At 41.0% G+C, this 144,179-nt stretch overlaps 3 protein-coding genes and 1 pseudogene across 5 annotated transcripts in view; 1 reads left to right on the forward strand and 3 right to left on the reverse strand.

Annotated features, from left to right (window-relative positions):
• Positions 1–37,734: 37,734 nt before the first annotated feature.
• Positions 37,735–38,427, reverse strand: LOC103128708 (lysosomal-associated transmembrane protein 4A-like; annotated as a pseudogene).
• A 21,310-nt stretch (positions 38,428–59,737) lies between these two features.
• On the forward strand, positions 59,738–91,297 carry RAB1A (RAB1A, member RAS oncogene family). Its single transcript, XM_007539607.3, has 6 exons — positions 59,738–60,091; positions 79,276–79,348; positions 85,404–85,499; positions 88,028–88,123; positions 88,954–89,085; positions 89,477–91,297. The coding sequence occupies exons 1-6, from the start codon at positions 60,069–60,071 to the stop codon at positions 89,672–89,674; spliced, it is 618 nt and encodes a 205-aa protein (XP_007539669.1). The 5' UTR covers positions 59,738–60,068; the 3' UTR covers positions 89,675–91,297.
• Positions 89,841–114,744, reverse strand: CEP68 (centrosomal protein 68). 2 transcript variants are annotated; one of them, XM_016195423.2, is made up of 7 exons: positions 114,606–114,744; positions 106,814–107,216; positions 103,866–105,362; positions 101,762–101,884; positions 96,889–96,985; positions 94,837–95,006; positions 89,841–93,919 (listed from the first exon to the last, which is right to left on the reverse strand). In XM_016195423.2, exons 2-7 carry the CDS (start codon positions 107,171–107,173, stop codon positions 93,896–93,898), a joined length of 2,271 nt encoding a protein of 756 aa, XP_016050909.1. In that variant the 5' UTR covers positions 107,174–107,216; positions 114,606–114,744; the 3' UTR covers positions 89,841–93,895. The 2 variants fall into 2 exon arrangements, with proteins under 2 accessions (XP_016050909.1, XP_060043169.1); XM_060187186.1 differs by lacking the exon at positions 106,814–107,216 and having other exon boundaries at positions 114,606–114,734.
• Positions 114,745–134,560: 19,816 nt separating this feature from the next.
• SLC1A4 (solute carrier family 1 member 4) overlaps positions 134,561–144,179 on the reverse strand; it is a 36,395-nt gene continuing 26,776 nt past the window's right edge. For both annotated transcript variants that reach the window (XM_007539610.3, XM_060187187.1), the window contains 4 exons: positions 143,830–144,063; positions 142,167–142,361; positions 141,664–141,798; positions 134,561–137,459 (listed from right to left, as the gene is read on the reverse strand). In XM_007539610.3, the coding sequence (XP_007539672.1) occupies positions 137,225–137,459; positions 141,664–141,798; positions 142,167–142,361; positions 143,830–144,063 (799 nt within the window). In that variant the 3' untranslated portion in view covers positions 134,561–137,224. The remainder of the gene's footprint in view (positions 137,460–141,663; positions 141,799–142,166; positions 142,362–143,829; positions 144,064–144,179) is intronic.

A 144,179-nucleotide genomic window follows, 5' to 3' on the forward strand; every position in this document is an offset into this window, starting at 1 on the left:
CAGGGACTATTTATAAACGGCAATTTAATTGTGAGGACATTCTGAGTAGAAAAAAAAAAAAAACTCTTGTAAAGACACTTCAAAAGTGAAACTGTTATGTCTAAGTAAAAATAGTACTCTTTTGCTGCTGGTGGTTGCTATTTGGTTGCTATTTTAATTAAATGCATTGCTCAGCTAGCAGCTCTATACCAGGGCTCCTGCACAAGCCTACCAACAGGGGTCAGCACTTCACAAGACCCACAAACTGGCTTTCTGTGAGCTGGAATTTTCTTCCCCGTTTAGTCAGATTGTACCAGCACTTTGGCTGGCACATCTCTAGCTACTTTCTTCTCCTCTGTCACCATCACCCACTCCCATAGTCGTAACATGGACTAGACGTTTGATTGCCTTCCTCATTCATTTGTCCTTCCGTTTTCAAGAAAGCCTCTGGGGACACTCCTTTCATTTTACCAACCCCCCAACCCCTTCAACCTAGTAACCTGGGGTCTCTCCACCCTCCTCTCTTCACAGACTTCTTATCCAGGCCCGACTCTTCAGTGTAATCGCCTCTGCAAAAACTCACAGATCCTGGTAGATCCCAGCCTTTCTCCCACTGGTGATTTCCCATTGTATTTGAGATCAAGTACATAACCCCCAACAAGGCCCTAGAGGTGCTACGTGCCCTGGTTCTGGACTGCTTCCCCTTCCAACTTGACTGATACACCACAAGCTTTCCACTGTGCTTTTCATTTCTCTCTCCACCAATATAAGAACCATGCTCTCCAAGCTCACACTTTTATTCTAGGTTTATTTTTAGCAAGGTGTTTATTTCAACACACAGTTTCAAGTCATATCTGTGTACTTGCTCATTTAATATTTGCCTTCCACTTGGAGCTGTGCACCCAAAGTCTCTAGCCATGTCTTGTTTGCTTATTTTTTACTTTTTTCTTTTGATACAGTTGTTTTTTTTGTTAATGATTTAAAAAAGGTTTACAAGATTATAAGATTACAGGGCTATAGTTTTTTTAGATATTTATTTATTCCCTTTTGCTGCCCTTGTTTTATTGTTATAGTTATTATTGATGTCATTGTTGTTGGATAGGACAGAGAAAAATGGAGAGAGGAGGGGAAAACAGAGAGGGGATAAAAGGCACCTGGAGACCTGCTTCACTGCCTGTGAAACAACCCCCCTGTAGGTGGGGAGCTGGGGGCTCGAACCGGGTCCTTACGCTTTGCGCCACATGCACTTAATCCGCTGCGCTACGGTCTGACTTCCTCAGGGATATAGTTTTAACAACACCTACCAAATAAGTTTTGTGTGACTCGCCCCCATGATAACTACCATAATTCTCACAAAATCTTAGTAATAGGGAGTCGGGCAGTAGCGCAGCAATTAAGCACACGTGGCGGGAAGCGCAAGGCCTGGCGTAAGGAATCCAGTTCGAGCCCCCACACTTCCCCACCTGCAGGGGAGTCGCTTCACAGGCAGTGAAGCAGGTATGCAGGTGTCAAAAAAAAAAAAACTTAGTAATAGTCTGGTTACTTTTCTTTTTCATATGTTCGTGTATTTTAATTATCTATATTACACATATGTTTTCTCATCTTTTGTACAAGTAGTTCCAAATACTTGCCGGGTTCACAGTAGATGCTCAGTAAGTAGTAGTTGAATTAGAATATCGCTCTGGACAGGGGACAGATGTGGTCTTTGTTGCTTCAGGGAAAAGATGAGAGAACACACTTTATCTATGTTACCTTTGTTAGTAGAGCATTCCTATGAATTTCTTCTTCTTCTCCTTTTTTTTTTTCTTTTTTTCTTTTTTTTTTACCAGAGCACTGTTCAGCTTTGGCTTATGGTGGTGCAAGGGAATAAATCTGGGACTTTAGAGGCTCAGGCATGAGAGTCTCCTTGCATAACCATTATGCTATCCACCCCGACTCCCTATGAAACTTTTTATAAGCCAAAATGACATAAAGATTCAATTATCTGGTGGCCAGGTGGCAGTGCATCTGATTAAGCATACATATTATAGTGTGCAAGGACCCATGTTCAAGACCCTGGTCCCCACCTGCATCTGGGAAAGTGGTGCGAGGGCTGCAGGTGTCTCTCTTTCTCTTTCCCTCTCTGTCTCCCGTTTCAATTTCTCTTTGTTTCTATCCAATAATGAATAAATAAATAAATAAGTAAATAAATAGATAAATAAATAAAAATGATTCAATGATCTGGGTCAGGTGGTGACACATATGGTGAAGTGCTCACATTACAGTGTGAGAGGACTTGGGTTCAAGGCTTCATCCCCACTTGCAGAGGAAAAGTTTCACAAATGGTGAAGCAGGTCTGCAGGTGTCTCTCTGTCTCTCTCCATCCTTATTTCCCTCTTCTCTATCAATTTCTCTCTGTCCTAGCAAATAAAATAAAGTTATACATCCACTGGAGAGGGGAGTGTTAGATTATATACCCACAGATAAGAAGAGACTAATATATATATATATATATATATATATATATATATATATATATATATATTTGTGAAGGTATATATTTATGTATATGTCACCATAGCTCCAAAAACTTCACTCAGGTGGTATGGTATTTCAATTTTAGACATGGAGAACTAGAGTCCAAGGAAGTTAAGTAAATTACCCAAAGCCACAGAGAGCAAGTTAAGTTTTGAGTCTGAGTTAAAAACTTGAAGTTTTCCTCCTTCTCCATTTCTTTCTGTCTCAATCAAATAGAGAGTGAGGAGGAAGACAAGAGGGCTCTGAATTCCAACTCCATTGAAAACTGGAGAGAGAGGAGGAAAAAGGGAAGGACACTTGGATGTAGTAATAGGTGCATGTGTGACTTGGAAAGGAAGAGAAGATGGGATCTTAAGGGGGGGGGTGGATATATGCAAATATAGACAGATAGCTGTAGAAATGATAGTTAACCCACATCTGCAACCTTGGGAGACTGCTGTAATTTACAATGGAAGGATTGGAAATACAGAACTTTGGTGGTGGGAACAGTGCAGAGTTGTACCCTGTTATTTCGTTGTTTTGTAAATCAATATTAAATCACTAATAATTTTTTTAAAAGAGAGGGAAGGTGAGGAAAGAGAGAAAGAGCAGCACTGCTCCACCACTCATGAAACTTCCCCCATAGCAGGTGAGGAGCAGGGGTTGAACGTGTGTGTGTGTGTGTGTGTGTGTGTGTGTGTGTGTGTGTGTGTGTGTCTGTGTGTGTGTGTCTGTGTGTGTGTGTCTGTGTGTTTGGATTGCAGTAGTCATCTTGAAGCCAGTGTCCAAAGTATACCCGGGACAGTAAGAACAGCATCACCAATCTCCTTTTTTTTTTTTAATGACTGCATGTAAATGTGGATTTCTGAAGTCACTTCTGCTTTTATATCTTAGTATTGGTTTGATATGTCACTTGGCAGATTATTTGAGGGGTTCAAAAATGCTTAAAAATGCTTTAAAAAATCCATATAAATGGATGAAAATTGCATCTTTAGAGTCCTGCAGGTGGCATAGTGGATAAAGTGTTGGATACTCAATCATGAGGTCCTGAGTTCAATTCCCACCATCACATGCACCAGAATATTCTGGTTTGTGTCCCCTCTCCCTATCATGAATAAACAAATCTAAAAAAAGAAAAAGATAATTGACTCTTTTTAAAAAAAAAATCATTTTATTTTTTAACTTTTAACATACACAATTTTTACCTCTGCATACATGATAATAAATTTATAAATTGCACACAGTAAGAGATTAACATTAATAATTAAAATAGAACAATTATAACGGTGTACTACAATAAAGTTGTATGAATGTGGTCTCTTTTTCAGAACTTCTTATAGTACATACTACTTTCAGAATGCAGTTGGCTCTGGGTAACTAAAACCACAGAAACCACAGGGACAAACAGCTTATGTATAAGATACACTATGCATAGTACATAAGAAGCACCCAGCCAAAGGCAGTCCTTTCTTGTCAAAGTCTTTTGAGAGCAATGATGCTGTTTCATACTCCTTTGTGACTCTAACAATCAGCACTGTGCCATTCACAATGATGCCTAGCACACGCTTCACACAATCTACTGGCAAATTGGGATTTCTGTTTTCTTGGATTTCTCCTTATCTGGGAATGCCTTTGAGGAGTGAAGGGGAAAAGATAAAAGTGTAAAATGGTGTGATCATTTCCGTGTGTATACTCTTTAAGACCTAAGAATTAGTACCAGACTTCTAGACACCTGATGTCTTTAGTTCACTAATTTTAGTATTTATTCTCCTAAATGCTTCTTTAGGAGAGTGTAATTGATACAACTTTCACCCTCAAACCCCCTTTATTCTGGGTTTGGTTATATATGGCAGTTACTGTGAATTGACTTAATAAGGCATTAAGCTGTAGTCTCCTTTCCCCTAGGATAGGATAATCAATTATAGACTACAATGCAAAGTAGATGAGTTGACATCATCTGGGGTCCTAGTTAGGGAATCCTTGTGTGGATTCCCACACAAATATGACAGGGTTAGACCTCTAATGGATCCTTCTCTGCACCAGACTTGTGGTCCTGATCTTAACTCCTGGTATCATATGTGCCACAGTGATGCTCTAGTTCTTCCTCATTACTAAATAAATCAATAAATCTTAAAATAAAAGACTGGGGGGGGCAGAGCCAAGATGGCGGTGTGACTACAACTCCTGACTTTCACTCTGCAAAGTAGCCGCTGGCTTGAGCACTGGGAGTGTAGTGAGGGCAGGATTTGCCGGATACTACTATAATGCCAACCAGACTTCATAGGACAGATGACCCCACCAATGTATCCTGGAGCTCCACCTCCCCAGATCCCTACTCCACTAGAGAAAGAGAGAGACAAGCTGGGAATATGGATAGACCTGTCAATGCCCATGTTCAGCAGGGAAGCAATTACAGAAGCCAGACCTTCCACCCTCTGTACCCCATAATGATCCTGGGTTCATGCTCCCAGAGAGATAAAGACTAGGAAAGCTATCAGGGGAGGGAATGGGATATGGAGTACTAGTGGCGGGAATTGTGTGGAATTGTACCCCTCTTATCCTATGGTCTTGTCAGTGTTTCCATTTTACAAATAAAAACTTTAAAAAATTAATAAAATTGGGAGTCCGGCAATTGTGCAGCGGGTTAGTCGTATGTGGAACAAAGTGCAAGGACTGGCTTTAGGATCCTGGTTCAAGCCCCTGGCTCCCTACCTGCAGGGGAGTCACTTCACATTTGGTAAAGCAGGTCTGCAGGTGTCTATCTTTCTCTCCTCCTCTCTGTCTTCCCCTCCTCTCTCCATTTCTCTCTATCCTGTCCAACAACGACGACATCAACAATAACTACAACAATAAAAACAACAAGGGCAACAAAAAGGAAATAAATAAATATTAATAAATAAATAAAATGAAAGACTGGTTCTTTGAAGGGAAAGAATTCTTACTTTTCAGCAAAAAAGAGATTAAGGCGGGAGTCAGGCTGTAGCATAGCAGGTTAAGCGCAGGTGGCGCAAAGCACAAGGACCAGCATGAGGGTCCTGGTTTGAGCCCTGACTCCCCACCTGCATGGGAGTCGCTTCAGAAGCGGTGAAGCAGGTCTGCAGGTGTCTATCTTTCTCTCCCCCTCTCTGTCTTCCTCACCTCTCTCCATTTCTCTCTGTCCTATCCAACAACTACGACAACAATAATAACTACAACAATAAAACAACAAGGGCAACAAAAGGGGATAAATAAATAAAATAAAATTTAAAAAAAGAGATTAAGGCTAGGCTGCTACAGTGAATCTTCTGGTGATGAATTTAATTTCTCCTGCAAATTGATGTTTTCATATCTACATAAAAATATATTACAAAATTGGGAAGATATACTTTGCAAATCATCATGTCTTCATGTTGAATTCATGCTGTTTTTTAGTGATTATTAACTATCTTAATGAGAGGTTCAAAGAAAAAAAATGACAGTACATCAGTTAACTTTTTTTTTAATTTATTTCTTTATTGGGGAATTAATGTTTTACATTCAACAGTAAATACAATAGTTTGTACATGCATAACATTCCCCAGTTTCCCATTTAACAATACAACCCCCACTATGTCATTTATCATCCTTCATGGACCTGTATTCTCCCCACCCACCCACCCCGGAATCTTTTACTTTGGTGCGAATTGCCAATTACATTTTAGGTTCTACTTGTGTTTTCGTTTCTGATCTTGTTTTTCAACTTCTGCCTGAGAGTGAGATCATCCCATACTCATCCTTCTGTTTCTGACTTATTTCACTCAACATGAATTTTTCAAGGTCCATCCAAGATCGGCTGAAAACGGTGAAGTCACCATTTTTGATAGCTGAGTAGTATTCCATTGTGTATATATACCACAACTTGCTCAGCCACTCATCTGTTGTTGGACACCTGGGTTGCTTCCAGGTTTGGGCTATTACAAATTGTGCTGCCAAGAACATATGTGTACACAGATCTGTTTGGATGGATGTGTTGAGTTCCTTAGGATATATCCCCAGGAGAGGAATTGCAGGGTCATAGGATAGGTCCATTTCTAGCCTTTTGAGAATTCTCCAGACTGTTCTCCACAGAGGTTGGACCAATTTACATTCCCACCAGCAGTGTAGGAGGGTTCCTTTGACCCCAAAACCTCTCCAGCATTTGCTGCTGTTACCTTTCCTGATGTATGACATTCTCACAGGAGTGAAATGATATCTCATTGTTGTCTTTATTTGCATTTCTCTGACAATCAGAGACTTGGAGCATTTTTTCATGTGTTTCTCGGCCTTTTGGATCTCTTCTGTGGTGAATATTCTGTCCAAGTCCTCCCCCCATTTTTGGATGGGGTATTTGTTGTCTTGTTGTTGAGTCTGGCAAGCTCTTTATATATGTTGGTTATTAAACTCTTATCTGATGTATGACATGTAAAGATCTTCTCCCATTCTGTGAGGGGTCTCTTGGTTTGGGTAGTGGTTTCTTTTGCTGTGAAGAAGCTTTTTAATTTGATGTAGTCCCATAGGTTTATGCTTGCCTTAGTCTTCTTTGTAATTGGATTCATTTCATTGAAGATGTCTTTAAAATTTACGCAGAAAAGAGTTCTGCCAATATTTTCCTCTAAGTATCTGATAGTTTGTGATCTAACATCCAAGTCCTTGATCCACTTGGAATTGACTTTTGTATTTGGTGAAATACAGTGATTCAGTTTCATTCTTCTGCATGTTTCAACCCATTGTTTCCAACACCATTTGTTGAAGAGACTCTGCTTTCCCCATGTAATAGTCTGGGCCCCTTTGTCAAAGATTAGATGTCCATAAGTGTGGGACCTCATTTCTGGGCTCTCAATTCTAGTCCACTGAACTTTTTTTTTTTTTTTTTTTGCCTCTAGGGTTATCACTGGGGCTCAGTTCCTGCACTATGAATCCACTGATCCTGAAGGCCAATTCTTCTCTTTTGTTGCCCTTGTTGTTTATCATTGTTGTTGTTGTTGTTGTTACTATTGTTATTGCTGTCGTTGTTGGATAGGACAGAGAGAAGTGGGGGGGGGGCGAAAATAGACACCTGCAGACCTGTTTCACCGCTTGTGAAGCGACTCCCCTACAGGTGGGGAGCCAGGGGCTAGAACCTGAATCCTTAGGTCAGTCCTGCTTAGTGCCATGTACGCTTACCCCATTGTGCTACCGCCCAGCCCCCAATCACTTAAGTTTTAAAGTTACATTGTAAGATATCAAACAAACAGGATTTCCAGCTGTTGCTGCTATTTTCTGCCTTTCAAGGGTTAATTTTCAGATATTTAAATATTAACATGGGGCCAGGTGGTGGTGCAGCTGGTTAAGTACACATGTTACAATGCACAAGGACCTGGGTTCAAGGCCTTGGTCCCCACCTGCCAGGGGGGAAAGCTTTGAGAGTGGTAAAGCAGTGCTGTAGGTGCCTGTCTCTCTCCCTATCTCCCCCTTCCATCTCAATTTCTGGCTGTCTCTATCCTATGAGTAAATAAAGATAAAAAAAAAAAAACATTAGTAGTATTTTAAAGGAGTCTAAGTGGGTCTTTTGAAACCAGATTAAAAATTGTTACTTAGTCAAGAATTGTTAGCGTGTCAACTACATCCATGCTATGAACTTTAGGAATCACTAAGACTATGTATAGCAAAAACATACTGTTTTATTGCAATTGTAAAAAATCATCACAAAGAAAATATTTAAGTAAAGCAAAACCAAACATTAATAGAGCACTTTCTGGTGCTACTATGATATATTTACAAAGTAAAAATAACAATATCAAACTGGCTTAGTAAATTATGGTCCCATCAATAGAGTAAAATATAAAGGTATTAAAATGGTAATTAAAAATTCTTTGACATGTTGAAAATGCAGTTTTGTTTTGTTTTTTCACCAGAGCACTGCTTAGCTCTGGTTTATGGTGTTGCAGGGGATTGAAACTGGGACTTGGGAACCTCAGGCATGAGAGTCTCTTTGCATAACCATTATGCCCACCCAAGGCAGAGATTAAAATAGAAAACTGTAAAAACTGTTATGTAATTCTCTCTCTCTCTTTCTCAATCTCTCTCTTTCTCTCTCTCTCTTTCTCTCTCTCTCTCCCTCCCTCTCTCTCTCTCCCCAAATGTAGTGCCAGAGACTTATTAGAAAAGAATGACTTAAGCAATAAAGAAGCAACTTATAACTTGGGAGCATGTCTCATGCTATGGAGCCAGCTTCAAAAAGGGCAAGTGAGGGCCTGATTTCATGGTGAGTCAGTCAGGGCAGTGTAACAGACTAAACATGTTTAGGAATTTTCCAGGAAGGACCATGGGTGACCATGAAGTGGGGAGTTAGCCATGCACAATAGAGGAATAGGCAATGATCAGATATAATAAAACATTAAATACACACACACACACACACACACACACACACACACACACAAAAGTCACCAGAGGCATGCTTTCTAGCATGGCAAAGAGGAGAAAAGAGGAAAGATGAGATCCATTGCATCTTCTTCATCAAGGAGTTCTGTCAAGTCAAGCATTTGTAAGGTTCTAGCTTGATTTAAAAATCCAAAGAATGCAACCATGTGACTCCTCCCAAGAAGAAAGCTTGTCACACACTCCAGTCCATAAATCTCAGCTTAGTTTCTCTTTTCTTCCCTTCCCTTCCCTTCCCTTCCCTTCCCTTCCCTTCCCTTCCCTTCCCTTCCCTTCCCTTCCCTTCCCTTCCCTTCCCTTCCCTTCCCTTCCCTTCCCTTCCCTTCCCTTCCCTTCCCTTCCCTTCCCTTCCCTCCCCTCCCCTCCCCTCCCCTCCCCTCCCCTCCTCCCTCCCCTCCCCTCCTCCATCCCCTCCCCTCCCCTCCCCTCCCCTCCTCTCCTCTTCTAACAGAGACCCTCAGACTTTCTTCCTCCTTTGCTTATTTAGGCAACAGGGAGACTGTGAAGTCGGAAGCCCAGCCCAGGGGTGGAAGAGACAGTTCTGCATCAGGTATCAAAGATGGGAAAAGGCTGAGGGGGGCGTGCTACTGCCTAATGGTCACTGTTGGCAGCATGCCCTTTTGCAAAAGAACAAATGCCTTGCTTTAACTCCTTATTTTTTTGCCTTGACGAGTAATTTTAATTGGACATTTACAACAGTTATGTAAACAGATTCTCATGCCTGAGGCTCCAAAGTCCTAGGTTCAATCCCCTGAACCACCATAAGCCAGAGCTGAGCAATGCTCTAGTAAAATAATAATAATAGTGGGGCTGGGTGAGTGCACGTATTACAATGTGCAAGGACCCGGGTTCAAGGCCCCAGTCCCCACCTGCAGGGAGAAAGCTTTGTGAGTGGTGAAGCACTGCTGCAGGTGTCTCTGTCTCTCTCCTTCTCTATCACTCCCATTCCCTCTTAATTTCTGTCTGTCTGTATCCAATAAATAAAGATTAAAAAATTAAAAACAAGGGCAACAAAAAGGGAAAAAATATATAAAATTTTTAAATATTCATGTAATGTGGTCCAGGGGGTGGTGTAGTGGATAAAGCACTGGACTATCAAGCATGCATGAGGTCCTGTGTTCAATCCCTGGCAGCACATATAACAGAGTGATATCTGGTTCTTTCTCTCTCTCTCTCTCTTCCTGTCTTTCCCATTAATAAATAAAATCTTTAAAAAATAATTCATGTAAGTAACACAAATTTTAAAATAATTGTATTAGAATGATAGCTTTGTGGATATTTTTAAGTGTTTTAAAAATCTCATTTTATATATTTTCCTTTAAGTAAAAAAAAAATTTACTTAAAAAAATAGCACCCACCACCAAAGTTCTGTGCCCTCCATGCTAGGATAACCTCCATAGTTCTCACAAAGTATCAGTAACAGTTTGGCTACTCTTTTCAACATGTTCATGTGTTTCAGCTCTCTGCATTGCACATGTGAATGAAACCACCCAGTAGTTAACTTTCGTATAGAAATATAAGTTATTTGGTGGTCCAGGAGATGGTGCAGTGGATAAAGCATTGTACTCTCAAGCATGGAGTCCCAAGTTCAATTTCCAGCAGCATATGTACCAAAGTGCAGTCTGGTTGTTTCTCTCTCTCCTCCTATCTTTCTCATAAATAAATAAATAAATAAAATCTTTTTTAAAAAGAGAGGAATGTAAGTTATTAGGTAATAGATATAAACTATAGTAATCAGAGTCCTTGAACACATACACCAATTTAAAGAACTTGAAGGCATGTATGATTAAGATGATTAAAAACAAAACCAAACCAAAAAAAAAAAGAGAGATTAAAAAGTAATAGAGTTTGGTGTATTGAACCAAAGTAAAAGACCCTGGGGTCAAGGGGGAGTGTTCAGCTCCTGGAACATGACAGATAGTAGAGGAGGATCTGGTGGGGGTTGAACTGTTATGTGAAAACTGGGAAATAAAGCTTTGGGTCCAGGATTGCTCAACAATTTGTTTGGCTTTGTATGTTAACTCTCTTTTCAGTCACCAGGTTCCAGATGCCATCAGGATGCCGGCCAGACTTCCCTGGATTGAAGACCCCACCAATGTGTCCTGGAGCTCAGCTTCCCCAGAGCCCCACCCTACTAGGGAAAGAGAGAGGCAGACTGGGAGTATGGACCGACCAGTCAACGCCCATGTTCAGCGAGGAAGCAATTACAGAAGCCAGACCTTCCACCTTCTGCAACCCTCAATGACCCTGGGTCCATGCTCCCAGAGGGATAGAGAATAGGGAAGCTATCAGGGGAGGGGGTGGGATATGGAGATTGGGCGGTGGGAATTGTGTGGAGTTGTACCCCTCCTACCCTATGGTTTTGTTAATTAATCCTTTCTTAAATAAAAAAATTAAAAAAAAAAAAAGAAAACTGGGAAATGTTGTGCATGTACAAACTACTGTAGTTTATTGTCTACTATAAACAGTTAACCCCCCATAAAGAAATTTTTAAAAAAATTAATAGAAAGTTACATGACTGGGGCCAGGTGGTGGCACACCTGGCTAAGTGCACACACTATAGTGTGCAAGGACCCAGGTTCAAGTCCCTGGTCCCCACCTGCAGGGGGAAAGTTTCATGAGTGGTCTGCAGGTGTCTCTCATCTCTCCTCCTATCTCCTCTTCCCTCCAATAACAAATAAAAATATTTTTCAAAAAGAAAATTACAATATTTATAAAAGACATAGGGGACTGTATGCATGTGAATGTGTTATACATAAAATATTACATAAATAACATATATATACATATATATATATATATATTTTGCCTCCAGGGTTATTGCTGAGGCTCAGTGCCTGCACTATGAATCCACTGCTCCTGGTGGTCATTTTTTCATTGTTTTTGGATATGACAGAGAGAAATTGAGAGAGGAGGAGAGTAATATAGACACCTGCTCCACCGCTTGTGAAACAACTTTCCTGCAGTTGAGAAGCTGAGGACACGAACCTGGGCCCCTGAACCAGTCCTTGCACTTTATGCGCTTATCCTGGTACAACACCGCCTGGCCCCCGAGTTTTTTTTTTAATTAATCAATTAATGTATTTATTTATTATTGGATAAAGACAGAGATAAATTGAGAGAGGAGGGGGAGGGAGAGAGGGAGAGAGACTGAGACACCTGCAGACCTGCTTTTCACCACTTGTAAAGCTTTCCCCCTGAGGTAGGGAGTAGGGGCTTGAACCTAGGTCCCTGCACACTGTAATGTGTGTGCTCAACCAGGTGCGCCTGACCTTGCTTTTTTTTTTTTTATTTTAATAAAACTGTTCTGATCTCATTGTTGTTTGCTTAAATGGTATCTATTCATTTCTTCTCCCATTTCATATTTTAAAGTTATCTCATATGTCTATGGCTTGTGTTTCTGGGTCTGTTTTACTGTGCATTGCCTTTTTGAGAGTTAAATGTTTCTCTTTTTTTTTTTTACATTTTATTTATTTATTTGCTCCCTTTTGTTACCCTTGTTGTTTTATTGTTGTAGTTATTATTGTTGTCGTCGTTGTTGGATAGGACAGAGAGAAATGAAGAGAGGACGGGACGATGGAGAGGGGGAAAGACAGACACCTGTAGACTTGCTTAACCGCTTGTGAAGCGACTCCCCTGCAGGTGGGGGACAGGGGCTCAAACTGTTGTTCTTGTTTTTTTAATGCTGTTGTAGTTATTATTGTTGTTGTTATTGGTGCCGTCGTTGTTAGGACAGAGAGAAATGGAAAGAGGAAGGGAAGGCAGAGAAGGGGAGATAAAGATAGACACCTGCAGACCTGCTTCACTGCCTGTGAAGCGACTCCCCTGCAGGTGGGGAGGGGTGGGGGCTCCAACCCGGGTTCTTACTCTGGTTTTTGCTTTGTGCCACGTGCGCTTAACCCACTGCGCTACCGCCAGACTCCCTGTCCCAGACTATTGATAATTTCTTTTATTACTATTATTTTTTTATTTTTTGTATTTATTTACTTATCCTTTTGTTGCCCTTGTTGTTTTTCTTTTATTGTTGTTGTAGTTATTGCTGTTGATGATGTCGTCATTGTTAGGACAGAGAGAAATGGAGAGAGGAGGGGAAGACAGAGGGGAGAGAAAGATAGACACCTGCAGACCTGCTTCACCGCCTGTGAAGCGACTCCCGGGCAGGTGGGGAGCCGGGGGATCAAACCGGGATCCTTACTCCTGTCCTTACACTTTGCGCCACGTGCGCTTAACCCACTGTGCTACTGCCCGACTCCCGATAATTTATTTTTTTTTAAAAGATCATTTTTTATTTATTTTATTTATTTATTTATTCATGAGAAATGATAGGAGAGAGAAAGAACCAGTCATCTTTCTGGTACATGTGCTGCAGGGGACTGAACTCAGGACCTCATGCTTGAGAGTCCAGTGCCTTATCCACTGCGGCATCTCCCGGACCACCACCTGTGATAATTTCACAATGATATGTCTTGGAGTAGGCTATTTTTTCACCTTTTGTTGTCCTTGTTGTTTATCGTTGTTGTTGTTACTATTATTATTGACACTGCTGTCATTGTTGTATAGGACAGAGAGAAATCAAGAGAGGAAGGGAAGACAGGGGTAGAGAAAGATAGATACCAGCATACCTACTTCATCACTTGTGAAGTGACCCCCCTGCAGGTGGGGAGCCGGGGGCTCAAACCTGGATCCTTACTCTGGTCCTTGAGCTTCGTGCCATGTGCGCTTAACCCGCTGTGCTACCAACCGACCTCCAAATCAAAACATTTAATTCTATTTATATAAATCTCAAAAATAGGCAAAACTAATCCATGATGTCAAAAGGAATGATATGATTACCTAGGGGTGGGAGGTGGGGATGCTTTGTAACTGATTATCAATGACAAGAAAATTTCCTGGGTTTGAGTGTGAGCTTTGTGGAAATTCATCAAGTTGAATTCCAGTAAACTGTGATATATATCACAATTAAATTAACTTTTTTATCTCAATAAAGATTTAATTCAAAAATGTCTTTGGGTCTCAGACCTAATCTGAACTAAATAATACCCAACTGCTCTTTTGTCTCTTAGGATCACTCTTTTTTCTTTTTTTTTATTATATTTATTTATTTATTGTATAGAGACAGCCAGAAAGCAATAGGGAAGGGGGTGACAGAGAGGGAGAGAGACAGAGAGACACCTGCAGCACTGCTTCACCACCTGCAAAGCTTTCCCTATACAGGTGGGGACCAGGGGCTCGAACCATGGTCCTTGCACATTGTAACATGTGTGCTCAACCAGGTGTGCCACCACCTGCCCCCTCAGGGTGTTTTCTTTTTTCTAATTTAATTTTTTATTTATAAAGAGGAAACAACCATAGGACAAGAGGGGTACAACTTCACACTATTCCCACCACCAGGATTCTGTCTTTCATCCCCTCCCCATTCAGGGTGTTTTCTATCAAAAAGAGGGAGTTCAGGTCCTGGAACAGGCTGGCAGAGGACCTAGTGGGGGTTGTATTGTTGTGTGGAAAATTGAGAAATGTTATGCATGTATAAACTATTGTATTTACTGTAGACTGTGAAAAATTAATCCTCCAATAAAGAAATAAAAAATAAAAAAGTGAAGTTCTTCCCTGGACAGCCAACCTCACTAATGTATCCTGGGACCTCACCTCCCCAGAGCATTATCCCAGTAGGGAAAGACAGAGATAGGTTGGAGCTACAGATTGACCTTCAGGGCGGGGTGGGGTGGGGGGAGATAGCAAGATTATTATGCAAAAAGATTCATGCCTAAGGCTTTGAAGGCCCGGGTTCAATACAGCACACCACCATAAACCAGACCTGAGCGGTGCTCTGGTTAAACTGACAATCCTTCCTAGCCGACTGAATCCACATGGATCCCAGTCACTTTCAAAGCCAGCAACAAGCAGCTCCTGACAGCTTTCAACCTGACCTGTTGACTGGCTACGGAAGAAGGGCAAATGCTAGAAGAAGAAGGAGAAGAAGGAGAAGAAGGAGAAGAAGGAGAAGGAGAAGGAGAAGGAGAAGGAGAAGGAGAAGGAGAAGGAGAAGGAGAAGGAGAAGAAGAAGGAGAAGAAGAAGAAGAAGAAGAAGAAGAAGAAGAAGAAGAAGAAGAAGAAGAAGAAGAAGAAGAAGAAGAAAAATTTTTTTTGGTCCATACCTGTTGTATGCTTTACATTGGGTTGTTCTAGCTCTCCCCCGCCAAGAAAATTGGATCAGTCCTGCTAATTTCGCGGGCCTGCTTGGCCCCGCCCCAAGGAACCCAGGGAGGGTGCCAGAGTTCCAGAGTGAGAGAGTTGGAGAGTTGCAGAGTAAGAGAGTGCTTGGCGCAGTAGGGGAGGGGGGGGGAAGCAGCAGAGTTCTGTTTGGTGATTAGTTTGGTTTAGTTTATGAATCGTTGTTCCTGAATAAAGAAATACAGCTTACCTGCCCAGCCGTATGTCTCTGGTCGTCTCTGTTACCCGCCCGTGAAGCTAGCCTGGCCAGCTAGAGCCTCCGAATTTTAACAACACATACCTTCAGAAGGATAAAGAATAGGGAAGCTTCTAATGGAGAGGATGGAATACAGAACTCTGGTGGTGGAATTGTACCCCTCTTATTCTACAATCTCTTTAATCATTAAATCACCAATTTAAAAAAAAGGGGGGGAAGAGTTTTATATTGCACCTCATAGCACTGTGAACACAGTATGCCCATGTGCTCTAGACTAGTCTTGTGACACAGCATTAAACTACATCATCAGCATACACAGCTGACTGGTTTGGAAAATAGAATAAAATACAGTGTTAAAGTGGCATATGACTTCTACCCCAGTTAGATAAATCATTAACCCAGACACTCTGTGGTACAGAGTATATGACTAACCTTGTAAGCCAAAGCAGAGGAGAAAAGCAGAAACTATGGGCATTTTCCTCCATTGAGGAAGAAAGAAAAATTTTGGTTAGGGATTTCAAGCAACACAAGTCTCAGTCCAGCTTCTGGCTCTCTCACTAAGTAAATCTTCCCTTTGACTTCTAAGGAGGGGGGGGGAGAAGAAGAAGAAAAGAAATAAGAAACACCTTCGAGAAAGATTTTAAATGTCAGTAAGGAAAATTATCTCCTTATCCTCAATTAGCCCTTAGGAAACTTTGAGGGGAGTTGAATGGGTTGTTGGTTTATCCCACAACTGAATGTGGAAAAAAGTTTCTATGTGTTATCTTTTGTTCAAAGTGAACTTTCCCCTCACTTGGTAGATAGCGATTTCTGTGTCAATGTCTGCTTTTGTCAGCAATTTCTGTGTCAATGTCTGCTTTCGTCAGCAGTTGCAGTGAATAAAATGGATCATTTAATAATGTGAGCTTATTCAGACAGAAGGGGCCAGCAGAAACAGTTAATAGAGGATTTTAATTAAGCAAGGTCTTCTGGGGTTTTGTTTGTTTGTTTGTTTGTTTTTGTTATATTTTAATATGAGAGATATAGAGAAAAGCCAGAGCACTGCTCAACTCTGGCTAACTGTGGTGCTGGGGATTAAACCTGGGACCTCAAAGCCTCAGGCATGAGAGTCTTTTGCATAACCAGAATACTGTCTTCCCATGGTCAATATCTTCTGTTTATATTCCATTTGTGACTTCCAGATTAGACTCCCGAAATGAGTCATAGTAAAAGTGTTTAAAATCTGTGAGCAATTTTCCACACTTTAATAAATCAAGTGTAAACTATACTCCTCCAGGTCAGCTCAAGATAGCTGTTTCAGTTTAGAGTGATGGTGTATTTTAGAATGAAATTACTTGTGTGAAAGGTTAGATAGGAACAAATCAAATACTGTTTTGGTTACCTAATGTTTGACAAATTTGAATAAAGGCATTGGTACGAAATTTTAGAATGTACAGACCACGTTCTTGGTTTGAAAAATTGGCATACTTTCTGACATACCACAGTATACTATACCCAAACCAGCACCCTATCTTTTCTGTTCTGTTTATCCCTATTCCCCTTTCCTGCTTCCTCATTTTTGGAGGTTATGATTAATTCTTTTGTAGCATCATTACAATTGCAATTTTATGACAATTGGACAATAGCATGGAAATGAACTGGTATTAATAGTACAGTAGTCACCGGTGTGTCACATTTGCATTAGTAAATGCAAAATATGTGTTTTATAAAGGACAAATTTTGTGTTGTTTTTATTTTCATTACATTGTATAATATATTAATGTAATATTATTGTCTGTCCTAATTTGCATTATAAATGTTTTTTTTCCTACATAAGGCATAAACATAGCAACTTTGTATAAAGGTAGCTTATTAGATTTTTAATTTTTTTCTTTTATAAAAAATTGTCTTAACAGTGGGACTACCATTGCCAAATTGTAGATGAAATATAAATTTTACCCCCTGAGGTTAATTTCTTTCATAAACACTCCATATTTCTCTAATAAAAGACATAAGTGATACTGTAAAAAAAAAATCAGGGAGTGGGACGGTAGCACAGCATGTTAAGTGCACGTGGTATAAAGCGCAAGCACCCAGATCCCCACCTGCAGGGGGGTCCTTCACAGGCGGTGAAGCAGGTCTGCAGGTGTCTCTCTGTCTCTCTACCTCTCTATCTCCCCCTTCTCTCTCAATTTATCTCTGTCTCTGTCCAATAACAAATAAAAAAAATCAAAGGCCAAATATTACCATCTCTAGCATTTAAGCAGTATGCTACTCTTAGGCATTTAGCCAAAGGACATGCAAACACTATTTCGAAGGGACATATGACCCCTTTCTTCATAGCTGTATTATTCACAGCAGCCGAAGAGTGGAAACAGCTTAAATGCCCATCAACAAATGGCTGGCTAAAAAAGTTTTGTGCTCAACCAAGTGTGCTGCCACCTAGCCCCTGCACGTTTATTTTCTTTTAATAATTTTAAATGTTTTAATTAATTTATTTATTTGATAGAGACAGTCAGAAATTCAAAGGGAAGGGGGAGATAGAGAGACAGAGAGATACCTGTAGCACAGTTTCACCACTTGTGAAGCTTTCCTTCTGCTGGTGGGGACCTAGAGCTTGAACCTGGGTCCTTGTGCATTGTAACAGGTGTGTTCAATCAGGTGTGCCACCACCCGGCCCCACATGTTTATTTTCAAGGGAGTTTTGTTATTTCCAGGTCTTGATATAATGTGCTTTATGTTTTTCTTTACCTGTCTGTGGAGGTACCCACTGTAACTAAGAAAATTTTTCCCCTTTGTCTAATTGCTTAATAAAAAATATAATTCTACTAAGAGTCTCTTTATTTTACTTTATTTTATTTCTGCTCAGCTCTTTCTTCTGGTGGTATGGGGGATTGAACCTGATACTTTGGAGACTCAGGCATGAGAGTCTTTTTGCTTAACTGTTATGCTGTCTACCCCTGCTCTCCTCTTTGTTCTTTTCTTTCTTTTTTTTTTTCCTTTCTTCTTCTTGATAGGAGAGTTTTGTTTGTTTTTTTTCCTACTGGGACTCAGTGCATGTGTGATGAATCCACAACCTCTGGTGGCTGTTTTTCTTTTTTTCTTTTTGTTTCATAGGGCAGAAAAGAGAAACTGACAAGGGTAGGAGAGAGACAGAAAGATACCTGTAGCATTGCTTCACTATGAAAATTTTTCACTGCAGACTGGGAGTATGGACCGACCAGTCAACGCCCATGTTCAGCAGGGAAGCAATTACAGAAGCCAGACCTTCTACCTTCTGCAACCCACAATAACCCTGGGTCCATGCTCCCAGAGGGATAGAGAATGGGAAAGCTATCGGGGGAGGGAGTGGGTATGGAGATTAGGTGGTGGGAATTGTGTGGAGTTGTACCCCTCCTACCCTATGGTTTTGTTAATTAATCCTTTCTTAAATAAAAAAATAAAAAATAAAAAAAAAGAAAATTTTTCACTGCAGGTGGGGACCAGGGGCTTTAACCAAGGTTCTTGCACCTAGCTTAAGCAATTCTTCCTTCCTCCCTTTCTTTCTTTCTTTCTTTCTTTCTTTCTTTCTTTCTTTCTTTCTTTCTCTCTTTCTTTTTTTTAGGTTTTACTTATTTATTAATGAGAAACAGGAGGAGAGAGAAAGAGCCAGACATCACTCTGGTACATGTGCTGCCGGAGATCGAACTCAGGACCTCATGCTTGAGAGTCCAATGCTTTATCCACTGCTCCACAAGCAATCATTGTAATATGTGTGCTCAACCAGGTGAGCCACCACCTGGCCCCACAAGCAATTATTTCTAAATGAGATAAAATCTACTACAAGTAGGGTGGGGGTGGTAGCATAGCATATGCAAAGAGATACTCATGCCTGAGGGTCTGAAGTCCCAGGTTCAATCCCCCACACCATCATAAACCAGAGCTGAAGAGTGCTTTGCTTGTTAAAAAAAAAAAAACTAAAAAAACTAAACTTTTGGGGCCAGGTGGTGGCGAACCTGTTTGAGCACACATGTTACAATGCACAAGGACCCAGGTTCAAGCCCCCAGTCACCATCAATGGGTGAAAGCTTTGCAGAGTGGTGAAACAGTGCTGCAGGTATCTCTCTGTTTCTCTCCCTTTCTATCTTCCCATTCCCTCTCAGTTTCTGACTGTTTCTATTCAATAAGTAAAGATAATAATTTTTTAACCTAGTACCATTAAATTCATGATTTAAAATAAAAATATATAGTGTAATTACAGAGTAAAGTAAGTATTGCCATGAATTCAAGAACACCCCTCTCCCTCCAAAAATTTTTACCCATTAGCAGATGTACCCTATTTCTATTTCCTGCCACATCCCGCACCATCTCAAACAACCACTAAGTGAATTTCTGTTTTGTGGACTGCCTAGTTTTCATCTCATACAGATGGAATCATACAACATGTATGTGGCTTTTGTGGGGATCAATGTAACAACAACAACAATAATAATGTAGCACAGAACCTCTAATGCAGGCTTTCCCTTGACAGCCTGCCCCTGCTTTGGTGTTGTTACTCAGAGAAAGACTGGAGTTGAAAAGGCTGCACCCATTCCAAGCCTCCCTCTTACATTTCTTCGCAGCCTCTGATGACACAACAGCACCTTCCCATTTTTCTTTATTCTTTGTCACCTACTACCCACCAGGTGTGACAGGCCCCAACCTTCCACCATCCCTCCCCTCTCCCGCTTACTAGAATAATTCTCAATCCAAAACAATCTCAAGCAGTCCTTGTCACAGGCTAACTTTTACAAATAGTCTTATGGTAGGTAGTGAGGCAGGGGTGGCCTTTGGGACTGGAAGAAGCAAGGGTGGCAAGAAACAATGGCCCTCCAGGTCACAAGGGGGCAGTGGAGTGAAGTGGTAAAATCCCAATATCTGAATGTCTTGGGTTCAAATTCCAGTCTTCCCTCTGGTCATTTGAGCCTACTGTGTCTTGTCCTTTAGCTTCTCTGTATCTATTTCCTCATCCTGAATGTGGTAGGAATAGTTACTACACAAGGTATTCTTCATAATATGGAAAGAGTCCTCAGAGCAGGACCTCACTATGTCTTAGCTAACACAGAGTCCTCTGAAGTCTTGGTGAAACCAAACTTAGTCTGCTCAGATCTTCAGTTTTCCTCAGGAACCCTATTCTTGGTATCTGAGTAGTTCTTAAGTCCACTTTGATGTGTTCAGTGTTCCAAGCTTAATACCTAGGAAGAGTAGTTTGAACTCCTATTAAGTGGAAAAAGGAAGTTTATATCAAAGGGCCAAGTCTGCAAAGATTATTACACAAAAGGGTTTTATTCTTCTTTTTTTCAACTTCCTGCTTCCATACTTGGCCCAGGGATCTACCTCTGACTAATAAAGCCAACGTCAGTGCCTTCCAGCAAGACACACTCTTTGGCAACCTTCCTAGAATGTGCAAGCATCTCATTTTCAAACAGAACGTTTTTCCCCCTCCCCTTTGGTCTGGCTACATTTGGTATCAGTGTGGAAAAATAGAATAATAGTCCTTCCTCCTATTTTCTTCTCTTGTCGCTGCCTCCCTACTTCTCTTCTGGCATTTTCTATGTTTTTTGTTTTCCTCTTTCAAAATGGAGCTGACATTGTTCTAGACCTGATATTGCTCTGAACCAGTTAACAGCAAGTCTAGGAAATGGTGGTATCCTTTTTCTGAACTTGCTGCTTGACTAAAGAATTCAAGAGAAGTTTTTCTTTTCTCCTCCTCCTCCTCCTCTTCCTCCTCCTCCTCCTTCTTCTTTTGTTAACCAGAGCACTGTTCATCTCTGGCTTATGGCGGTGTGGGGGATTGAACCTGGGATTTTGGAGCCTCAGGCATGAGGATCTGTTTGTTTAACCATTACTCTATTTACCCTACACCCAAAAGAAGTATTTCTTAGCGAAGAGCCTGAACTAGAGAGAAAAGCCAGGACTTCAGGGAAGAGACACTCCCTGAGCTGAGTAGTTCACTTTCTGGAGCAATCACTCTCCAGCTTTCCAGAAGTGGCTACACTTGGTTTCTGTTAGACTCAAAATAAAATTCATGAGGCTGAATCCAAGTGTTTCCCTGCTTTCTATTCCAGTGACCTTTATCTCTGAGTTCCAGGCTTTCCTGACATCAATTACTTTTATTCTTTATTGCAAAGTGTCTGTCTGCTCTTGGAACCACGTATCAGTTATTTTGTTGGTTGTTATTTCCTGAGTCATGAAGGGAGCCATGCCAGTGTTAAGGACGTCCAAGAATGGATGAGACTTGCTTTACTACTTAGGAACTTCGATTTTTTTCCCCCAGAAATATGCCTGAGGACCAGGTACAGTAAGCTAGTTTCCTCTGAAGCTACAGATACACTGTTTTTCTTAGTCATGATTACTCTATGAACAGTATCTTAAGAGAAAGAAAACTGTTTTTAGTTTTTAAATACAATTTACTTTATGTAGGTGGATATGAGTAGCACCTTCAAAAAACAAGTTTAACTGTGTGATTAAAACAACCAAGTTCTCATTCAGCTGTATTTTCAAATCAGTTTCTGAATTTGATTGCTTAGTTTGTTTTGAGTTAGCTCTGAAAATTCAACAGATTTTTTTTTTTTAACCAGACAAGAAGCTAATTGAGATTTGATATATTTTGAAGGGCCATGTGGTGGCACACCTGGTTGAATGCACATGTTATAATGCATAAGGACCCAGGTTCAAGCCCCTGGTCCCCAGCTGCAGGGGGAAAGCTTTGTGAGTGGTGAAACAGTGCTGCAGGTATCTCTCTCTCTCTCCTCCTCTCCCAGACTGTCTCTATCCAACAAGTAAATAAAGATAATTTTTAAAAAGAGATTTGATATATATTGAAATATTTTTCCTTTATAATAAATTATTAGATGAGAGTCCTGTGATAGAAGGTAAAATAATAAGAGAAAAATATACTGAAGTTCTCATGTATGCACGGGTAATAACCAGGAAAAAAAAGTAATTTCCCAGGTGAGTTAGAATATATGATTAGGGAGTTGGGTGGTAGCATAGTGGGGTTAAGGGCAGGTGGTGCAAAGCACAAGGACCTGTGTAAAGATCTCAGTTCGAGCCCCCGGCTCCCTCCTGCAGGGGAGTCGCTTCACAGGCAGTGAAGCAGGTCTGCAGGTATCTTTCTCTCCTCCTATCTGCCTTCCCCTCCTCTCTCCATTTCTCTCTGTCCTATCTAACAACGATGACATCACCAACTACAACAACAATAAAAAACAACAAGGGCAACAAAAGGCAAAATAAATAAATATTTAAAAATTAATTTATCTTAGGAGAGAGAGACTCAAGCGCTGCTCTAGTATAGATAGTGCTGGGCATCAAATCTGAGGTGCATATAAATCCTGCATTCTGCCTTCCTTACTGCCCCATAAAAAGCATTTGAAATCGCCAGATTTTGGTAAATTTAAGCAGTCAGAAGAGGATGTCAGCTAGCTGGACATTACAGCTACTCTCTTTTCTTTATCCTTCTTTAAAAAATTTTTATTAATGATTTAATAATGTTATCCATACAGTTCCCACCACCAGAGTTCCATGTCCCATGCCCTCCATAGGAAGCTTCCCTATTCTTTATCCCTTTGGGAATATGGACCAAGATTCTCTATGGGGTGCAGAAGGTGGAAGGTCTGGCTTCTGAATTGCTTCTCCACTGAACATGGTCATTGGTAGGTCGATCCATATCCTCAACCTGTTTCTATTTTTTGCTAGTGGGGTAGGGCTCTAGAGAGGTGAAGTTCTGGTCTCATCAGATTATTGAAGTTGGAGGGCTGACATCTCAGGCCTGGCATCTCTGCATACAGTCCAAAGTGAAATGTTGCATGGTGGCACTGGTTGCATTGATTTAGTTGAGGTCAGCAGAGGCAGTATCACAGAGTAGGGGATCAAGAGAAGAAGCATCTAGAAATATAAGCAAAATCCCAGGGCATCTAGAAAGGGAAGAAATATGGATTTAGAGAGAATGATGAAGGTTCCTGCTGTCTTAGAGTTTAAGAAGGCAATAGATAACTATTATTATAACTAAGTTATTTGGAACCTTGGTTTACTTTGAAAATCCTATGGTTAGGATTTACTGTACCATACAAGACTTCAACATGATTAATGTCATTTAATGCTATTTACAAATAACTATCTTAGATACTGACAGGAATGGTTGCTTCTAATCTATCATATCTAAGATTATAGATGATTTAGTATTATAAAAAAGTTATTATTATTAAAAATGCCTTAACAATTTAAGTAGTGTCCAAATACAATCAATTTATAAATTTGAAACATTGTGCTTAGACTAAAGGAATATATACTCAGTACTGAAATCTATACATTTAAAGAACTCAAGATATTCAATATATTTCCCCCTGACATATTGAATAAATAGTAATTTAAAATTTTTTTATAAAATGGAAATATTGACAATACCATAGGATAAGAGAGGTACAATTCCACACAGTTCCCACCATCAGAACTCCATATCCAATCTCCTCCCTTGATAGCTTTATTATTCTTTATTCCTCTGGGAATATGGACACAGGATCATTATGGGGTACAGAAGGTGAGAAGGCTGGCTTCTGTAATTGCTTCTCCACTGAACATGGGCCTTGGCGGTTCAATTCATACTCCCAGCTTGCCTCTTTCTTTCCCTAGTGGGGTAGGGATCTGGGGAGGTGGGACTCCAGGACATATTGGTGGGGTTGTCTGCCCAGCAAAAGTCAAGTTGGCATCATGATAGCATCTGGAACCTGGTGGCTGAAAAAGAGTTAAGATATAAAACAGGGGGAGTCGGGCATAGCGCAGCAGGTTAAGCACATGTGGCGCAAAGCACAAGCACCGGCATAAGGAACCTGGTTCAAGCCCCGGCTCCCCACCTGCAGGAGAATCGCTTCATAAGCGGTGAAGTAGGTCTGTAGGTGTCTATCTTTCTCTCCCCCTCTCTGTCTTCCCCTCCTCTCTCCATTTCTCAGTGTCCTATCCAACAACAATTACATCAGTAACAACAACAATAATAACTACAACAAGGGCAACAAAAAGGAATAAATAAATAAAATTTAAAAAAAGATATAAAACAGAACAAATTGTTGACTAATCATGAACCTAAAGGCAAGAATATTGCAGATGGAGATTTGGGGTCTCTATTTTGGAAAAAGCCAGTAGGTCTATTTTAGGTATATTCCAAGGGGCCCAGGACCCTACTAGTTTTTGCCTGAGCTTGACATCTAATATGCGGGTGACCTCAGTTATTGTCTAGGGAGATGGTGGGTATATTCCAAGGGGCCCAGGACCCTACTAGTTTTTGCCTGAGCTTGGCATCTAATACTCAGGTGACCTAAGTTATTGTCTGGGGAGATGGTGTCATAGTTGTAAATAAATAGTAATTTATAAGACTATTAGGAGTATAGGTTAACACCCTTCCCACCACCAAAAATCTGTGCCCCAATCCCTACCAGAGCACTGATTAACTCTGGTTTATGGTGGTATGGGGGACTGAACCTGGGACTTTGAAGCCTTGGGCATGAGAGTCTTTTTACATAATCTTTATGTTATCTACCCCCAGTGGTTCTCTTTACCCTCAGTGTGTCCCAGGGCCCCTTTCTTGGCTCCAGTCACTCACTATCCACATTCTTTCTCCTTGTTATCTCATTTAGTCTTGGGAATTGCAGGAGCAGCCAGGAGTACACCAAGATGCCTCCATCTCTCAAATGGTTCAAGAAACAAAAGTTTATATAAACAGAGATGTAGAGAAAACAAGGCAGATAATAAATAACTATTGAATGGAGGTAGAAGACATATGTACTAAACAGGGGCTGAGCCAGTAGTTCAGCGATGGAATGCATGCCTTTGATGGGGTTCAATCCCCTGTACCACATGAAAGCATCAAGGGCCCCCCACACCTATGGACATCTAATCTTTGACAAAGGTGCCCAGATTATTAAATGGGGAAATCAGAGTGTTGGAAAAATGGGTTGAAATGTGCAGAAGAATGAAACTGAACCACTATATTTCACCAAATACAAAAGTCAATTCTAAATGGATCAAGGACTTGGGTGTTAGACCACAAACTATCAGATAATTAGAGGAAAATATTGGCAGAACTATTTTCCGCATAAATTTTAAAGACATCTTCAATGAAACGAATCCAATTACAAAGAAGACTAAGGCAAGCATAAACCTATGGGACTACATCAAATTAAAAAGCTTCTGCACAGCTAAAGAAACTACTACCCAAATCAAGAGACCTCTCACAGAATAGGAGACGATCTTTACATGTCCTACATCAGACAAGAGGCTAATAACCAGAATATATAAATAAATTGCAAATCTCAACAACAAGACAACAAATAACCCCATCCAAAAATGGGGGGAAGACATGGATAGAATATTCACCAGAGAAGAGCTCCAAAAGGCCAAGAAACACATGAAAAAATGCTATAAGTCTCTGATTGGACATGGACAGAATGGACAGAAAAGGACAGAAAAGGTAACAGCGGCAAATGCTGGAGAGGTTGTGGGGTCAAAGGAACCCTCCTGCACTGCTGGTAGGAATGTCGATTGGTCCAACCTCTGTGGAGAACAGTCTGGAGAACTCTCAAAAGGCTAGAAATGTGCCTACCCTATGATCCTGCAATTCCTCTCCTGGGAATATATCCTAAGGAACCCAACACATCCATCCAAACAGATCTGTGTACACATATGTTCTTCGCAGCACAATTTGTAATAGCCCAAACCTGGAAGCAACCCAGGTGTCCAACAACAGATGAGTGGCTGAGCAAGTTGTGGTATATATACACAATGGAATACTACTCAGCTATCAAAAATGGTGACTTCACCGTTTTCAGCCGATCTTGGATGGACCTTGAAAAATTCATGTTAAGTGAAATAAGTCAGCAACAGAAGGATGAGTATGGGATGATCTCACTCTCAGGCAGAAGTTGAAAAACAAGATCAGAAGAGAAAACACAAGTAGAACCTGAACTGGAATTGGCGTAGTAAAAGTACGCCAAAGTAAAAGACTCTGGGGTGGGTGGGCGGGGAAAATACAGATCCAAGAAGTATGACAGAGGACCTAGTGGGGGTTGTATTGTTATATAGAAAACTGGGAAATGTTATGCATGTACGAACTATTGTATTTACTGTTGAATGTAAAACATTAATTCCCCAATAAAGAAATTAAAAAAAAAGAAGAAAGCATCAAGGGCAAGGCAGCTGATGTTCATACATGGTGAAACAGTGCTCTGGCCTTTCTTTTCTTGTTTATTTTTATTTTTTAAAAATATTTTATTTATTTTATTTTTGAAAGAGATGCAGAGAGAGAGAGAGAGAAAGAGAGACCAGAGCAGCTCAGCTTCCCCAGAGACCCATCCTACCAGGGAAAGAGAGAGGCAGACTGGGAGTATGGACCGACCAGTCAATGTCCATGTTCAGCGAGGAAGCAATTACAGAAGCCAGACCTTCTACCTTCTGCAACCCTCAATGACCCTGGGTCCATGCTCCCAGAGGGATAGAGAATGGGAAAGCTATCGGGGGAGGGGGTGGGATATGGAGATTGGGTGGTGGGAATTGTGTGGAGTTGTACCCCTCCTACCCTATGGTTTTGTTAATTAATCCTTTCTTAAATAAAAAAAATAAATAATAATAAAAAAAAAAAGAGAGACCAGGGCACTGCTCAGCTCTGGCTTATGGTGGTGCAGGGGACTGAACTTAGAGCTTCAGGCATGAGAGCTTCTTTGCATAACCATTATGCTATCCTCTCCTCCCCCCTCTGGCCCTTCTTTTCTATCTCATATAGAAATTGACTGTGGGGGCCAGGTGGTGGCGCACCTGGTTGAGTGCACATATTACAATGCGCAAGGACCCGGGTTCGAGCCCCCAGTCCCCACCTGCAGGGGGAAAGCTTCATGAGTGGTGAAGCAGGGCTGCAGGTGTCTCTCTGTCTCTCTTCCTCTCTATCACCCCTTTCCCTCTTGATTTCTGGCTGTCTCTATCCAATAAATAAAGATAATTTTAAAAAATTTAAAAAAGAAAAAAAGAAATTGACTGTGGTGGTCCAGGAGGTGGTGCAGTGGCTAAGGCATTAGGCTCTGAAGCATGAGGTCCTGAGTTCAATCCCCAGCAACTCATGTACCAGATTGATGTCTGATTCTTTCTCTTTCCTCCTATTTATTAGAAAGCTAATAAATAATCTTTTTTTTTTTAAAAAGTTGACTGTGGAGGTGGTTCAGCTCTATTGTGCAGGCGTGAAGCCCTGAATTTGATCCCCAGAATGCCATTAAGTAAATAAGAAGCAAAAAATCTTTTGTATAAACATTGTGCTATCTCCTAGGTTATTCTTTCTCTCTCTCTCTTTCTCTCTCTCGCTCTTTATCTTTAGAGAAAAGTTGACTTGTAGCAATGAGTCCCTGGTGACAACAACAAAATAACAAAGGAGTATCAGGAATGTATACTGAATATATATACATTCTTGTACATTTGTAATGAACCTCTTAAAATAATGAAAATAGGTAAATAAATATTTATATTCTGACTACTCTCAAATTATGCTACTAAATCTCAATTCCTACTCAACTCCAAATTTGAATATCCAATTTCCCACACTGAGTCCTCCATTTAGATATGTCAAGGTGATATATCCCAAACTGGTATCCTTATCTGTCCATGTCCCAAACCTGCTTTACCTGTAGCTTAAATGATAAGTCTGTTTCTTTGTTGCTACTCAGGACAAAAATCATGAAGGAACTTTGACTCTTTCTTTCCCAGCCCACATTCAGTCCCAACAGGAATCCTATTGGTTTTGTCTGTAAGAGGTACCTCAAAGTGATCCCTTTTCACTCCTGCTTCTCTACATCCTGGTCTAAATTCTCCTTAGCCCTTACCCAGTCTGTTGTTGTCCCAATAGTCTATCTGTTTCTACTCCCCCCACCCCCATTAACTTACTATGAAGAGAGAAGCCATTCTGTGTTCCTTTGGGTCCTTCTGTGTTTAAAAAAAAAAGAAAAAGGGGAGTCGCTTCATAGGTGGTGAAGCAGGTCTGCAGGTGTCTATCTTTCTCTCCCCCTCTCTGTCTTCCCCTCCTGTCTTCATTTCTCTCTGTTCTATCCATCAACGACGACATCAGTAACAACAATAATCATAACTACAACAATGAAAAAAAACAAGGGCAACAAAAGGGAAAGTAAATAAATATTTTTTAAAAAAGAAGAAGAAAAGAAAGAGAGAAAGAGAAAAGATAAAGAAAGGAAGCAGAATTTGTTTACCTTAAGTAAACAAAGAAAGAATGAAAGCCTGAGGTGCCGCATGATCTCTTTCAACTTCCCTCCTGGCCCACTATGCTATGATGACTCTGGCTTCAAATTTTTGTTGTTGCAACTCCAGTCTTCTTGGAAATCCACAGGGGTTGTTACTTCTTCCTGAAAGCCTCCTCCACAAACATCCCCACCATTTTCAAGATTGACTATAAGTAGGTCTCAGCACTGTCTTCCTTTAGGATTGCAGCCTTCTCCACACATGCTAGGTCCATTTAACCTTGCTCTCATTTCTCTACAACATTCACTACTTTCAAACATTTCACTTAATTTATCTGTAGTATTTCTCATCTGTCTTGACTGCCAGCTTTGTGCATAAGGTGAGGTTTTGCTTGATGTTGTATGCCTGGTGCCTAGACTAGTGTAGGCCCAGTTTGGGTTGAGCATTCAGTAAATATCTGTGGAATGGGGTCATACCTTAATAGTTATGCAAAAGATTCTCCTGTCTGAGACCCCAGGTTCAGTCCTCTGTACCACCAGAAGCCAAAGCTAAGTGGTCTTATGATTAAAACAAACAAACAAGTCTGTGGAATGAATGAATTGAAAGAGTAGACATACTTTTTTTTTGTATTTCTTAAACACAAACCTATATTGGAAATTTTAAATGACCAAAGATTAAACATAAATCAAAACTTAAAAAAAAAAAAACTATTTTCAGAAAGAGTGAGTGATCAGCACACTGTTCATTTCTGGCATGTGTGGTACCAGGGCTTGAAACCTGAACCAAGCATGTCAAAAAAATCTTTTATTTTTTTTAATTTTTTTAAAATTTCTTTACTAGGAGATTAATGGTTCAAAGTCAATAGTAAAATACAATAGTTTGTACATGTGTGACATTTCTCAGTTTTCCAGATTTCCATTCTCCCGCCTCTAGGTCCTCCTGTGCCATCATGTTCCAGGACCTGAACCCTCCCTCACACTCCAGGGTCTTTTACTTTGGTGCAAAAAAATCTTTTAAATCCAGAATCCTGAGCTACACACCTTTGCAGCCCAGTTTGTTCTTTATTTCCTTACTATAGTGGTATTAAGCAGTGTGAGTGGCCTCTGCTATGAATGATTTCATTGTTCTTTTTATTCCATGTGTTGCAATTCTTGGAACTTAAATAAATTCAAGTGTTTCATTGATTCTACTTGTATTTCTTTCTAGTGAAATGACACTACTCAACAATGTGAGCATCAGTGAGCTACAATAAGAGTAATCTCCATTTCAACTGGCAGCATTTAGACAAGTATCCTGTGGGTTATGAAGTTATAGCTTTGAGGGCGAGGGAGATAGCACAGTGGTCATACAAACAGACTCTCATGCCTGAGGCTCCCATATCCCAAGTTCAATCCCCCCACAACCATAAGCCAGAGCTGAGCAGTGCTCTGGTTAAAAAAAAAAAAAGTAGCTTTGATATTCATTCTTAAAATTCACCCCCACATCTTCCACATTCAGTGACAAGCCAGGCTCTTTCTAAATGTCATTAGTCATTTGGATCAGAATGAACATTTTCTTTTTGGTAACAGAATAGATTTCTTCCAACCTTTCTCACCTGATGTCTTAAATAGTAGAAGCAAATTTATCATTATGCTCCCAGAAAGAGAATTATTTATGTAATGCAACATCATTCTTTTCTATAATAATTCTGTTACAATTCTTTATTCTATATGTCTTTATCTCTTTCTAACTTGATCACATTCACAAACACATGTTAAATGCCTTTCTTAGCTTCTCAAACTAAATCTCCTAGTTTGAGATGGATAAAACTTACTGATTACTGAATGAGTTCATTTTATCTTTTCTCTCTCTTTTTACTAGGACATGAAAATCAGTTAATTCAGAGAGAAAAATATAAGGTACAGCTAATATACGCCCCCAAATGGAAATTAATTGTACAGAAATAAGTTGAATAGAGGTTCAAAAGAAGGTCTAACACCTACTAAAGATAATGAAAAATACTAATGTGATAAAAACTGATCAATCTAAGCAAAGGATATAAGAAAATCCTTTGCACAATTCTTGCCACTTTTAAGTTTGGAATTATTTCAAAATAAAATGTTTTTAAAGAAAGGTTTGACCTCTCTAGACTAAGTATTAGCAAAAGTTTTCAACATGTGCTAAGCGTCTAGTACCTGCTGGAGATTTATATTTTAGTCTCTCTAGTCAGAATAAAACAATGGAAAAAGGAAAGGGCCCAGCTCAAGAGGGAAGAACTAGAATGTGACCTTAATCACATGCTTAAGGAGGACTCCAAGGGGATTCCTCCTACTACAGTTTACAAATGTGCTTCTTCAGAGGGGGAAATTATATAATATGAAAAACTCTCATCTCCTTGTAGTGATCCTGAATTAAAAAAAAAAAAAGATTACTTATATACTTACTGCATAGAGACAGAAATCCAGAGGGATGGGGAGATAGAGAAGGAGAGAAAGGGAATCGCCTACAGCACTGCTTCACGGCTCCTGCTGCTTTCTTCTGCAGGAGGAGACCAGGGTCTTGAACCCAGGTCCTTGTGCATATGTACTCTACCAGGTGTGCTACCACCCGCCTCCCAATCCTGAATTTTACCATTTAATTTGTGGAAAACAAAGGTTATAATGGCCCTGAAATTTTATCCCAGAGTAGTTCAAATTCTTTTTTTTTTTATCACAAGAGAATAAATTATGACAGGAAAGAAAAGAAAAAGCCTTCTAAATAATTAGGTCATCATGCCAGGGATTTATATTAGCTCTTCTAGAGAAAGAATTCATTGCCTCCTATTTTGTATATGTTAATTATGCTTTAAGTAATAGTCTTTTTTTTTTCTTTTGGCCTCAAGGGGTATTGCTGGGGCTCGGTGCCTGCACCATGAATCCACTGCTCCTGGAGGGCCCCCCCCTTTTTTGTTGCCCTAGTTGTTTTACCATTGTAATTATTATTATTGTTGTTGTTATTGACATTGTGTTGTCGGATAGGACAGAGAGAAATCGAGAGAGGAAGGGAAGACAGAGAGGAGGAAAGACACCTGTAAACCTGCTTCACTACTTGTGAAGCGACTCCCTTACAGGTGGGAAGCTTGGGGCTCGAATCAGGATCCCTGCACTGTGTCCTTAAGCTTGGTGCCATGTGCACTTAACCTGCGGCGCTACCACCTGACCCCCTAAGTAATAGTCTTATATGCTTTAATAAGCCTCAAATGAATGTTCTTGCAGGAAACTCATTGCTTTTCTTGCCAGCCTGACCAGATGCATTGTTTTTTTTTAATTTTTGTCTTGAGATACAAGTGTACCTAGCTCAGAGTTAGGGAGTTACAGATTTCTCAAGATCAATAAAACCTTTGCTTATTAGTTTTGATGACTCATGCTCTAGATTCACTACAAGGACCCCCTTCTTTAATTTTTTTTTAAATTAACTGGTGGATCAATTAATAAAATTTGCCAGGTAGGAAAAGCAGCTTGCCTCTTGAGCTTCCAGACAATTTGTCATCTTTTATATTTAAAGTTTGAGACAGGGGCCAGGTAGTCATGCACCTGGTTGAGTACACATGTTACAATGCACAAGGACCCAGGTTTGAATCTCCAGTCCCTACTTGCAGGGGGAAAGCTTTGCAAGTGGTGAAGCAGTGCTGCAGGTGTCTCCCTCTCAATCTCTCTTACCCTCTTGATTTCTGGTTGTCTTTACCCAATAAATAAATAATTTAAAGATAATTTAAAAAATAAAGTTTGACACACATTTGTTGTTGTTGTTGTTGTTGTTGCCCTTGTTGTTACTATTGTTATTGCTGTTCTTGGATAGGACAGAGAGAAATGGAGAGAGGAGGAGAAGAAAGAGAGGGAAAGAAAAAGATAAACACCTGTAGTCCTGCTTCACCGTTTGTGAAGTGACCCCCCAAGCAAGTGGGGAGCTGGGGGTTCCAACCCGGATCCTTACACTGGTTCGAGTGCTTCACTATATGTGCGCTTAACCTGCTGCACTACTGACCCAGCCCCTGAGACAGAGTTTTTACAAAATGCAAGGTTACTTTAGTTTCTTGTACCAAAATGTTTAAAATATTTAAACTTAATGTAAGCCAACTCCCTTTGATGTAGCAATAAAAAGTAAGCCAGGGAAATCAAATAGATTTTTTAGTTTAACTAATGAAGACTGCAATAAGGTATTCCCTCCTTTATCTAGTGGCTCATTTACAAAAGATTAATTAGATTATACAAAATGAGATTTGCTTTCCAAAGACAACTTTTTTTTTTTTTTTTTTAAGAAAGAGAGACAAAGACAGTGAGTGAGCAAAAGGGCAAAAATCATAGACCACAGTGCCAAAGCTTCCTTCAGTGTGTTGGGGGCTGGGCTCAAACCCGGGTAAAGCAGCATACTACTCACGTGAACCAAAGACAGCATATATATATATATATATATATATACATTTTTTTTTTTTTTACCAGAGCACTTCTCAGTTCTGGCTTATGGTGGTACAGGGGACTGAACCTTGGGACATGAGAGACTCTTTGTATAACCATTATACTATCTCCCTTGCTCCAACAACTTGTTTTTTATTTTTTTACAACTTGTTTTTTATTTATTTTATTAATTTTAAATTAATTTTATTAAATTTATTTTCCATTTTGTTACCCTTTTTATTGTTGTAGTTATTATTGTTATTGATGTCGTCGTTGTTGGATAGGACAGAGAGAAATGGAGAGAGGAGGGGAAGACAGAGAGGGGGAGAGAAAGACACCCACAGACCTGTTTCATTGCCTGTAAAGCGACTCCCCAGCAGGTGGGGAGCTGGCTCGAACCGGGTTCCTTATGGGGTTTCCTTGCGCTTTGCGCCACATGGGCTTAACCCATTGCGCTGCCGCTGGACTCCCTATTTATTTTATTTTTAATTATATATATTTATTTACATATTATTGAATAGAGATAGAAATTGAGAGTGGAGGAGGATATAGAGTGAAAGAAACAGTGAGACATCTGTAACTCTGTTTCACCATTCATGAAGCTTTCCCCTGTACTTGGGGACTAGGGACTTGAACCTGGGTCCTTGAGCACTATAATGTGTGCCCTTAACCAGATTCACCATGCCTGACTCCCTTACCCCCTGCTCTCCAAAGACAACTTTTTAAGGCATTGTTTCTCCAAGTGGGCTCCAGTCAGTGAACTGTTACTCATCCATGACAGCAAAGCTCAGAAATTGACAGTATATATTTATGAAGTTATAAGTACTCTAACTAAGCATTTGCTGATTTTTCTAGTGCTTGCATTTCAGTTGGCAAAAATGTAAGTTAATGTTGAACAAGAAATGAGAGGATAACTGACACTTTGCTGTAAATTGTTCCAGAAATGCTATTGTAGGAAATTCTTTCAGTATGATGCTATCTTTCTTAGGCATGATTGCCCTGATTTTTTTTTTCACCTTAGGCAACAGAAAATATAGAGAACAAAAGGAATAGAGAGACATCTGTAACTCTGTTTCACCACTCATGAAGCCCCCAACACACTGAAGGAAGCTTTGGCACTCTGGTCTCTGATTTTTGCCCTTTAGCTCACTCACTGTCTTTGTCTCTCTTTCTTAAAAAAAAAAAAAAAAAAGTTGTCTTTGGAAAGCAAATCTCATTTTGTATAATCTAATTGATCTTTTGTAAATGAGCCACTAGAGAAAGGAGGGAATACCTTATTACAGAATACCTTATTGGGAATACCTTACTGCTCTGTTTCAATGTGTGATGACATTTAACTTCCTTTTTTTTTTTTTCACCTGCGAACACCAGCTTCTTGATAACGAACCAGTTTTCATTCCTTCTGCTTCTCTAACCTCCTTTATCTTTACCAAATGAAACAAGGACCTTTCAGATCTTACACATCAAAAGTATGTCCTTTGTAAGGTGCCTGTGATACTCTGACTGGCCCCCTGTGTGTATAGGAGTCCCACTGTCCATCTCCTCTCTCTGGTGCCTTGCATTACTCTGTCTCATTTCAGGAGCTGACATGTTACCATTCTTTCATCAAGAAACAGTTATGGTAGCTGAGATATAAGGTGATCTGCTATATGGTAGGAGATGAGCTATCTTTTTCACAGACAGCTCTGGATTGTGAAGGAAGCAGCATTAATTAATGTAGCTGCTCTCCTGGTACCTTCCTTTATTCCACTGGCCTGTGCACTTTGAAAAACACACATGGGAGCTCAAAACTGCAGACCAGCTCAGGTAGGAAATAGCATTAGATCAAACCCATTGGATTAGAGTCCCTTCTGTATAGTCACATCTGCTTTCTTTTTTCAACTTTAGTATCACTCTATTGAGGAAATGCTGATTTACAGGATCATTGTTGTAACAAGGCTACATTTGCACATTTCCCCAAGTTAGACCTCAGAACATCTCAACCTCCAACACATTTGCTTTACAGCAAAAATATGTGGGGGGGGCATAGGAACTTGACAAACTTTTTTTTTTTTTTAATTAAAAGCTTCTCAGAAGCACACATGGTGCAAAGTGCAAGGACTGGCTCAATGATCCTGGTTGGAGCCCTGGCTCCCCACCTGCAGGGGGTGTCACTTCACAAGTGGTGAAGCAGATCTGCAGGTGTTTATCTTTCCTCCTTTCTGTCTTCCCCTCCTTTCTCTCAATTTCTCTCTGTCCTGTTCAACAACAACAACAGCTACAACAACAATAACAACCACAACAAGGGCAACCAAAGGAGGGAAAAATAGCTTCCAGGAGGAGTGGGCTCGTAGTGCTCGTAAAGCCCTAACAATAACCCTGGAGGCAAAAAAAAAAAAATCGGGGACTGGGCGGTAATGCACAGGTAAAGTGCACACAGTGTGAAGCACAAGGACCAGCTCAAGGGTCCGGGTTCAAGCCCCCGGCTCCCCATCTGTGAGGGTAGCTTCACAGGTGGTGAAGCAGGTCTACAGGTGTCTATCTTTCTCTCTCCCCCTTCGTCATCTTCTCCTTTCTCGATTTCTCTCTGCCCTATCCAACAACAACAGCAGCAGCAACAACAACAACAGTAACAGCAGCAAAAATAATGGAAAAGATGGCCACCAGGAGCAGTGGATTCACAGTGCAGTTACCCAGCTGCAGCAATAACCCTGAAAGCAAAAAACAAATGAACAAACAAACAAACAAACTTCTCCAACTCAGAGTTAATAAAGTAGCAAAAGCTAATTCTTTCTCCCTCTCTCTCTCTCTGCCACTAGGAGTTTTCTGAGGCTTTACTCCTGAATGTTTCTATCCTGTCTGGCAGACTCTTTATTTATTATTTTTTTCCATATAGAAGGCAAAGAATGAAAGAAAGAGAGAGAAAGGGAGAGATGGGGAGAAAGAGAGAGAGAGAGAGGGAGTATCTCTACCCATACAAAGCTTCTCCTTTGCATGGGGCTCACATGTAGTGGCTGAAGTTCAAACACAAGGTCTCATGCATGCACTCTACCACTGAGCCACCTCCTTGACCCAATTTTTTAATCCATATTTTAAAATTTTTATTAGTGACTTAATATTGATTTATAAAATTATAAGATAACAGGGGTATTATTCTGCACTGTTCCCACCACCAGAGTTCTGTGTCCCCATTCCCTCCTTGGAAGCTACAGTAGTTCTCTCAAGGTTGCAGATATGGGTTGACTATTATTTCTGCAACTGTCTATACTTACAAATACTTGTCCTCTATCCCCTATCCCCCCACTCTCAAACATTTTATATCCCTATATGATTGGTTGTCCTAAATGCTCATTGACAGGTGACTGGATACAGAAGCTATGGGATATATATACTCAGTAGAATACTACCTAGTCATTAAAAAGGATGACATCATGATTCTTTCCTTCTGCACCCCAAAATGTTTGGTTCATACTCCCAAACTGGTGAAATGATAGGGTCCATGACCAGAGGGCTCTGGACACCAATTCCAGAGAAAACTACTGATGTTTTTGTTGGAAGGGGTTGGGGGCAGAGAACTCTGGTGGTAGGGCTAGTGTGGAATTATACCCCTATTATCTTATAATTTTGTAAATCACTAGTGAAAAACAATAAATAGTAAAGTAAAAAAAAAAGATGACATCATGCATTTAAGAACAAAATGTCTGGATCTCAAGGAGATTTATATTAAGTGACATAGATAAGGACGTGAAAAATATTATAGGATGGGAGCCGGGCGGTAGTGCAGTGGGTTAAGCACACATGGCGCAAAGCACAACGACTGGCGTAAGGATCCTGGTTTGAGCGCCCAGCTTTCAACCTCAGGGGGGTCACTTCACAACTGGTGAAGCAGGCCTTCAGGTGTCTATCTTTCTCTCCTCTTCTCTGTCTTCCCCTCCTCTCTCTTAATTTCTCTCTGTCCTATCCGACAACAATGACAGCAGCAACAACGATGGTAAACAACAAGGGCAACAAAAAAGGAAAAAATAACCTCCAAAAGCAGTGAGTTCATAGTGCAGTCACTGAGTCCCAGTAATAACCCAGAAGGTAAAAAGAAAGAAAGAGAGAAATAAATAAATAAATAAATAAATACAGGATGGTTTCACTCTTATGTGGAGTTTGAATAATAACTATAGTGGTTATCAGAGGGAACTGGAAGGGATGGCTGAGGATGGGCAGGTGGATGTGGTTAATCTAAGAAATTATTATTTTTTTATTTTTGAAGAGTTTTATTAAAGCATCTTCTCACAGAGATGGAAACACATACAAGTTAGAAACATGCAAATCATCTTCTTCTGCAGTCAAGTTAAAATGTTATGGTAGCTTTTTAAATGTATTTTTTTCCTGTTTTCAAAGCTGAAAACTTCAGATCTTGATACTCAACTCACTCACCATGGATACTTAATCCAAACTTCCCAGAAGTATCCGGGCAGTTAATAAATACAAACTCTTGTGTAAAGAAAATGCAAAGTTAAAAAAGAATATATGTGGAGATTGTCCCCTCCCACCCCTTTAAAGGCAAAAACAATGGCACTTTATTCTTGCTGTGCCTAGATTGTCCTCGAAAACTGTTCGCATGTAATAGACTTAACACAACAAAATACTTTTAAGAGATATTCAAAAAGCTTGTTAGTGTTTGAAAATAAATGCTTTCAACAAAGTAAAATGTACTTTTATATCAAATGAGTTTGAAGAGTCCTGTAGTGCAGCATTCTGTAATGGAAACAAGAAGCTGGTATAGGATTTATTGACAAAGGCATAATGTCTTCAGGCAGGGATCTACGGAGGTGGGGGCTCCTTCTCAGGCATCTTGACTGCCACTTCATAGGTTGGCAACACATACTGTGGAAGTGCTTCAAAGGCAGGGTACACAGCAATCTCTGGCATGTTTCTGTTGGTGTATTTATAGCAGTTCCAAACACAGTTGATCAGGTAAGCCTTGAAGATGATGAACAAGGTGAAGAAAACAAGGAGCAGGAACAAAAGGCAACTGGAGTCCAACACCAGGAGGTCATCTTTGTAGGGAAAATCCGGTAGCTGATCCAGGTACTCCTTAATTCTTGGCAAATAAGTGAAAGAGCTGATAGCAACCAGACAGCTGAGAACGAAGTCAAAAAGTTGGTGGCAGAAGAACGGAATCAGCCAGCCCACTTGGTAAGAAATGGCTCCATAGACCATCGTGGAGCTGATGATGAACACAGAGATGGCACAAAAGACACAGGTATTATCAGCCATCTTCTCAGACGAGTATCAGTTGCCGATGACTTCATACTGGATGTTGACAGCTGGCGTTGAGTTTGGATGAGTTACCCCCACCGTCAGCAAAATTACCATCAACAGGTTGAGGACCAAGTACCAGGTCCCCAGGATGATGGGCCGGGTGCAGCCATGGCAGCAGCAGCAGCACTGGGTGCTGTAGAACCAGTCGCTGCGGCTCAGCTTGAAATTCATGGATACCATCGGGAGTCTCGAAGACCTCGTTGTGGGTCCGGCCCGCTGACAAAAGCTTTCCGCCCAGTGAGGGGACACGCAGAGCTCTGTTGGTCTCCAAAGCCAACGACGCTTCTCCCAGCCCACCCAACTTCTTCGCCACTGCGCAATGAGCCAGAAATTTTTTTAAAATATTTATTTATTTATTTTCCCTTTTGTTGCCCTTGTTTTATTGTTGTAGTTATTACTGTTGCTGTTATCGATGTCATCGTTGTTGGATAGGACAGAGAGAAATGGAGAGAGGAGGGGAAGACAGAGAGGGGAAGAGAAAGATAGACACCTGCAGACCTGTTTCACCGCTTGTGAAGCGACTTCCCTACAGGTGGGGATCACCAGTCCTTGGGCTTTGTGCCACCTACGCTTAACCGACTGCGCTACTGCTGGACTCCCCCTAATCTAAGAAATGCTTAACAAAAGATCTTATCTTAAGTCAAAAAGTAGACCAATAGTTTCTAAGAGGTCAATTTTGCAAGATTTTATAAGAAGAGACTTCTAGAGGTGGATTTTGGTGAAGGCTACACTATTATGAATGCATTTAACACCACTGAACTAAAAGAGGTTAAGATGGTAATTTTTTTCCCACAGCTGGGGACTTACTTGTGCACGGTTTCACTATTTCTGGACTGACTTTTTTTTTTTTTTCATGCAGAGAGTGCAACACAGAAAGACAAAAACACCGTGGCATTGGACTCCCTCCATCCTCAATATTCTCATATGATGCCAGGACGTGAACCTGGACTGCATCACATGCATGGCAAAGCATTTGCACTATCTGGTGAGTTAACTCTCCTGCCCTAAAATGGCAAATTTGTTTTTTAAATTTTTTTTTTTTACTTTTTTTTTTTTCCTCCAGGGTTATTGCTGGGCTCGGTGCCTGCACCATGGATCCACCGCTCCTGGAGGCCATCTTTTCCCCCTTTTGTTGCCCTTGTTGTTGTAGCCTCGTTGTGGTTATTATTATTGCCATTGTTCATGTTGTTCGTTGTTGGATAGGACAGAGAGAAATGGAGAGAGGAGGGGAAGACAGAGAGGAGGAGAGAAAGACACCTGCAGATCTGCTTCACCACCTGTGAAGCAACTTCCCCTGCAGGTGGGGAGCGGGTGTTTTTTAAATTTTTAAATTTTATTTATTTATTTATTTACTTATCTATTTATTTGATAGAGACAGCCAGAAATTAAGAGGGAAGGGACTGATAGAGAGGGAGAGAGACAGAAACTTGCAACACTGTTTTACCATTCTGCAAAGCTCTCCCCCTTCAGGTGGGAACCAGGGGCTAGAACCCAGGTCATTGTGCATTGTAACATGTGTGCTCAACCAGATGCACCACCACCCAGTCCCTAAAATGGTAAATTTTATGTGATGGCTTATTTACGATAGTAAAAGAAAATGGAAAGTAAACCTATGAATAGTTGGTTGTCATATGTATATATACAAAGACAAACAGAGATATATATATGTATGTATTATATATATGCTTTATAGTATTTTTGTTGTGATTTAGAAAACATCAAGAAGTTTATGTAATCTATATACTTTTGCCATTTAAATAACAAAAAGCAGGCTCCCAATATGGGTTTTCACACAAAATTCCAACTTCCAGAAGAGTGTTCTCTGATATGGAGTGGGACATGCCTACACATTTGTTCATACTTACTGGTGTGTGGTCTTTTTTAAAATTTACTTATTATTTTTAATATTTTATTTATTGCATAAAAACAGAGAGAGTCAATAGGGAAGGGGGAGACAGGTAGAGAGAAAGACACCTGCAATTCTATTTAATCACTCATGAAGTTTTCCTCCTGCAGGTGGTGGCTAAAGGCTTGAACCCAAGTCCTTGCATGTTGTAACATGTTCACTCTACTAGCTGTGCCATTGCCTGGACCCTGATGTATGATCCTGAGTGTTTTTTAATTCATTCTCTCAAGTGTAAATTTAGCATCACCAACAATTGCCTCAGTGCTAAGAGCCACACATATTATTCTTTTGCATTCCTCTCAGGTTTCCTCTGAGGATTGATACAATCTCTGTTTAAATATCCCTATTCCAGTATGGTAGATTACATAACATTGCCATAATGATATGTTCTACTTAACTTGTTGTTCTTGTGCAATATAACCTCATCACTCACTCATCAAAAGGTGGAGTTTATTTCTTCAGCCTCTTGAGTCCAGGAAGCACCATAGCTACTCTCTGACTAATAGAATATGGCAGAAGTAACACTAGACATGTCCCAGGCACATCTTTTTTTCTTTTCTTTAACTGACACAGAAGCTTGCTTCTTGGAATGCTTGCTCTTGGACTGTTTCCCTTCAGAACTCAGACTGTGTGTTCTGAAAAGCCAAGGCCATGTAGAGATGGTCCATGTAGCTCTGTGTCAGTCCCATGTCTGAGGCAACTTAAATTGTGATCCTGACCAACATCCAGTATCATCTGCCAACCAGGGGAGAGAGTGAGCCACCTTGATGTTTAGCCTAGTTGAGCCTCGGGAGGACTGCAGCCCTGGCTGACTTATAGCTATAATTGCATAAATGACACCATGCAATAAGCACACAGTGGAATTTAGCCAATCCACAAAAAAGTATGTGAGATTGTTGTTTTGGGATAACTTGTTTCAAGATAATCAGAATAAAGGGTTCTCTAAAGAATTTCACTTGACCTTATCATTTTAAGTCCATCCTGAAGTACTTAGTATTCTTAAAAAACAAGAGTAGGGAGTCGGGCATTAGCGCAGTGGGTTAAGTGCAGGTGGCAAGCAAGAACCAGTGTAAGGATCCCCGCTGGAGCCCCCCAGCTGCCCACCTGCAGAGGAGTTGCTTCACAAGCAGTGAAGCAGGTCTGCAGGTGTCTATCTTTCTCTCTCCCTCTCTGTCTTCCCCTCCTCTTTCCATTTCTCTGTCCTATCCAACAACAAAAACAGACAACAAATAAATATAACAATAAAACAAGGGCAACAAAAAGGGAACAAACAAGTAAATAAATATAAAAAAACAAGAAAGTTTTACTTAAGATTTAACTCACTTGGTCAGGGAAGTGGTGCAGTGGATAAGGCATCGGACCAAGCATGAGGTCCTGAGTTCAATCCCTGGCAGCACATGTACCAGAGTAATATCTGGTTCTTTCTCTCCTATCATTTCTCATGAATCAATAAATAAAAGAAAAAATAAAAGAAAAAAATTTTAATCACACCTAATAGTCATTACAGAAACATTTTTGTTAGTGAATGAACATAAAATTTTCAAATCACTATATGATATAGGTCTTAATGCTAAAACATTAACTTGCTCATATGGGAGGGCAACAATTGAACAATTCAAAGATTAATTTTCTGAGAGGAAAGCAGGGTTAAGTTTGTCACTGAAAAATATATTTACAGTGGTCCAGGATGTGGCATAGTGGAAAAACATTGGACTCTCAAGCAGGAGGTCCCAAGTTCAATCCCTGGCAGCACATGTACCAGAGTGATGTCTGGTTCTTTCTCTCTCTCCTCCTATCTTTCTCATTAGTAAATAAATAAAGTATTTTTTAGAAAGAATAATATATTTACATGTAAACTTTTTGTAAAGATATCTCCCTCACTATGACCAAGAAGACCTAACTTTATCATCTTTCCAAGAACTCATTCCTTTGTTTGCTGGGCCTTTTCCCTCCTAACCTCCCTCACCCTCCCCTTTCTTCATCTCAATGCCCTTTATTCTAGCTAAGTTATTTATGGTTTATGGAGCCACATGGGTGAGTCAACTTAGTTTTTCTAGACCTCTTTCATATATATATTATGTATGTTACCTATAAGCATCTTGCTTTTTTCTCTCATCAATTTGTCTGATGCTTGTTTGATAATTTGCCTACTCTCTTAAAACCCAGAAGGGTACAGTATTTCTTTTGTGACCTGACACTCGCTTGTAAATCAAACACTTAAAAATAATACTTCTTCCTTAGTTAAATTTTATCAGATCTCTTAGGCATGCCCTATATCTCCAAACCCAAATCAAAACAACCTGCTTGATCACCAGCTGGAGTTTACAGAAGTAGAATTTCTAGAACTGGTTTTACTATTGTTGGGCAACAATTTCAAGTTGTTATGAAGATATCCCTGCATGGATGCTAATTTGTCATTCTTAAAGCCTTGAGAATGTTAATCATGGTTTGGATATACAGTTTTCATATCTTATAGCATGAAGAATTTTCTTTCTTTTTTGTGTTATCTTTATTAGATAGAGACAGTCAGAAATCAAGAGAGAAGGAGGAAATAGAAGAAGAGAGATAAATAGACACCCTACAGCCCTGGTTCACCACTCATAAAGTTTTCCCTCTGCAGGTGGGGAGCTGGGACTTGAACTTGGGTCCCTGCGCATTGTAGCATATACATTCAACCAGATGTGCCACCACTCGGCTTCAAGAATTTTCTTTCTATTAAAGAGAAAGATTATTCTAAAGCTGAGTAGTGATAGCAGTCTTCATTACCCATAACCCTCCAGTCCCACACATTTAGTTTCATGTGTGTCTTTTTCCTCTAGTTACCTGTGCTCCAGATTTGTTGGTCTTTCAACAGGTCCTCAGATATATTGTGTTCGTTCCTGCCATAGGACCTTTGCACACCCTGTCTCACCTTCCCACCCACTGCCTCTCTCTGCATCTAACCAACCCCATTGTTTTTTTCTCAATGTGAAAAAACAAGTTCCTCAAAAGATGTTTATTTTGACCTCTGTACCTCTAGAGTGGTGCCCCACTTTTGTTTCCGTAATACTCTATATTTCTCCATCATAGTGCATTTTGCAATTATAATTATATATCCTTAATTGTGTTCTATTTCTTCTAAAATATATATCACATGTTTATGAGACTACCTAGTTTACTCTATATATTAACATGACTTTTTCTCTTCCAGGAAACTTGACCAAGAAGATAAAAAGTTACAAACAAAAAAAAATAAATAAAGGACTGGACAAATAAACAAGCATGAGGCAGATTGATAAGAGAAGTAATGAGAAATTCATCAACGTGTATATGTCCTGTACACATAGGAGAGACCGAGAAATTCTGAGTGACTCACATATGGACCTAGACATGATCTTAAATAGTGTCATTGATACAGAGGACTTTGAGAAGAAGAAAAGGATAGTCAGGAAGATAACTAAATAAGGGCATAGGTGAACAAGTAAAACCATGACTTAGGGAGTCAGGCAGTAATGCAGCGGGTTAAGTGCACAAGGCGCAAAGCACAAGGACTGGCAGTAAGGATCCCTGTTGGAGCCCCCAGTTCCCCACCTGCAGGGGAGTCAATTCACAAGTGGTGAAGCAGGTCTGCAAGTGTCTTTCTCTCCTCCTCTCTCTATTTCTCTCTGTCCTATCTAACAACAACAATATCAATAATAAAAACAATAATAATTACAACAACAATAAAAAAACAAGGACAACAAAAATGAAAATACATTAAAAATTAAAAATAATTTTTTTTTTTTAAAGCATGACAGTAAGTTCTGCCTTTTCCAGTGACTGGCTCTTCCCTAGAAGAATTTATCTGAAAAGTAATCTTCATTTTTGCCTCCAGGGTTCTTCCTGTCAAATTATCCTTTTGCCAAAGATACATTTTGGGGGAGGCAGAGTGCCCCTCTTCCCAGAGTACCTTCCTTGGAACTTATTAGTAAATTCCATACCTCAGAAGTTTATTAGTTCAACTATTCCATAGAACCAGTCTCTTATCCATGAAACCAGATTAGTCTAATTAAACAACTGTATCCAAATCCTTGAGACAGTCCTAAGGGGGTGGGGGTGAGGGGTAGGGTCCCAAAATTAAACCTGTATCATGCAAATAATAAGAGGTATTTCTATCTGAATCTAAGAGGTGAAAGACAACCACCAAATGTTTTCACTCATATATAGATTCTAGAGAATTGAAACACATGAATTTGCAAAACCAAAAACAAACACACAAAACCAGAAGTAAATAAACTTTGTGAGAACTTTATGAGAACTTTGTGAGAACTATTGGTTGTTAACATTTAGTGAGTGGGGGCACAAAACTTTAGTGATGGATGTGGAATTATACCCCATAATCTTATAATCTTGTAAACAGCTATTAGTCACACATTGAAAACAGTGACTTGGAAAATCAAAAGAGGCATCTTTATTGAGAACCCCTTAATACCACCACCATCACCACCTCCAAAACAAACACAAAACATGTTAAGTATAGAAGAAAACTATAAATTCAGTCAGGAATTCAGAAGGCAGTCAGGGAAGGAGATGTCTAGATGTCAGGGTCAAAGCATTTTCAGGTGGCAGTTTTCACTGAGGATTCTTTCTCTGAAACTTTCAGATACCAGATATTTGAAAGAACGGCATGCACGCAAGTTTAATTAGATGCAGTCACCGTGTGCATCTCTCTGAAGTCTATATCAAATTTTCTATCTCCAGGTGTCTTCTTCCCTTCCTTCTTCTTCTTTTTTTTTTTTCTTCCTTACTCTTTCTTCCTTTTTAGTTTATTTTCTGGATAGAGACAGAGATAAATTGAGAGGGAAGGGGAAGATAAAAGGAAGGTTGTCTTCCACCTTCTGCACCCCAGAATGGCCCTGTGTCTATCCACACTCCCAGAGGGATAAAGAATAGGAAGGCTATCAGGGGAGGGGGTGGGATACAGAGTTCTGGTTGTGGGAATGGTGTGGACTTGTAACTCTTATCCTGTGTTTTTTGTCAGTGGTTTCTTTTTATAAATAAAATTTAAAAAAACAGGAAGGTTGTTTGGTGGTGCAGTGGATAAAGCATTAGACTCTCAGGCATGAGGTCCTAAGTTCAACCCTCTGGCAACACATGTACCAGAGTGATTTCTGGTTCTTTCTCCTTCTCCTCCTATCCTTCTCATGAATAAATAAATAAAATATTAGTAGAAGAAGGAGGAGGAGGAGAAAAAGAAGGTTATTTGCTAACTATTATGCTCTCACCCAGACAACAACCTTAATTTCTTTTTTTTTTAATTTTTTTATATTTATTTTATTTATTTATTCCCTTTTGTTGCCCTTGTTGTTTTTTTTTTTTATTGTTGTAGTTATTATTGTTGTTGTCGTTGTTGGATAGGACAGAGAGAAATGGAGAGAGGGAGGGGAAGACAGAGAGGAGGAGAGAAAGATAGACACCTGCAGACCTGCTTCACCGCCTGTGAAGCGACTCCCCTGCAGGTGGGGAGCCGGGGTTCCAACCGGGATCCTTATGCCGGTCCTTGTGCTTTGCGCCACCTGCGCTTAGCCCGCTGCACTACAGCCCGACTCCCAACAACCTTAATTTCAAAGTTATAACTCATTGTAAAAACTGTGCTACCCACATCCTTTTGAATTATTACAAATGATTACAGATTTAAAAATTTAATTTATTTTGGACTGAGACAGAGAGAAGTAGAGAGGGGAGAGGGAGATCGAGAGTGAGAAAGAATGTGAGACACCTGTAGCATTGCTTTACCACTCATGAAGGTTCCTTCTTGCAGGTGGGGGCTGAGGGCTTGAATTTGCATCTTTGTGCATTGTAACATGTGCGTTTTACCTGGTGTGCCACCAACTGGCCCCTACAAATTATTAACAAAGTTTTGTAACTTTCAGTACATGCACTTTTCTATAGTAAGTACAATTCTCCAGGTGGGTGAAATAGAAATATCTACTCATAGACCTAAATCCCCACTTTCAAAAATAGAACCAAGTTTAGTAATTCACATTTTATAGAAGTGATGTAGATATTTAATGAGACCATCCTTTATTTGCCCCATCATTTAATCTATATTGACTCTATTTTCTGAAAGATTATTTGCTAGAGATTTCTATCATTTGTTATAAAGACAACTTATTTTTATGAGAGAAGGGAAGAGAGAGAGACACCAGAGCACTGCTCAGTCCAGGCATATAATGGTGCCAGGTATTGAACCTGGGATCTCGCTCATATGAAAGTCTTGTGTATTTGTGCTGTGCTACCTCCCTGCCTCAAATCCTTTGTTTAAAAATGTTTACCTTTCAAGTAATTTTATCTGACTCAGAAATTCAATATCAAGTTCCTGGTTGATGTGAGGCTTAGAACAAATGACTCCATCCTGTGATCTTCACTTGGGCTATAAAAACCTGTGAGACCAAATCAAGTCTTGGTAGATAACACAAGATGACTAGAATGCAAGTAGAGTAAAAAATATTACACCCTACTTTATAATACAAAGACATTCATATTTCAAATTAAACTATTAAAATTTCAATCAGTTTTTACTTATGAAAAGTACCTCCAGACCACTTTTTGAAGATATTTGGGTTAGTTTCAATTTTATTCCTAAATTTAGGATTTTAGGCTGGCAAAATAGCTCACTTTTTTTTTTTTTTTTTTTTTTTTTTTGCCATGTGCTCTATCAGGTGAGCCACCACCTAGTCCCACTTCAATGCTGTGGTTTCTTTTTTCTTTTTACTCTCTCTTTCTCTCTCTCTCTCTCTTTTAACAGAGCACTCATCAGCTCTGGTTTATGGTAGTTCAGGGGATTGAACCTGGGACCTCATAGCCTCAGGCATGAGAGTCTTTTTGCATAACCATTATGCTATCTATCCCCACCAGCTATGGTTTCTTTATCTCTGTTTTTATCTGAAAAAGTCAGCTCAGAGTAGAGAAGTGCGGATGACTTTCCTCAAAACTAGAATTTTATTCATTCATTAATTTTTTTATCTTTTATTTATTTGCATTTGGATAGAAACAGAGAAAACTTGAGAGGGGTGGGGAGATAGAGAGTGAGAGAGATAGAGAGAGAGCTGCAGACCTGTTTCACTATTGGTGAAGCTCCCCACCTTGCGCGTAGGGAGTGGGGGCTTGAACTTAGGTCCTTGCACATTGTAATGTGTGTTCTCAGTCAGGTGTACCAGCACCTGGCTCCCCAAACTAGAATTTTATTTAAGATTATTTATTTATTTATTTATTAGAAAGGTAGGAGGAGAGAGAAAGAACCAGACAGCACTCTGGTACATGTGCTGCCGGGGATTGAATTCAGGACCTCATGCTTGAGAGTACAGTGCTTTACCCACTGCACCACCTCCTGGACCACCAAAACTAGAATTTTATAGGAATAATTTTAAATTATGCCATCCAAAGGTTAAATTTTTTAAAAAACTTTTTTAATTTTTTTGCCTCCGGAGTTATTGCTGGGGCTCGGTGCCTGCACCATGAATCCACTGCTCCTGGAGGCTATTTTTTTTCCCTTTTGTTGTCCTGGTTGTTATCTCATTATTGTGGTTATTATTATTGTTGTTGATGTTGTTGGATAGGACAGAGAGAAATTGAGAGAGGAGAGGAAAACAGAGGGGGAGAGAAAGACACCTGCAGATCTGCTTCATTGCTTGTGAAGTGACCACTTCCCCCCTCTCCCCTGCAGCTGGGGAGTCGGTGACTCGAACTGAGATCCTTACGCCCGTCCTTGCGCTTTGCACCATATACATTTAACCCACTGGGCTACAGCCCAACTCCCACCAAAGGCTTAAACTCAAACATATACATAAATAGAAATCTTTAATTTTTCAGACATGGGAAACTTACTTGTTTATAAAGAAAGGGTTAAAAAACTGATGTTACAGGGGGGTCAGGCGGTGGCGCAGTGGGTTAAGCGCACGTGGCACAAAGTGCAAGGACCAGCGTAAGGATCCCAGTTCGAGCCCTGGCTCCCCACCTGCAGGGGAGTCGCTTCACAGGCGGTGGCAGGTCTGCAAGTGTCTATCTTTCTCTCCCCTTCTCTGTCTTCCCCTCCTCTCTCCATTTCTCTCTATCCTATCCAACAACAAACGACATCAACAATGGTAATAATAATAACCACAACGAGGCTACAACAAAAGGGGGAAAAAATGGCTTCCAGGAGCGGTGGGTTCATGGTGCAGGCACCGACGAGCCCAGCAATAACCCTGGAGGAAAAAAAAAAAAAACTGATGTTACATTTACACATAGCTTTATTATCTGAGGAGAGGTATCAGCTCTTCTGAATTTTTTTCACTCCCCCTTTCCCCCCTCTTCTTCTGTATTTTCCTATTTTTTATATTTATTTTCCCTTTTGTTGCCCTTGTTGTTTTTTACTGTTGCAGTTATTATTGCTTTTGTTGTTGTCATCGTTGTTGGATAGGACAGAGAGAAATGGAGAGAGGAGGGGAAGACAGAGAAGGGGAGAGAAAGATAGACACCTGCAGACCTGTTTCACCGGCTGTGAAGCGACTCCCCTGCAGGTGGGGAGCCGGGGGCTTGAACTGGGATCTTTACGCCGGTCCTTGCGCTTTGTGCCATTTGTGCCACGTGCGCTTAACCCTCTGCGCTACCGCCCGACTCACTGTATTTTCCTATTTAACGAGTCACAGCAAAAGAAACCTGCTTAGATTTAGATTTAATTGGTTCTTTTACTCTTCCTCTTCCCCTTCCTTCCATTCTTCTTCTTCACTTTCTTACCTTATTCAGAAAAATCAAACTCCATGGGTGCTTTTCCTTTTTCAACTAGCAATACTAAGTTAGTAAAGGAGAACACTTGTCTCTGTCAGCCTCTTTTCGCCAAACCTAATTTTCAAAATGGCAGCAAGGTCACAGAAGACAGGTGGTAATGAATGGTAGGAAGAAGAGGACCAAGAAATAGACTGAGCTTTCTTATCTTTATTTTGGTCACAGATCCTAATTAGCACATTCAATTTTATTTTCTTTAAATACACAGTTTTTAAAATTTGTTTAACTTTAATTTGATAGGACAGAAAGAAATTGAAAGGGAGGGTGGATAGATAAGGAGAGAGAGACAGAGACCTCCAGCCCTGCTTCACCACTTGTGAAGTTTTCCCCTGCAGATGGGGACTGGGGGCTCGAACCCAGGTCCTTGTGCACTGTAGTGAGTGTACTTAACCAGGTGTGCCACCACCCAGCCCTAATACAGTTTTTAAAGTTTTAGAAACTTAAGAGCATTCTCTAGTGACCACTGTGACCATAGAGAAAATTTTGGTATTAAATTAGTCTTATAAGCAATTTGGATTGAAAGGTCCCTCAAATTTTCCAAAGTATAATAAGTGGTTTAGAAGTTTTCCAACTTATTCATGATTCAACCAAGTTATATAAACATTTTATAACTTGTGCAAGAGACCCAAAAAAGTTCACTTCCAGTATAAGACAAGTAAAAAAAAAAAAAAAAAAAAAACCTCAGTGTACAACAGCAACTAAATTTTTTTCTGCTTTATTTTATTTATTTAATTACTTAATTTCTTTATTGGGGAATTACTGTTTTACATTCAACAATAAATACAACAGTTTCTACATGCATAGCATTTGCACAACTAAATTTTGGTTCTCTTGGAGTCAGAAAAATGACCATGTTCAACCAAATTTATAACTTTTTGGCTTCCAAGATTTTCTTAGCAATAGCTTTTACCTTAGGGCATGTTAACAGTCCCCCCTCCTCCTTCTTAAGGACAATGGGAAGAATATAGAGTCTGGGAAACATGGGTTCTACTCTGGTTATAAAGTTATAAATTTTGTAAGGGAGGACATATGGTAAAAAAAAAAAAAATTGGACTGGGTGTGTTGTATTTCACTGAAGCAAAGGACTTTGGAGAAGGAGGAAGAGACAAGATGAAAGGACACTGGGGTCCCAGTGTGTCTTTCGGACACCAGTCAAGGGGTGGTAAGAGGTTGTGCCTATGTGTGAAAGACTGTACTGTAAATTATTAATCCCCCTCCAATAAAATTAAAAACAAAAAGTCTTGCTTAATGTAAATGGAACTTAAATGAAGAGATGTAGGCATGAAAGATAACATCTTTCAACACTTCATCCTTCCTGATATACAGAGAAACAAACAAACAACAAAAAAAGCACAGGTGAAAGAGTGATAACTTCATCTCTAAAGTATTTCTCAATTTTAAGGCAATATGTGATAGTCTATAGGTTGAGAAAGATAGAGGAAGGAATACCTTCAACTGAACTGGGGATGAGTTAAATGTGTTTTTTGAATATATGTTTGGGTTAAAGTTGGGTATTGAAGTTTAGGCTAGAGTACATGTTTGGGATAAGGTTGATTGGGGACACCTACAAGAAGGGGGTGGTGGTGACTGGGATAATTAACACCTTGAAGTATTTTCCAACTTTATAATTTCCCCTAATATTTTTCACCATTACTGTCTGTAGATCCGCTGGGGATACTTTAAAGTCATGAAGTAAAGAGATGTTTCCAAAAGAATCATTGGCATCTTAAACCTACAGTTCTGTTTTGACAAATAAATTTCCTCTTGACCAAACTTTTTAGTCAGGCTCCTTTGAATTCCCTTCTCAACTAGATGGCAACCTTGATATATATATATATATATTATAGATTCTCAGTGTAGCTGACTTGGTTTACTCCCCCAAGTTTTAAAAAAAATTGAATAAACATCAGGATAGTTTCTAAGAATTCAAGGATGTATCCTTAGGATGACAGTAGCTCTCCTTTTTTGTTGTTTGCAGAGACTTTTTTTTTTGTGCCTGGTCATCATGGATTATTATTATTGTTGTTCTTTTTCTTTTTACCAGAGCACTGCTTAGCTCTGACTTATGGTAGTGCGGGAGACTGAACCTGGGACTTTGAAACCTCAAGCACAAGAGTCTCTTTGTGTAAACATTATGCTCTTTACTCCTGCCCTTGTTCGTTTTCGGTATCAGAAAGTGATAAGGAGAGAGAAGGAGAAATATCACAGCAACATCCCACTGCTAGTGAAACTTCTACATGGGGCTTCCATGTGGTGCTAGGGACTAGGACTTGGGCTTTCACATATAGTAAAATATACGTTTTAATGGTTGAACCACATTTGGGTCCCTAGCCCTCCTTTGAATGCTGGAAAATAGCCAGCGCTGCCTAAAATATTTACTGCTGATGATTCTAGCTTACCAATGGCAAGAGACTCCAGAACCTCCTCTTACTATAAATTACTTGGAACAATTTGCTATCATAGGAGATAATCCCCAATGTAACTTGCATCATTCTCCCCTACCATAAAGATGAAAAAAGTCTGTCTTTGAAGTATGTGTCAATTAATAAACCCAATTGTCCTAGTTAGATGCCTTAACAACCCCCCTTGATGCCTTTTTCTTAGTGTGCTTCAGCTTTAAAAAAAAGTCTATCTTTTGTTTCAATGACACTGAATTCAGTTCACACTGGGTCCTCTTCCTGTTGAAATCATTATTACTGAATGGAGTCTATATTTACTGCTTTAACTAGTACCTAACTTTGGCTTTGACAGTCTCCTTTTTTCTGTACTGATTCAAAAGTGGGGTGAGGGGTTGGGGGTGGGGACAATTTCTCATAGTTCTAAAAGTTACACACCAGGGCTGCTGTAACTCTGCTCTTAAACTGTACAATACTGCATGTTTTCCTCTTTCTTCTAAGTCACTCCAAGCTCCTTCTCCCTATTCTTTCACTGTTGGGGTCTTGATGCCTCTTGTTGATCTCTGGGTCAATTAATTTTCTTTTTATTTTCTTTTTTAGCTCTTCCCTTGTTTTTACACATTAGGTTCTATCTCCTTTCTGAAAATGTTTCTCCTTTCTATTTTTAAAATATTTTATTGGGAGTTGGGCAGTATTGCAATGGGTTAAGCGCAGGTGGCACAAAGCGCAAGGACCAGCATAAGGGTCGAGGTTAGAGCCCCCGGTTCCCCACCTTCAGGGGAGTCGCTTCACAGGCGGTGAAGCAGGTCTGCAGGTGTCTTTCTCTCCCCCTCTCTGTCTTCCCTTCTCTCCATTTCTCTCTGTCCTATATAACAACAATGACATCAACAACAATAAAACAACGACAACATAAGGGAATAAATATTTAAAAATATTTATTATTTATTATTATTTTATTTTAATGAGAAAGAGAAAGAGAGAGACTGTCCAGTGAGCACTGCTCAGCTCTAGCTGATGGTGGTTTTAATGGTATTTTAATGACAGAGAGACTGTCCAGTGAGCACTGCTCAGCTCTAGCTGATGGTGGTTTTAATGGTATTTTAATGACAGAGAGACTGTCCAGTGAGCACTGCTCAGCTCTGGCTGATAGTGGTGCTGGGGATTGAACCTGGAAACTTTGGTGCCTTAAGCACGAAAGTCTTTTGCATCACCATTATACTGTCTCCCCAGCCCCCTCTTTTCTATTTTTAAAATTCAGTTTGTGACCACACCATTTGTGTTGGGGGTGGGGAGATAAAAGAACACCAAACCAACTCCAGCATATGAGTGTCAGGAATCAAATCTTTTATTTTACTTTATTTTTTATTCTTACCAGAGCACTGCTCATCTTTGGCTTATGGTGGTGTGGGACCTTGAACCTGAGACCTTGGAGGCTAAAGCAGGAAAGTCTCTTTGCATAACTATTATGCTATCTCTCCCACCCCAGGAATCAAGTCTTAAACCCTCATGGATGCAAGACCTTTGTTCAACCTACTGAGCCACCTCCCCTGCTGCTCTCCTATTTATTCTAGTTACCCAGGTCTGGGCATATCATGTCTTGCCTAAATAAATCTTAATTGCTTTTTTTTTTTTTTTTGCCTCTAGGGTTATTGCTGGGGCTCGGTGCCTGTATTACCAATCCACTGCTCCTGGAGGCTTTTTTTTTTTTCCCCTTTGTTGCCCTTATTATTGCTGTCGTCGTTGTTGGATAGGACAGAGTGAAATAGAGAGGAGGGAAGACAGAGAGGGGAGAGAAGGATAGACATCTGCAGACCTGCTTCACTGCTTGTGAATCGACCCCTCTGCAGGTGGGGAGCAGAGGGCTTGAACCAGGATCCTTACTCTGGTCCTTGCTTTGCACCATGTGCACTTAACCTGCTGTGCTACTGCTGGCCCTTAATTGCCTTTTAACTGATCTCCCTCCTTCCCGTTTCCACAGAACTACAAAGTACTAAAATACTGAAAGACTTATTTTTTCTTTTTCTTAGAACTTTACTCTTTGCTTCTTATTGGATAGACACCAGCAAGAATTTGAGGATCCCATGATTTTGCCTTAGTCTAAAGATCTTCCACCCCATCTGGTATAGAATCACCACTACTTAAATGTAAGATTATCTTCATACTTCTAGGGTTATGTTCATGACCTTTCATCAGATAGATGCTCCCGATGATCAAAATTTATTCCTTTTAAAAGCCTAATTCTTCATAAAAGTCTTCATAAAGTCTTCATAAAAGGTTTTCCAGTAAGAGTTTAAAGTTTCCCTCCTGTGTACAGGATTTACACCTCATGAAAAGATTTAAATGTCAGGCTCATAACTGAGATATAATTCATAAGGAGCATCGTTCTATGGATTTTGAGAAGGATATACAGTAAATAACTATCACCACAGTGAAACTGCAGCATATTTCCAACAAGCCAAAAAAAAGTTCCCTTATATCTTTTTGGAAATAATTGTTTCCTTCTGTTCCTAGATCCTGACAATCATTGTTCTGCTCCAAGAAGATTCATATGATTTTTATTTCTTTGTATTTTCCCCCTACAGATTTTGCATACACATCTATTTCTCACTGTGTTGTAATCTTGAAAGCTCAAGAGTTCTAATCACTTATCTTTGCATTCCTCATGGTTCTAGGCACAAATTCCAAATACACTTACAAGACAGGTCATAAATATTTGATACAAGAAAAAGGGAGGGGCCAGGTGGTGGCACACCTGGTTAAGTGCACAAGAACACGGGTTCAAACCCCTGGTTCTTCCCTCCACCTGCAGGGGGAAAGCTTCATGAGTGGTGAAGCAGGGCTGCAGTTGTCTCTGTCTCTTTCCTTTCCTCTAGCTCCCCTCCCTTCTCAATTTCTCTGTCTCTATCCAATAATAACAAAAACTTAAATATTAAAAAAAAAAGGAAGGAAAGAAAAAGGAGAGAATAAAGGAAAATAGAGGGAAGAAAGGAAAGAATCAAAGAACAGATGTAAAAACATGAGGTTCTGATTTGACTCAATGATAGGGTAATCCAATAGGACTCATGATAGATTAAATAATTATTCTATGTTATTAAAAGTAGTCACTCAACCCCCTAAATCATACATATATTTTTATATTAGCAAAAATTAATACTTTTTAAGTTTCAGGAGAAAATCTTAAAAAATTTTTTTTTATTATCTTTATTTATTTGATAGAGGCATCCGGAAAGGAGAATACAGAGAGGGAAAGAGACAGAGAGACACCTGCAGCACTGCTTCACCACTCTCCAAAATTTCCCCCTGCAGGTAGGGGCCAGGGGCTTGAACCTGGGTCCTTGTGCATTGTAATCTGTGCTCAACCATGTGCACCACCACCTGGCCCCAGGAGAAAATCTTAATGTAAACTACATGTACATTTTCTGGCAGGTAAGAAGCATCCACAACCATGTACCAATCCCAAATTAAGTTGTCTATGATTTCCTTGCACATTATACCAACATAACTGAGAAAAGAGACGGTCTCTGGTATACAGAAAATATACTTTCCTATATTTTTACTATTTATTTACTTTTTTTTTTTTTAACCAGATCACTGCTCAGCCCTGGTTTATGTTGGTGCAGGGATTGAATCTGGAACTTTGGAGCCTCAGGCATGAGAGTCTTTTTGCTAAACCAGTATGCTATCTACCCCCACCCATACTTAATTTTTATTAGTGATTTACTTGTGGTATATAAGATTATAAGATTATATGACAGCATATAGTTCCATACTACACTTGCTACCAAAGCTCTGTGTCCCCATCCTCCCAAAGATAACCACCACAGGGGATCTGGCAGGGAAGTACCTCGTCTCCACTTGTAGGGGGGATACTTCATAAATAATCCCTTTATCTCTTTCCCTCTCCCCCTCTGGCCCTCTCCCTCTCCACCAACCCTTTACCCTCAATTTCTCTCTGTCTCTGTCAACAAAAACAAAGAGATTCTCATGCCTGAGAAAGGGAGTGGGGTAGGTGGCTGCGGGGTAATGATGGCTGCCAGCTGCAGTGGATTTATTGTACAGGCACTGCTAACCTGGGAGGCAATTAACAAATAAAACAGACAAGCAAAAAAAAAATCAATAAAAATTAACTACTGGGGGGCCAGGTGGTGGTGCACCTAGTTGAGTGCACATATTACAGTGCACAAGGACCCAGGTTTGAGCCCTAGGTCCCCACCTGCAGGGGGAAAGTTTTGTGAGTGGTGAAGCAGGTTTGCAGGTGTCTGTCTCTCTCCTCTGTATCTCCCCTCTTCCTCTCAGTTTCTGGCTGTCTCTATCCAATAAATAAATGAAGATATTAAAATTTTAAAAATTACTATAGTTCTCATAAACATCTTAGAGATGGTTGTTTAAGAAGTTACACTTTAGAGTTTAGGGGAGAAGAATAGTAACATTTACCAAGCCTCCCAAGAATCACTGTACCATTTACTTCAGAAGGGTTTACTTATTTTCACGACTACCCTTTCATTTAGGCTAGAAGTTATTCGGAGGTTATTGTTTATTTTACAAAATAGCAATTCTTTATTTTTTTCAGAAAAAGATGAACATTTTGAAGTTCTCCCTTGTAAAAAGAGGGGCAAATTGGAAGGAACAGAACAAGCTCCAAGCAGGTGGCAGCTGAGCAATCTGGACTTTTTTTTTTAATTAAAAAAATATAGCATTAATAATGAAATTTATGAAGTAATTCTTTGTTAAAAAAGGGAATACATAATTAAAGGACATCCAATAGTCTACTTCCAAGGAGAGGGACGGATTAAAATTTGTATTTTGGTCAAGATGAGTTCTTTGGAAGTTTTCTTCTGTGAAACCACAATAGCTAAGAAGGGGCAAGGCTGTTGGGTAATAAACATGTTTTAGATGCCTATTATTGACCCTTCAGGATATTTCTTAAAAATTTTTTTTAATTTAATCATAAAATTAAAAAAATCAACAAGACCATAGGATAAAAGGGGTACAATTCCACACAATTCCCACTACGCTCTAGGAGCATGGACCCAGGATCATTATGGGGTGCAGAAGGTGGAAGGTCTAACTTCTGTAATGGCTTCTCTGCTGAACATGGGCATTGGCAGGCCAATTCATAGTCCCAGCCTGTTTCTATCTTTCCCTAGTGGGGTAGGGCTCTGGAAAGGTGGGGTTCCAGGATACACTGGTGAGGTCATCTGTCCAGTGAAGTCAGGTTGGCATCATAGTAGCATCTGCTACTTGGTGGCTGAAAAAGAGTTAAGATACAAAGCAGAACAAATTGTTTAATAATCAGGAACCTGTGGTCTGGGAGATGGCACAGTGGATAAAGCATCGGACTCTTAAACATGAGGTCCTGAGTTCAATCCCCGGCAGCATATGTACCAGGGTGATGCCTGGTTCTTTCTCTCTCCTCCTATGCTTCTCATTAATAAATAAATAAAATCTTTGAAAAAATAATCAGGAACCTAAAGGCAGAAGTATAGCAGATGAGATTTGGGGGTCTTCATTTTGGAAAAAGCTAGTAGGTCTATTTTAGATACATTTCAGGGAGTCCATGACTTTACTAATTTTTGCCTAAGCCCAACAGCTAATATGCAGATAGGCCAAAGGCATTGTCTGGGGAGACGGTGTCTGAGCTGGAAATAGGACTAGAAAGCTGGATGAGGGAAGAGAGTAGTCTAAGATCTGGGAAAAGTGTATAAATATGGTTAACTGAAAAACCTCATCCATTTGATCTGGGACCCATATTCAGTGCAGGAGCCTGTGTAATCTCTGCATTCTTGTAGTTCTGAGCTTACATTCTGTGGTCATAGCTAGGAACATTCCAGGCTGTGCTAATTTCAGGGCCCATCTTCCTTGAGTGTTAAGAGTATTTTGGCCCAATCTCCCTTTGGAGAATGGGGTAGTCCCTACCATTGTTGATCCACATTGGGGGCAAGGTCCTGTAGGGACCCACAAAGGGGTCCATTATGTTGTTCTTGATGGAGATGATCAGTGATAGTGGAGAAGGGATCTGTTAGAGGTCTAGGCCCACCATCCCATCATGTCTGTGTGGGAATTCCAGGATTCCCTGACTAGGGCCCCGGGTGATGGGGTAGCCTGGTAGTAACCAAAAGAGCCATCATTAAAGTATGCCGGTCTCTTGCCCTTATCCAACTTTTGTAGTCCTTACTTTGACAAGGTTAGCTTTGGAATGATTGATGGAATTGAAATAAGTAGGTGGGGAGGGTATCTAGTTCTAAGTAGAAACTATTTGACTAGTACTTTATGGCATCTTTTTTAGGTCTTTCTACTTGCTTGCTGCACTTACTAGGTCACTGCAAACTATTGTGCACTTTTACTTTAAGGTGTATATTTTTCCCTAACTTAAGGGTACATGTGCACAGGTGCTCTGTCTCTTGGGTCCTGATTCATATCTAGGTGCTGTGGCCCTTCAGGGTATTTCTAGGGTGATGTTCTTGTTCATTTCAGAAGTGAATCAGATATGACGGAACTGTAGTATAGTTTTTGATGAGCCTGTCAACTAAATCAAATGCTGGAACTAAGGGCCTAAGGAACACAGTCAGCAAATAGAAACGAGAACTGCCTTCTTTCCATATTTTGGTATCATAAGAATTTACAGTGGTTTTGCAATCAATCTTGGGAGATAATTTTCTTGGTGTTCAGAACATGTTGGAAGATAAACTTTGGACGATGTCTTATTCTATGCCCTTTGTGATTAAATAACCAAAGATAATGTGTTAAAGTTTAGTGGAGATTTAAATTCTTAAGTTAACTGTAGAGCACTATGAAGACCATACAGTTTTTAAAATGTCATGTTCTTGTTGCCCCTAGAGTTTCTAGAAACTTTTTTAAGGGTTTTCTTTTCTTTTCTTTTCTTTCTTTCTTTTTTTTTTTTTTTTTTTTTACCAGAGCACTGCTCAGCTCTAGCTTATGGTGGTGCAGGGGATTGAACCTGGGACTTTGGAGCCTCAGGCATGACAGTCTCTCTGCATAGCCATTATGCTATCTACGGCTGCCCCTTCCCCCCCTTTTTAATCTTTATTTATTGGATACAGACAGTCAGAAATCAGGAGGGAAGGAAAAGATAGAGAAGGGGAGAGAGAGAGAGAGAGAGTGTTGCAGTCCTGCCTCACCGTTCCCAAAGCTTTCCCCTTTTAGGGGATCACAGGATCGAACCTGGGTGGGTTCTTGTGCATTGCAACTTGTGCGCTCAACCAGGTGCTCCACCACACAGCCCTGAATTTCTAGAAACTTAAAGTGTTGAGTGGAACCTTTCCATGGCATATTAATTTCCAATATTTCCAAATGGCTCAGAATTAAATAACTAAAAATAGGTACAATTCAACACCTCAACTTGAGAGACTGGGGCCAAGGAAGGAAGATCTCAACGTTTTGGCATACTCTGGGTTGTGTCTTGCCCATTGAATGTGGAGCCACTGAAAGCTGTGGGGGTCGTGAGGTAACTACCTTTTCACGAAGATAAACCTGGCAGTGTGTGCATATGGCCTGAGGCAGAGAAGAGACAGGCAGGAAAGTCTCTCCTGAGTGTCCTGCAATCCAGTCTGAGGCTCAGAACTGGGTTGGCAAGAAATGCTAAGAATGGAACAAGAAAATGGTAGTGTACGCGGTGGACACTGACCAGCCCCAGTAGGTTGGGGGTGAATCAGAAAGAGAACTGAAAGGAATGTCTTTTGTTCTCCAGAGGCCCCCGGATTTCTCGGTTCTCCGAACCGATGTTAAAGGATGAGCTTGGAAACTCAAGCCTCAAGCGGGTCTGAGCAGCAGCAGCAGCAGCAGCAGCAGCAGCAGCAGCAGCAGCAGCAGCAGCAGCAGCAGCAGCAGCAGCAGCAGCAGCAGCAGGAGCAGGAGCAGGAGCAGCAGCAGCAGCAGCAGCAGCAGCAGCAGCAGCAGCAGCAGCAGCAGCAGCAGCAGCAGCAGCAGCAACAGCTCAGGAGGCAGGACCAGTCAGGCGCGTCCTCCAGTCCTCCTTCTCTCTCCGCCTCCACACGCAGGCAGCTCTCAGGGTTTCTAGATCTTCTCCCGCAGCCCGTCGGCCCCCGCCCCTCACCCCTTGCAGGTCACCAGTTTTGCCCCCACTCCCATCCTCCAAGGCTGCCGGCACCGCCCTCAACGCCTCTCCTCCCCCTTCCTTAAGGGGCGCTGACTCGCCAGGATGCCACGTCTCACTGATGACATCATCAGGGCCGCTCGGCCTTAGCCAATCCGCTAGGGGGAGTCCGAGCGAAGTCCTAGCCAACGAGTCAGCGGGGAGGGGAGCAGGGAGGGGCGGAGGGGAGAGGTGAGAAAGTGGGGAATGGGGTGGGTGACAACTGCTCAAGTGCGCATGCTCCAGAAGCGCGTGGGTTGGCGGGAAGCTGAGTTCTGACCATCGGGCCGCACTGTGGGTTTCCTGCGCCCGTAACCGCGCTCGTGACTTTCTTTCCCGTCACGCTCTGCGGTGCGGCCGCCCTCTGGGCTGTGTAAAGGCCCCTCGGTCTAAGGCTTTCCTATTTCCTGGTTCGCCGGCGGCCATTTTGGGTGGAAGCGATATCTGAGTGGCGGCGGCTGCTGATTGTGTTCTAAGGGGACGGAGTGGGGGAAGACGTTTGCTTTCCCGGAACCACCTATCTCATTCCTCTCCTTCGATTACCCGTGGCGCCGGGAGTCAGGGCGGCGGCTGCAGCAGCAAGGGCGGCGGCGGTGGCGGCGGCGGCGGCAGCTGCAGTGACATGTCCAGCATGAATCCTGAATAGTGAGTGCACGGGAGCACCGCTCGGCGGGGTTGGTGGGCCGGCTGGGGGAGGCGTAAAGTGGGTGAGGGGCTCTGGGCCGGGGTCAGGGGTCTCGGTCGCAGTGAAGTGAGGGTGATGGGGCCGGAGAGGCTGGCGACCGGGAGTCGGGCCCCATTGTCTGACGGTGGTGGGGCGGCCCGAGGGGAGGGGTCGGGCCGAGGGGTGAGCCGCCCGCGGGGATCCGGCGCCCGTGAGGCCCGAGGGCCCGTGTCGCGTCGGCGCTGCGCGGCGCTCTGCTGAGGGGGCTTGGGGCGCTAGGGGGGTCCGTGGCGGGGCTGCGGGCCAGTGCGGCTTTCCTTGGAGGCAGTGACTTTGGAAGGAGGATTCATTTTTAAGGGGAGGGGGTGGGGTGGGAGCGTTGTCATAGCGGGCACGGCCAGACCCTCCGCCGCGCTGTGCGGGAGCTGTCAGAATCGCCCGAGTAGAAGCCAGCTCCACGCGGACGTCCCGAGCTGCTCGGCCCTCGCCTAGCCCACCGTCCCCGCCAGGCTGCAGAGAATATGGATGCTGTTCAGGTCTGAGTCGACGGTGGGAAAGCCATTTAAACATGCTGGTTCTGTTGAGTTATGTCCTTGGAGTTCTTTTAAGAACTTGCCAGGCCCATTGCTTTTTTCTAAAAACCTGGATATGTGAGAATTAAAAAAAAATTTTTTTAGATTTTATTCTAGAGGACACTGTACAATCATTTTGTCTTGTGTAGGTCAAGCCAAAAAAACCCAACCAGACAAACAAAAAAACTCGTATAGGAACGTCTTTAGAGTATTGGCAAATTAAAGGAAGACTTGACTGCTGTCAAGTCGAAAGAAACGAATGGGCCCATATGATAGATCTGTAGGTTTTGGATTACCAGCTTGAACCCTTGCAGATAGGGAATGAAGTTCCATGACGTGTCATGAAAAGTTAATGCGTTTCTTTTTCTTATTCATTCAAGAAGTCACCAGAGCAAATACGGCACACCTGGCACCTTGGCTGGGACTTGGTGTTCACTTTCTTTTGCAAGACTTCGCTGGGCCATTACAAAGTCCTCCTCCTGCTAATTTTGAGGTTTAAGCAGCAGTCCCGTTTAGTATCAGAAGGCTTTGGGGAGGGGAGAGTCTTTTTCCTTTTCTTCGAGAAGTCAGTATTTGTCTTAAAAGTTGGGTTTATTTGCTGCTTTGGTCAATTACTGCAAAATGCTTCCCCTAAAAGTTCCAGCCATCAGTCTAGCTGTCATGTGTGTGTCACATGGCTCTTACAAAATGCATTCTGACCTCAAGTTTTGTAATACTGTGGTTTGATGCAGAAATGTTCCCTTTGGTACAATACAGAAGTCATAGTATTCTATTAAAATTCTATGCACTTTAAGCAGTTGAGGATCATGGAGTAAGAGGGCCATCTCTGCTATGTTGGCAGTTTGTTATTTATCTAGAACACCGTTGATTTTGCATCGTTGGGCAGAGTTGAACTTGAATCTCTAGTAGTATTCCTGGCAACAAGAAAGTGCATGAACTCAATACTTTATAGAGGCTTGTAAACCATCTACTTAGGGATTCTTAGATTTACTGCATATATTTAGTTCTGTAAATAGATCTTGAAAAAATTTGAACAGAACCATGACAAATTAACTTAGAACTTATTTTTCTCTCTTAGATAGATTTTTTTTTTCAGATTTATTTATTGGATAGAGACAGCCAGAAATTGAGAGGAGGGGGGAGACAGAGAGGGAAAGAGACAGATACCTGCAGCACTGCTTCACCATTTGCAAACCTCTCTCCCTGTAAGTGGGGACAGGGGGCTTGAACTTGGATCCTTGGGCATTGTGTGCTCAACCAGGTGGGCCACCACCTGCCCCCTGACTTTATTTCTCCATTATAATAGGGTATCATTTCTGGAAAGGTGGGTAAGGCTCACTTGTAAGTAACTTGAAAAACTGTCAGAGTACTCTAGGCAGTGTACATCATTATGTCGTGATGCTTTAGCATTCTAGTAATGCTAAGATTTAGGAATACAGTCCTCATGGAATTTACAATGGATTATAGAATATATTGTATATATGCAGATAAAGCAAGTTCCAGACATAAAACATGGGGCAGCATGGAGGGTGAAGGGTTTTGGTGGATTTAGGTTTAGGAAGACTTTGTAGAAAGGAGACTTGAAAGTGAATTACTTGCAGTAGATTTGCAGAAGCAGTAAGGGATTAAGGAGAATTTTTCAAAGGGGAGAAAGGAGAAAGAATGATTACTAAATGACGGGTAGTGTGTCAGACCAGCCTTTCCTAGATTAATGTCCTCAGCAGAATCAAACACAGAAGTCATTTTTATATTTCTTCTGGTATCTAGGTATTTAGGAGAATCTTTGAAAAGATTTATTTTAGTGAAAGTTACTTGAAGGGAAAAATAATGGATAGTTTACTAAGGCAAGTCACAGGGGTTGTTATCAAGTAGATTTTAAATAGTCCTATTTAAACTTCTTTTGTCTTTTTTTTTAATTTTTTTTAACTAGAGCACTGCTAACTCTTTGTATTTATGGTGGTGAATGGGATTTGAGACTGTGGAGGCTCAGACATGAGAGTCTCTTTGCATAACTATTATGCTATCTACCCCTTCCCACTTTCGTCTTTAATGAAGTTTGTTACTATCATAAATGTAAATTAAGAAAAATTGGGAAACGAAAAATGAGAGAAACTTAGTGTTTACCACCTTCTAAATTTTAAAATCCTGTTTTTCTTATATTAAAGCTATTAGTGGGTGTCTTGTGATTCCATGATGTCTTAATAGCTGGCATTTATGGCCATTTCTTATATTTGAAATACTATTATACACACTTAATGTTAATATTAAAAACACTATTAATAAGTGTGTCTCAAATGCTACTTGTTTTGTCTTTAACTAGTAATTTATGTTACTCTATTAAGGGACTTTAAAAATCATGACAAAATAAACTGCTTCTCTAAAAAGGAACAAGATTTTAGGTTTATATTGGTTTAACTTAAACTGCCTATTGGTAGTTTTTTTTTTTTTAACTTTAGGATCTTTAAGTTGTAAGCTTTTTATTTATGGCTGTTTTGGGGGAGAAATGACGATCCTGGGTTATCTTAATGGTAGAAATTAAGGTTACTGATTTGACTCATTTAGATTTCAAGTACAAACAAAAGCAAAAGGCAAAAGTGGAATCTGAACTGTGAAAACACAGGTGGAAAAGATTAGAGCTTTCTTTTTCTGGAACTCTGATGAAAGATTTTGATTTTCTGACCAAGGTAGTGAGGTAGGTGATAATTATTTCAGCACACTAGTTAAGTACATAATATTCTCATCAGAGAGTGGTTAAGACAGTTGTGGTATATATTGATATATACAATGGAATACTATTCAACTGTAAGAAATGATAAACTTTCTCCTCTTTCCTATCTTTGATGGAACTTGAAGGATCATGTTAAGCAGGGTAAGTTGAAAGGAAAAGGATGAGTTTCTTACTTAGAGGTGGTACTTAAGGCATGAGAAGGGACACACATGGGGTGAAACTTGGACTGGGTAAGGTGTATTGCAGCAAGCAAAACTCTGAACTATGGAGAAATGGGGGTGAGGGCATGGGTCAGATACCCTGGACATGGTGGTGGGAGTGGCGTGCAGACAGACACCTATCATAGGGAGATAAGAGGATGTACTCGTGCTTTGAATAAATCTATTCAGGGTTTGCAAGTAAAAGTCATTTAATCAGTTCTGTTATATGACAGGACAATTTAGTAACTATCATTACAGATTTTATTAATTTTTAAAAACTATCTTTTTAAACTAGAAAAGCAGAAATGAGCTAAAACTTGTCTTTTTTTATCTTGATAACTTTTTGGTAATTTTTGTATCAGTTTGAAGATCTCAGAAGAATTTAAAGGTGAAAAATAACTAGTGTCTTCACTATTTTGAATATGGTTTTAAATTATTTATTCATTAATATGAAAGAGATGACTTAGCGCAAGCCAGAGTCTAGCACATAATGATGCTGGGAATCAAACTCATGTTTTCAAGTCCAAATCTCTAGCCATTGCACCACCTCCTCGGCCGCTAAAATATGATTTCTTAATGTCTATTTATTGATAGAATCACCATATAATTCTCTGGGTACTCTTAAGTTTCCAGCAGCTGTTTAGAATCCCCACAAAATACATCTTAATGGGTTTTATGTGAATGGATGTTCTTGGAGGATCATCTAAAAATAACTGAAATTTTGCATTAAAAAGTATTCTTTATTCTAATTAAATTAAAATGGGACATCTTGACAGTTTTTAAAAATCCATTTAAAGAAAGATTTTATTTTTTTATTTTGGATGCGATCATAATAATTTACTGATGTGCTAACATTTGTTAAATTCACATTCTAGTAGCAGTTCTTTGGCTGTGCATGTACATTTTTTCTCCTTGGCAGCTCTTGACTGTACATATGTTTTATTATTTACAGCTATGTCACTTAAGTTTTTAATTATTTTTGAAGTTAAAAATAGCTTCCTCTTGTGGTCCGGGAGGTGGCGCATTGGATAAGGCTTTGGACTCTCAAGCATGAGGTCCCAAGTTCAATCCCTGGCAGCACATGTACCAGAGTGATGTCTGGTTCTTTCTCTCTCTCCTATCATTTCTCATGAATAAATAAATAATTCTTTAAAAAAAAGCTTCCTCTTACTAATATTGTCTGCTCTTGTTTCTCTCTAATATATGAATATGCCTTAGCTTAAATAAAACACCTTTTAAGGTTTTAAAAAGATTTACTAAAAACTCAGTTTAAGTCTTCTAAGATGAAGAAAAATTGGAAATGATTGTAAGAAGCCAGTGCTTGCTTATCAGCTCTTTACTTTATTCTTTGAACTTCATTTTGGAGTTTTAGTAAGATTTAGGCAAAATGCCCACTTTTTTTTTCCCTTACAAGGAGAGGGGTGTGGTCAGATTATTCCAGTGTTTTTCTGTCGAAAGTGGGGCTGAAATTACTGCTTTAATGTCTGGGATAGAATTTAGGGAAGAAAACCGAGGTTATAGCTTTTCTTTGGAACCCAGTGAATGCTTCAGATTATAAAAGGGTAATGGTGAAATGATATTTGGGATGAAATAGTCATGAGCCAGAGAAGATGTTTGTTGGCTGACTTAAACATGTAAAGAAATAGTATTGAAGGAGAAGTAGTAAATAAAGTTTGGTACTTTTTTGTGTGCTTGACTCTGTTGGTCAGCACACCTTGATTGTGATAGCTCTTAATTTACTCTGTTACATACCTTTAATTTCTTTTTTAAATATTTTTTATTAGTGATTTAAAATTGACTTATAAAATTACATAACAGTGGTATACTTCCACACCTTTCCCACCACCAAATTTTTATTTTAATTTATTTATTAAATGGAAACACTGACAAGAACATAGGATATGAGGGGTACAATTCCCACCACCAGAGCTCCTTATTCCATTCCCTTCCCTGGTATCTTTCCTATTCTTTAACCCTCTGGGAGTATGGACCCAGGGTCATTAAGAGGTGCAAAAGATGGAAGGTCTGGCTTCTGTAATTGCTTCCTCACTGAATATGGGCATTGACAGGTTGATCTATATTCCCAGCCTGCCTCTCTCTTTCCCTAGTGGGGCAGGGCTCTGAGGAAGCAGAGCTCCAGGCACATTGGTGGGGCCATCTGTCCAGGGAAGTCTGTTTGGCATCATGTTAGCATCTGGAACCTGGTGGTTGAAAAAGAGTTAACATATAAAGTCATGCAAATTAATCATGAACCTAAAGGCTGGAATATTGCAGATGAAGATTTGGGGTTTCCATTTTGGAAATAGATAGTAGGCCTATTTTAGGTATATTCCAAGGGGCCCATGACTTCACTAGTTTTTGCCTGAGCTTGACATCTGATATGCAGGTGGACCTAGGTTATTGTCTGGGGAGATGATGTCATGGCTGGAAAAAGGTCTAGAAAGCTGGATCCAGGAAGAGAGTAGCTCCCAAATATGGGAAAAGTATATAATTTTTTTTTATATTTATTTATTCCCTTTTGTTGCCCTTGTTTTATTGTAGTTATTATTGTTATTGATGTAATTGTTGTTATTGATGTCATCATAGTTGGATAGGACAGAAAGAAATGGAGAGAGGAGGGGAAGGCAGAGGGGGAGAGAAAGACACCTGCAGACCTGCTTCATCTCTTGTGAAGTGACTCCCCTGCAGGTGGGGAGCCAGAGGCTCGAACTGGTCCTTGCACTTTGCGCCACGTGTGCTTAACCTGCTGCGCTACCACCGACTCCCCCACCACCAACATTCTGTGTCTCCATTCCCCCATTGGAAACTGCATTAGCTCTCCCAAGATCACAGAGATAGATTGACAATTATTTTTATGACTATCTGTTTATATTTACGTATATTTGCCCATTTTTTCCTATGGTCCTTCTTTTTCTTCCTTTCTATGTAACACCTGCTTCTGGGGAAGGAGGAATATGAACGAGTGGAGAGTACATTGGGGACCTGGTACATGATGGTGGGAAAGGACTTTATATTGGGGTGAAAGTTTTCAAATGAGAACTGTGCCCATGTGTAAATAGCTATACTGTAAACAATTTGCTCCCCATAAAATGATTTGAGAAAGGAAGAAGAATCTAGAAATCTACTTCTGAATGTCTACTCCCCCCTCTCCCCAAGGTCCTGATAGAATTGGAATTCAGAGCCTTCTGGCCATCTTCCACTAACATTTTTCCCTCTGGGAGTATGGACCAAAATTTTTTTGAATGATTTTATTTATTTATTTATGAGGAGTGATAGGTGGAGAGAAAGAACCAGATGTGTGTGCTGCTGTGGATTGAACTCAGGACCTCATACTTGAGAGCCCAATGCTTTATCCACTGCGCCACATCCTGGTGGCAAAATTCTTTATGGGGTACAGGAGGTGGAAGGTCTCTATAAGTGCTTCTCCGCTGGACATAGGCATTCATCCCTTTAATTTCTGATCCTGACAAGTAGTGTTATACATGCTTCATTTTTTTTTTTTTTTTTTTTTGCTCAGGAAGTGAGGGGCTATTCTTTGGAAACAGCTTTCTTTTGGTTGTAGCAGGGGCTTTAGTAGACTTTGATTTTTATTTTATCTGATAGAATAGAGAGAAATTGAGGGGGGAGATAAAGAAGGAGAGAAAGACAGAGACACCTGCAGCACTGCTTCAACATTCATGAAGTTTTTCCCCTGCAAGTGGGGACTGGGGGCTTGAATGTGGGTCCTTGTGCATGGTAATACATGCACTTAACCAGGTGCTCTACACTGGGCCCCACATAGACTTTTATTTCAGATAGAAAGTGACAGAGCTAGAGGGAGAGGGAAAAATACTACTGCACTGAAGCCGCTGTATTATGGGATCCAGACTCAGTCCCCAGCTGTGTGCATGGCAAAGTAGGCATACTGTGCCAGTGAGCTATCTTGCCCATCCATTTATTTTTTAAAATTTTTAATGCAGTGCTGGAGATAAAATTTATTCTTTTTCTTCTTTAATTTGATTTATTTGATGGGGACAGAGAGAAGCTAAGAGGGAAGGGCTGGATAGGGGGCGCGGGGGAGGGAATGAAAACACATGCCTTCATGCATGCATACGTGTACGCGCTGCGCCATCCGCAGAGCTCTGACTTCTTTTCTTGCCATCAAATGGTGCTAAGGATCAGTCCAGAGCCTTGTTTTAGGAAAGCAGTCCCTTTAACTCATAGCCACCTCTACATTCTTGGAAATAGAAATTTAAAACAATAGCTGCTATTTAATGAGCGCTTACTCTGTGTGTCAGTCACCTGACTTAGGGTCTTCACATTTTATGCAGTCTGCACCCCAAACTTGTGAGTTCTACAAGTGAACTATATAATTGAAGTTTTATAAGAATGATGACGAGTTTAACTTGTCTGAATGTATTTCCTTTCTATAATAGTTGTAGTTAAAGTGGAATTATTCTTTATCCTTTGTACTTTGCCTATAATTATTTTCAGTAATTTGACTTAGTCATTTATTCTTTTTAAAATCTTTTTTATTTATTTATTTATTTATTTATTTATTTTCCCTTTTGTTGCCCTTGTTTTTATTGTTTTTTTTTTTATTCCTTTTGTTGCCCTTGTTTTATTGTTGTTATTGATGTCGTCATTGTTAGATAGGACAGAGTAATGGAGAGAGGAAGGGAAGACAGAGGGGGAGAGATAGACACCTGCAGACCTGCTTCATTGCTTGTGAAGCGACTCCCCATGCAGGTGGGCAGCCAGGGGCCCGGACTGGGATACTTTAGCTGGTCCTTGTGCTTTGCAACACATGCGCTTAACCCATGGCACTACCGCCAGACTCCCTATTGTTGTTTTTGATATCGTCATTGTTAGATAGGACAGAGAGAAATGGAGAGAGGTAGGGAAGACGGGGGAGAGAAAGATAGACACCTGCAGACCTGCTTCACTGCCTGCGAAGTGACTCCCCTGCAGCGGGGAAGCTGGGGCCTCGAACCGGGATCCTTAAGCTGGTCCTTGTCCACGTGTGCTTAACCTGCTGCGCTACCGCCTGACTCCCCTTAGTCATTTATTCTTAACTATGGCTATATGCCCATAGGAACATTTGAAGAGCTGTGTGAGCCTGCTATCTCTGTGCATATAGATTTATAGTATTTAGTGTAAGTTACAAACCATTCATACTCTATGAGCCTATTGGTGAACCTCAAGTTAAAATTGCCTGGTTTAGGAAACTGAAAATAGAAGAGTGAATGTTCACCATTCTTCCAAACTGTGGAGACCACAGTTTGATAATATTCTACTAACCAGTTTTAAAATGTAAAATTATTTGGATACATCTTCATTTTGATTTTGATTTGATAAATTTTTTGTGTTCCCCCTTTCTCTTTTTAAATAGTTACCTTTTTTAAATGGTTCCTTGTTATTAATATAAATACAAGTGTTCCTCAAAGTTTTGGAACAGGCACATTAAAATCACAGAACATTCACTTTCATGTTAAGAACAATAGATCATTGTTGTATTTTTACTGCCTTAAAATTCATATGGATATAGTTAAGATAAATTCCTAGTCAGGTGTAATATAATCTTACTTAAATGGATTAGAATTTATGAATAGTTCAGTGGGTTTATAAAAGGATATTAGAAACAACATGATGAAATAAAGACAATAATTTTTTGCTCATATGTAGGTGCTGGGGTTTCACTGCTCCAGGTCCACTTTTTTTTTCTTTTTTTGCCTCCAGGGTTATCATTGGGGCACAAACTCATTGTTACTGGCAGCCATCCTCCTTCTTTCCTCTCTCTCCCTCTCCCCCTCTTTCTTTCTTTTCCTGATAGGACAGAGAAATTGAGAAGAAGGGGAGATAGGGAGAGAGAGACACCTGTAGACCTGCTTCACTGCTTGTGCAGCATCCCCGCTACTGCTCAAAGCCAGGTCTTTGCGCATAGTACTGTGTGTGTTAACTGGGCGCACCACTGCCCAGCACCCAACCCCCACCTGGTCCACTTTAAAGTTTTTATATATATATATTTTTGCTTGTCTCTTTTTTACCAGAGTACTGCTCAGCTCTAGCTTATGGTGGTGCAGGGAATTGAACCTGGGACTTTGGAGCCTCAGGCATGAGAGGAGAATCTCTGCATAACATGCTGTCTACCCCTGCCCAAGATTTTTTTTTTTCCACCAGGGTAATTACTGGGGCTTTATGCCTTCACAGTGTCACTATTCCCAACTGCCATTTTCCCAGTTTTCATACTATATATATATATATATATATATATAAAATTTATTATTGGATAGAGACAGAGAAATTAAGTGGGGATGGGGAGGAATAGAAGAAAGAAGAGACCTTCAGCCCTGTTTCACCACTCATAAAGCTTTTCCCCTGCAGATGGGGAGGACCAGGGACTTAAATGTGGGTCCTTGTATACTGTAATATTTGCACTTAACCAGGTGCACCACTGCCTGGCCCATCCTGTTTTCATTCTTTTTGATAGAGGATGAGAAATAGAAATGGGGGGGGGTACAGTACTGCTTTACCATTTGTAAAGCTTTTCTTCTGCAGGTGGGGAGAGGGACTTGCATCTGCGTGTACATTGTAATGAGTGTGTCACAACCTGGCTCCGAGGCCCACTTTTTCAGAGGGAGGCAGAGCCAGAGAGAGGGGAGACACCATAGCACCGAGGATTCCTCCAGTGCAGTGGGGGCAGGACTCAGATCTAGACTGCCTGCATGACAAAGCAAATGTACTATTCAGGTGAGCTGTTTTGCTGGTTGAGGTAATTATATGGTGTTTCATTTGTACGTTGGTGACTAGCATCCGTCCTTGTGAAGGGCAGTTGTGCTTATTACTAAAACTAATGAAATCTCAATTCCATAAGTTTTTTTTTTTTTTTAACCATGCTCTTTTGAGCTAACTTATTCTTGGCACATGTTCTATTTTAGCAGTGAATAACTTTTTTTGTATTTGGTCTGGCCTTGTGTTCATAGATAAATAACGATTCATTCTGATTGACTTTACTTATAGGATTTAGCATTTCTAACATTTTAATTACCTGGATGTAAAATATCATTGAGGGATGTGGTGTGATGAAAAGAACATAACATTTGTATTTGCCCTTTGCTTTATCCAAGTCATTGATGGCTTTTGAGCCATTTCTTTATGTGTAAAATGTCACGAGTGCCACTTCAGTTATGAGTCATCAGAGGAAACTATACAGTGCTATGTAGACATTATTTGATACCGATATTCTGGTCAGAGTAATCAGGATATAAATGGCAGTTGGTTTTAATTTTAAAATATTTGTTAATATTTAATCATATTCAACTCTGTCCTTTTCTACTAAAATGATTTTTAACAAAGTTTAAATATTATTTTTAGTTTTCCAGTGAGTATATCTGTGTACATATATACAACCCCCCCCCCCTTTTTTTTTGTCAGTTGTAGTACACACTAGGAGTTGAGGGATTAAAACTTTTTTTTTTTTAGGTTTTTTATTATCAGACATGGGATTCTGCTCCCAGGTACTTTTATTTATTTATAAATAAATAGTTAAATTTATTTATAAATAAACAGTTAAATTTATAAATAGCTATTTATAACTATAAATATATAAATTATTTATAAATATATAAATATTTATAATATAATTATAAATTTATAAATAAATAGTTAAGAAAATAGCTCAAGGGGCCGGGTGGTGGCGCACCTGCTTGAGCACACATATAACAGTGTGCAAGGACCTGGGTTCAAGTCCTGGTCCCTTTCTGCAGGGAGGAAGCTTTATGAGTAGTGAAGGAGTATTGCATGTATCTCTCCCTCTTTCTTTGTCTCTCTCCCCCATCTCTGTCCCTTTTCACTTGATTTCTTTTTCTCTATTTAATAAATAATAAATACAATATTAAAAATACTTTTTTTCCCCTCCAGGGTTATTGCTGGGGCTCAGTGCCTGCACTGGCAAACGCTAGAAGAAGTGCCTGCACTACAATTTCACTGTTCTTGGAGGCCATTTTTTCCATTTTGTTGTCTTTGTTTATCATCATTATTATTAATATTATTATTGCTGTCTTGTAGGATAGGACAGGAAGTAATTGAGAGAGGAGGGGAAGAGAAAGACACCTGCAGACTTGCTTCACCACTTGTGAAGCAACCCCCCTGCAGGTGGGGAGCTGGGGTCTTGAACTTGAAGCTAGCTTGTGCTTTGTGCCACGTGTGCTTAACCCATTGAGCTACTGCTCGACCCCTAAAAAATACTTTAAAAATATTTCTTAAAAGAAAATAGCTAACCCTCAGACAAACATAGCTAATTTAACAGTTTAGCACAAATTCTTGTGATGCTTTTAAAGAATCAGGTGATCCTATAATGCAACAGACACAGAAGAGGAGAATATGGTTTCTATTATTAATGGCAAGTTTAATTTTGATTTATCTGGAGAAGAAACCCCTACCAACTTTTTTTTTTTTCCTTCTGTTTAGTGTTATCATTGGGGATTGGTGTTTGCATCAGGAATCCACCACTCCTGGTGGCCATTTTTGTTTTCCTTTTTTTCCCTTCTTTTTTGGATAGAGACAAAGAGAAACTGAAAGGTAAGACAGAGATGGAGAAAGGAGGTGGTAGAGGCACCTGCAGCACTGATTCATCACTCATGAAGCATCCCCCCTGCAGGTGGGAACTGGGGGGGTCTCTATTTCCTGAGCTTTCCCTCTGGCCAGCTACTTGCTGAAACTCATAATTGGAGTGTGTTAAGAAGGGTTTGTGAATTAGCACTCTGTTGCTGGATGTAGAAGATATAAAAACATTTTTGAAGCATAAAAGGATAGAGAACAAAGTTAAGTTAAATACCAAACAAAAAGGGTTTGTGAGATACATTATGAATGGGCCTTTGACTTTCTCCTTCACATCTTATATTGGTTTGATGTTTAAGCTTCTCTAAGCTTGAAATTAGTTTTTGTTTCCTCCCTTCCTGACAAAAAGTGAGTGAAAGAGACCATAGCACCAAATCTCCCTTTAATGTGGTGGGGGACTGGTCTTGAACCTGGGTAGCAGGTTCATGTACATGGCAAAGCAGCATACTAAGTGAGTTAGTTCACCAGCCCCATTCTCAGTTTTTCTACCTGCATGACCTCTCTCAAATATTTATATTAGAAGTGATGGATGCTTTATCTGTGAATAAAGTAAGTGAAGCAAAGGCCTGCCTTTCTCTTTGGTGGATACATCCCACATGGTGGAGACTTTCAACTATTTCATTTGTTGGCTTTGGGAGTTGTGACTTTGCTATCAACATTTGTAACTATTACCTGGTTATTAAAAAAAAAGATCCTTTAGTTTTACTGGTAAACCCCTATGACTGTCACTCATCTTCTAAACAGAAATTGATAAACAGCTTCAAGGCTTTTTGTACATAGCTCTTGAAAATTTCCATCTACTTACCTCTTTTTTGGAGGAAGGAAAAATAATTAGCACTTAGTGTATTCCTATAATATGCAAGATACTGTTAGTTCTAGAGGCACTGTTTATTGTCTTGACTGGCTTAATTGGATGGTGGAGGATGCTAGTCTAATCTTTTACACAAATGGAGAAAGGTGATATGTGGGTTCCTAGCCTCAAGAACTTATAGCTAGCATATGATAGAGCTTGGAACCAAATGCTGATTTTTCTAGCTCTAAAATCTATGAAAGCTTAAAAAGGTAAGGAGATAGAAGATGTTTATGTTTCTCTATAGTGTGCTTTTTGGCAAATACATACTTAAAAATAAGATGAAAAGTTGATGTCAAACAGTGCAGTCTAAGGTTTTTTAAAATTATTTTTTATTAGTGATTTAATACTGATTAACAAAGTTATAAGTCACACCTATACCTATTACTACTTCCAAGTGTCTTTCTTTTTTTCCTCATCTCTCATAGTAGAAGAAACAATGCTTGGCTTCCTTTGGTGTTTTCCAGATTCACTTCTCTTTCAGTGATGGTATAAAAACAAGATTCCTATGGTCCGGGAGGTGGCGCAGTGGCTAAGGAACTGAACTTTCAAGTATGAGGTCCTGAGTTCAATCCCTGGTAGCACATGTACCAGAATGATGTCTGGCTCTTTCTCTCTCTCCTCCTATCTTTCTCATTAATAAAATAAATAAAATCTTTTTTTAAAAAAAACCTTTATAAAAAAAAAAAAAAAACAAGATTCCTGGTGACAAACACTTTGGGTCCTAGTGGAATCAGGGTTCAGAGCCTTCGGGTCTTCTTCCTTTATATTTTACCCCTCTGGGAGTATTTACTTTTATTTATTATTGGATAGAAACAGAGAAATTGAGACAGAGAGACACCTGCATCCTTGTTTCACCACTTGTGAAGCTTTCTCCCTGCAGGTAAGGACCAGGGGCTTGAACATGCGTCCTATTGCACTGTAATGTGTGTGTTTAAATTAACCAGGTGTGCCACCATCTGGCCCCGATCAGAATTCTTTATGGAGTGCAGATGGTGGAAATTCTGTCTTCTGTAATTGCTTCTCTGCTGAACGTGGTCATACCCCTAGACTGTTTCTGCCTTTCCCTAGTGGGATAGGGCTCTGTAAAGTTGAGGTTCCGGGACACATTAGTGAGGTCATCTGCCCAGGGAAGTCAGGATGGCATCACTTGGTGGCTGAGACTGCAGTGCTTCTTCGGATGTCTCAGCTGTAGTTTGATAAGGTTTGTTAAGTTTGATAGTAGTTTGTTATTTGGGGGGGGGGGGGAGTATGTGCCGTTTGCTATTACTCCATAGCCACACCTCCCAGAAATCCTCCAAGTTTTTATAATTCATTCCATACCCCCAAAGGTTGATAGAATAGTGTCTAATAGTGAATTAAAGTTTGTCCCTTGTGTCACATATGATCTAGTTTCACACTTTATATGCAGGATTACTCTTAGAGCTGTTTTCAAGTATGGCATTTATAAAACACTAAGATAGTTTCCTATCATTCAGGTTCTAAATGAGAAAAAAAAAGTTTCCACTGATTTTTTTTTAAATTTATTTATTCCCTTTTGTTGCCCTTGTTTTATTGTAGTAGTTATTCTTGTTGTTGGATAGGACAGAGAGAAATGGAGAGAAGAGGGGAAGACAGAGAGGGGGAGAGAAAGACAGACACCTGTAGTCCTGCTTCACCGCCTGTGAAAGCGACTCCCCTGCAGGTGGGGAGCCGGGGGCTTGAACCGGGATCCTTATGCCTGTCCTTGCGCTTTGTGCCACATGCTTAACCCACTGAGCTACCGCCCGACTCCCAAAACTGAACTTTTTTTAAATAACAGACTTCTCTTAAGGTTTACTTATTTTCTTAAATGTTATTTATTTTTAATTTTTTCCCCTTTTGTTGCCCTTGTTGTTTATTGTCATTATTGGTATTGCTGTCATTGTTGTTGGATAGGACAGAAATGGAGAGAGGAGGGGAAGACAGAGAGGGAGAGAGAAAGACAGACACCTGCAGACCTGCTTCACCTCCTGTGAAGCAACTCCTTTGCAGGTGGGGAGCAGGGGGCTCGAACCGGGATCCTTAGGCTGATCCTTGCACTTCTTGCCATGTGGGCTTAATCCGCTGCGCTACCACCCAGCTCCCAAGGTTTATGTATTTTAAAGCTGACATGAAATTTTTCAATTTTGAGGTGTTACATTTGATTAATAACTATACATTGTCATCTTCTTTTACTTTTTACATTTTAACTTTTCTTGGTATGTTTCCAATGGGTGGAAAAGTTGAAAGTTGTGTTATATCAGTCAGCTTTCTCAATTTTGACATGAAATTTTTCAATTTTGAGGTGTTACATTTGATTAATAACTATACATTGTCATCTTCTTTTACTTTTTACATTTTAACTTTTCTTGGTATGTTTCCAATGGGTGGAAAAGTTGAAAGTTGTGTTATATCAGTCAGCTTTCTCTTCTAAAATACTCACTAATATGTGGATATATCTGATAATCCAGGTTTTTTTTTTGATAATCTAGATTTTATCTCAGAAATAAATAGACGTTTATTCTCATTTAATCCAAAAAGTTGGCTCAACATACTTAAGACTACATTAGAAATGTGCCAGTGTTGTTACGGCTTGATGAGCCTCCCTACTTAGAAATCATTTGTGTTATGACAGGGTTACTGAACAAATTTTACAATGGATTTAAGTTGTTGAGTAAACTGATTAAAATTTCTTCCCTCAAATAATTTTTAAACTTTTAAAATATTTACTCCCTTTTTGTTGCCCTTGTTTTATTGCTGTAGTTATTGTTATTGATGTCATCGTTGTGTGATAGGACAGAGAGAAATGGAGAGAGAAGGGGAAGACAGAGATGGGGAGAGAAAGATAGACATCTGAGACTTGCTTCACTGCGTTTGAAGTGACTCCCTTTGCCAGGTGGGGAACTGGGAGCTCGAACTGGGATCCTTCCACTGGTCCTTGCTCTTTGCGCCACTTGCACTTAACCCGCTACGCTACTGCCCGACTCCCCCCTCAAATAATTTAACATTCTCTCTCCCTCTCTCTCCGTCTCTCTCTTCTGGTAATAAAAGATCAGGTTTAACCTAGACTTGTATAGAGAAGAATAGATGAATTGTGAGCCTGCAATTTAGAAATGTCCCTTTTTTTTAAATGTCCCTTTTTTTTAAGTGTGTGTAAATTGTTTTTAAACAAATAGATAAGCATCACTCTGGCATATACAGTGCCAGGGGCTTATTTATAAGTCCTACCCTCTGCTGCTGTACCAGAACAACGTGTGTGTGTTAAACAGATTTTAATTAAAAATTTTATTTAGGTAAAATATTTTCTATTTCATAAAGTTGCCGAATTATATATATAAAGTACCAAAATTAGAAGATGAGGGCTGATGAGATAGCACAATAGTTATGTGAAAAGACCTTCATGCTTGAGCCTCTAGAGGTCCCAAGTTCAATCCCTGGGAGTTGGTGCAGTTGACATTGTTGGACTCTCAAGCATGAGGTCCTGAATTTGACTCCCAGCATCACATGTGCCAGAGTGTTGTTCTAGTTGTCTTCCTCTCGATCATTTTCCTCACTCACTCTCATAGATAACTCTTAAAGAAAAAAGAAGAAAAAATAATAATCTAGCATGTTTACTTTTGGGCACTGAGAGAACATTACAGGTTGGTGCCTGTGACCTTTTCTCATATGCTGTGTCTTAACCCATTTCCTCTAGTATTTTGCCCAAAATGTTAATCAAGATGGCCTAGAAATAGAAAATTTAAATGTCTTCTGATCTCTTGGCACATTTTTTTTTTTTTGCAAAAGGCACAATTCTAGATTTTGTATAGACAGATGAATAAACCAGTTTACCGTCACACTTAAAAGATTGGTATGTCAAACATAAAAAGTGGGGACAAACAGATTCTAGATTTCTGATCTCATGTTTCCTAGCTTTAGTGTTGCAGATTCTCATTATTGGATAAAGGCACAAATCAAGAGTGAAGGGGGGAGATAGAAACAGAGACACCTGCAGCACTGCTTCACTGTTCTCTATCAAAATTTTGGTGTTTTTTTTTTTTTAATAGTTACAGAAAAATCTTGGTCTGACATCTCTGATCTCTTCAACATTTAGTATATTTTATTTTAGATAATTGAAAGTGTCCCAATGTAAGTAAAGCATTGAATATTGATTGAATTCTTCAGAGATGTTTTCAGTGGGGGGGGTGAGTTTTGAGGTTTTGACTTTTTGTCTTGTCTTCTTTAGCAGTGATTATCTTATTGCAGAGAATAGTACTTAATTCTTCATATTACTTATAATGACTGATAATCATAAATAATCTGAAAACTCATATTTTTAAAGTATATTTAGTAAAACTAAAGAATGTGATAATTGAAAAAGGCAATTTTAAAATTAATTATGAATTTCTTGAAAACACAATAGGGAGTTGTTCTTGATTTTTCTTTTTCCTGTCTTAATGATTTTCTAAAATAGAGATGTTAACCAGTAAGATAATGAACTATACTTCCTCAGGCACATCCACGAATATTTTATCTTTTATTGTGATAGTGTCCACTATACCTGATTAGGGGGTATGAGTATTGCTTATTTGGCTGCCTAGCACTATGCACAGGGAGATAGGTAAATTCAGGCCATCTGTAGTGTTGGAATTTCTCTTTAAACAAATTAGTACAATAGTACTACTGGTGTGGTTCTTTTTGCTAATTGAAGTGGAGATTACTTACATGCTTTGCTGTTGAGCTCTCTCTCCCAGACTCCCCCTTTTCTTCCCCTTGTCATTGGGGATTCACTTTGTGGATCACTCTCTTTGTTCAGAGACATAGGGAGAGAGGGAAAGACACCACAGCACTGAAACTCCCCAGTGTTGTGGGGTCTAGAATCAAGTCTGGGTGGTATGCATGGTAAAGGAGGAACACTCCAGGTGAGCTCTCTTCCTCGCTCTCCAGCTTCATTATTTCATTTTTTAAATGCATAAGCTAGAAAGAGACCAGAGATAGGACACAAAACCCTGCTCCACTATGCCTAGAGTGTTACTTGTTTTTTGTTTTCATTGCTCTTTGTGGTGGTGCCAGGGATAGAACCCAGGGCCCCAGGCATGCAAGGTTATACAACTGAACCACTTCTCCTTCCTCAAATATAGGTTCATAACATGTACACAGTGGTCCACAACATTTTAAAGGATTTATTTGGCTTGAGGAAGATTACCAGTAGCACTAAAGTTAGTCAGCTGCTGTATTGCCTTATAAAAGTTGTTGAAAATTAGCTATTAATGTTTATTAAAGGTAAAATTTTATAGTCATTATTTCCCTGCTCTACTTTAAAAAATTTCTTTTAGGATGTTAACTATTTAGTTCATCCTGTACTTCAGCTAATTTTTAATTATTTGTTTTAAATTTTTATTCCTGGGGGGCTAGGAGGTGGTGTACCTAGTTGAGCACATGTTACAAAGCACAAGGACTGGGGTTTGGGCCCATGCCTTCACCTGCAGAGGGAAAGTTTTGCAATGCTAAAGCAGGGCTGTCGGTGTCTCTCTCCCTCTTTCTTTTTTTAATCTTTACTTATTGAATAGAGACAGCCAGAAATCAAGAGGAAAGGGGGAGACAGAGAGACACCTGCAGCCCTGCTTCACCACTTGTGAAGCTTTCCCCCCTGCAGGTGGGGACCGGGGGCTTGAACGCAGGTCCTTAATGCACTGTCACATAGGCACTCAACCAAGTGCGTCACCATTTGGCCTGTCTCTCTATCTCCTGATTTCTGGCTTTCTCTGTCCAATAAAAAAATAAAGATTAGCTGGGGTCCTAATCGGGGAGTCCTGAGATTCCCAAATAGACATGATGGGCCTAGACCTCGAATAAATCCCTCACTCCATTGTTACCGGTCATCTCTATCAGGAACAACACAAACCTAATCCTCCCAAGTCCCAGGTCCAATGCCCTGTCCACCATAAACTGATTGGTGCACTGGGGGGGGGGGGGGGGAAGAGATGATTACTAAATATGAACTAAAAGGTAGGAATAGAGCAGATGAGAATAGGGCTCTTAGGATGGAAAGAAGTGAGAGTGTCTATTTTAGGTATGTTGCTAGGGGCCCATGACTTGAATGATTTTTCTTGAGCTTCATAGCTAACGTACAGGTGTAATGAAAATATTGTCTGAGAAGATGGTGTCAGAATTATTAGAGAAATTTTAATGTTACATGCTTTCTGTTAATGTGATTTTCTTTTTTTTTTTTTTGCAGTGATTATTTATTCAAGTTACTTCTGATTGGCGACTCTGGAGTTGGAAAGTCTTGCCTTCTTCTTAGGTTTGCAGTAAGTTGAAATTGAAATGCCTTTAAAGCAATTACCACTGTGCATATTTTCTAGATACATAAAAATACAAACAATTTTATTTAGAATCAATTAATTCTTCCCAAATTTATATATTTAAAACCTCCAAGTATATGCCCCAATGACACTTTACTTTCAGACTCTGAACTCTTAAATAAAAATAGAAGAAATGCTATTGCTTTTAAAAGAAATTAAGCAAAATATGCTTACATAGAGCATCTATTATTACTGTTGTTATAAATAAAGTAAAAATTTTTTTTTTTAAAAAAGGGGGAAAAAGCCATTATTAAACATGAGATGCTATCAAGCTTGCAGTAATGACTTTAAGTTTTCTAAAGCTAACTTTCCCTTGAAGTCTGAATTTTGTCATAGGAAGCAAAAGCTTTCAGCTGTTTTCCCTGAAGTTCATCTGAGAAAATGTCTGCTAAATACTCAATTCTAAATTAGTTAGTATTTGTCATTCAAGAAAAAAAAAATGGTATTCAATGAAAAAAGCAGCTAGTTCACCTCACAATATACAAATATTTTCTTTTCCTTGAGTCAGTCAACACACTTCAGTATGCAGTGGAAGTATAGACTCCCTATTTGTTCACACAGTATTTTGTAAGAATTCACAAAGATCATGATTCCAAAAAATATATATATAGTCTTTTATTGAAATAATAAATACTGAAATTATGAATATAGTTTGGTGTTTCGTGCTGTCATAACATATGTTAAGGCACCAGCAGTTTATTTACTACTGCTTTTTCATCATCACATCAAATATCAACACATGAAAAAGACAAATGTTTTTTGTCTCAGTACTATTATGATGCAATTATTTACCTAGTAAATACCAATGGCTTATCTCTGTCATGATAAAAGTTTTGATCTTCTGAACCACTTCAGAGCTCTTAATAATCCCCAAGGTTCTTTGGTCCATACTTTAAGAACCTATTATTTAGACAGTAAGAAGAAATATATACTAAATTTAAAATCAGTTGATAAAGACTATGAAGGATACTGTGGATTCCAATCATTAAGTTAAATGAAAGTGATTTACCTGTTGTAAATTTCAGCATATATATCATTGTCATTGTTCAACAAGTTTGTACCAGATCTTGTTTTTTTCTTTTTATTCTAGTAAATTTCACAGTAATTTTCATCAAGTCACTTTTCCAACTACTTTTCTTTCTTCCTTTTTTTTTTTTTTTTAAAGATTTTATTTGTTAATTAGAAAGATAGAAGGAAAGAGAGAGAGAGAAAGAACCAGACATTAGTCTGATAGATGTGCTGCTGGGGATTGAACTCATGCATGACCTCATGCTTGAGAACCCAGTGCTTTATCCACTGTGCCAGCTCTCAGACCACAGGCATGAGTCTCTTTGCATTACCCTATGCTATCTCCCCCACCTTAATGACTTTTCTTATGAAATGGGTGATGATACTAATGAATGCCATATATATACACATAAAATCTCGTATAAATATGAAAGTAGTGGAATAAAACATAGGTGGGGCTTTAATCTTATATTAAGGTATTTTCTAACAGGGAAAATTCAGGAGGGATTGCATTAGAATTGATGTCAAATGTGTAAAAATGTTAGAAAACAAATAGTACTAGCAGAAAAATTATATGAGAAAGAGCTGAACTTTTTGGTATAGCATGCCTTGGATATACTGTGGGGCTTGATTCTAGACCACCATGTTTAAGTGAATGTTTTAGTAAAGTGAGTCATGTGAGTATTTTTGGCTTCTGAGTACATACTGGTTACTGTGCTATAGCTTATTAAGTGTACAAATAGCATCATGTATAAAAATGCCACTTTCATTAAATGTAGCAAAGGAGGGCTTGGCAGTGGCACACCCAGTTGTGTGCACACACACAACCATGTGCAAGGACCCAGGTTCAAGCTCCTGCTCCCCACTTGTAGGGTGAAGCTTCACGATTGGTGAAGCAGGTCTGCAGGCATCTCTCTTTCTTCCCTCTCAAAAAGAAAAAAAAAAATATAAAAGAAGAAATGGTCACCAAGAGTGGTGGATTCAGAGTGCTGGCACCAAGTTCTAGCAGTAACACTTATGGCAATAATAATAATTTTAAAAAGTGACAAAGACATGAAATGAGCACAAGTTGGGTAAAAAGCAGACTTGATCAACTGAGGCTTGCCACAGACTTTGTCAGAGATGCAATGTCTGTGAAGTACAATAAAGGGAGACACGCCTTTGCATAAAGCGTACTTGTACATGAATGAGGAAAGAATATCTCAATAGAAATATGAACAAATACATGAGTGGACAGTTCATAAAAGTAGAAAATAAAATTGCCAATGATTTTGAGAAAATGTTCAATTTATAATGAAAGGACTTTTACATGAGGTACTGTTTTATTATTAAATTGGCAATTATTACAATTAAGAATAATTCCTAATATTTAAATTAGCAAACCTAGGTAGGTGGGAAGAATCTGGCAGTACAAAAGCTGATGTGCTTGTACTCCAAAGAAAGTCTTCTCTGAGAGGTCTGTTGGTTGAAGTTATGGGTTTTCAATACTAACTACATAGTAGAAACATCTGGGGAGATTTTAAAAATTACTGAAAGGTCTGGGGAGATAGCTCAGCCCATTAGAGGTTGCTGGTTCAACCCCCAGCACCACCTACATCAGTGCTAAGACTGCTCAGTGTCTCTTCCTCTCAATAAATAAATTAGAGAAAATACTGTGGGGACCAAGGAGGCAGCTCAGTGTTAGAGCCATGTCTCTTGTATGTATGAGGTCCTGAGTTCAGTCTTTGTCACTGCTTAACAAAAATCAAACCAAACAAAAAAACCAAACATCCTAAAATTCTTGTTCTTAGGTCTTCCATTAGAAAAATAGACCCAAAAAGTGATGGGAGTTGCAAAAGCTTTTTTTATTAAAAACAAAAAGGTATGGGAGAACGGTGGGAAGAATCTATTAACCAAAGAACTGAAGACTGTTTGGACAGTCAGTATTGCTAAGCCTTATGCACAAGTAATGGTCATTTAGGTAAAGAATTCAGTAATTTTAATAAAGCACCTTGGCATGTAGAATTGCTAAGTAAAGTTTAATTGTATTCATTTGCTCTGTATTCATTCTCTGCTGTACCTGATTCTAGATTAAAAAATAAGCAAAAATGTTTTTAAAATGATTGGTAACAAGGAGCATCATCTACTGCCATAAAAATACACTCATATATTAACAATTGTATATGTGTATGAATATAAACATAAAGGAGGCAACTTTTCATAGATATCTCCTAACCACTTAGAATGCTCTGTGATGACTTTTTTTTAACACCAGCTTTGGCTTGTGGTAGTGCAGGGATTGAACCTGGGACTTTTGGTGTATCAGGCTTGACAGTCTTTTTGCATAACCATTATGCTATCTACCCCCTTCCCCATTTTTTCCAGTCTTTATAGAGATTTTTGTTTCAGTTCCATATGTGAATCAGATTTTAGCCTTATCAAGACTTATCTACACTGGCTTCATTTGATCCTCCCTGAAAAATCTTTTTTTTAATTGCCACTAGGGTTCTCGCTGGGGCTTGGTGCTGGCATGATGAATCCACCTTACCAGTGTCCATTTTTTCTTCTTTTTTCCTTTTTTTTTTTTATCAGAGCACTGCTCAGCTCTGGTTTATGGTGGTGGTGAAGGAGTATTGAGCCTGGAAAGTTGGAGCCTCAGACATGAGTCTCTTTGCATAACCATTATGCTGTCTACTTTGCCCTCCTTTCTATTTTTATTAGATAGGACAGATAGAAATTGAGAGAGGAGAGAGTGATAGGGAGAGAGAGACCACCTGCAAACCTGCTTCACTGCTAGTGAAGCAACTTCACTGCAGGTTTGGAGGGGGCAAATCTGGGTCTGCTTAACTGGGTGCACCACTAGCTAGGTGTGGCCTCCCCTTTCCCCACTTTTTTTGTTGCGGTGTTGTAATACAGGCCCCATGTAATATATTCCAGTATGATTTCCAAAAACTAGACATTCTAGACATTTTCTTATAAAGTTACTGTTGTCAATTAACAAAATAAATTTCCCAGATTATTTCAAACATTGTTTATAAATTTCATTTGGTTGTTTTGCTGCTTAGTCTTTTACTCTCCTACTTTTAATTTTTCTGTCATTTACTTTTTGCAGGAACTGGGACAGTTTTCCTATTGATTGACCTATGATTTTCATTTGTCACAAATCCTCCATATAGTGTCTTTAAACTTTTAAACTTCATATCCTCCTCCTCCTTCCCACCCCCTTCCTGTAATTGTATGTAATACCCAGATCTGTGCTATACTTAAATGGAAGCCACTAGTTCCATGCGGTTATTTTAATTTAAATGAAGGTTAAAATTTAAAGTTTCAGTTCCTCCATTTCACTAGCTACAGGGAGAGGTTACTGTATTGACAAACACAGTTTATAGAATAGAAAGAACTTTCATCATCAAGATTTTTGTTTGACAGTGCTGCTTTTACTAGTCTTGGACTTGATTAGATTTAGGCCCATTTTTGTTGACAGAATATTCCCTAGGTGGCACTTTGTGCTTATTTCAGATTGTTGAGTGGATTTAGATACTGATAGCCACATTTCTCCATTCATATAGTTTCCATAAACATTTTCACTTAAGAAAAAAAAAGTTTCCTTTCTGAATAGAATGTCATAACAGATACTTGAAAAAAAAATTAATACTGGCTTGGGAATTTTTACAAAAGTTTTATAGAACCATCTTTTAAAAAATATTTATTCCCTTTTGTTGCCCTTGTTTTATTGTTGTTATTGATGTCATCATTGTTGGATAGGACAGAGAGAAATGGAGAGAGGGGGAGAGAAAGATAGACACCTGCAGACCTGCTTCTCCGCCTGTGGAGCGACTCCCCTGCAGGTGGGGAGCCGGGGACTCGAACTGCCAGTCCTTGTGCTTTGCGCCATGTGCACTTAACCCGCTGTACTACCGCCCAACTCCCAGCAGCATCTTTCATGATAGCCATAAAGTAGAATCAACCCAAAAGTCTACCAGGTGACTAATGCATAAATGTGATTTATCTGTACTGTTATTCAGCAGAGTACTGATAGATGCAGTAACATAGATGAATTTTGAAAACATTGATACCTGAAAGAAGTTTGATAGAGAAATTGAGGGAGGATGTGGAGAGAAAGATAGACACCTGCAGACCTGGTTTCATCACTCCTGAAGCCGAGCCTCTGCAGGTGGGGAGTGGGAGCTAGAACCTGGACCTTTGTACTTGGTAATGCATGTGCTTATTTAACCTGGTGCACCACTGCCTGGGTCCCTGAATAAGTCATTTCCAGAGTCTAGGGGAGAGGGAGATAAGGATATCATAATCAGTAAAATAAGTAAATAAATATTAAAAAAAAACTTAAGACAAAACAGAAGAAGGGGAGAATAATAGTTTTCACAGATTAGCAATTAGAAAAGCCACTCGTAATTATTAAAAGCAAAACTTTATTATGTGATGTGTGTAAAGAAACTGCCAAAGTTTAAACAACTTAAAGAACAGCAATTGAAAAAGTCTTGAGAAGAAACTTTTAAATAGTGCTTTGTAATCAGTACATCAGCTGAGTATTAGAGCAGGATACAAGTGGCTGTTTGGAGGCGAGGGCAGCGACACACTTGCTTAATTAAGCACACATAGTACTAAGCGCAAGGACAGGTCTGCAGGTGTTTATCTTTTTCTTTCCTTATCTCCCTCTCAATTTCTCTCTGTGCTATCAAATAAAATGGGGGTGGGTGGGAAAGAGGGGCTTGGTGGTAGTGTACCTGGTTGAGCGCACATTACAATGTGCAAGGACCTGGGTTCAGGCTTCCCCCCCCCCATCCCCTTCTGCACGGGAAAGCTTTGAGTGGTAAAGCAGGGTTGCAGGGGTCTGTCTCTCTCTCTCTCTCCATTCCTCTCAATTTCTGGCTGTGTCAACCAAAAAAAAAAAAAAGGCTGACTGTAACAATACCTTTTTAGCTTTGTAGATTAAACATTTTTTTATTTACTCTAGTAAGCACTGATTTTAATCATTAATTTCTTTTCTCTTCAGGATGATACTTATACAGAAAGCTACATCAGTACAATTGGTGTGGATTTCAAAATAAGAACTATAGAGTTAGATGGAAAAACAATCAAGCTTCAAATAGTAAGTAAATTTAGGACTAGATTTTTAAAAAGTATTTTGGTAAACTATAGAATGTTATTTCTAATAATGTAAGAATTAAACTTGAAGTATCTTTTCATGCATCTATGATAGAGTAAGAACTGTTTAAATTAAAAATATTTCTATGATTATCTTGTTGAGTTTTCTATTCACAAAGCAGGGAACATGCTCTATGTCAAATTTGAACCTTAAGTAGGCAATTAGTATTGTGGAATTGATAACACACCAAACTAGATAGAGATTTTGACCTGGAGTTGGAAAACAAACTTAGATGCTGGTATTTACTAGAGAATTGTGGGTCTAACCTCACTCAATCTGTTTCCTAAGACTTGGCCTCTTTAAAATAAGTCTGACGATATTTAATTTACTACTTAACCTAGTTGCCCTGTGTATGTCAATATGTTAATATGTGAAAATCCTTTGTAAAACTAGGCAGTATACAAATGACATACCTAGATGAATATTTTTTAGGTTGCCCTTTCTTTATATGATGCTAATGAGAAAGTTACATTACAAAAGAATTGTGAATTTGGATACACTAATTGGACTTGCCAAAAATAGTTAAAATACTTTTCACCCACTTAGACTAATTGTGGTCTATTGCAGCAGAACCAAGGACTCTAATTGGGGTGGGGGTGTTGGCGGGGGCAGTGAAGAGGACATGGGGGTTCAGTTTATGGTAGTGGAGGAAGATTTCAGTCAGTGGTAGGATTGGTCTGTGGATCCCTATCATGGGGAAATAAACTGTACTTATATGACAACTGTCTTGTAAATTATTTTTCCCAATAAAAATTTTTAAAAAGTACTTTTCACTAGTGAATGAACTACCTTCCATATTATTTTTTCTCATTATCTGTATATTTTATATATAATATGTAAGTATATGTAACTTCTGCCTGAACCAATTCTTTATGTGATAACCTTTTTTGTCTCTGAAACTGGTCATTCCTTTCTAAAACTGTTTTCAGAACCGTTTACAATTTGGGTAATCCTTACATTTTTATAAGTTGCTTTTTATTAGAATGTGATTTCTAAAGTCAAGATGAGGCAAATCCTTTTTTGAGCTCACCTACTTCTTGGATTTAAGGAACTCATGCCCCTTTCTCATTATTAATCAATTCAAGGACAATTAAAAAGTATTTTATTATTGGATAGGGATAAAGAGAACTTGAGATGAGAGGGGAAGATAGGGAGAAATAGACACCTGCTTGTGAAGCTTTCCTTCTGCAGGTAGGGACCATGGGCTTGAACCTGGGTCCTTGTGCACTTAACCAGGTGCACCACCGCCTGGCCCTTCAAGGGCATTTTTAAAAAGCCAATGTTTATTTCATTTATTATTTCAATAGCCGTGTTGCCTGCTAATTAAAAGCCCTCTCATACTTCATGACTAGGGCTTTTAAAGTTAAAATGCAAGATTTCACTTTATATTTATCTTGCTTTGTGTTAGGTCTTTTTCTGAATGTGTTGATTTGTATTCTAGTTATTTTTTCACTTCAAGTGTGGCTATGTGAGTCTGTATCAGAGTTTGAAATTATAAAACTTTTAGCAAAAAAAAAAAAACCCACAAAACTCAAAACATTTAGCAAAGAAGAGTTCAGTCCGGTATCAAGGAAGGTCTGTGATTGTTCATTCATGAAACATTTAAGACAGTGCTTATATTACACCCAGTCATTCAGATAGATTTGAGGTCACGAAGATAAATGAAACACGAAAAAGCTCCATAGGTCTTATTTCAGTGAGAGAGAAAAACGTGAGAAAATCAGTGATGCTGTGATTAAGAGGAATAATGAGGCCTATAGGCAAAAGGTAATTATAGTAGAAAGTAGTTAAAATGACCAATCTAGAGGGGGGTGTGTGTGTGTGTGCATGTACATGCTTTTAGAAACTGTCATCTTTGTTGTGTTAGTTACCTTTGGAAAAATGTGGATGGGCTGAGAAGAGAGGAAAATAATACTTTATGAGGCAGCTTCTACAATAAGGCATTGTACCAAACATTTAACAAACATCACGGGAGTCAGGTGGTAGCGCAGCGGGTTAAGTGCACGTGGCGCAAAGCGCAAGGACCAGTGGAAGGATCCTGGTTCGAGCCCTCAGCTCCCCACCTACAGGGGAGTCGCTTCACAAGCCATGAAGCAGGTCTGCAGATGTCTTTCTTTCCCCTTCTCTGTCTCCCCCTCCTCTCTCCATTTCTCTGTCCTATCCACCAACAACAGTAGTAATAACTACAACAATAAAACAAGGGCAACAAAAGGGAATAAATAAATAAAAGTGTTAAAAAAAATCACTTCATTTAAGCAACCCTGTAGAGCGGTAGCTAAGATTTATAGTTGAAAAAAACTGCTAGGTGTCTTTTCCTAGCATTAATAGCCAGGAATAAAACTTTGTAGTATGACCATTGGGAGCTATTTCCATTTCAAATCCCGATAATAATCTCCATAACAAATTGTTCTCCCTTCTGTGCTTTCAAACAACTCTTAATGGAATTGTTTGGATTTCTTGTTTTATAATAGTGGGACACAGCAGGCCAAGAAAGATTTCGAACAATCACCTCAAGTTACTACAGAGGAGCCCATGGCATCATAGTTGTGTATGATGTGACAGACCAGGTAAGTTTCAGGAGGAAATCGTATCACTGGGACAAGTAGGGAGTTGGTATTTATTAACTATCAGATTCTTTTACTTTGCATAAAGCCTTCAGTATTATATGGTGGAAAATTTTTGTCTAATCTAACCCCAAATAAGTGAATCACACAAAAAGCATTTGTGTTAAAGCCAAAATCTTTTCAAAACAGGCACATTATTTTTCACTTGTCATTTGAATACTTAATGGATTAGTCAACCTTTTTCCTTTAATAAATAGAAAATTTAGTAATTGGCTTCGCATTTGTTTTCAAGAGACGCTGGAATCACCTTAATTATGAAACTATAGCTAACTAGGACATAACTTGAATCATAGACTTTATATTCAGTACCATTACAAGTCTTGGGTGAGTGGTATGAACAAGGAAAAAAAAGCTAATCTCAACTCCTTGTCATGGAAATAATTGAAAATTAACCTTTTTTTTTTTTAATCCCCTAAGTATGTCTGAAGAATAAAACAAGCATCTATTTCAGCTCAATTGTTTGGCATCTTTTGGTGTTGCTAGTACTAAACCTGGGAGTTTATTCCAAAGCAATTGAATTCATTTAAGCTGTACTTGAATGCTGTGCTGTATTTCCTTCCTAAATAAAAAATTCTCATCTTTAAGCTCTCAGATTTTAATTTATGTAGGAGCATGTAGTCCTTTTAGTATATCAGCTCAGTTTTTCCCTGCACTGTAGCTATTTTTTAGATAGAATTGTCTCACTAGTTTTTAGGTCAGGGAAGACATCTCTTTTATCACTTCCTTTGGTAGAGCAGTTGTGTCCAAACCATATTATTATTTTGCCTTTCTAGGAGTCCTTCAATAATGTCAAACAGTGGCTGCAAGAAATAGATCGTTATGCCAGTGAAAATGTCAACAAGTTGTTGGTAGGGAACAAATGTGATTTGACCACAAAAAAAGTTGTAGACTACACAACAGCAAAGGTATGTTTAAAGCTTGACATCCAGGGTGCTGGGTGGTAGCACACTTGGTTGAGTGCACCTGTTACAGTGTGCAAGGGCCTGGTTTCAAGCCCCTGGTCCGCCTGCAGAGGGAAAATTTCAAGAGCTGTGAAGGAATCTGCAGGAGTCCCTCTTTCTCCTTTTCTAGCTCACTCTTCCTTTTCAATTTATATGTCTCCAACAACTAAAATATAAAAATGCGTGATATTCAAACTGAATTTGAAGATACCGAATTTGAGTTGTCTGTGGGTATGGAGTGGCACAATGGCCACATCTCCCATAGCTGTTAAAATAGTCCTTCCTCACTCCCCACCTCAGATGTTAGAAATGGACTTAAAGACTTTTCAGTGTTAATTGTGTCTTATTCTCTTAGGAATTTGCTGATTCCCTTGGAATTCCATTTTTGGAAACCAGTGCTAAGAACGCAACAAATGTAGAACAGTCTTTCATGACTATGGCAGCTGAGATTAAAAAGCGAATGGGCCCTGGAGCGACAGCTGGTGGTGCAGAGAAGTCCAATGTTAAAATTCAGAGCACTCCAGTCAAGCAGTCAGGTGGAGGTTGCTGCTAAAATTTGCCTCCGTCTTTTTCTCACAGCAATGAATTTGCAATCTGAACCCAAGTGAAAAAACAAAATTGCCTGAATTGTACTGTATGTAGCTGCACTACAACAGATTCTTACCGTCTCCACAAAGGTCAGAGATTGTAAATGGTCAATACTGACTTTTTTTTTATTCCCTTGACTCAAGACAGCTAACTTCATTTTCAGAACTGTTTTAAACCTTTGTGTGCTGGTTTATAAAATAATGTGTGTAATCTTTGTTGCTTTCCCAATACCAGACTGTTTCCCGTGGTTGGTTAGAATATATTTTGTTTTGATGTTTATATTGGCATGTTTAGATGTCAGGTTTAGTCTTCTGAAGATGAAGTTCAGCCATTTTGTATCAAACAGCACAACCAGTGTCTGTCACTTTCCATGCATAAAGTTTAGTGAGATGTTATATGTAAGATCTGATTTGCTAGTTCTTGTAGAGTTATAAATGGAAAGATTACACTATCTGATTAATAGTTTCTTCATACTCTGCATATAATTTGTGGCTGCAGAATACTGTAATTTGTTGCACACTATGTAACAAAACAACTGAAGATATGTTTAATAAATATTGTACTTATTGGAAGTAATATCAAATTGTATGGTGATAAGTATTGTTTTAATTCTCATGGTTAAAGGGAAATAGAGCCTTGCATTATATTCAAAAAAAGGCAATTGTGTGTGCAACCAGGGCATTATAGACATATCTTAGAGCAGCATCCAATATGCTTTCCAGATAATATACCCAGTAAATGACCTAGTGAGGCTTCCGAGCTATGTAGGAATTTAACCAAGCTGAATGGTTCAGGGAGATTAAACTATGGAAAGCAAGTTTAGAATATATGCTCTTTAGTCTCTTATCTCAAATCCTTCTCTAAAACCATTTGAAATGACTTCATTGATCAACATTTTGTTAATTCACCTGTGTTATAGGTATACAGCAGCACACTTTTCCTAACTGGCAAATGACCAGACTAATGTGCATAATAATACTCTATCGTCTATGCTGTAAGTCAGATACCAGATTTTATCCTCCTCAGTGCTGTAATTTGGGATGGAGGAGAGTTAAAAACATTTGAAGTAGAAAGCAGAAAATAATATCATTTGCCCTAATTTTAGAAATTATACCCCTAAAAATTAACTGAAGACACAAATGCTGGGTAGGAAATAAATGAAAGAAATATATTTATTTCAGAGAAATTTTGCACATGTGAAAATTTTGTTAAGTAGAACCTTAAAGATCCTAGAATTTGTTTTTATTGTGGGAAGCAAAATATCTTTGCTGACACTGGAATTTTAAGGTGATAAAAGTTAGAGATTGTTTCCTTGAGGTTGAAGTAGCAGCCAAAGCATTCTTTACTTAGGGGATTGGGATGTGGCTGAGGGTGGCACATTTTATTGTGGGTTCTTTTAATTTAATTATACAATCTAAACTAAAAACAAGCCAAAAATTGTAGGTCTCTTTATTTTCACTATATAGGCAATTGAAATACATGGTACAAAAATAAATGGTAAGATTATTGTAAAATGAAATGGAAATATTCAATTTAATTTTCCATCTATGAAATTTCAAAATAAAATCATAGTTTACTTTGTATTATAGATGTGCTTGTTGGATCTATTTATCTTCATGTAAGGCAACTGAAAAGATTCCTTAAATTACCAGTAGGTACTTGGGTAAAGATTTCTTTTTAATGTTTCAAAACTATTTTTCCTTCTTATTAATACAATATAAAGTGGGAAAGATTGAGAAAAGCTGTTTCCTAAAGCAGATGATTAATACAGATGTTACACATTTTGATACAAGCATTTCAGTCTAACGAGTTCAAATTGTCAGCTTATTCTTAGTGACGTAACAAGAAGCATAACATGACTTTAAGACATAATAAACATGGTTATATACTTTAAATGTAGTTTTGAAAATTCTAGTTTTTATCTCTATAATAGCCAAGACAGTCAATCTGGGATTTATCACAAGATATTTCAAGCATGCTTCACTATTTGCTTTAATGCATATACCACCTGATAGTTAAAAGTACAAACATTTTAAACCACTATGGATCTTAACATTCTGTCCTCTTACTAAAGGATATTTCACTTCCTGTATTTCAAATGTAAGTGGTTGCCATGAATTAAATGAATGCTGTGAATTACTGAAATGACCTAAGAATAGTTGCAAGCGCTAGGAAAAGTCTTACAGAATGATACCCATTCCTGGTTCTAGAAGTAATTTCCTGTTTGACCCTGAAATGAAATTTTCTTTAGCACACACGTTACCGTTGCAGTGTATCTTAGAGACTTCCTTATGTTCCTACTTAAGCTTCACAACAGCCCTGGATTGACACAATAAACATGGAACTACAATAAGAACCCAGGTTTCAAAACTGCCAATCTAGCTCTTTTATCTGCCATTTCCTTGTGGATTTAAATTCTACTAACTTAAAGCAACTACTAGGAAATTTTACTACTGGTAACCTGGGATTTCATAATAACCACTGTCCTTGTAAACCACTATTGCCCTTTAGGCTAATGTTTACCAGAGTGCACTGGCCACCCAAGCTACTGGAATCTAACCCAGCCATGCTTGATCACGGAAATGTTAGCAGCATCTTCCTAGGCTGAACACAATTTCAGCCTGGATTTTATGGGAGGATCATAAGTGTCTTAAAGCATTAAGATAAAAGTAAGAGTAGTGATATTTCCCAGTAGGATTCACAGTTCAGAGTTAGCACCCTTCAGCTGTAATTTACTTCAAAGAAAATGAACAAAAATATCTTAAATCATATCTATGTGTAAAGTAGTATTTTCTTGGGGAAACAAAATACTTTTTAAATAACTCAATCTATGAAGGTTCGTCATTTGAAGCCGATTATAATAGGCTGAATGAGAACAGAATATATCTAATTGCTATAACGCTGACCCTTTTATTTCTTCCTCCCTACAGAAAATTTTCATGCTTACCAAACACAAATAAATAATATGCTTAACTTCTAAGTGCTATCTGAAACATACTCATTTGAAAGGCGTGTATCAATTTATAACCGCTGGAGAGGTGAAATATATCAATTTTAAACCAGGTAAAAATCAGACATTTGCCTTAGCTAATTCTAGACTGAATATATAGTTAAAAATTTCCTAGCAAAGCATTCCATCATTTAAAATGTTTGGATGAAACCAATATTTATATGGGGATGGCAAACATATGGGGGTCAAGGAGTGTGGACTCAGGTGTGAAGACCTAGATTCAACCTCTGGCATCAAATAAGAGCACCACAGACATGTATAGTGGAGAAGTGTTTCTGGTGTCTCCCTCTCCCCTTGGGCCAGTTTTTTCAGAGAAATGGGTAAAGACAGCACAGCACTGAAACTTCTTCCACTATGGTGGGGACTGGGCTTAATTAAACCTGGGTCGTGAGCTTGGCAAAATAGGCACACTGTTCAAGTGAGCAATACTGCTAGCCTAGACCAGGACAACTTTTTTTTTTTTTTTAAGTCCTTCCATTTACTTAAAACTTCGTGGCACTTTCCAAGTCCCTGACACAGGTTCTTAAGCAGGGAGATGGATACCAAAGTACAAAATAACTTGGAGAGCCTTTTCTTTCAAAACACCCAATAAGGGTAAAAAGACCATAGTTCCTATTCATTTAGTCTCTTGTTTGCCTGACAACACCAAGCACAGGTCCGTTGTCCGTGTGTCATCATCGTCTCCCCCCCCCCCCCATTATTTGAAATAGACTACTCCTGTTGGTACAATTTGGTAGGTTATTTTTGGAATCTGGGCACATGGGATTACCATTACTTATATGGAAATATTTTTGAGCATTCTTAGCATCAAACCTACCCACAAAATCCTATACCAAATAGACAATTAATTCCACTTTTTCATTTTTCTATGATCTCAACAGAGACTAGTTCAGAATAACTGCTATTTCTAGCTAAAGGTGGAGAACAGACCCCTAAACCTTGCTGGTTATTTTACCAAAACTGCAAAGCCAGATGTTCTTTGTAGATAAGCACCAAAAAGGAAATCATAGTTTGGAACAATTTGTTTTAAATAAAATAGTAACTGAAGAGCTCTTAATGGAAGAGAAAGTTTGGATTTTAAAGCTTATACATTAGAGTTCAGTTCTCCTTTAATTTAGTATTAAATGGCTCTTACAAAAATCTCCTGAAAGTTGCCACCAGCTTTTGGCAGACAGATTATATCTCTGTCTGAGATGAAGTCTGAAAGAGAAAGAGAAATATGTGTTACAGGCAGAATGCTGAACAAGAAACAGTAACAAAAATTACATGTATTCATTTCAGAACTAAAATAACTATTGCTCAAACTGTTTTACTTTTTTTTTTAATACAGTGAATCATCTCCTAGAAAATCTAAGCAACAGTTTAAGTGTAGGAGAGGCAGTTTCATATAATGCATACAGAATGCATTCTCAGCTGTAGAATCAGAGATACTGGCCGATGGTAGCCCCAGAGTGGTCATCAACCCTCTCTACACCCATCTTTCCTTTCATCACATATTTTACTTTCCTTGAGGATTTAAAAAAAAAAAAAAAGTATGCTGTTAAGTCTCCAAGGCATATTACACCAACTTCCCCCTTGCCCCCCCCTTTTTAGGTCGGAATGGTATGGGAACTTTGCAGTCCTCTTGTGCAAAAGGGAGGTTGTGGGGGGTTTTCAGTATTTTTGGTTTTCTGGAAAGCTGGTGCCATCAGGAGTTTCTTAAAAATGATGGGAGTACCCAATGAGTGTCTGTAAAGCAGGCACAGCCCAATATGGCTCTATACTTGTAAAGTATACAGCGAAATCAAAGTAGATGAGTTTTGCTATGATTGTCCTAGGGTGCTGGGTGATAATGACTGCTGCAAAAGTGGAACAAGGGACAGCTTGATCCTTACAGGAAGCAGGAGTGGAGCTAAATAATGTGAAGTCCTGTAATGTGCCTTTTTACCTCAGGAAGACTGCTGTCAGTGGCAGGAACTCCATCTTTTCAATACTAGGAGCTTCTCCCATCTTATTTGTCTCTATAGCTCTTAGCTCAACTAGCTTTTAAGAAAAAAGCCATCTGTTAGAGCAGGAGCTCTGTGCCAGAGTCCCAGCATTGGAGTCCTAGGACAGATTTTCTTAGAAGCTCTACTTACCAAGGTAAACCCCTTCACACCAGTGCTTCTGCGTGCCAAGGGTGTATTGGCAGGGAGTGTGCAGCCAGCCAGCACATCCAGAGATGTTAGGATAGAGTCATACAGGTGATCTGCATGGTTCTCCAGCTCACTGGGCTGCTTTGATATTCTCCCAAGGACATCCTTTAGCACTGCCAAATGAGACACAAGCATACTTTCAAAAGAACTTATTAAGGGAGTATAGCATTTTTACACAAAATAAGAACATGCCAAGTTTCAGAATGGCCACCCTTTTAAAAATGATTCTTTGAGGAATGCAGTAGTTCAATAGAAGATCTGTGTACTGATTCAAGCCAATAGAAGAATGCACGACTACTTTGGAATGACGTAATTTATAGAAGGGCCCATAGATGTGGTCCTCTAGTGACAGGCACTCAAGACTTCAGAGAAATGCCACACCCATATTGTGGGGCAGAAAGCGTAAATGAAATAAAACAAAACATGCTGGGATGCTTTGTCAGGATGCTGGGTCTGCCACTAGATTCCTACTAGCTTTGGTTGGGAGACTATCACTGAGTGTTAATGGATAAGAACATTTGTGAACTTTTTCTTTTAATGGGTTTTAATTGGACAGACTTTGAAAGAAAACCATTTGAAAGGCTAAGACAAGATTGTCAAACTACTGTTGGCAAAGTATTAATTTGAGGAAAGGATAGACTTAAGTTCAGAGTGCATCCACCACACAGAGAAGGCTGTGTTGTCTTTCTTAAAAACGTTTATTTCCTTTCTTGCACATAAGGGCCGCGTTAGCTTCCTGCCCCTTTATCAGCTGTGTTAACACTCTCCCTAGTTTCCTGCCACAGTTAGAACATCTGCCAACAGCGGAAGGGAAAGAGGAAGCAGTCTATCTGCAGGAGATGCTGACAGATGGGCAAAGGAACACAAGCGGGCTGTGTTGAGATCAGCTCCTGAGAAGCCACATCAGCAGTGTCGTAAGGGTAAAGTACCCATCTGACAACTCACTAGGGCTGGCAAGGCCCTGTAGAGGAATGCAGCTAGTATACATAGTATAGCTTAGTCACTGGGCTGGGTTCTTACCATCCACATTCACCACTGTTGCTCACTCCTGGTGTGTTTGTCAGTGGAATTCAACAGATGTGTATTTGATCTAATACAGTTAACCCTTGAATGTGGATTTAAACTACACATCCAGCAAGGACAATGCCTGACTGTAAACGTTGCACTCTGCATGCTTTAATGTACCCCTAAGTCAGATCTTTGCAATTTTCTAAACTGAAAACCCATCCTACAAAAATGGGTTTATAAGTTTATGCTTAGACACTGCTATTACTCTGTACCCCTTTACTTCTTCCGTCTGTTCCCCTAGAACAGAAAACTCGGATGCAAGAACATCTTTTCTCAAAGCAGACAGGTGTCCTGTCCCCAGAACGCAATCACAAGGGCTCCTAATCTGCAAACACCACAGCCAAAAATAAAGGACACTTGGATCAAAACCAGCAACCCCACTCAACACACCAAAGGAAGATAAAAAGGAGTCATTCTTGCAGACACAATACCTAACTTTTTTCTGCTTTATTTTTAATTGACAGGGTTAATGAATTACTGACACATGGGTACACTCTCTCATCTCCTTGTGCTATCTGCTAACACTCCCACCCCCAATTTAGGTACTTTCCCACTATCGTCCCAGGCTCCCAACCTGCCTCCTTCACTCCCTTCCCTTTCCAGAGTCCTTTGTTTTCATGCTATATACCACTCCCAGTCTAAATTTCACTTGTGTTTCCCAAAGTTCCATTTATAAATGAGACCATCCAGTATTTATCCTGCTCATTAATACTTAACTTTGACTCAGCTTACCTTTATGACAGCAACTATCTTATGTGGTTATATGTATGTGATGATATATGGGCTGATAAACGGGCATCTAAAGGATGTGCTGGCTCATGGGAGGGAGGGTCTCACCCTACTGGCTCCTTAACAGTGATAGGTCAACAGTGACCTGTTGTTGAGGGATGGAAATGGTGGATGGATTGAAAACCTCAAGTATCTTACCTGGAGTATTATCCAACAAGCACTGAAGAAGAATCTCCCCTTTCTGCAAGACACTCTCCGTCAGGAATTGGTGTTCATTTATGTCTTTCTTAAATTGCTTAAAGTATATCAGAAAAAGGAAAATAAAAAGACGCTGTTACAATTTTGTAAAAGATATTAAAAATCAGTCCATACAAGGTTGCTCGATTCCCTTCTATCCTAGAGAAAAATTTACTGTCTTCATAATTTCCCGAGTTAACTGTGCAATACAGTTTAACTTCAAAATCTGTAAAACCCCAAGGTAAATACAGAATAAGGCTTTTATTCTATATACAGTGTAGTCTGACAGAGACCTCCCTTTCCATCCCCCTCTACCTCACCCCTCATTCTGCCCTGTGGGTGAATTGAGCTGGCAACAGTTTGAAATCAGGGTCTCCTGCTTATGCCACATCTACAGGGTTCACTACAGAGCTGTGGTCTGGGAGGCAGCACAGTGGATCAAGTGTTGGACCCTAAAGCATTAGGAAGTCCTAAGTTTTATCTCCAGCAACACAATGCTTTGGCTCTCTTTCCTCTTTCTCATTAATAAATACAACAAAAAACTACAAAGCTCTAAGTCTTAAAACATATGTTCTGATGGGCCACAGGCCTCCATCCACATCCTCTCTCAATGTTCTGCTCTGTGCTGCTCTCTGGGTATCTGACTTTTTAAATACATTTCTTTAGCTTTACAACAAAGTTAAATTCATAACCTGAAGGACAGAACATAGTACTTGACTTGGAAGGTCACATTTTGAAGTGATGATTTTCTTCTTCACTTCATTAAGGAAATATTGTATGTATGTGTCAGTATACCTCATTTAATGATGAAACTCTCATCTCCCTCTATCTCAGGGCACTGGCCACTCCAAACTCTTAACTCTTGAATGTACTGTCTTCAGTTTTCCTCTGCCCTAATATCTATACTTATTTTAAAATTCAGTACATGGTTTACATGCTGCTACACATAACACAAAGCTCTGAGGCATTCACACTTACCAGGTCTTTTTTTTAATTACCTTTATCAATTGGATAGAGTCAGCCAGAAATTGAGAGGGAAGGGGGAGGTAGAGAGACACCTGCAGCTCTGCTTCACCACTCGTGAAGCTTTCCCCCTGCAGGTGGGGACTGGGGACTTGAACTCGGATCCTTGTGCACTGTAACGTGCTCAGCCAGGTGCGCCACCACTCAGCCCCCTTATCGGGTCTTTATTTTGGATAGAGACAGAAATTGAGAGGGGAAGGGACAGTAACAAGGGAGAGGGAGAAGGGCAGAGGGGAAGTGACACATGCAGCACTACTCTATTGCTTGTGAATCTTTCCCCCTGCAGGTGGGGACTGGGGACTTGAACCAGGGTCCTGTAATGTGTGTACTCAACCAAGTGCACCAACACCACCACCACCCCCATGGGGGATGTGTTGACTGTATGGTCACATTCTGTGACACAACTGTGTGTGTAAAGAGCGCTAGGTTTCACTGAACTCTCAGCTCAGATCTCAGTTCTACTTTTAAAGCAAGAGAACTGGCTTGTGCGCAAGCTGAAGGACAGAATAAGAGCAAAATGTCACTCTACCTGATATCATGGGTACAGGTGAGGATGAACACCCTGGGAAGGTCACGTGGGTATGTGTAGCCATAGCAATTCCTCTTCTCCAAAGTGCTGCCCCTGGCTTCCTGCACGTGAGTCCTGCATAGCTCTGTGAACACCTTCACTTGCTAATTTCCTCTCCTCAAACCAGGAAACTACAACCTTTCCAGACAGTGGGAATCTATACCCTTACTAGCACAAAGGATAACCTCTCCACAAGCCTCTGATGGGATCTGTGCTCTCCCTCCCTCTCTCCCTCTCTCTCTCCCCCTCCCCCCCTTCTCTGCCTCCAGGGTTATTGCTGGGTCTCAGTGCCAGCACTATGAATCCACTGCTCCTGGAGGCTATTTTCCCCATTTTGTTGCCCTTGTTGTGGTTGTTATTGTTATAGCTGTTGTGTTGGATAGGAGAGAAATTGAGAGAGGAGGGGAAGACAGGAGACAAAGATAGACACCTGCTTCACTGCTTATGAAGCGACCGCCCTGCAGGTATGGAGCTGGGGCGAAAACCTGGATCCTTATGCTGGTCCTTGTGCTTTGCGCCATGTGTGCTTAACCCACTGCACTACCGCCCAGCCCCCTGATGGGGGCCTGCTAATTTTAGGTGGCCTCTTGGTTGGAAAACAAAAGCCCTCCTTGTCAGCTGAATTTAGAGATGTCTGGTATCACCCTGATTCAGGCACAAGTAGATTATACCCTCCTGCCAAAGACATGTGGCCTGGTCTTAAATGTTGCAGAAATCCAAACACATGTCCTAGTGGTCTGGTGGGAAGTGCAGCACATAAAACACTGGGCTCTTGGGCATTAGGTCCTGAGTTTGGTTGTTGGCATCACACATGGCGAGGGTGACATTCTCCCTTTTTTTTTTTTTTTTTTTTTGAGAGAAATTGAGAGGGAGAGAGAGGTCAGGAGAGATACTCACAGTACTGGTTCACCATTTGTGAAGCTTTCCCCCGCAGGTAAGGGACCAAGGCTTAGTCCCTGCACTTAGTTTTAAGTGCTCTACCAGGTGTGCCATACCTCTAAATAATTCTTTAACACTTACTTAGAACATTTCTAGACTAGCATCAAAGTCAGGTTACAAATACTATCTCTGCTCCTTCAAGAGGTTTAGAAAGGCTTGACCAACCAGACATGCAATGTTATCCAGTTCAGCACACACACAAGGGAGCTATTTTACTAGAATGAGCATAAGCTGTTCCTCTCAGTAAAACTGATCTAAAGTCAAGATAACCAGAACACACACAAACTTAAAACTGTAAGAGGCAAAACTAAAGAAAAAAATAATACAAAGCAAACTGATGGCATATTTTATCTGCACAATACTACCACTCCTGGCACCTTTTTTCTCCTTTCCTTTTTAAAGACACACACACACACACACACACACGGATACCTAATATATGAGAGGGGCTGAAACAACTCAGTGGAGAGAAGGCTCTTTAACAAATGGTGCTAGGAAAACTGGACAGCTACATGCAGAAAAATGAAACCAGGCCACCACTATCCAGCAAAATTACCTCAAAATGTATATTAGACCAGAAACTAATACACAGAAGAAAATATTGGCAAAATACTTAAGGTTCCTAGCATCAAAGATTTGGAGACTCAATCCCATGGGCAAATGAAACAAAAAAGAGTAAATAAATGGGGTCACATAAACCTAAAAATGTTTCTATACATTGAAAGCAAACTACATGAGGATAAACATGCAACCCAATGCTTAAGTGAAAATATTTGCACAGCTGACAAGGGGCTGATATCAAACATCTATGAAGAAGTATCGCACAACAACAAAAAAGCAATTCGGAAAACAACCCAATTAAAAAGTAGGCAAAGGATCTGAATATGGTCTTTTAAAGATTTACTTATGGCCTACAAACCATGTAAGTGCTCCATCCTACATCATTAGAGGAATGTAAATTAAAAACACGTTGAGAGTCCACCTTATACCCCTGATAACGGCCCACATCAATAAAACTACAGATGGTTAAGTGTTCCAATGCATCAAAGATGCAGCATCATCTAAGTTCATTTCCCACGTCTAAGTTCGACCGGACCTGCCAATATACGCGGATATCTTCGCCCACCCTGTTCAACACTTGATGTCTCATCATCCAATCTGGTCTTCTACGCCTACACTGAACTTCTCTGTTCCACTCTTGGAAACAGAGTTGGCAGTCAGCTGAGGTAAAGAACAAACACCTCATCACAGACCCCTGCAAGTGTCAACCCAGCTTTGACCTAGCACGTTATGATTGGGCCCTCCTCAATCGCTATGGAACAGGCCATGGCCGGTGCGCCGCTATGTTCCATCGCTGGGGAGCCAGAGACGACCCGAACTGCCCCTGCGGCTACAGACAGACTATGACCCACGTAGTCAACGACAGCCACCTCTCCAGATTCAAAAGAGGTCTCGAAACTTTACATCAGGCTCAACCTGGCGCTGTTGACTGGCTATGGAAGAAGGGCAAACGCTAGAAGAAAGGATGTGGAGAAAATGGAAGTCTGGTACACTGATGGTATAGCCCCTATGGGAAACAGGATGTAGAGTCCTTAAAAATGGAAATGCCTTAAGACCCAGTAATATCACTCCTAGATATCTATCCCAAGGACATGCAAATAGTAATTCAAAGTGACTTGTGCACCACTGTGTTCAGAGCTGCGTTTGTCACAATAGCCAAGGAGTAGAAGCAACCTAAATGTCCACTGAAAAAGGATAGTGAGAAACAGAATAGGAAAGATATTACAGCACTGATCCACTGCTTTTGAATGATCTGCCAAGTGATGGTCAGGGGATCAAATCTGGGTCCTTGTGCAAGGTGCTTTTTGAGCTCTCTCAGATGAGCCATCTCCTGATCCTCCCTGGTGCTCCTATGTGGTGCTGAGGCCTGAATCCAGGTTCCTCTTACATGGTAAGGCACATGCCCTATTGGGTGAGCTATCTTCTCCCCCCCCCCCCCTTTTTAAGATAAACACTGGATTGTTGGGAAAGTCATGACACACATTTTATTCTATGCAATAACGTCATGATTTTTCCAACAACCCAATACATATTTTCTCCCCCTAAACATTTGGCTTGGAAAATAACTCAGACATGTTTACACCTTCTCAACATGAATAATTTGAAAAGAGATCCTGCCCAGATTTCAGATAAAGCATTAATTGAGTCACAACACAGAGCACTGATGACTGGTGAGTTTATAATGAGGTAATTTGGCCAACACTTTCTTGAGTCAACAACCAAAAGCTAGAGCCTTATAATTACCCGGTAGAGCTGCAGAGAAGACTTGACACCTGTAAGATTGGACTTGGGAGATGTCAAGTGGTTGGTAACATCTGCTACATTATACAGCCAGAGGATTAGCTCTTCCAGCTGACAGCAAAATGTCTGTGCAAACAAAAGAACACATATTACTGATTGAACCACTTTCTACATTTTCAAAAGGCTAAAATATACCCAGCAGATACCAGGAAACAAAATGTACCTTTCCAGAGTTATTCCTCACTTGAGGTGTTAATATCATCTCCATGCCTGTCCCTGATTCCAGATATCTAGTTACACAAAGGGTTACAAGAAGAACCCCTCTTTGGTTCTTTCACTAATAGAACACCAAAAGTGACAGGCTAAGTCAGCCCTGCTTGAGAATAGAGCAGCTAAGGTGAGGAGAGGAATAGGAACAGACCAGAAGAGGCATGCCTGTGGTGAAAATAATTCTTGGATCAGTACCACTTCGAACTGTGAGACTGTTCCTGGAAAAAACTTAAGACCAAAAGATCATGGCTAACAATCTACAGCTTAAAACTGCTTATCCCTGGCTGGGCATATGGATTGACCTGCCAATGCCCACGTTCAGCAAAGAAGCATTTACAGAAGCCAAACTTTCCATCTTTGGCACCCCATAATGATCCTGGGTCCATACTCCCAGAGGGATAAAGAATAGGAAAGCTATCAGAGGAAGGGATGGGAGAGTTCTGGTGGTGGGATTTGTACCCCTTCTATCCTATGGTCTTAATACTTCATATATATATATATACCTGCTTGTCTCTGCTGGGACAAAGCTATTCTAGAGTCAGATCATTTTTATTTCAGTCTATCTTTTATCACAAAGACATTTACTAATACTTGCTATAGTGTATGCATAGGATGAATAAAACCTGCAGTGCACTAGGGGCAGGTTAACGCCCTCGAGTGCCAGGAAACACCTTAACATCAGTGGGCTTGTGGGTACATGGTTGTGTGGGCACATCATCCATGTTCTCACCTGGTACAGACTAGGACTCTCAACTGTACAGTCTCATTTCCCTTTTTTTTAAATTTTTTATATGCTTACTGGATAGATACAGCCAAAAATTGAGAGGGAAGGGAGCAAAAGAGAGGGAGAGAGAGACAGACACCTGCAGCACTGCTTCACCAATCACAAAGCTTTCCCCCACAGGTGTCTCAAATCCAGGTCCTTGCACATTGTAACATGTGCACTCAACCAGGTGCACCACACCACCCAGCCCCAAAAGTCTCATTTCTCAGCCTCCTTGTGTCGGGTTCTGCAGGTGACCCCTAAGAAAAGGGTCGGCCACTAAGAAGTTTAGGAAATAAGTTTATGTTCTAGGCCCCAAAGTTTGCCATGTTATCTCTTTAACCCACTATTCCTTTAAAGACAACCAAGTATAGATCTATGCAGAATACCCCTCTCTCTTTTTTTTTTTTTTTTTTTGCCTCCAGGGTTATGGCTGGGGCTTGGTGCCTGCACTGCAAATGCACTGCTGCCAGCCATCTTCTTTTCATTGTAGTTGTTGCTGTTGTAGTTGGATAGGACAAAGAAAAATTGAGAGAGGAGAGGAAGACAAAGAGGGGTAGAGAAACATAGCCCCCTGCAGGTGGGGAGCCAGGGGTTAGAACCGGGATCCCTGTATCAGTCCTTGCACCTCACACTATATGTGCTTAACCTGGTGTGCTACCTCCCCAGGCCCCTGAAGAATACTTATTAATCCTCAAGGTCAAAGGCCTGGGAAGCAGCCTAGGGTAGTGGTTAAGATCTCAGGTCTAGCCCTTCCTAATAGTGAATGAGCAGGCTGCTTAAGAGCTCACTGCCTCTTTCTCCAACTGTGAATTAAGAATAGTGCTTACTAGGTAAAGGTGTAAGATACAATTAAGTTCACGGGTCAGGTGGTGGTACATCTGGTAGAGCACACACATCACTGTGTGTGAGGACACAAGTTCACGCTTCCACTTCCTACCTATAAGGGGGAAGCTTCTCTTTCTCTCCCCATCTCTTTCCATCAGAAGAGAAAAAAAAAAATCTAGTCTATTGCCTGGAACAAGGTTAAGTTTTATTATGTTAGAAGCAAAGGCTCTTAAAAGCTGAGTTTACCTTCACGCACTGTATGAGTGACTCTTTTCCCTGCTCTCTGTTTTTCCTGGGAGGTTGCCTTCCAGCATCTGGGTCTAAGAATTCCTGTTGCTTCAACAGAGCTGGCAAGGAGGATTGTGTTCTCAGCAGTCCACAGGAGACCCCCAGGACCTGGCTTGTCACTAGATTCCCTTTCTCTGCAGAATCCTCTGCACGTATGAAAGGGCTCAGGAAGCGAGGGTTCTGGCCCACAGCGTCCTTGGGTCCTCTGAAGGAAGCCCCAGGTGGAAGCTGGCTTTGGCTCGAGTCTGATGGGAGTGAAGCTGGCCCATCGCTGTCCGACATATCCAAGGAGCTGTGCCCTTCAGCAGACGCAGTGGGCAGGGAACCCAAGTATGAAACCAAACTAGACACCTGTGTCAGTCGAGTGGGCAGGGTAAGATACTCATCATCGCTTTCCACCTCCTCTTCTGACTTCCATTCAGAATTTCTGCAAGCAGGATGTTGGATATTCTGGCTGGCCCCTTTTTCTCCTCCTGGCCTGGATGAAGGCCACCCTCTGTTACATGTTCTCACCCGAGAGGGGCTCGCCTTGGCTTGTTTGCCCATGGGCAGCCAGTCCTTCATGCCCCTCAGGGATGGCTCTTGGGAGCCAGAAGTGTCCTTACTACCTGAGGTTCTGGGGGTAGATGTAAGCTGGCTACAAGATGCTAACTCCACAGTACTCTGCTTCGGGGGTACCCTAAATGGCCTCCACTTAAGACCTAGCTCTGTCACCCCAGAGAATGGCAGGCTAGTAGCCTCTGCTGGTGGGCAACCATGTGAGACATTAGTGGGTGACTTTAGGGTGCTTGTTGGGGAGGCAGAGAAGCTGTCTAGATCTATACCAGAGTCTTGCAGAACAGGGTCTGCCAGCATGTGGCTCTTAAGATGCTTTGGGAGATGAGGCCTGGGCCTCAGAGGGTAAGTGTAGTCTAGCAGGTCTTCGTACTCTTTGTTGGGATTCCAGAGAGGGGAGTGGCGGTCAGGGGAAGGGGGCAGAGAATCTGGTAGCACACAGGCCCAGTACTCTGCCTGGATTGAGAGGTGCCTCCTGCCCAGTCCAGGAGCGTCACCCCTGGACAACACAGACTGTGGTGAACAATGGTATTGAGACCCTGGTCCTACTGTGGAGGGGGGTGACTGGGGAACAGTCAGTTCCAAGGAAGAGGAGACCCTGGCAAGTGAGCAACCTTGAGGCTCTGCCTGCTTCTGGTGATGCTGGAGACTGCTACCCAGGGATGACGCAGAAAAGCTGCAGCTGGAAAACTGAGGCGCAGTGGCACCCAGGCTCCACCTTGAGGAGAAGGGGAAACTTGAGTTGTGAGGCTCCTGGCTGAGGTCCAGCACTCCTGGTGACTCAACACGGACTGGGCTGTCTTCGGGATCAGCATCATGTCCTGAGCAAAGAGCTATTGTTCTGGGAACAGTAAGAGTCTGTGGTAGCTCCTCTGAGGCAGAAAGTCTTGGTTCCTCAATCTGTAATAGTAACAGGGAAGAGACAGCATGAAAATAAGCTAACCAATTTTTTTTAGATGACTTAGCAGTTTTCTTTTGAGGGCCCATATGATATTCAGGAAAGGTCTCAACATGAACTGACCTCACCTTCAGGTCTCTGAAAAGTTTTCATCTACAGACATCCAGTGAGTGAGTGGAACTCAGAAAGCCCTGTCAAGCTGAAGCTGGAACATAACGCCTCATCTCTGAGAAACAGTCATTCTGCTGCTGACAGTAGACATATCCCAAGCCAGCAGGCGGGTGGCCCACTGGGTGTCACCCCACTCAGTTCATGCATGAGTATAACTAGACCACTGGCAAAGTGAGACATTCGGCTCAGCCTCATCACTTAGAAGTTTTAATCTGCTTGATGAACTGGCTGGGTGAGGGGCCAGAGCACGGGGGAAGGCTGCACTGTAGCTGAGGGTATGGGGTTGGAACCAGGTAAGACTTCACCTCAACTGCTCCTTGCAGATGTGTGACCCTGAGCTTCACCTTGCTGACCTGTAAAATGGGGACAGTAACAGTACCACTTCCTTAGGACAAACAGATTAAATCAGCTTGTGTGTGGAAAACACATGGTGATAACTAACAAATAGGCAGACTCACACTCATGAAACAGCCCAGTTTTGAGTTATGTTATTCCTGCCTCCCTGAATCTCTGACTCAAGGTGCCAAGTTTCCTACTACCCTGGCAACTGGGCAGGTGGAGCAGTGTTTGTTCTTTCTCTGTTATACCCAGAAATTCCTCACAAGATGAGGCTCCATGGGGCAGTAGCCAAACACACGGACACTCAGGAGATCAAAGTCATTCCCGTGAAAAGCTTTGGCTAACAGACATAATGAAATGTCACAGTGTGAGGACACAGATCACTCAAGTCGCCTTCTCAATTTACTGATGGCCTGAAACATCTGGTGATTTGCTTGAGGTCACAGAGCCAGGCGGGACTCCCCAATACTTGTGATTCCCGCTAGGCAAGGCCTCCTCGCCATCAAGGAATCACAATTAATTCTACTTGCCCAGACTTGCTGCCTACCACAGGAGCACAAGGCTCTTGTGCTGCCCAGGATACCAAATGGACAGTCTCAGAGCCCTCAGGACCAGCCCACATCTCCTCAGGGTCCCTCTGGAGCCTTCAGATCATTAAGACAAAAACAGAACCTGGCTTCCCCTGTCAGAGTTCAACAGGCCTAATCCTCGAGGTAGCAGGCTCTTTGCTACTCCTTGAGGAACAGGAGATGCCATGCACAGAGAGCTTACAGGCTCCCAAAGTCCCAACTCTTCAGGTGAACCTGTAAAACAGAAATCATTACAACCAGGCTGCCCTAGTTCCCCACTTTGCCCAGTGCTGGGAAAATAAGGCAACGGTGAGAACATAGTGGCACATACTCCTGGATGAAGTATCTACAGCCCTATTTGTCTAGGTACTTACCTGTCTTCCCCTTGACTGTGACAGGTCTCCAGTTCCCAAGCCAGCAGGCAGAAGCGGGCAACTAAGGATGGGCTTAGGCCCACCAGCTACAGGCTCTCTGGGACTGGTGTGAGTCTGAGCTTGGTAGGTTCCAGAGGAGTCGCCAGTGTCAGCTCCACTGTTGCAAGCAGGGTCAGGGCGCCCCTCTGCTCCCCACACAGGGGAGGCAGGTCCTCCCTCAGCTTCCAGACGGGGTAGCTGCCCCCCACTCACAGGCCCGGGGGTGTCCACCTCCTGCTCCTTGCAGCTCCATCCCCCACAGGAGGGGGCCTTTGCCTCTGCAGACGCTTCCACCTCTGCCTTTTCTTTTCCTTGGGCCATTGAGATGCCCCTAGGTCAGGGCTCCCCTGAAGTCTTCAGCTCCCTACAAGTGAACAGAGGGAAAATGTCTCCATTTGTCTCTAGGAAACCTTGCTTTTTCATAGTTAAGCAATATATATATATATATATATATATATATATATATATATATATATATATATATATATATATATTCTCCTCCAAATACAATAGAGCAAATGCTGACTACTTCCTCGGAGAAGAACAGAATGGGTGCCCTGAATTTCCTTGGTTCCAGACCCTTCCAAAGGGGATACAGAAGTTGGTATTCTGCCCTGGTTTTAAGGGACTATTTGGTTCCACGTCCAGTAACAGTCATACAGGAAGACAATACAGCTTCATGTCATAGTCAAGGTCTGGTCGTCCCTAAGGCCCTTTCCCTCTGGGCCCACCAGAGGCCTGGCCTGCAGCAATTCTGTGGTTACAGTGTCTCAGTGGGTAGGCAGCATCAACCAGGCTCCAGGTGCACTGCTCTAGGGAAGAACAAATCAGGGTATGCGCAGGCCTCGGCTGAGCCCGGGATGCTCCTCCAATACCTATGAAGCTTGGCAGAGGAGGCAGAGAGGCAGGGTCCCCTTAAAGCACAGAAACAACTCCAGGCTATGGAACAGGCAGGGCTTCTCATTCTAAGACTGGTCCTAATCATAGAGAGCAGCAACTCTTCCCACACCAGTGTGGGTTATACTTAGCTTGGTAGCTGAGGGGAGCTGTGCAAAGTCCAGGTGGGTAGTAATGCATGTGACAGTGAGACATAAGCAGGTAGCTCAGAGGAGGGAAAATCAGAGTGAGCACCAAGGGAGGGAAGAAGGAATAAATAACTAGGGAGCTCAGTCTGAAAGTGGTGTCATTCCAAATGTGAATGAAGTTGGCAGCATGGCCACAGGCACGTCAACAACAGGTAAGAAGATCTGAAATTTGGTAATTTTTAGGAAATGGTACTTCCAAAAGTTTAAGAGTGCAGGCCTTACCAGTCTGAAAATAGTTCCTTCATAAGCCTACTTATCAATCTGACAATGCATGTATTCTCTGGTATGCTATGAAAACTTATAAGGACTAAGACAGACAGAAATCAAAGAATTGATCCCAAATTATATGAAGTACTACAGAATACAAAGTGGGAAATCAACTAGAAATAATCAAGGAGAAATGCTTGACTTGGTTGCAGACAGCAAACCATTTTAATAACATCATACTGAAGAAAACGTTTATGTCAACTGTGCATGTTTTAGATTTCTAGTACTCAATCCTGTCTGCATCAATCTGCCAGATGGGCTTCTGCAATGCCGTGTGTAGATCCACTGTTCATCTCCACAGATTCTAGATTTCACACACCATTTCTTTTTATCCTCTGAGACTGAGGGCAGAGGTCGGGGACACTGCTTGAACCCTCCCAACGAAAGACAACCTGCTCCTTTTGAAAAACCCCTATGGACTGTTTGGACTATGAAGCTGACTTGCTAGATTAGACCAATACCATCTGCTGGGTCAGTAGCGTAAACAAACTATTATTCCATCTGGGGCCTCCACACTCTCAGATGACAGTCTGCCGAATTCCTACATGGTAGAAATAGGCCTCAGTCAGTCTCCAGCCTAACAGGGAAACAACAAGAGGGTAGACTGAGACAATGAACAATGAATTCAACCCTTCCATCTGAGAAACATCTGTACACGACAGAACTGTCCTGTTCTTGAGCAAACTGACAGTAAAGCCCCAGGATATCTGGGGGGGGGGGGGCAATCTGTATGTTTTAAATTAAAATTCTCCGTAGTGTTCAGGGCCTACAGAAGCCATGTGACCTACTGGATATAATTAGGAGTGATGAAGGCTTGGCTTACTCTTGTCCTACAGTAAAAATATGCTCCCACATCATGTACGTGGTAACACTAACTCCAAGGCCTGGATATCTGACTCTTGTTGGTATCCTTGGCACCATCCTCACACAGTCCTGCCACAGCTGCTAGGATTCCTCCTACTCATACCAATTCAGCTCGTTCTTATCCAGGACAGAGAAAGAAGGCTGGTTATTGAGGAGGTGGGAGAGGAATGATGTTCTTCCCTTCACTAACACACTCAAACAGTTGATCAAGTAGGGACCAAAACTCCTTTGATCCAAAAAAGAACTGTCCCCAGGATTCTTTACACCACAAGGTCCCCTGGAAACTGCCTGATTTGCACTAGCTTTGCCTGGAAAACTCTGTTTTGATGGGCAATTTCAAGCCAAGCATACACACAGCCACCTGCACCAGTCAGAGGCCAGGTGCTGCTGGGCAGAAAAAGCCCTACTACTTCAGAACCCAAGTTCTGAAACTCCATTTGTTTACTATATAAAGTGACAGGTACAAGGCAACTGTCATGCACATACAGTGGCAGGAATCTAGCTAGAGAACTAGAGAAAGAAGTGTTCAGTGTTGCTCTTTCTCTAATACAAGGGATTTGCCCACAAGGGATTTGGGGCGTGGGGTGGGAGTATACAGTCCAGGACCCAGCATTTTCAGGTTGATGGAAGGCTTCTGGGGAAGACTGATTTCTGAGTAAAGAAAGTACAAAAGCGGGATCTGGGCTGTGGCTCACCAGGTTAAACACACATATCACCATGCACAAGGACCTGGGTTTGAGCCCCTGCTCCCTACCTGCAGGGGGTCTGTTTCAGGTGAAGCAGGTCTGCAGGTCTCTATCTTTCCCTTTTCCTCTCTATCTCCCCTCCCCTCTCAATTTCTCTGTCCTGTCAAATAAAATAGAAGCTAAGAAAAGAAATGGCTGCCTGGAGCAGTGGATTAGTGGTGGTAGCACCGAGCCCCAGCAACAACCCTGGCGGGGGAGGTGGGGGGGGGGAGCAAGCATAAAAGCAGAAGCTAATCTAGGCGTGGGAGATAGCATGAAAAGGAGTAGGGACATGTGGGAGAAGCCAACAAGGGGGCAGTCTAAAGTGGAGTAGGCCTGCCTCACAGCACGGTGGGTGCTGGAAATGCTGTGATGAATCAACAAGAGGAACTGGCATCCCACTCACCCTGCTCCAGGCTATAGAACAGAAGCCCCGCCCCTGGAGCCCAACAGTCCTCCACCCAGACAGTCTTTCCCTGAGGAAGAATAGGCTCACAGCTTTGGGGAGCTACGCTTGTGAGTCCCATGCCTTGGAGATGTGCTGATGCCACCCCCAGTCCCGTCCCCCCCCCCGGGGCACCATTAGCAGCACCCCTTCTTTCTGCCCTCCACATGCTTCACCATATTTTGCTTAAGACTCAGAGGAGTCATTCAGGGCCTCTCTGATCAATGTGGTGAAAGGGTTGAGGCAGAGGCCACTTCTTCCATTTTCTTACTCACAGGCTGGTTGCCTGACTGGTCGATCACAGAGCAAGGCCAACCTTCTTCTTTTAAATATTTTAACTGGGAGTGGGGGGAGGAAGAAAGAGAAGAACGGAGTACTACGCTGTGGTGCTGGGGACTGAATCTGGTACCATAGAGCCTTAGGCATGAAAGTCCTTTGCGTAGCCATTATGCTGCCTCCTCAGTCCAGCCAACCTTCTAACTAGCCATAAACTGTCTTTAGTGGCTAGAAGAGATACAAGTGCCACATCTATGAGGAGCTAGGCTGAGCATCCAGCCACCCACCCCCTCGACCCCAGCTGTTTTCCTCGGCAGTCAGCTAGACTATCCCTATCCAACAAAGCTCAAAGTACAGGGATGCTAAGGATTGAAAACATCACTCAACTGTGTCCTCTGGTCTCACCAAACAGCAAGGGAAAAAAACAGTTTTCTTGGAGCAAAAAACACTTTCTCTCCAATGAAGCTGGTGCTGGAACACATGGGTAAAGCTTCACAGGCTGTAGCTTTTACTGTGCTGACACTTTTCTGTGAAGCTGTCAGGCCATCCATATGAAGACTGATAAAAGAATCTATTGGTTTTCTCAAGAGATGTCATTAAGAATGCCTTTCTCTGTATCAAAGCAGTGTCCTTGGAGAATCCATGGGAGAATTCCTGGTTTTGGTAATAAAAACAGCTAATCCAATGGACAGTCAGTTTATTACTTTAAGGTAGTAGCAAAACATAAAAACATCCTCTCTGCTTTGACTCCTAGGAAGCTCTGGGCCAAATTTATAATTTCACCCAAGTAAAATGTAGTAGAGGCACTCACCTTCTGTACTAATCTTTCATAACCCCGAGAGCTGTTTTATTTTCATAGAAGTAGAGGGAGACAATGAAAGACACCACAGCACCAAAACTTCCTTCAATGTTGTGTGGCCTAGCCTTGAACCTGGGTCACACACATGGCATGGATAGTACATATGGTAGTGTACTATCCACGTGAGCTATTATGACCCAGCAGCAGGGTTTGAGTGTTTTGGTGTTTTTTTTTGTTGTTGTTTGTTTGTTTTGTTTTGCCAGGGCACTGCTTAGCCCTGGCTAATGTGGTGCTGGTGAATGAACTTAGGACCTCAAGCATAAAAATGTATTACAGAACCAGTATCCTCCACCTTCAGTAGCAAGTATTTAATGGTTAACTATAGTATGTTAAAGTTAGAAAGGAGTTCTTGGGATGACTAGTATTCCCTATAAAGGAATTTAAGATTCATTGTTGTTACACTAAAAACAGGATCAGAGACCTGAATTAGCCAATGAAAAATCAGAAATAAGAAGGGGGACTCCAAATAGTTTTAGAGAAACTCACAAGCTTGGGTGTCCTAAAGCTGGAGGGAAATGTACAATTCAGTTTCCTGTGACCAGAGTGGGACAGGCAAAGATGGAAGTGAGGCAATATCCTCTAAGGGCTCGCTTCCTCTACCACCTGTAGACCTTTTAGTTCTAATGTCAATAGAAAGACTTCCTCCACTTTTTACAATGTTTGTGAACAACTTCAAAGATAGGAAAGTTAGTCATAAGAATGAATTTAAGGTATAAAGAAAACAGACAAAGCCCATTTACATGAGTTTTACTTCTTTCTGGCTGAAACATTTTCATCCTGAAAATCTTGTCAGCCACACAAGGCCCCATTCATTTTATTCCTCGGTTGTTATATCTCCGTTTCATGTACCAGAATGCATTGAGAGAGCATCAAATACTCAACAGTTGGCCAAATCTCTATTGTGTACTTCATCTCTAGTGGATGGTGAGGCTCTAAGGGGTGGTGGCGGGGGAAGCCCCCAAACAGTTCAGTTAACCTACAGAATACTTTTAGTGAATTTGGGAAAGACTTAAGTTTTTCTTTTTTTAAAGTCAAGGAACAGATAAGGAGCAAGAGACACTCTTTAGGGTTGATAATGATATCATATATATATATTTTTTGCCTCCAGGGTTATTGCTGGGGTTCGATGCCTGCACTACAAATCCACTGCTCCTGGAGGCCATTTTTCCCATTATGTTGCCCTTGTTGTCATTAATATTATTACTGTTGTCATTGCTGCTGTTGTTGCTGGATAGGACAGAGAGAAATGGCGAGAGGAGGGGAGACAGAGAGGGGGAGAGAAAGATAGATACCTGCAGACCTGCTTCACTGCCTGTGAAGTCACGCCCCTGCAGGTGGGGAGCGGGGACTCGAACCAGGATCCTTACACTGGTCCTTGCGCTTTATGCTATGTGCGCTTAACCCCCTGCTTAACCCCCTCTGCTACTGCCTGACCCCCATGAGGTAGATATTTAACATTAGCAAGTCTATTCATTTTTCTTTAACAGCTACTAATAGCTACTGAACATTTGTGCATGTGTGCATCAGAAACTGTGCTTTATATCAATCCTTTATTTAATCTTCAGAAACCAGAGCTATAATTCCTGTTTTGAAGGTGAAGAAACTGAGGTAAGTTAAACGGTATCCAGAGTTGGAGAGACAGAACTATTAGTCTGGTTTGACTTGAGAGCCACAGCAACTGCTCAGCAAGTTAAAAGAATCAAAGTTTTAGGGAGTCGGTGGTAGCACAGCGGGTTAAGCACACGTGGCAGAAAGCACAAGGACCAGCGAATGGATGCCGAATGGATGCCGGTTTGAGCCCCTGGCTCCCTGCAGGGGGTTCGATTCACAGGTGGTGAAAGCAGGTCTGAGTTGTGTATCTTTCTCTCCCCCTCTCTGTCTTCCCCTCCTTTCTCCATTTCTCTCTGTCTTATCCAACAACAACGACGACAATAAACAAGGGCAATAAAAAAGGGAAACATAAATAAATTTAAAAATTAAAAAAAAAAAGAATCAAAGTTTTGTTTTGTCACACTTCCCCCCCCCCCCCTTTGGCTTCTTTCCATCACAGAGTGCCATTTTCCACGCATTGTGCTAGGAACTGAGGAAACCAGTGTGTACATTGTGATGTGGAAAAACAGAGGCAACAAAATGTTACCAGAAGAGAGAGTGATTAACTGACCAGGGGATGGGGGAGGCTGGAAAATTTTCCAAGATAGATGAAACTGAGTTATTTGCTGTTTTCTATAACAAGCTGCCTAGAATAGACCCAAGTGGCAGAGGAAACCAAGGAAAAGGAGAATGACCAGGGGACCAGGTGTTGGCGCACAAGGACCTGGGTTCAAGCTCCTGGTCCCCACCTGCAGGGGGAAAGCTTCACAAGTGGTGAAGCAAGGCTGCAGGTATCTCTCTGTCTCTCTCCATCTCTATCTCCCCCTTCCTCTCAATTTCTCTGTCTCTGTCCAATAAATAACGATTAAAAAAAAAGTAATGAGCACTACTAGCTTTAGTAATCAAGTCCTTTTATGGCCCTTCACACTCTAGATCTGAGAAGCCTTAGAGTTTGTATGAAGTCTGTCTTCAAGCCTGGACCACGATCCACCAATGAATTCCCTGCAGGTCCCATCTGCTCTGACAGTGGCAAGTTGCCTCTCACTTGTATTACTAACAGTAGACCGGACTCCGACAAATATTATAAAGGACCTGAAGTAGGTTTCGGGGATATGCCCTTAAGCTAACAACTTGTAGTTAAAGAACAGTTGGAAAGGGTTGCCTTCTAAGCGATAGACAGAGAGACAGAGACAGAGATCTTTGCCCCATCTTGCAGGGGCGTGACCCTGCGTGGTGAGTGGGTCTCAACGGGAGCCGGGGTCAGGGGTCAGCACGCGCGCGCCCCTTCCGGAGAGGGCCCGGGATGACGGGTGCGCGCCGGGGCGCGGGCAGCGAGTCCCGGCCGCCGATGCCGATCGGGCAGCGTGGACACGTGAGCCCCGCGGCCCAGCCTCGCCACATTGTCCGCTACACCGCCGCCTCTGAGCCGAAGCCCGCGTCCGCCGCTCCGCTGTAAAATGGAGGCGCCCCCGCCCCCGGAGAGCCCTAGCCGGCGGGGGACGCGGGGCGCGGCGGCCCGCACAGCCCGGCCTCGCAGACCCAGCCCGCGGGGCGGAGGAGCTGGGCCGCGCCGCGCGGGAGGACGCCACCGCCCCCGGCACCAGGGACCCGCCGTCCGTGTCCGCGCGCCGACACTACCTACCGCGCCGCGAACGCCTGAACAAGTCGACCGAGCTTGCGGTGGCGCTCGCCGTCCCAGCAACCCCATGTGGCGGCCCCGAGGTTGGGGTCCCACGCCGTGCCCGCTGGCCCTGTTCCTGCCCAAGCGTTGGGGGCGAGGCCGACCACCGGTCACGCCCTTCGATCCCGCCTCTTTTCCCGGAGGACGGCGCCTTTAACGCGACGTGGCCAATCCCAGCCCTCAGCTCAGAGACTGACTAATGGAAACCCCGCTCCCGCGTGGAGCGCCCGCCCCTTACGTCGTCTTGACCAATGAGAGAACAGATGTTGGCCCCAGTCTCCTCCCTAGGCTTTCACGCTCTCCACTCGGGGCGTGCAGGGTCGTGCAGGGTCGTGCGAGGGCGCCGCGTGCCGGGCGGCGGCTCTAAGCGCCGGTGCCTGGAGGCGCCGTTTTCCTGCACGCCCGCGGCTCCTTGAATCTTGCACTCACCCACTCGTTTTGCTCTTCGTGTGTTGTTTCGGTCCTGGCGCGGTTGCGGCGGGTGAATAGCGAACACACCCTCTTTGGCATCTTGTTTGCTTACACATCGGGACAGCATGGGGCCACGTGACAGGGGCCCCAACAGGTGCCGCGGGGCACAAGCGCCAAAGGGAAGACAAGGTCCTCGGGCTGGTGGTCAAGGACATCTCTCCATGGGAGGGACTTGGGCGGTCTCCGAAGGGCTGTGGAAGATGTGGAGGAATAAGCCAGGAGTTATACTAGCAACCAGTGAAGCAGTCTGAGGGAGGAGTGAAAGCCCGCGCATTGCGGGCGATGCTGCAAATCACCAGTGCGTCAAACCCTCTGCCTACACCAGCTGTGATTCCTAGGAGCCTTGGACTTCTGCCGCTCAGGACCTGGGGCACAGGAGGCTACCTCCAAGCTGGGGTGGAGAAGGGGTCACCTTGTAACCCATATCAGACCTATTCCTTCTCATCTAATGTTTGTCTTCCAGCAGCACTTTCAGCAATAGGGCCTCCACATTGGCTTTATTAAGTAATAATTTAAATCCCACAGAGACCACGTGTGTAGTAAGAGACGACCAGCCAGCTATTTCACACGTTACCTGCCTGGCATCTGAAGGTATTTGTGTTTGTGACCCTTGGTGTTCTAATAAAGATAAGACTTTAAAGGAGTCACTTAATCCCACAAGCTGATAACGTGCAGCTTCCTTAGCCAAGATGCCCAACTGAGCAGAGAATGGGACCAAGCCCAAGCATACAGCCAGTTCAAGTGGAAAATCAGGGCACCAAATCTAAGTGAAAAGAATTTGAAAATAATAATCAAGGTTGAATGTGTAAGAGCTCAAAAAATCAAGGAAGTTATGGATGATAAAATTTGAGACTAAATGACAATGAGCAGAAAAGTAAGCCTCAAGCTGAAAAATTTCCTCAGACTGGGGGAGGTCCAAGGTTTCACTCACTTACAGACCATTGAGGGAGAGTGAACTAGATCTCAGAAAAGAATGCTTTGGGTCCCAAGCCTACCTAAAAGTCACTTATCCCCAAAGGTGGCATGTAAACTAGTAAGCCAGTGGGAAAAGCATGAAGAAAACCAGGCAAACTGCAGAGCTGGGACTCTTGAGAGTGTCCAGAGTCTCCAGAGGGCCTCCCAAGGATGACCAGTTGATTCTGGAACTGAAGTTAACATGGTTTGAATAATTACCCCTTAATGACATTTTTAAAAGGTAGGAATAGACACACTACATCAGTGAAAGGGCTCTGATATCTTTATGCATTTAATTTTTTCTTTATATGGGTTCTTTTTTGATGGTAGCTCCACAACATAAATAGAATTACTAGTTGAAAGGGGATAAATATTTAGGATTACTTATTTAGTGAGAACTCAGTTTTCAAAAACTGAACAGATAACAATTCTATCAACCAACAGGCAGTGTCATTTTGATATTAATCAATCCTGCTTTTAGATGCTCTTGTCTTGACTGTAATAATCACTTCTCTCTCTTTTAAATTTTATTTATTAATGAGAAAGATCGGGAGAGAGAGAGAGAACCAGACATCACTCTGGTACATGTGCTCGTGGGGATTGAACTCAGCACCTCACACTTGAGAGTGCAATGCTTTATCCACTACAGCACCTCCTGGACCACTTTTAAATTTATTATTTATTTATTTATTTATTTATTTATTTATTTATTTTTATGAATGCAGTGCTTGAGAATGAAGGCCTTGTGCATGTGTGATACCACTGAGTTACCTCCCTGGATCATTGTTTAAAAAGTTTGATTACAGTATGTGAGGGTGATCTGGCTGCGACATCTGTCACCCCATTGATCCTCAGGGTTGATTTGGCTGATCTGGCTGGTTAGGCTCCATGTGCGTCCCTCCTGAAGCTACATGATCTGTTGAAGAAGACAACCTCTGAATAGAGACAGACTGGTCTTCGGTCGAGGGTATACAAGTAGCTATGCTTCCCTGCTAGAACCTTCAAACAAACTCTAAAAAGGTTAATTTCACACAAGACAGAGAGAGGGTGAGAATCAGAGCACACTCTGGTATATGCGGTATTGGGGATTGAACTAGGAATCTCAGGAATGCAAGCCCAGTCCTGGACTAGCTAGATCATTTCTCCAGTCACCCTAGTTAAAATAATAATTTCTAAGTGTGTGTGTGTTTGTGTAGGGGGTCGGGGTTCAGGTCCTGGAACATGATGGCAGAGGAGCTAGTGGGAGTTGTATTGTTATGTGGAAAACTGGGAAATGTTATGCATGTACAAACGTGTACTTACTGTCAACTGTAAACCATTAATCCCCCAATAAAGAAATTTTGAAAAATCATTTTATATAATTGTATTTTGGAGGGGATACCAAAGGTCCATCACCCATGGAGTTCCCTTGGTACTGTCTATGGTGCTCCCATGTGATGTCAGGGATCTAACCCAGGGCCTCATGCATGGAAAGGTGAATGCATTTTTCTCTGAGGTATCACCTGGCTCCAGGAAGATCATCTTGGTTTTGCTGCTCTGCCTCAGGCAGGTTGCATTCCTGTCAACTTACTAGGGAGTATATAATCATATATAACCTCATATCATATAATTCACTGTACCATTCCCCTAGACTTACGGTTAAGTATAATTATTAAATGTGATAAATTTACTTGGCCCTCTACTCTTGAATCTTTTTTCACATTTTAATTTTTTACCTGACCACTGCTCAGCTCTCGCTTATAGTGGTGCAGGGGCTTGAACCTGGGGCTTTGGAGCCTCAGGCATAACCATTATGCTATCTCCCCCCTGCCTTACTCTTGAATCTTCAATGTCCTCACACACACTCCAGCACTTCCTGTACAATCCTTGAGCCCCCTTGCTGTTGGTGTGATGGTTTTTCTAAGTACCATGTTGTTCTCTCAGATATCTTCTGCAATACATTTCATCCTTTGTAGGAGTCTTCTCATTTTTTAAGTCTTTAATGATCAGCAATGTAGCTCAGTAGTTAGTGGCAGTTTGATGGAAAGAACCATCTGGGGATATGACTCTTCAGAACATGTGTCTAGAATACAAGGTTTGCAGAAGTGACTTTGGGTAGTTGTTTGGTTTTTCTATCAGTCTCTCTCCCACCCCCCTCTCCTTGTTGTGGAATATTTCCAGACAGCAGTGGTGCACCTGGTTCAGCACACGTATTACCGTGTGCAAAGACTGGAGTTCAAGACCCCCAGCTCCCACCTACCGGGGGGAAAGCTTCACAAGTGGTGAAGCAGTGCTGCAGGTCTCTCTCCTTCTTTCCCTCTCTTTAACCTCTCAATTTATATCTGTCTTTATTCAATAACATAAAAAGTATTCAAACAGAAATCTTCAAAAGTGCCAGGTGGAGGTGCATCCAGTTAAGTACATACTACGAAGCTCAAGGACCCAGGTTTGAGTCCAGGGCTCCCCACTTACAGGGGTATGCTTCACAATTAGTCTGCAGGTGTCTATCTTTCTTTCTCCATTTCTATCTATCCCATCTCCCCCTCCCTTATCAATTTATCTCTGTCCTATCCAATAAAATGGAAAAAATGGCCACCAGGAGCAGTGGATTTATAGTGTCAGCACTGAGTCCCAGCAATAAGCCTGAAAGGGGAAAAAAAAAAAAAAAAAAAAAAAGGTCACTTAGAAGTTGCACTTGGGAGGCAGGGGTGGTGCACCTGGTCAAACACACACTTTACCATGTCCAAGGACCCAGGTTCTACCATGTTCCAAGGACCCAGGTTCAAGCCTCCACTCCCACTTGCAGGGGGATGCCTCACAAGTGGTGAAGCAGGTCTGCAGGTGTCTTTCTCCCTCTCTCTATCCCCTTACCCCTCAATTTCTCTGTCCTATCTAATAAAATAGACAGGAAAAAAAAAATTTTTTTTCAAAGGGAACTGGTAGAAGAAGAATCTATTAAAAACAACAAAAACCAGTGTGGGGGTAGATAGCATAATAGTTATGCAAAGAGACTCTCATGCCTGAGGCTCCAAAGCCACAGGTTCAATCCCCTGCACCACCATAAGCTAGAGCTGTACAGTGCTCTGGTAATAAATAAATAAATAAATAAAACTCCTGAAGGGCTATTCTCTAAGATACTCAAGTAGGGACAACTTGTGTTTAGCAAATCCTGTTATCACAACAAAATTACATTAAAAAGGAGTAATCTGCTCAGAAATATACCTAAAACTGAAAAAGCTTCCACAGCAAGGTACAAAAGGACAGCATCCAGATGGTAATTAGATAGAAATATCCAGGGGCAGGGGGACAAAAAGCCTATGGTGCGGTGGGGCAAGAAGCTGAAATCAGGATGAGCTCCCTAAGGTGCAGGACTTTACTTTAGGGCACAGGGCTGGCTGTGATGAACTGTTGGTATTCTAATCCTATTATGACCCTACACTTACAACATTTGAACAGGAGGTAAGAAATTGAAGAAAAACTAAGGCACGAGAACACCATATTTCCTTTCTTTAAAAAAAAATATTTATTATTGGTTAGAGACAGAGAAATTGAGAGGGAAGGGGGGAGAGACAGAGAGACACCTGCAGCAATGCTTCACCACTTATGAAGCTTTCCCCTGCAGGTGGAGACCAGGGGCTTGAACCTGGGTCCTTGTGCATTGTAATGTGAATGCTAAACCTTAAGCTTTGCTTAAGGTGGTGGGGGGTGGGTTAGGGGTTGAATCTGGGACTTTGGAGCCTCAGGCATGAAAATCTCTTTGCATAACCATTAAGCTATCTACCACTGCCCAATGTTATAGGATTTATCTTGGAATATTTTCTTTAATTTTTTTTTTATTTAAAAAAGGAGACATTAACAAAACCGTAGGATAAGAGGGGTACAACTCCACATAATTCCCACCACCAGATCTCAGTATCCCCTCCCCTCCCCTGATAGCTTTCCTAATCTTTATCCCTCTGGGAGTATGGACCCAAGGTCATTGTGGGATGCAGAAGGTGGAAGGTCTGGCTTCTGTAATTGCTTCCCTGCTGAACATGGGCGTTGACTAGTCTATCCATACTCCCAGCCTGCCTCTCTCTTTCCCTAGTAGGTTGGGGCTCTGGGAAGCGAAGCTCCAGAACACATTGGTGGTGTCATCTGTCCAGGGAAGTCTGGTCAGCATCATGCTGGCATCTGGAACCCGGTGGCTGAAAAGAGAGTTAACATACAAAACCAAACAAATTGTTAAGCATTTTTTTTCTTTTTAAAGAGTCTTAAAGGTATGAGAAGGACTAGGAATGGACTGTGGTGAGTAGTGATTCTTCAGCCCTGAGAACAGTCCAGAGGGGTAATGGTGCAGTTTTCAAATATCACCACAAGGTGGAACTAATTTTGTTGGAAAAAGCTTCTTAGACAGTGGACTGAGTTGGTGAGGGATTGCAATATCCTTCTGCAGAGCAACAACTGGGTGCTCTCTCTGTGCTGGCTTCTGCTTTCCAGATACTCCCTGACTTGAGTGACCAGGGGCAGCAGCTTGGTGGGAAGTCAGTTTCTCTGCATCAACATATGGATTTAGGCCTTGACCTTATCAAATAACTTTTCATTTCAGAACCACCACTCTGTATCTAAACCAGGTGCAGAATCAACAGCAATATTGGGCTTCCTAAAAACTTTCAGAAGTTTTTCCATTTCTTAAAATGCTTAGGATAAATAAGAATATTTAGAGGCCAGTTGGTGGTGCACCTGGCTGAGTTCACACATTACAATGCACAAGGACCTGGGTTCAAGTTCACGATTCCCACTTTTTTTTGGGGGGGTGGGGCTTCATGAGCAGTGAAGCAGTGCTGTAGATTCTTTTTCTCTCTCTTTAAATTTTTTTTTAGTATATTTATTTATTTGATAAAGATAGCCAGAAATAAAAAAGAAGGGGGATATAGAAAGGGAAAGAGATAGACACCTGCAGCATTACTTCATCATTTGTGAAGCTTCCCCCTGCAGGTGGGGACCAGGGGCTTGGACCTGGGTCCTTGCACATTGTAACATGTGCGCTCAATCAGGCGAGTCACCATCTGATTCTTTTTCTCTCTCCCTGTGTGTTTCCCCCTTCTTTCTCAATTTCTCTGTCTCTGTTCAAAATAAATAAATAAATAAATATTTTTAAAAGGGAGCATTTAACAAAGGAATCAAGAGACTTCCTGAGATGTTTTACAAAAGCCCTTCTACACCATTTATTTTTAAAGAAAAGTGAGCCACTGATACATTTTAAAAGAGAAAATCTGACTGAAGACAAACATATGTGGTGAGTATCGGGGGAAATTTTAGAATAATCACACTGTTGTTGGTGTTACTAACATCTCAGTATGTATTAAACAAGGGAACTTATGAGCTACACTCTAAATGGCAACTTGTAAATCATATTTTCTCTTGGAGGAACGGTACAATCTAGTAATTCTCCTTTACTTCCATTATATTCTGCAAACCCCATTTCTTTTCTGGTCATATTAAATTTGAAAAAAAAAGGTCACTACTACAGGTTGGGAGGTGGTGCTGAGGACAGGGTGCTGGGTTTGTGGGTACGAGGTCCCAAGCTCTATCTATGGCAGAGTGCTGTTCTGGTGTCTCTTTCTCCTCTCTCTCTCTGCCTAGCTTTCATGAAATAAATCCTTTTCTTTCTTATCTTTACTTATTTATTTATTTATGGCCAGAAATTGAGAGGGAAGGGAAAGGTACAGAGAGAAGCAGAGAGACACCTGTAGCACTGCTTCATCACTTTCAAAGCTTTCCTCCTGCAGGTAGGGACTGGAGAATAAATCCTTTTCTCAAAAAAAGAAGTTGTGGGGGCTGGGCAGTAGTACAGCAGGTTAAGCGCACATGGTGTGAAGCTGGAAGACTGGCTCAAGGATCCAGGTTTGAGGCCCCAGCTGCCCACCTTGGGGGGGGGGGTGCTTCACAAATGATGAAGCAGGTCTGCAGGTGGCTATCTTTCTTTCCCCCTCTCTGTCTTCCTCTCCTCTCTCTATTTCTGTCTGTTCTGTCCAATAACAGCAATAACAACAATAATATCAAAAGCAACAAAAAATTTTTAAAATTTGTACTTTTATATTGTAATCTGTTTAGCCATGAAAATATCAGTCAAAGCTCCAAACATAATATTTTATTGGGTTATCAAAAAGGTTCTGATGCATTTTTGCATAGAAAAATACTTCATGACTTCCAAAGAACCAACATTTAAAAATACATTTAAAAAATATTTCTATGGGAGAATGACCAAAGCCTCTCTCAGCTTTGGTTAATGATGGTCCTGGGATTGAATCTATGACCTCCGGTGTCTCGAGCACACAAGACCTGTGCTCTAACATGGTGAATGATTGCCGTAGCTCTCAGATCTTATTTTACTTTTATTTTTTTTAGTGTTATTTATTTATTCATTCATCTATTGATAGAAGCAGAGAGAAACTGAGATGGAAGGGTGTTGGTATGCTTCTAATTCTGCTTCTAAAAACCCCTTCTGTTTCATTTGGTTTAATCCCCCCTGCTTAACATTGTATTCTATTTACATAACCACTGTTAACTAAGCACCACCCTTCCTCCAGGGCATTGGTGGTTCAGTGGTAGAATTCTCTCCTGCTCCGCCCCATCTCCTTGTCACACCCTGATTTTCACCAATCTCTTTTTGCTCCACCCTCTCTAGGTCACATCCTGTTTACACCCTACTGGGCAAGTATATATAAGGACAGGTTTGTGAGTTTTACTTTAGTTTAGTTTTAGCTTAGCTTGGCTTAGCTTGTGCTGCATTCTACATGAATAAAGAGATACTGCGTACAGCTCAGCTATGAGTCTCTGGTCATCTGTCTCCCACTTGCGAAGCTCGCCCAACAGAAGGGGGAGATAGAAAAGGAGAAAGAAAGACTCCTGCAAACACTGTTTCATCACTCATGAAGCTTCTTCCATCACCCACAGGTGGGGACTGGGGATTTGAACCCTGGTCCTTGCTTATGCTAACATGTGTGCTCAACCTAGTGCTCCACCACCCAGCTCCTCTGATTTAAAATCTTCTCTCTCTTTATAGTGGCATGCTATGAGGCATAGGGGTGCTCAGCACCAGTCCCCCCAACCCCCACCCCAGCTTTGTCTATCTTTGGACCCATCAGAATTGCAGGAAGTAAAAGTGGGAGAGGATAAGGAAAAATTTTTTACTTGACTCACACTGTGGTAGAATGGCTTCATGCTCATTGTGTGCACGTGTCAACAACTGTGCTATAAACCACTAAGATCCCAATTCAATGAAAAAAACAAAACCAAACAAGAAAACAACAACAACAAAGACCACTTTATGGAGGTGTTCCCTTATTGCATTCTCTTCAAAGAACCTTAGTAGTGCTAGTATCACCGAATTCCCTTGGCTTGGGAATTTAGCCCTGTTTTTGCTTCCAACTGAAGGCAGGCTATTCAAAACAGGTTTTAAGACCTCTAAAGAGTTGTCACTTTGACATGTGGGTTATTCAAGCTGGGGTCAATTGAGGTCCCTCAAGCTTACAAGAAACTTTTACTACTTTTTTAGCTGCTCAGAAAAATGAAAGGGGTTTAACCCAGATCTAAGATTTTAACCAATGATAACCTCCCCCTTTTTTAATCAGAGAGGGCACCTATATATATATAGCAGAACATTTAATATCACAGAGCATCAGGTTTTCTTCATATGAACCACATTCTCATCATGTGAGCCTCCCTCTCTCTTCTTGAAGGCCCAGGTCCCTTTCCCATCCCCTAGCTCAGGATATATACCCTGGTTTGGTTCCAATGGTTTTAGAATCCATATCCATGTGGATTCTCCACATGCACACAACTAAATTTATTCCTTTTAAAAAAACAAGAAACATTAGTTTTTTTTCATGAGGTACATTTATTTATTTATTTATAAAAAGGAAATATTGACAAAACCATAGAATAAGAGGGGTACAACTTCACACAATCCCCACCACCAGAACTCTGTATCCCATCCCCTCCCCTGATAGTTTTCCTTTTCTTTATACCTCTGGGAGTATGGACCCAAGGTCATTGTGGGATACAGAAGGTGGAAGGTCTGGCTTCTGTAATTGCTTCCCTGCTGAACATGGGTGTTGACAGGTCGATCTATACAAACTCCCGCCTGCCTCTCTCTTTCCCTGGTGGGGCAGGGTTCTGGGGAATTGGAGCTCCATATTTGTGGGGTTGTCTGTCCAGGGAAGTCTGGTTGGCATCATGGTAGCATCTGGAATCTAGTGGCTGATAATAAAGTTTCATACAAAGCCAAACAAATTATTGACTAATCATGAACCTAAAGGCTAGACTAGTGCAGATGAAGAGTTGGGGGGGGGGCTCCATTTCGTAGATAACTAGTAGGCATATTTTAATTATATTCCAAAGGGTCTTTGGCTATCTAGTTTTTTTCTTTTTCTTTTTCTTTCTTTTTCTTCCCCTGAGCCTGAAGTCTAATATGCAGATGGATTCAAGTTATTGTCTGGGGAGATGATGCCATGGCTGGAATGGCTTCATTTCTCTTTCTCAGCTGTTGTCATGTCCACGGCACATTCTCATTGTCTCTGCTCTAAGAAACTAGGAGTCCAGATCCACAGAGAGTAGCAGCAACTCTTCTTGGTTCTCCTCTGAAAGCAATTCATCATCTACTTTTTGCCTCTAGAATTCCAGACTGAAGATGAGCCACTCAGCCTATCTGCCTCCATTACTGTAAGGGGTACACATCAAGCTTTCTGAGGCTTCTGGTTGAAGCTCCTCTCATTAAAGTCTGAGTGAAGACTTGCTATGCCTACTTCTCCCACCCCTGAGTCCAATCAGGAGAAAGGAAAAGTATTAATTGTTATTTTTTTTGGTGCTAAGAATCAGAGTTTGAACCTCTGCCATTAAGCCATGTCCCAATCACTACACCAGTTATTTGGATCAGTCTTTCATTACCTTCTCTCTAGAAACAGAGGTGCATGGGCCAGTTGTTGTAGCTGATAAGAGAGATTTTGCTTTGAAGAAAGAAGGATCTGTGTGCCACCAAATCTAAACCCTAATATGACTTTTGCTTTGTCATACTGACTTTGATTTCCTACTGATTCCAAGATCTTCATTTTTTACATAGTTAAGTCACAGAGTGTTCTGTCTTTTAACTCATGCTAGAGTAACTTTTATGAGATGGCTTCTAAGTTGCTTTGTGTGCCTATTTAAAATCTCTGCCTGCTTGGTAAACCTCTGCATCCACAGAAATATCTCCCAGAATCATTGTTTGAAAACCACACAGGACTTCTGAGCATTATGAGACATCACTGAGTATGACTTCACTGTTGGAAATATTTTTTTCTATCTCTTTGTCTAAGAAGAAACCCAAAAATATAAGGCACTGTCAATATAAAATTCTTCCATTTCCTCTTTATGTCTTAAAAAATTGTTCATTGCTTCTCAGCTGGATAATTCTGTAGAAATTACCTACCCTTCAATTTTTTATTTGTAAAATGGTAATTGTAACAATGGTAACCTCACTGACTTGTTCTGAGAATAAAAATGGGTAATTTGTCTCTAAGCCACTTAACACAGTGCCTGGCACATCAGCCAACTATGTACTCAATCACAGCTTGACAGTTACCCACTTAAAAGAACTAAGGATCACTTTTCTTTTTTTCTTTTTCCCTAAACAAGTCCACTGCTGCCCGTGGCCATTTTTTAAAATTGATAGAATAGAGAGAAATTGAGGTTGGAGGGGGAAAATAGAGAGGGAGAAAGAATAAGAGAGAACTACAGTACTGCTACATTGCTCATGAAGCTTCCTGCCTGCAGGTGGGGAGTGGGGACTTGAATCTGGGTCCTTGTGCATGGTAACCTGTGCTCAGCAAGGTACACCACGGCATAGCAACCAGAATTGAAAATATTTTAAAATGATAACCTTGTTTTATTTTATTTTTTGTTTTTATTAGTGATTTAATACTGATTTACAAAATTATAAAATAATAAGGATATGATTCCACAATGTTCTGTCCCCATCCCCTCTGGCAGAAACTGCAATAGTTCTCCTCAGGTCACAGATATAGGTTGAAAAAGAAGTCCATTATGTGGTCCAGGAGGCGGTGCAGTGGATAAGGAATTGGATTCTCAAGCATGAAGTCCTGAGTTCAATCCCCAGCAGCACGTGTGCTAGAATGATGTCTGTTTCTTTCTCTCTCTCTTCCTATCTTTCTCATAAATAAATAAATTCTTTTAAAAAAGGAAAGAAGTCCATTATTACTCACTTGTATGGTCCTACCTTCACTTTTCACTTCCTTTTTTTTTTTTGTCTTCCTTTATTGGGGAATTAATGTTTTACATTTGACAGTCAATACAATAGTTTGTACATGCATAACATTTCTCAGTTTTCCACATAATAATACAACTCCCAGTAGGTCCTCTGTCATCCTTTTCCAGGACCTGTACTCTCCCCACCCACCCACCTAAGAGTCTTTTACTTTTGCGCGATACACCAACTCTAGTCCTTCACTTCCTTTCTAAGTCACACCTATGCCTACAACTACTTCCAGTATCCTTCTTTTCCTTTTCTCTCTCAGATAAGAGAAACAATGCCCGACTTCCCCTGGTGTTTTCCAGATTCACTTTCCTTTCAGTGATGGTATAAAAACATGATTCTTGGTGACAAATGTTTCAAGTCCAGATGGAATTGGGGTTCAGAGCCTTCTGATCATCTTCCCTCTATCATTTCTCTCCTCTGGGGCGGGGGATGGACCAAAATTTCTTTATGGGACACAGAAGGTAGAAGGTATGACTTCCATTATTGTTTCTCTGCTGGACATGAGCGTTGGCAGGTCGATCCATACCCACCAGCCTATCTTTCCCTAGTGAGGTAGGGCTCTGGAGAGGTGAGATTCTGGGGACACACTGATGAGGTTGTCTGCTCAGGGAAATCAGGATGTAATCATAGTAGCATCTGCAACTTGGTGACTGAAAGTTTGTAAGATATACAACAGGACAAAATGTCTAATAAATAGGAATAAAAAAAGAAGAAATAGACCAGAATAGGGACCTTAGGATGGGTTCCTAGAGGCCCATGACTTTAGTACTTTTTGCTTGATTTTGATAGCTAACATGGAGGTGGTCTAGAATATTGTCTAGACCACCTGAAAGTTGATTCAACCTGAAAGTTGAATCAGGGCAGACTGTAGCTCCCAAACTTAAAAAAAAAAAAATATATATATATATAAAAGAAAAAATATATATAAATACAACTAAGTATTACATCAATCTGACCCAGGCCCATTTATATTCATATTTAGCACAGGAGCCTATATAATTTCTGTGTCTCCGACGGTCATGATACCCTATTTTATGAAGTCATAAGAGCAAGGTAGAAGGAAAAAGCATTTAAAATATGCAACCAAACCAAATATATGGCAGGTTATGTATGCCTATGTAGTGAGTGCACTTGTATCTGAAATCCAGATAAAGGAAGAAAAATCAATAAAATAAAAAATAGTCATCCATTAAGACACTGAAGATGCATGGAATAGGCTCCCCAGACAGTCATGGGATGAGTCTCCTCAGGATGTCCACTCTAGCATGCAGATTATTTTGAGCTCAGGTTACTTGAGGCTAGGGAGAAACTCTTGCCTCTAGCCTACCTGGGAAGCTCTGTTAACTACCTGGAAGTATGAAGACAGAGGGTATTATTATCCAGAGGTAGAACTGTGTTTAGAAATGATCCCTCTTGGAAACCTATCTCCATATACCTTCAGACTAAGCATAAGTCAACCCCCTCCTTACCAGGTGAAGACCTCTTTCTCTCCTTGGCACTCAGGCAGCCTTAGTTCAGGATATAAGCTCTTTTCTCTCTGATCAAAAAAGGAATATTCATTATCTAGGCAGATTCCCTGTGTGTATGTTATTAAATTAATCTCTTCCTTCTACCAGGCTGTCTGAGGCCGTCTTGATACTTGGCCAGCCTGAGAAGAATGCACAGGTGTGGGAGACTATTGTAAAGTCAGAGAAAATAGGATCATGGGGATTTGGGGAGGAACAAGAAAATAAGTCAGACTTCTTTAACATGGTATTATTTGTAGATTTGACTTGGGAGATGTATAAATATTGAATAAATAGTATAGCAACATTAGAAAATTACAGCCACCCCCCCAAAAAAAAAGTAAAAAAAAAAAAAAAACCAGTCTTGATGATAACCAAGAAAAGGAATTTGTCTAAGGGGCTATAAAACACAGTTGTTAAGTTCACATTTCTTGTTGGATAACCCTGAGGAAAAAAAAAAACCATCCAAGTAAAAATGTTAAACTATGTAAATCAAGCATATTTTTGCTAGCAGAACTGTTATTCTGAGATTGTTGAGTTTGTTGTGGCATGCCAAATCAATACAACAACACACAGAGTTGTAATTCTGTTATTCCCAGAGTTAATGAAATCCAGAACCTCAGTGTGGGAGTATGGAAATGTGGTTATAAGATAGAAAGGGCTAAGAACAGTCCTGATTTTTTTTGTGGGAACTATTAATATGAAATTATTTATGTCTAGAATTTATTTCCTGGATCTGTCCATGGAAATTATCTAGGAAAGATTACCAACTCTGTAGCAATGAGCACTCCCAGGCTCCAGACTGTGGTTCATGTGTTAAAATGTACCCATGGGACAGTTATTCATGGAGTGAAACATGGTGAGGTGATGCCATTGAGATTCCTGAAGAAGAAATCTTCCCATAGCACTCGCACATGAGGAAGCATTAAGTTTGGACAGGAGACAGAAACAGTGTGGAGAAACCATGGTTTTCTGAACCCTTGCTGTGTTTTCTATTGGAAAGGCAAGGCAAAGTAAAATGGCTTAGGAATAGATGGAGTGAATAATGTTGGCAAGCACTGGGATACATAAGTACTCTTTAGTTTTCTAATAGCTGATCCTAGGCTGACTTAGGACAGGGGAAATGTTGACTTAGTGTGTGAGATAACAAAAGGAGAAAGATGTCTGGAGCCAGGATTGGTTGGCATACACATGAAAGATATGTTAACAGGTAAATAGCTTATTTTATTAGAAATTAGCTCTGGGTGGGACATTCTAGCCCCAGTCTGTTCCCAAGGTGTTGAAATATCATACCATTAAAACATGTTGAATATGCAGTCTGGGAGGTGGAATTCTGGGCTTCTAATCATGAGGTACTGAATTTGATCCCTAGCATCACAGATGCCAGAGTACTGCTCTTGTTCTGCCTCCCTCTCCCTCTCTTTTCCCCTTCTTTTCCTCTTCCCTCTCCCTCTCTCCCTCCCTCTCCCTCTTCTGCCCCATCTTGGAATAAGTCTTTTTTTTTTTTTTTTAAGTGGCATCATGGTAGCATCTGCAACTTGATGGCTGAAAAACAATAAGATATAAATCAAGACAAATTGGTTAATAAGCTGAAAAGTAAGAACAGAGCGGATGGAACTAAGGGTCTTCATGCTGCAAGAAGCTAGGAAGTCTATTTTAGGAATATTCCAAGAGGCCCATGACTTTAGTAGTACTTGCCTGAGCCCGATAGCTAACATGCATGTGGGCTAAAAGTATTGACTGGGAAGATGATGTCAGAGTTGAGAATAGGACTAGAAAGCTGGATTAGGGCAGAGAGCAGCTCCCATACATGAGGAAAGCATATCAATACCATTAACTGTAAAACCCATCGATCTGATCTAGGGCTCATATCTATTCATATTTAGCACAGGAGCCTGTGTAACCTCTGCATCCCTGTCAATCTGAGCTTGTAGTCCATGGTCATAGCTAGGGGCATTCTAAGCTGATCATTTCAGGATCAGTCTTCCTCGAGTAGCAGAATAAGTTGACCAAGTTTCCCTTTGGGAAGTGGGGCAGTCAGCAGTCCCTACCATTACTGTTCAACAGTAAGGGCAAAACCTGAAGAAGCCTACAAGAGGGATTATGATAACGTGGGCAGATAACCTCACCAATATGTTCTGGAACCTTACCTCTCCAGAGCCCTAGGGAACAGAGAGGATGGAAAGATAGAAACAGGCTAGGGATATGGATTGACCTGCCAAAGCCTATGTCCAGCAGAGAAGCAATTATAGAAGCCAGAACTTCCAAAATTTCAAAAGAATTTTGGTCCATACTTCCAGAGGGGGAGAAATGTTAGGAGAAGATGACTAGAGTGTTCTGAAACCCCATTCCATCAACAACCAGAGAGAGAAGAGGAAAAAGGAAAGATATTTGGAAGTAGTAATAGGGTAGGTGTGACTTAGAAAGTAAGAGAAGGCAGGACCATAGGAAAAAAAATGGGCAAAAAGATAGATAGATAGATAGATAGATATAACAGATAGTTATAGAAATAATAGTCAATTTATATCTGTGGCATTGGGAGAACCACTGCAGTTTCCAATGTAGGAAATGGGGACACAGAACTTTGTTAGTGGGAAAGGTGTGGAATTGTACCCCTGTTGTCTTGTAATTTTGTAAACCAATATTAAATCGCTAATAAAAGAAAAGTTCAGAGACCTTTATTCTTTTCTAGATGATGATCTTTCCTCCTCTTTTGAACTGCGTATCTCCCACCCCCACTCTTCATTTTAGTCTGTTCCCTCTCTTTTACAATCCCCATCACAACTAAAAGGAGGCCTATGCACAAGAAACACCCAACAACCAATTAGTGAATTGAATTAAACCTGGGAAGAATGGAAGGCTGCCTGAGGAAATCAAATAATTAAGCATCATTAACCTTAATTTTAGACATATCACTTAACTGCTGAGTATGGAGATTTATACCTGAGTTCCAAGTGGCTAAGTTTGCCAGGAATCTGGCTGCTGCCTTAAATGGTGGGTAAGGCTGTATAATGTGTTATAATGTATGCTTGCAGTCACGCATAATTGCTGCCAATTTGTATCTTAGGAAGAATAAAAACAGAAAATTGATAAAGGGGCTCTATTTCTACCTCTAATATGAATAGCCCCTGATTACCTTAAGAACTACCCTTACTTTGTCTATACCAGTGTGAAAATATCTATGAAATTCCAAACAACATGTTGCAATTTTTATAAAAGAAGATAAAACATTTCACTAAACTAAAACATTAGATAAATTTTTTAAAATGTAGGTAAATTGTGAGAAAAATTTAAAAAACAGGGGCTGGGTGGTGGCACACCTGGTCGAGCACATGTGTTACAGTGTGCAAGGAACTGGGTTCAAGTCCCTGGTCCCCACCTGCACGGGAAAAGCTTCATGAATGGTGAAGCAGGACTGCAGGTGTCTCTCTGTCTCTCTCCCTCTCTCCCTCCCCCTTACCTCTTGATTTCTCTCTGTCTCTGTCCAATAAACAATAAATAAAAGATTAAAAAATAAAAATAATAAAACAAAAAAACCCCACTGTGATTTTAAACAAAACAATGTATAGACATTGTCTAATTAGCATGAGTAAGAGTTAAGTTCCTCTAATGCATTTCTGATCACACACACAAAAAAATCAAGGCCAGGGGTAGATAGCATAATGATTATGCAAAAAGGCTCTCATGCTTGAGACTCCAAAGCCCCCCAGGTTCAATACCTCATACCACCATAAGCTAGAACTGAGCAGTGCTCTGGGAAAAAAAGAAAAATCAATAAACTTATAGAGGCCCAAAACACCTTTTTTTTTTTTTTTTTTTTTCCATTGCTAGGGCTTCACTGCTCTGGGCTATTTTTTTTTTCAAATAGAAAGGGAAAGACAAAGACAGAGATGGGAAGAGATACCACAACACTACAGCTTCCTTCAGTGCCATAGGGCCTGAACCTGGGAACACACCAAAAACACTTCTAATAGTCAACAATAATTTGTATTTATTCAGTCATTCATTCATTTTCAAGACCAGCTGAGTTCATAGTCTGGTGGCCAGAGCCTATCTCAACAGCTTAGGGCACATGGCAGGAACTAACTTTGTACAGAAAGGAGACCAACTCTTCCATGGCATTTCTCTCTTTCTTTCTCAGATTGGATGACTGAAACATTTCAGTTAACCTAACATGCACAATTTGTGATGTGAGAAAAACCAGAGTGCCTGGAGAAAACATTCAGACTCAGAGAAAATGTGCCAGCTCCCCAACAATGACTGACCAGGAGTTGACATTTTCCTCTTACCAATATTAGAATAGGTAGGAAATCTTAGGGTCATTCTAGATTCTTTTTGGTCTCATTTTGAATGGAATCCACCCACAACTCCTGCTGACTTTACCTTCAAAATCTACCCAATGTTTAGCTATCTCTGTGATACTGTGATATAACACTGTGATATGACACTGTGGTACTCCAATCCAAGCCAGCACTCTTATCAGGAGCCTTGTTCTAACTCCTTACCTAGCTTCCTGCTTTCACGTGATACTGACTGTATTCTACCCACCTGCTGAAGTGTTTATTTATAAGAAGCCAGGCTTTTCACATCTCTTCCCTGCTCAGTACCTGCCATACCTGGCAAGTCACACTAGTCCTAATGGTGTCTATAAAATCCAGGTGCTTCCTCTTTGTAGGACTCATTTCTTCTACTCCTCCCCTCAGTCATTCTGCTTTTTGTTTGTATTTGCAGTAAATAGTAGCTGAGTGAATGAATGGATTCTATAATAATTATTGTCAATAACAGTTAGTACAAGCTGTTCTATCAGTCCAGTCCAGGGAAATGCTCTTTTACTCAACCGGTCTATATCAGTGGTTCTTAGGCTATGTGGTGGAAGACTTACTACATCTGAGATGGCTGGGTCCTACCCCTAGAGTTTCTCATTCAGTTTAAAGCTGCAGTGGGCCTAACAATGTCCATTTCTGGCAAGTTCCTAAGTGATACTTATGATGCTGGCCCAGGCACTTTGGCTTACACATTTCCTCCTGAAGAGTAATTGACCATTCTGAGAAGATATTTTGCAAATGTTATCCTAGTTTTCCTGATTTTTCACTGGATGAAAAGATCAACTGCAGAATTGCACAGTGACAATTCTTTGGACTTTAATATTTAGACACTTAGCCACAGGGTGGCCCCCTAGCTCCAGCAATTACTCCATGGAGCCCCAAATTAATGGTTTGAAGAAATTCCAAACCATTTCTCTTAAATGAAAAGAAGGAGGAGGAGGGGATTTATTTAGCTATAGGTGCTAGTTGCCTGTTCACAAAAGGCTCCCTCATGTGTAAGATTCTGTGCTCTGGGGAAGTCACTGCAGTCAGATGTGGACACGGGAAAGTAGGTAGGTATGTCAGTGTAAGGAGACATTATGTCAGAAAAAGGAAGGTGATTTCATTGTCACCAACATGGTGGGAAACACACACACAACACAAATATCACTTTCATGTTGTCTTCTTCACTGAGAGATACTAAGTAGCTCTGACTAGCACTCACACCCCTCCACCCCTCTTTAGACCCCTAACTGGGATAAAAAAGGGGGGGTCTTTGCTTCAGTTGAGGCTGCCCTTTCCTGATGTCCTCATTTCATGCTCATCTAGACCAGGGTACTAGACTTGCAAGAGGAAGAAAAGGGATAAAAAAAAATTGAGGGCCTGGGCATGTAGTCCTTCTGTGCATGCACTGGTAGTTGGGAGGAGGGGCTGGGCTGGCAGCTGGTGAGTGGAGATGATGAGTGGTGGCAGGTGTGGAACATGGGAGGGTGGGGAGGCATGGAGAGTGGACTTAGTGTAGGACTCCTCCCTTTTCTCCCCAGAACAACTATTCTCCTGCTTCTTTGTCTGTAAAACCTGCTTTTGTTCTTTAATGGAATCTACAAAATTCATCCAAGTGAGAATGTGCAAAAGTTGAAAATAGCCTTCCATATGGAACTGCTTCTCTTGATCTGGCTGTATGCAAAAGCTGAGTCACTGCATTCTGATCTCAATTTGCAAACATCCACTTGACAGAGAAACAAGGAAGTCACACTCCAGGGGGAGAATCCACATTGCCATTAGTGACAAGTCCTATCAGTCCCTTTCCTCAGGAAAACACCTCATCCCTTTGGAACCTGATAAATTATAACCAGTTCCCACATGGTGAAAAGAGGTAGAAACATCCAGATCTGAACGGGGACTTGCTTCTTCAGAATCCCTAGAGTCTGGAGTGAAGACTTCCAGTGCAGGCTTGTAGGATGATCCTATACTAAAAAGCTTCTAGATCCCCTAATTGTTCTGGAATGTGGTGTTACTAAAGACACAATTATGTAAAAAGGAAAGGACTGGAAATGGTGGTGATGATGCTAGAGGCATGGGTACCTACCTGCCTTGTGTAGGAAATCGCTCAGCACTTCTATGGGTCCAAACCACTCACTTTTTGCAATGGCTCAGATTGTACTGAATAAGTGGTATCCAGAGGCAGCCACAGGCCTATGCAATGAAGCACCTGTGACTGTTCCATGACAACGTGACCCATGGCAAAGGGTCTCTCCTGTGTGTGTTGAGAGAGCATCATGCTGGCTAAAGGTAGTAAAACAATTCAGCCCCCCATCCCAAACCCCCCCCACACACAGGCCAGCCCTTAGAAGAGCAAATGCCACTTGAAAACAAGATAGCAACAAAAGAACATGCAGATCCTAGTAGGAAGAAAGAAAAACTGTATTCATTTTTGAAGATTGCTATCTTAAGGCAAGTGTCACAATACACAACAGAGAGATGAGCAGTATTTATGGGCACATGTTAGAAGAGAGTAGCAGGAAAGACATTTTCAGGCAATGAAAAGGAGGGGGCAGTACCCAACCAGGTTGCTCCTGGGGAGTCCTCTTGTGGACTGGGTACCATCTATGCTCTGTCAGCCTCCCAGGAAGAAGAGGAGCAATCATCCTGGGGATCTTGCATGGAAATTCCCTTCTCCAGGCCGCCGCATTCTCCTTGTCACAACTCCAGGTCCAGGTGAGAAGATGAACAGTCCCTGGGTCTTGTGATACAAATCTCACTCTCATATTCAAAATTCTTTCTTAGAGACAAGACAATCAGGACACCAAAGCCATAGTTAGCTCACCTCTATCTGAACCCAAACTTGCTAAGGATGGAGCTAAAACTGCACATATATGTAAATACACACACATTATATGTGGGTGGGAAGATATATTAAAGGCTTTGAAAGAGTGATTGCTCACTTGGAATCAAACAATATGATTGTTTCTCCTTTGAAAACTGAGGGGTACGAGGTCTAGCCTGAGGGTAAAGATTTCCAGGCTCTTCTTAGCACAGTTTCAGGTCCCTCCAGGTTTCTCAGGTGATGAAGGTGGCTTACTTGTTTAGAGAGTTCTGAAGGAAGTCAGGCCTTCCTCCCCGATCAGAGCAGCTCCAGTCTCTGGTCCTCTTAAGGTTTTCAGATGCACAGTCAAGTTCCGTTCATCTGTCCAGGTGAGATTGACTGCCTGTGCTATTTGCTCATTCTCATCATAATGATATATATATCATCCTTTTTTTTTTTTTTCAGGGCCAGTACAGGAGAAGCAGCACAGTAATAGAGGACAACAAGGGAATGAGCAAGGTTGAAAGTTTGGGAACTTTAATGGCCTGTGGTGGAGCGGCAGAAACAGTGCTGGGGACCACAGGGAAGTCAGGTATCCAGAAATGTGGTGGGAGATGAGTTGTTAATTCACAAAAATTTGAAGGACATCAGAAAGAGGCTGTTGCTGTCACTATCAAGCAATGACAGAACAAGTTGACACAGAGTAGCATGATGAAAACTGCTAATACGTATGGAGGACAGAGTCCTGCTCATAAAAACTAGGTCTCCAGGGAGAAAGGTATCACTTTCAGAAAAAAAGAAATCAGAAGGATATGTGTGTGTTGGGGGTGCTAGCACTTGATATACTAGAAGTAACATGGTCGTTTTCTGGGATTCACTCAGTTTGCCTCACCAAGACCCTCTGAGGTAGGTAAGAGTTGGGTGGCATCAGCCTCATTTCACAAATGGGGTAAAGTGAGGCCCCAGGACTTGCTATAGTTTTCCCACAGACATGTACCAATGGCAACAGTGAAAACATCAGTCTTGTGCCTTCTAGTTTGTTTGTTTTTTGTCACTGAAGCATGATCTTTGCTATAAAGTCCCCTCACCTAATTCAAACCTGCATCAACAGGCATCTGCAGGAATATGGACATTTGGCTTTTAATTTTAAACTTTGATTACTGTCAGGGAGAGAAACTTAGATCTTAGAAATCAGCTGAAGACAGTGGACCAAGGGATGGGACATAGGCAGCCCATTAGTAGGTGAGTTTTTGTGTGTTTCTACAATTTTAGGAAAAGGTCCAGTTGAATTAAAACAATAGATTTGGGGTTGGGAAAATAACATAGCAGTTTACACAACAGACTTTTCCTGCCTGAGGCACCAGAGGTCCCAGGTTCAGTCCCTGGTATTACTATAAGCTAGAGTTGAACGGGGATCTGGTTGGGGGGAAATAGATATATATATATCACCATCAAAGGGTACTTAATGAGATGACTATGTCCCTCTCTAGGCCTGTTATCAAATGAGAAGATAAGAATAAAGTTACACTGTTGTCAGAGGTCCAGGTCACAGAAGTTAGCCAGGGTGGGGATGAGAACCGGGACAACAGTGTGTATCTTGTCTTGCTTAGGGTGCGTCCCTCCCCTGATGCAGCCTGCACTCCTCCACCCTTCTTTGACCTCAGATTTTGAATTGTTTACTCAATGTTACTGACCACAGACCCCAGCAATGCTAATGTATCTAATTTGCGGCTCTTCTAGCCACATAACCACATAAATCTTGTGGCATAAGATCTAAATACCTGGAGTCAGGTCAGAGAATTCAAACCAGGTATAAGAATTTGGGAGTTTTTCCAGTTTCTAGAACTCACAAGGCAACATGATAACTGTCGCTCACTTAGGTTTGCCCAGAAAGCACCAATGCAAAGCTGACTGGGTACAATAATGACTACAGCTGCATTTGTCGAAGTTTTAACCAACAGGTCCCCAAGATTTTCTTACTTCTCCAAGTCTGGCAGCTTGAGGGCTTATTTCCAGACAGAATGCTGGTGCACACATGGTTGCACGTGGACGTGGAACAAGCCAAATGTCAGTGTCCTGCTTCTGGGTAACCAGTTCCTCCTGAAATCCCAATACTTGTGCCAAGAAGCAATCTCTTTAAATTGGTAACTGGGCCAAAGCATTGCTCAGGAGGCTAAAAAGTTGGTGAAGGCTGCTACAGCGGTGTCTGGCTGGATTCGTAGGATGGACACCACTGCTGGCAGCAAGTGTGAAGCCCAGCCTCATCACAGAACTGACTCCTTGGACTCCAGTTCTGGGGCAGGGCTGATGGTACCGGCAGGGTTCTGGTGTGTCACCAGAGGTGACGTCTCTTCCTCTGACTTGGAGTTGGGGATGGCTTCCACTTTGACTTCACTCAGTGCCTGCACCCCTTTCTTCACGGCCTTCTGATTGAGGTGGTGGAGAATGCCTGCACCCAGGGCGTCCCCTTCCACATTCACCACAGTGGTGGTACGGTCACTGGTGGGGAACAAAAAGGCAGTGTAAAGACCTAGGCTGACTATGTGTGGGCTGGAAAGCATACCTCATACAGGTCAATGACCACAAAAACACCATGGAAAGCATGCTAGTAGGGCCCTAATGGCTCACTTTACTCTAAAATGATATTCTTTAAATCTTTCTTTAACTTTATTTTTTAAATTATATATATATTTATTTATTATTGGATAGAGACAGAGAGAAGTTGAGAGGGGAGGAGGAGGTAGAGAGGGAAAGAGACATCTGCAGTTCTGCTTCCCCACTTGTGAAGCTTTTTCCCTGTAGGTGGGTACCAGGTGCTTGAACTTGAGTCCTTGCACACTGTGTGAGTTTAATCAGATGCATGACTGTGTGGCTCCCTCTTTAAATATATACATTTAAAAAATTTTTTTTATTATATTTATTTTCCCTTTTGTTGCCCTTGTTGTTTTTATTGTTGCTGTTGTTATTGATGTGGTCATTGTTGGATAGGACAGAGAAATGGAGAGAGGAAGGGAAGACAGAGATGGGGAGAGAAAGATAGACACCTGCAGACATGCTTCACCACCTGTGAAGTGACTCTCCTGCAGGTGGGGAGCCGGGGGCAAACCGGGATCCTTACTCCGGTCCTTGCGCTGCTGGTGCCACATGAGCTTAACCTGCTGTGCTACCACCCAACCCCCCTCTTTAAATATTTTAAACGAAATCTGGCAAGGTAGTTTATCTGGATAGCACATCTAATTTGCCATGTGTGTGACCCAAGTTTGAGTCTGGCCCCTATCACACTGGAGGAAGCTTCAGAACTGGGTTATTTTTCCTTCTCTCTCTCTCTCTTTTTTTACCAGAGCTCTACTCAGCTCTGGTTTATGGTGGTGTGAGGGATTGAACCTGGGACCTTGGAACCTCAGGCATGAAAGTCTTTTTGCATAACCATTATGCTATTTACCCCTGCCCTCTCTTCCATTTTTTATGTGTGATTGATTAATAGTGGGTTACAAAATTGTAAGATTATACTTATATTGTAAGTGTATAGTTCCACATCACACCCACCACCAAATTCTGTGTCCCCATCCTCCCACCTCCCAAAGATAACCACCATAATTTTCACAAAGTCTTATAAAACAGTTTGCTTGCATCTTCTTTTTTTTAATTAAAAAAAAATATTTATTTATTTTCCCTTTTGTTGCCCTTGTTGTTTTATTGTTGTACTTATTATTGATGTCATCATTGTTAGATAGGACAGAGAGAAATGGAGAGAGGAGGGGAAGAGAAATATAGACACCTGCAGACCTGCTTCACCGCCTGTGAGGCGACTCCCCTGCAGGTGGGGAACCGGGGGCTTGAACTGGGATCCTTATGCCGTTCCTTGTGCTTAGAGCCATGTGCACTTAACCCGCTGCGCTACCGCCTGACTCCCCTTCTTCTTTTTTCTTGGGGTGGGGGGAGTAACTGAGTACCAGTTCTTTAAATTCCACATATGAAACTATGCTGTAGTTGTCTTTCATTTCTTTCCTTGTTTCACTCAGCCCCAGCAACAACAAAAAAGGAAAAAAAAATTGACAGTAATAGACCCTCATTGTGGAGAAAAATGTATATAAAAAAGGAAACAGTTTGTACATGCATAACATTCCCCAGTTTCCCATTTAACAATACAACCCCCAGTATGTCATTTATCATCCTTCATGGACCTGTATTCTCCCCACCCACCCACCCACCCCAGAGTCTTTTACTTTGGTGCGATATGCCAATTACATTTCTGGGGAATGTTATGCATGTACAAACTATTGTATTTACTGTTGAATATAAAACATTAATTCCCCAATAAAGAAATAAATTTTAAAAAAAGAAAACAAAAGGAAACAAAATCATCCTTATATTCCATAACTTTGAATTGTATTAACATTCTGTTTTTTTCCTCCTAATTATCATTCAGTTATGCATATGATGGATATCATAAAATTATTACATACAGTTTAGGTTAATAATAAAATTGTGGTTTTGTGCCCAGCATTTATTTCTTCCACTCAACATTACACTGTCAGAGTTTCTCTTCTTCTTCTCATATCAATGTCATGCCTCCACTGAATGTTGCTTTGTGCACACACTGCAAGGCTGCTGCCAATGTCTTCTCATGAAAAATAGCTCTGCTCTTCCCAGGACCTTGTCTTGCCATAGCCTAGCCCTGAAACCACTGTCTGTCCTAGCATATGGAGGAAGCATTGTATCCATTTCAAAGGGGGGAGAAATTGGTCTTTCCTGAGGACACTGAGAACTGAGGGATTAAGAGACTGGGAAGTGTGTGGGAGCATTGAGGAGGAAGAAGGAGTTTGTGCTTGTGTGGCTTTAGTTGTCAGCCTAGTGATTTACCTAGCACCCTACTTCTGTGCTGCTAGCCAAGCAACTCTTAGATGCCTGTTTCCCTAAGCAGAGAGGCAGCTGGACAAGGAAGGAGAGCGGGTTCCTGATACTGTTCTAGTCTGTCAAACTCATTAGCAGGAGGCCAAGGTCTCGCAGTGAACTGTATGACTACGGGCATTTCTTCTGCACAATTTATCCTCATTGCTCTAAGCATGACACTCCGAAGGCTTAAAAAGAAAGGTTGGAACCATATTCCTAACTACAATGGGCAGAACCACAAGCCCTGTGTTAGCTCTAGTGTTCATGTTATATCAGGCCTGCTCTGGCCAGGAACATCTTTCTACAGGAATGTAGACCCTTTGCTTTACCGCAAACTTAGGAGGCTCCTCTGTGCACTGTGCATCTGATGTAGTTTATGTCTATTTTTTTTTTTTTTTTGCCTCCAGGATTATTGCTGGGGTTCGGTGCCTGCACTACAAATCCACTGCTCCTGGAGGATATTATTTTTGTTTCCTTTGTTACCCTTGTTGTTATTGCTATTGTTGTTGTGGGATAGGATAGAGAGAAATTGAGAGAGGAGGAGAAGACAGAGAGGGGGAGAGATAGCTAGACACTTGAAGACCTGATTCACCACTTGTGAAACAATCCCCATGCAGGTGGCGGGCCGGGGGCTTGAGCCAGGATCCTTACACCAGTCCTTGCACTTTGCACCATGTGCTCTTAACCCACTGTGATACTGCCCGGCCCCCCTGTTATGTCTATTTGACAGATAAATAGACCAAAGCACATAACAGTTCAATCAAACAACCTGTAAATTGCAAAGTTATAATCTGAACCCAGAGACTGGGATTCCAGGGCTCATTTTCTTATCCATATGTGGTACTGTGCAACACACAACATGAGTACCTCAGCTGGCCTTCCCTGTATTGCGTATACATGTCAATGATATCACAACATTCAAGCAATCAATACTAAGAACATGAGTCTTTTGTTTTTTTGATTCAGAACACTGTTCAGCTCTGACTACTTATACCAGGGTTTGAACCTGGGCCTCCTTGTATGCAATTAAATTCTGTGTACTACTGGTATCCGATCACCCCAGATGTTCTGTGTCTTAGAGGAGCACTGGAAATGTTGGTGCCGATTATAGCTCCTTTCCAATTCCTCCTCCCCAAACTTGGACCTAAGGCACTCACACTTGCAGGGTTCATCTCTCCCTCACAAAAATCAATCCATCACTCCTTGGACTTCTTTTTTTTTTTTTAAATTTTTTATTTATATAGAGACAGAGAGAAATTGAGAGGGGAGTGAGACAGAGAGACTCCTGCATCAGTGCTTCACCACTTGTGAAGTTTCCCCACTGAAGGTGTGGAGGGAGGGTTTGAACCCAGGTACTTGTGTATTATAACGTGAGCATAAATAGGTCCCCCATCACCTGGTCCCTCTTTGGACATTTTTAAGTGAAGGACAATCATTGTTGAAGACTATAACTATAACTATAACTATAACTATAATGACTATAACACATCTATGCAGCCAACAACCATCAGAGACTGTACTCCACTGGGCCTGTGCTGGGGTTCTCAGCTTGGATCAGCCTCCCACTTTCCTTAGTGCTATAAGCAAGTTTTTGGTAACAGCATTTTATCACCCATGGACACTCACGATTCTTTGACTCTTACATTGCTTAATTTTCCCTTATGCTAAACCTTGTGTTGCCAGTTTATCTGAAGCTTCCTTTATGAGGCTGGGAGCCTGTTTATGTTTTTGTGTATACCCCAGGCCTAGTAGTGTGGAGTAGGAACTCAATAAAAACTTTGCTTTTATTGGTGCCCAATTTGCTACTTACACAATCCAGTCCACGGCCAAGATCAGAGAAAGGTCATGAGTGGGCAGCCCAATGGCCTCCAGGATAATGGCGATGGTGAGGACCCCACCAGCTGGTACCCCTGCTGCTCCGACACTGGATGCTGTGGCGGTCACTCTAGGGGATGGCAGAGCAGGGTGAGCCATTAACACAGCATGTGAATTAAGGGCACAAGTTGGGGCAGACTATGGCATCCATGACTTGAAAACTAACAACCACACAATCCTAGAATCTGTTAACTGAACTCCCCCTTTTTTTTTAAAACAAAAGTTCAATAAACCTCTCTCTCTCTTTTTCAGATGAGCTCTTGGAGATAATATTTCATCCTTCTTAAGTAATGAATAAATGCCATCCTTATTTTTCTAAATGGGATGCTGAAGTCCAGGTGAAATTGGTCTTCATGATGCTTTTCAGAGGAAATTATAATTAGAAACCTCAAGTTGTTGGTCTAGGCCTAAAGAAGAATGGAAGAATAAAGAACTTACAGAATTGTGAAAATCTGTCCTGCATTCAGCTCTACATTGTTGAGCTGAGCAATGAACACTGCAGCCACACACTGGAAGATGGCTGCTCCATCCATGTTCACAGTGGCCCCAATGGGGAGAATGAACCTGCTGATTCTCTTGTCTACACCGTTGTTTTCTTCAATGCACTTCATCATAGAGGGGAGGGTTGCTGAGCTAGAAATGGTAAAAACAAAAACAAACAAAGAAACAAACACCAACCAGCCATGAGAATAGAACTTCCTAGTTTGATTAGTTCAGACTCTGGGATAGAGGAATTAACATATCCTTGTTTCTTCCCTGGCTTCTAATCAAAATAAGAGAAAAATCAGAATTGTGTCAAAGTGTCTTGTTATAACATGGGATTTTTGTCAATTCTCAAAATATGGTTTCCCAGTTTTGCCTGTGTATGTGCCTACACTCATCTGTTCTAAATTTCTCAAGAGCCATATGTTGCTTCTTGGTTCAAAATGTCAAGAGAACAAAGACCTATTTGCTCTATACACGAATTTCTTCTCCTGAATACCACACCTCCCCCCAAAAAAGATAAAAGGCAGTTTTTTTGTTTTTCACTTAGACCAAGAGGCAGACATGACTTTCAGAGTTTGGAAGGACTATAAAATGAGCACAGATAAGCATAAAAACACATTCTCTCGGAAGTCAGGCAGTAGCTTTGCATGTGATGCAAAGTGCAAGGACTGGAGTTAAGGATCCAAGTTTAAGCCCCCGGCTCCCCACCTGTAGGGGAATCACCTCATAGGCAGTAAAGCAGGTCTGCAGATGTCTTTCTTTCCCCCTCTCTGTCTTCCCCTCCTCTCTCCATTTCTTTCTGTCTTATCTAACAATGACGACATCAATAACAATAATAACTACAACAATAATAAAAAAACAAGGGCAACAAAGGGGAAAATAAAACAAATTCTCTCTTTAGAGAGTAGCTGACATAGCTCAGAAGTAAGTTCCTGTCTATCTAGATCAGAGATTACCACCTTAATCCTCTCTAGTCTCACTACTACTCTGACATATAGCCGTTCAGAATGGGAAGAACACACAGTGAAGAAGCAAATATTAAATGGGTGATTGAAACAATGTACTATCTTTACTGAGAGGTTTTCTTTAACATAAAGCCTAATGTTATCCGACGGATTTCCAGTGAATGAAAAGGTGATACCTTTTGTGCTAAATTAGATATTCTCACAATACTGGAGATTCTTAGAGAGCTTAGCACAAATCCCTTAGCCTCATGCCTTGGTATTATTTTTTCAATTTATGCAGGCCGAGGTAGTTAGTTGTCATTCTAGAAATTTCCCTGTAATGCATTTTGAGTTAAATGGTTATCTTCTCTTACTCATGTAAATATACTAATAACTAGGGCGAAGACCCCAGAGTAACTAAAGATCTCACTCCTACGATGGAGAAGAGAATAAAGCAATCTTAATAAAGCAGAGGATGAAACAGAAATCCACTCCCAGAAGTCTATTTTTTGTAAAAGCCTTGGGGCTGATAACACATCAGATGAGACAAATTTAGAATTCTCAGTGAAAGAAAAATATGACCAAATACTGTTTATACACATACCACTGGGCTCACTTGGTTGCATCTTAATGGGGCTCAGAGTGGCCAAGGACACCCACAACCCACTTACCTGGAACACGTAGCAAATGCTGTTGCAAATGGTGCAAGGAGGCCCAGGAGGAACTTGAATGGATTTTTCCGTGTGAAAACAAAATAAATAAGTGGCAGGACAATCCCTCCGTGAATGACATGGCCCAATATAGATGCGAAGATATATTTCCCCAGGCTAGTCACCAGCACAATGATGTCCTTCATTTCCACAATCTTGCTTCCGACAAGGAACATGATGCCCACAGGTACATACCTAGGGCATGAGCACAGTGCACTTTCAGTGAGGATGATGATCTGGGGGAGGTTCCCTCCTGGGGGAGAACATAGGGACGTTCTAGGCAGATTTCATGTCTACCCAGAATGGGGTAT

This window comes from Erinaceus europaeus, chromosome 3, assembly GCF_950295315.1.
Source record: "Erinaceus europaeus chromosome 3, mEriEur2.1, whole genome shotgun sequence".
NCBI lineage: Eukaryota > Metazoa > Chordata > Mammalia > Eulipotyphla > Erinaceidae > Erinaceus > Erinaceus europaeus.

Coding starts and splice junctions, on each gene's coding strand:
- RAB1A (XM_007539607.3), top strand. CDS start 60,069: ATGTCCAGCATGAATCCTGAATA. Junction 79,349..85,403: donor GCCTTCTTCTTAGGTTTGCA/GTAAGTTGAAAT, acceptor TTTTCTCTTCAG/GATGATACTTATACAGAAAG. Junction 85,500..88,027: donor AAACAATCAAGCTTCAAATA/GTAAGTAAATTT, acceptor GTTTTATAATAG/TGGGACACAGCAGGCCAAGA.
- CEP68 (XM_016195423.2), bottom strand. CDS start 107,173: ATGGCCCAAGGAAAAGAAAAGGCAGAGGTGGAAGCGTCTGCAGAGGCA. Junction 105,363..106,813: donor CACAGTCAAGGGGAAGACAG/GTAAGTACCTAG, acceptor TTACTATTACAG/ATTGAGGAACCAAGACTTTC. Junction 95,007..96,888: donor CTTGTTGGATAATACTCCAG/GTAAGATACTTG, acceptor CTCATTTGGCAG/TGCTAAAGGATGTCCTTGGG.